Source organism: Balaenoptera ricei, chromosome 5 (genome assembly GCF_028023285.1).
Source record: "Balaenoptera ricei isolate mBalRic1 chromosome 5, mBalRic1.hap2, whole genome shotgun sequence".
NCBI lineage: Eukaryota > Metazoa > Chordata > Mammalia > Artiodactyla > Balaenopteridae > Balaenoptera > Balaenoptera ricei.
This window is the reverse complement of record NC_082643.1, coordinates 23466883-23595340: the sequence shown is the minus strand read 5'-3', so window position 1 is coordinate 23595340 and position 128458 is coordinate 23466883. Positions and strand designations below refer to the sequence as shown.

Here is a 128458-nt window from a genome sequence, read left to right as displayed (position 1 = left end):
GGCCACAAGGCATGTGGGATCTTAGCTCCCCAACCAGGGATCGAAAATGCACCCTCTGCATTGGAAGGCGAAGTCTTAACCACTGGACCGCCAGGGAAGTCTCAGATTTAATTTTTGATTTTCGAAGATTTAAGGCTTTAAATAGTTCAGACTAGATTTTCTTTTCCTCTCTGTTCTCCCCTTTTAGCCGTACAAATGTAGTACGAACCAATTTCAACACAGGGAGAGAGGTTTAAAACATTTGTGCAAATATAAATGAAAATATGAAAGAAATTTCCCAGATAATCCAAAAGAAGAAAGAAAAACAACTCAAATGAAACTATTTGATAACAAGGGCTCTTTGTATTTAGAAAGTGTGTTGGTGGGTGTGGGGATAACTTCTGTTTTAAGCATTAAATCTAGTGGGAAAAATTTACCTCCTAACAAGAACATCTGCCTGAGATGATGATTCATTATAAGGTGACACACAGCTTGGATGCAGAAAAATCAAGAATTCTACCATGAAAATTTTTGTAATTTATTATGTGAGCATACTTCCCGTCTTATTTATTTATTTTTGATGCCATCAAATTTGGTAGTAGTAGCAATGGGAAATGAAATTAATTCCATTTCCTATAATAGGCAGATTCTTGAAGAAATTAGTCTAATAAGCTTTCTTCATGGTTACACAAGGAAGAGAAGGATAAAACAAATCAATGTTTGAAAACATAACACCTGGTTAAAATAAACATTGTACCTCAAGCACATGAAAACATCAAATAAAATTTTGGTACTTAGTATCACGTAATATATATGTATTCATGTATCTATCCATCATATAGATATAACATACATCCATAAGGTCTACTGTTGCTTTTGCAATTTTGTAAGTCTAATATATTACGGGTAAAGATATAATTACAATGATCCCATCTAAATACTGTTACTAGTGAAACAGGAAGACTAACTGCCAACATACTTTTTCGGTATGTTCTGGTAATAATGATTATTAAGATTTTTAAGGCTTATGAGAAATGAGTTCTCATAGCTTATCACAGAGCAAGAGCCTTCTACTTGTTTGATTAGATTTCTTTATCATCCCTTTTGGTCTCTATTCTAAATCACCATCATTCTCCTCAACATTTAATTCACAGTGTTCTCCAAGCCTTGTCTGTTACTTAACTGAGAAAGTTGTGATCACCTGTCAATTGTCAGCCCTACCTCACACTTACTAATATGTAAAGCATTTCCCTCCTTCCTTTCTTCATACACTGAGGACAATGTACTCTTCTTCCTGCCCAAAACCAAACCCTCTCTTGGAGCCCTCAGTCTCTTTTTCCTTCCCCATCTCCATTGGGTGAACATTGCTTCTTTAATCATTCCCACACTGTTCCCCATCTTCCACCTTAATCTTTCTATTGGCTCTGATCCTGGGCCCACAACAAACCCAAAGTCTTCCTCTTCCTTCAGAAAGAAAGACCAAAAAAATACCACCAAAATAAAAAAAAAAAAAAAAAAAAAAAAAATACCACCAAAATAATAATAAAAAATTCTCAGGAACAAAAAACAAAACAGACACTACAAACAACAACAATAAAAAACTACCCTTTTGTGACCTGAAATTCCCCTTTACCTTGCATTCCATCTTTTCCCTCCCTTTCTTTTTTTGTGTCTGTGTGTGTGTTAGTTCCGCATTATGTCAAAGTGAATCAGCTATACCTATACATATATCCCCATATCTCCTCCCTCTTGCGTCTCCCTCTGACCCTCCCTATCCCACCCCTCTAGGTGGTCACAAAGCACCAAGCTGATCTCCCTGTGCTATGTGGCTGCTTCCCACTAGCTATCTATTTTATATTTGGTAGTGTATATATGTCCATGCCACTCCCTCACTTCGTCTCAGCTTACCCTTCCTACTCCCCGTGTCCTCAAGTACATTCTCTACGTCTGTGTCTTTATACCTGTCTTGCCCCTAGGTTTTTCATAACCATTTTCTTTTTTTAGATTCCATATATATGTGTCAGCATATGGTATTTGCTTTTCTCTTTCTGACTTACTTCACTCTGTATGACAGACTCTAGGTCCATCCACCTCACTAAAACTAACTCAATTTTGTTTCTTTTTATGGCTGAATAATATTCCATTGTATATATGTGCCACATCTTTATCAATTCATCTGTCAATGGACACTTAGGTTGCTTCCATGTCCTGCCTATTGTAAATAGAGCTGCAATGAACACTGTGGTACATGACTCTTATTGAATTATGGTTTTCTCAGGGTATATGCCCAGTAGTGGGATTGCTGAGTCATATGGTAGTTCTATTTTTAGTTTTCTAAGGAACCTCCATGCTGTTCACCATAGTGGCTGTAACAATTTACATTCCCACCAACAGTGCAAGAGGGTTCCCTTTTCTCCACACCCTCTCCAGCATTTACTGTTTGTAGATTTTTGATGATGGCCATTCTGACTGGTGTAAGGTGATACCTCATTGTAGTTTTGATTTGCATTTCTCTAATGATTAATGATGTTGAGCATCCTTCCATGTGTTTGTTGGCAATCTGTATGTCTTCTTTGGAGAAATGTCTATTTAGGTCTTCTGCCCATGTTTGGATTGGGTTGTTTGTTTTTTTGATATTGAGCTGCATGAGCTGCTTGTAAATTTTGGAGATGAATCCTTTGTCAGTTGCTTCATTTGCAAATATTTTCTCCCATTCTGAGGGTTGTCTTTTCGTTTCTTTATGGTTTCCTTTGCTGTGCAAAAGCTTTTAAGTTTCATTAGGTCCCATTTGTTTATTTTTGTTTTTATTTCCATTTCTCTAGGAGGTGGGTCAAAAAGAATCTGGCTGTGATTTATGTCATAGAGTGTTCTGCTTACGTTTTCCTCTAAGAGTTTTATAGTGTCTGGCCTTACATTTAGGTCTTTAATCCATTTTGAGTTTATTTTTGTGTATGCGGTTAGAGAGTGTTCTAATTTCATTCTTTTACATGTAGCTGTCCAGTTTTCCCAGCACCACTTATTGAAGAGGCTGTCTTATCGCCACTGTATATTCTTGCCTCCTTTATCAAAGATAAGGTTTTGATATCTCTGGGCTTTCTATTCTGTTTCATTGATCTATATTTCTGTTTTTGTGCCAGTACCATACTGTCTTGATTACTGTAGCTTTGTAGTATAGTCTGAAGTCAGGGAGCCTGATTCTTCCAGCTTCGTTTTTCTTTCTCAAGATTGCTTTGGCTATTCGGGGTCTTTTGTGTTTCTGCACAAATTGTGAAATTTTTTGTTCTAGTTCTGTGAAAAATGCCAGTGGTAGTTTGATAGGGATTGCATTGAATCTGTAGATTGCTTTGGGTAGTAAAGTCATTTTCACAGTGTTGATTCTTCCAATCCAAGAACATGGTATATCTCTCCATCTATTTGTAGCATCTTTAATTTCTTTCATCAGTGTCTTATGATTTTCTGCATACAGGTATTTTGTCTCCTTAGGTAGGTTTATTCCTAGATATTTTATTCTTTTTGTTGCAATGGTAAATGGGAGTGCTTCCTTAATTTCACTTTCAGATTTTTCATCATTAGTATATAGGAATGCAAGAGATTTCTGTGCATTAATTTTGTATCCTGCTACTTTACCAAATTCATTCATTAGCTCTAGTAGTTTTCTAGTAGCATCTTTAGGATTCTCTATGCATAGTATCATGTCATCTGCAAACAGTGACAGCTTTACTTCTTCTTTGCCAACTTGGATTACTTTTATTTCTTTTTCTTCTCTGATTGCCATGGCTAGGACTTCCAAAACTATGTTGAATAAGAGTGGTGAGAGTGGGCAACCTTGTCTTGTTCCTGATCTTAGTGGAAATGGTTTCAGGTTTCTACCATTGAGAACGATGTTGCTTGTGGGTTTTTCATATATGGCCTTTAATATGTTGAGGTAAGTTCCCTCTATGCCTACTTTCTGGAGGGTTTTTATCATAAATGGGTGCTGAATTTTGTTGAAAGCTTTCTCTGCATCTATTGAGATGATCATACATATGGTTTTTCTCCTTCAATTTGTTAATATGGTGTATCACATTATTTGATTTGCATATACTGAAGAATCCTTGCATTCCTGGGATAAACCCCACTTGATCATAGTGTATGATCCTTTTAACGTGCTGTTGGATTCTGTTTGGTAGCATTTTGTTGAGGATTTTTGCAACTACGTTCATCAGTGATATTGGCCTGTAGTTGTCTTTCTTTGTGACATCTTTGTCCAGTTTTGGTATCAGGGTAATGGTGGCCTCATAGAATGAGTTTGGGAGTGTTCCTTCCTCTGCTATATTTTGGAAGAGTTTGAGAAGGATAGGTGTTAGCTCTTCTCTAAATGTTTGATAGAATTTGCCTGTGAAGCCATCTGGTCTGGGTTTTTGTTTGTTGGAAGATTTTTAATCACAGTTTCAATTTCAGTGCTTGTGATTTGTCGGCTCATATTTTCTCTTTCTTCCTGGTTCAGTCTCGGAAGGTTGTGCATTTCTAAGAATTTGTTCATTTCTTCCAGGTTGTCCATTTTATTGGCATAGAGTTGCTTGTAGTAATCTCTCATGATCCTTTGTATTTCTGCAATGTCAGTTGTTACCTCTCCTTTTTCATTTCTAATTCTATTGGTTTGAGTCTTCTCCCTTTTTTTCTTGATAAGTCTGGCTAATGGTTTATCAATTTCGTTTACCGTCTCAAAGAACGAGCTTTTAGTTTTATTGATCTTTGCTATCGTTTCCTTCATTTCTTTTTCATTTATTTCTGATCTGATCTTTCTGATTTCTTTCCTTCTGCTAACTTTGGGGTTTTTTTTGGTTCTTCTTTCTCTAATTGCTTTAGGTGTAAGGTTAGGTTGTTTATTTGAGATGTTTCTTGTTTCTTAACGTAGGATTGTATTGCTATAAACTTCCCTCTTAAAACTGCTTTTGCTGCATCCCATAAGTTTTGGGTCGTCAAGTTTTCATTGTCATTTGTTTCTAGGTATTTTTTGATTTCCTCTTTGATTTCTTCAGTGATCTCTTGGTTATTAAGTAATGTGTTGTTTAGCCTCCATGTGTTTGTATATCTTACAAATTTTTTCCTGTAATTGATATCTAGTCTCATAGCGTTGTGGTCGGAAAAGATACTTGATATGATTTCAATTTTCTTAAATTTACCAAGGCTTGATTTGTGACCCAAGATATGATCTATCCTGGAGAATGTTCCATGAGCACTTGAGAAGAAAGTGTATTCTGTTGTTTTTTGATGGAATGTCCTATACATATCAATTAAGTCCATCTTGTTTAATGTATCATTTAAAGCTTGTGTTTCCTTCTTTATTTTCATTTTGGGTGATCTGTCCATTGGTGAAAGTGGGGTGTTAAAGTCCCCTACTATGACTGTGTTACTGTCAATTTCCCCTTTTATGGATGTTAGCATTTGCCTTATGTATTGAGGTGCTCCTATGTTGGGTGCATAAATATTTACAATTGTTATATCTTCTTCTTGGATCAATCCCTTGATCATTATGTAGCGTCCTTCTTTGCCTCTTGTAATAGTCTTTATTTTAAGGTCTATTTTGTCTGATATGAGAATTGCTACTCCAGCTTTGTTTTGATTTCCATTTGCATGGAATATCTTTTTCCATCCCCTCACTTTCAGTCTGTATGTGTCCCTAGGTCTGAAGTGGGTCTCTTGTAGACAGCATATATACGGGTCTTGTTTTTGTATCTATTCAGCCAGTCTATGTCTTTTGGTTGGAGCATTTAATCCATTTACATTTAAGGTAATTATCGATATGTATGTTCCTATTACCATTTTCTTAATTGTTTTGGGTTTGTTATTGTAGGTCTTTTCCTTCTCTTGTGTTTCCTGCCTAGAGAAGTTCCTTTAGCATTTGTTGTAAAGCTGGTTTGGTGGTGCTGAATTCTCTTATCTTTTCCTTGTCTGTAAAGCTTTTAATTTCTCCATCAAATCTGAAGGAGATCTTTGCTAGGTAGAGTAATCTTGGTTGTAGGTTTTTCTTCTTCATCACTTTAAATATATCCTGCCACTCCCTTCTGGCTTGCAGAGTTTCTGTTGAAAGATCAGCTGTTAACCTTATGGGGATTCCCTTATGTATAATTTGTTGTTTTTCCCTTGCTGCTTTTAATATTTGTTCTATGTATTTAATTTTTGATAGTTTGATTAATATGTGTCTTGGCGTGTTTCTCCTTGGATTTATCCTGTATGGGACTCTCTGTGCTTCCTGGACTTGATTAACTATTTCCTTTCCCATATTAGGGAAAATTTCATCTATAATCTCTTCAAATATTTTCTCAGTCCCTTTCTTTTTCTCTTCTTCTTCTGGGACCCCTATAATTCGAATGTTGGTGCATTTAATGTTGTCCCAGAGGTCTCTGAGACTGTCCTCAGTTCTTTTCATTCTTTTTTCTTTATTCTGCTCTGCAGTAGTTATTTCCACTATTTTATCTTCCAGGTCACTTATCCGTTCTTCTGCCTCAGTTATTCTGCGATTGATCCCTTCTAGAGAATTTTTAATTTCATTTATTGTGTTTTTTATCACTGTTTGTTTGCTCGCTCTTCAGTTCTTCTAGGTCCTTGTTAAACATTTCTTGTGTTTTCTCCATTCTATTTCCAAGATTTTGGATCATCTTTACTATCATTATTCTGAATTCTTTTTCAGGTAGACTGCCTATTTCCTATTCATTTGTTAGGTCTCGTCGGTTTTTGCCTTGCTCCTTCATCTGCTGTGTGTTTTTCTGTCTTCTCATTTTGCTCAACTTACTGTATTTGGGGTCTCCTTTTCGCAGGCTGCAGGTTCGTAGTTTCCATTGTTTTGGTGCCTGTCCCCAGTGGCTAAGGTTGGTTTAGTGGGTTGTGTAGGCTTCCTGGTGGAGGGGACTAGTGCCTGTGTTCTGGTGGATGAGGCTGGATCTTGTCTTTCTGGTGGGCAGGTCCACGTCTAGTGGTGTGTTTTGGGGTGTCTGTGGCCTTATTATGATTTTAGGCAGCCTCTGTGCTAATGGATGGGGTTGTGTTCCTGTGTTGCTAGTTGTTTGGCATAGGGTGTCCAGTACTGTAGCTTGCTGGTTGTTGAGTGGAGCTGGGTCCTGGTGTTGAAATGGAGATCTCTGTGAGATTTTTGCTGTCTGATATTACATGGAGCTGGGAGGTCTCTTGTGGACCAGCGTCCTGAACTTGGCTCTCCCACCTCAGTGGCACAGCCCTGATGCCTGACTGGAGCACCGAGAGCCTGTCCTCCACATGGCTCAGAATAAAAGGGAGAAAAAAAAGAAAGAAAGAAAGAAGAAGAGAAAGGAAAAGAAAAGAAAACAAAGTTATTAAAATAAAAAATATGAAGAAAAACAATTTTTTAAAGTAAGAAAAAAACCGAAAAAAACAAAGAAACAAAAAAATGGACAGACATATCCCTAGGACAAATGGTAAAAACAAAGCTATACAGAGAAAATCACACACAGAAACATACACATACACACTCACAAAAAGAGAAAAAGGGAAAAATATATATATATATCTTTGCTCCCAAAGTCCACCTCCTCAGTTTGGGATGATTCGTTGTCTATTCAGGTATTCCATAGATGCAGGGTACATGAAGTTGATTGTGGAGATTTAATCCGCTGCTCCTGAGGCTGCTGGGAGAAATTTCCCTTTCTCTTCTTTGTTCACACAGCTCCCGGCGTTCAGCTTTGGATTTGCACCCGCCTCTGCATGTAGGTCCCCTGAGGGCGTCTGTTCTTTGCTCAGACAGGACGGGGTTAAAGGAGCAGCTGCTTCGGGGGCTCTGGCTCACTCAGGCCGGGGGGAGGGAGGGGTACGGATGCGGGGCGAGCCTGCGGCGGCAGAAGCCAGCGTGACGTTGTGCCAGCCTGAGGCGCGCCGTGCGTTCTCCCGGGGAAGTTGCCCCTGGATCACGGGACCCTGGCAGTGGCGGGCTGCACAGGCTCCCGGGAGGGGCGGTGTGGAGAGTGACCTGTGCTCGCACACAAGCTTTTTGGTGGCGGCAGCAGCAGCCTTAGCATCTCATGCCGGTCTCTGTGGGCCACTCTGATAGCCGTGGCTCGCGCCCGTCTCTGGAGCTCCTTTAAGCGGCGCTCTTAATCCCCTCTCCTCGCGCACCAGGAAACAAAGAGGCAAGAAAAAGTCTCTTGCCTCTTCAGCAGCTCCAGACCTTTTCCCAGACTCCCTCCCGGTTCGCTGTGGTGCACTAACCCCTTCAGGCTGTGTTCACGCTGCCAACCCCAGTCCTCTCCCTGGGATCCCACCGAAGCCCGAGCCTCAGCTCCCAGCCCCGCCTGCCCCGGCGGGGGAGCAGACAAGCCTCTAGGGCTGGTGAGTGCTGGTTGGCGCCGAGCCTCTGTGCGGAAATCTCTCCGCTTTGCCCTCCGCACCCCTGTGGCTGCGCTCTCCTCCGCGGTTCCGAAGCTTCCCCCCTCCGCCACCCGCAGTCTCTGCCCGCGAAGGGGCTTCCTAGTGTGGAAACCTTTCCTCCTTCACAGCTCCCTCCCACTGGTGCAGGTCCCGTCCGTATTCTTTTGTCTGTTTTTTCTTTTTTCTTTTGCCCTACCCAGGTACCTGGGGAGTTTCTTGCCTTTTGGGAAGTCTGAGGTCTTCTGCCAGCATTCAGTAGGTGTTCTGTAGGAGTTGTTCCACATGTAGATGTATTTCTGATGTATTTGAGTTGTTCCACATGTAGATGTATTTCTGATGTATTTGGGGAGGAAGGTGATCTCCACGTCTTACTTCTCTGCCATCTTGAAGGTCTCCTGTCCCTCCCTTCTTTGTCCAGAAGTTTTCTCCACTTTTTCGCCTTCATTTCACTCAACTTACTAATTCTTGTTTCTTCTCCCACCAGTAGCCTTGTGATTTTTGAAAGTTGCCAGTGATCATTTTAACTCTTATTGGACCTATTTGCCAAATTTGAGAGAATTTATCACAGCCTTCTTCTTGAAACTATCCCATGTTCTCTTTGTTGCTTTTCTGTAATCCCTTCTTGGTCTTCTCTTACCCTGATCATTCCTTAAATGTTGATTTTCCTTTGTTTGATTCTCAAATTTTCTCTCTTCTAACTCTGCATCAAGAATTTTTAAGCCTACGGTTCTTTAGGGGTCCACAGACCTCCTGAAATGGTGTGCAGAATTTGGGGTGTTTGGTTATGTGTAACTTTTTAGTGAGAAAGCTTTCTCAAAGGCATTCATGTCTCTCCAAAAGGTTAGTAACCACCATTCTACATGGTTTTCCAAGGTAATCCTAGCAATTAATTTAGTTTTTAAACAACTAATATACACGAAGTCCTAACTAAATGCAAGTATAGTAATCCTCTTAAGTTACTTTCAAAACAGTTGTATAAAGTAGGTGTGATAATCCCCACTTTACAGACTAAGGAGACACAGTTAGTAGGTAGTTGTCATGGTTTTAACTCCCATTTATTTGCTGATGATTTTCAAACTCACATTTCCACCCTACACATCTCCCAAGCTTCAGATAAGTCATTAAGTCATTTCTGTGGATGCTCCATGGGCTGTCAAGCTCAACATTTCTGACACTGAATTATTATCTTCTTTCCCTGATCCATTTCTCCTGTATTCTCCATTCAGGGGCCATGTTAGGGAGTCATCTTCATTGTTTCCTTTGCTCTCCTACATTGGACCAATCTTCAATCCTACAGAATTTAAATGAAAATTATTGCTGCTTCAGTTCAGGTCCCGATCACCTGGCTTTATGTATCAGTGTCCTACCTGCCTAAAATGCTTTGATGACACAGCATTGTGTGGTGACAGGATAAATGGGATACAAGGCCTCCTATGATCCAAACCCTACCTACCTCTCTACAACCATCTCCAGCCTCTCCCTTCCCATAAGTTACCCTTCAGTTACACTGAATTACTTGGTGTTCCTCCTAGCTGTCCTGTTATTTCTCACTTGTATGCCTGTGCTCATGTTGTCTCCTCTGTCTGGAATGCACTTCACTTCCTTTTTCATCCAGCTAAGTCCTATTCATCCTCAGGTGTCACTTCATGAAGACTTGAAGGCCTCCTTCCCTGGGCTAACATGATTTGCTGACAGAATGGATGAGAAGGAAAAGAAATGAGGATGACTTCAAGGTTTTGGCCACAGCAACTATAAAAATGGGATTGTCATTCTTTGAGACAGGAAAGACTGAGGCTTTATGGGCTAAAATCATGATCTGGTTTTGGACATTTGGAGTTTGAATGACAGATTTCTGAGTGAAGTTATTGATTAGACATTCAGCTAGATGAGACTGGAATTCAGGGCCAGACTGAGATGTACATCAGCATAGAGATGGTACTTAAAGTCATGAGACTGAGTGAGAGTACCAAGGGAATGAACAAAGACAGAGGAGAATAGATCCAAAGACTGAGTCCCAAGGCATCTGTGTAGTAGTAATCTGTTTATGGTATGTATCCCCACCAAATGAGGTCGTGGTGCTCCTGGGCTGTTTTAGTTACCTTTTCCTCTTAAGTACCTTGTATAATATTGCATGTATAAGCTTTGCTTAGTAAATGCTTTTTGAATAAAATGAATGAATGGATGGATGAGCTAAAATGGGTGATATTAAACAGAGGTCACCAATTCAAATATCTACAGGACTCAAGCAATAATGCAGGAAGCATCTTCAGTGTAAGTAATAGGGAGTGGTACAGATCACGGGAAATTGAAAAGTACATGCTTTGGCGAAAGGGGGAAACGTGGACTTAACTCCATTTGATTGCTCCCATGCACAAACGTGGGTCAAAGGCAGCCAAGTTTTCTGATTTCAAGAGAAGCTGGAAATCTTTGGCTTTTTTAATGTAAGAGTTTCTGTGAGCCAAGATTCTGCAGGTCAGATGAAATTTGTCCTGAATCTGTTTATTATCCTGACAGGTCATAACCTCTGATCAAGTAGTTCAACATTATTTTATAGGTGAAGAAAAGCTGCTTTTTCTATTATCTCTTACTAGATAGGGAGCTAAACTTTACAGGCAGCAAATAACTTTTTCACCTTTTGGCTAAGATTTTAGGCTGCCTTTTAGCTCCAACAGAAAAGCAGAAAAACTGTAACCATGAAGGCTGCTCAATAAATATTGTTATATGTATTCTTCTGCTTTAACTCAATTGCTTAAATCACTCCTTTAATTTGGATTCCAGAGATTTAATTACCACATATATCAGTTTTCACATCTGAAATATGGGGATATTAATCTTTACCTTAATTATCTAACAGGGTTATTATAAGAATCAAATAAGATAATCTGTGTTTAAGTGATTGAAAGGCTTAAATAGAATGCAGCTGTGATGTGCTATCACACCACTCCACAGGTTAACCCAGGATAAGGCATAAATAGCTGCCTAAGCTTAATGATCTTGGCCAGTTTGATATCATATAATGGGCTCCTTCCCAGGCACTTAATTGTTTTTCCCTCTAATTTTAAATTCTTATTAAACTTTGGGATCAGAAGATTATAGAATATTGTAATATGGAGTGTCTTGTTAATGGAAATTTAAAAATATTTCTTTCACTGAATAAGATATGAGCACCAACTGATACTCAAAGCATTAAAAATCCATTACATCTAGTTTAAGGAGATGTGACATGATGCATTTCTTAAAGCTTTACTAGTTTTTCTAAGTGTTATTTATTTTCTGAAGAGGATTTCATCCTTAAAATTGATTTCAGCAACCTAGTCATAAGTACTTCCACTTCTACATGATTATGTTTTTCTGAAGTTTCAGTTCATACATTGTATCATTCTATGGCATTTTGTTATTAACAAAAAGTTAAATGGCTTTAAAAATCAACGTGGTTAAAAAAAAACAACATAATATTTGCCATCTCAGTATTAATTTAGTATTGATAAAAGTTGGTAGTGTTGTATTATTATTATATAATAAGAAGCATTTGTTGTCTCTTATTTTCCTTTCCATTGTTTTCTTCTAAAATTTCAGAAAAGATTGCTTGAGCATCACTTTTAGACAATTGAAATCATGTACAGATATGAAAAGTTTGGTGGATTTTGGTGCAGGTTTTATTTTTATGATAGGGTCTCCAAGGTAGAAAAAAACTTTTTTCCCCCTATTTCCTGGATTTTATTAAAATTTTAAATTGAAGTTTAATTGACTTATGTTATTATATTAGTTTCAGGTGTACAATGTAGTGATTCAATATTTTTATACACTACAAATGATCATCATAAGTCTAGTTACCATCTTGCACCATACAAAGTTATTACGTTATTATTGACTATATTACCCTTGCTGTACGTTTCACCCTTGTGACTCATTTATTTTGTAACTGGAAGTTTGTACCTCTTAATTTCCCTCACTTATTTCACTCATCCCACCAACCCCCTCCCCTCTGGCAGCCACCTGTTTGTACTATGAGTCTCTTTTGTTATGTTTGTTCATTTGTTTTATTTTTTAGATTCCACATATATGTGAAAAATACAGTATTTATCTTCCTTTGTCTGACTTACTAAGCATAATATCCTCCTGGTACATCCATGTTGTTGCAAATGGCAAAATTTCATTCTTTTCATGACTGAGCAACACTCACATCTTTTTAATCCACTGATCTATAGACGGGCACTTTGGTTGCCTCCATACCTTGGTTATTGTAAATAATGCTGCAATGAACATAAGGGTGCATACATCTTTCTGAGCTACTGTTTTTGTTTTCTTTGGGAAAGTACCCAGGAGTGGAATTGCTAGATCATATGGTAGTTCTATTTTCAATTTTTTGATGAACCTCCATAATGTTTTCCATAGTGGCTGTACCAATTTACATTCCCACCAGTAATGCACAAAGGTTTCCTTTTCTCCACATCCTCACCAACACTTGTTATTTCTTGTCTCTTTGATTCTGACAGGCGTGAAGTGACATCTCACAGTAGTTTTGATTTGCATTTCTCTGATGATTAGTGATGAGCATTTTTTTTTGTGCGTCTGTTGGCTATCTGTATGTCTTCTTTGGAAAAATGCCTGTTCAGGTCCTCTGCGCATTTAAAAATCTGGTTTATATTTTGTTATTGTGTGAGTTCTTTGTATATTTTGGATACTAACCCCTTATCAAAATTATGATTTGCAAATATCTTCTCTCATTCAGTTGGTTGCCTTTTCATTTTGTTTATGGTCTCCTTTGCTGTGCAAAAGCTTTTAAGTTTGATGAGGTAGCATTTGTTTATTTTTGCTTTTGTTTCTCTTGCCTGAGGAGACATTAAAAAAAAATATTGGTACAATTTATGTCAAAGAGTGTTCTGCCTGTTTTCTTCTAGGAGTTTCATGATTCCAGGTCTTACATTTAGGTCTTTTTTTGTTTTTTTTTAAGAATCAATTTTATTTATTTATTTATTTTTGGTTGTGTTGGGTCTTCGTTGCTGTGTGCAAGCTTTCTCTAGTTGTGGAGAGCAGGGGCTACTCTTTGTTGCGGTGTGCAGGCTTCTCATTGCGGTGGCTTCTCTTGTTGCGGAGCACGGGCTCTAGGCGTACGGGCTTCAGTAGTTGTGGCACGCTGGTTCAGAAGTTGTGGCTCATGGGCTCTAGAGCCCAGGCTCAGTAGTTGTGGCACATGGGCTTCGTTACTCCATGGCATGTGGAATCTTCCTGGACGAGGGATCGAACCCGTGTCCCCTGCATTGGCAGAAAAATTCTTAACCACTGTGCCACCAGGGAAGTCCCTACATTTAGGTCTTTAAAACATTCTGAATTAATTTTTATATATGGTATGAGAAAGTAGCCCAGTTTGATTTTTTTGCATGTAGTTGTCCAGTTTTCCCAACACGATTTACTGAAGAGGCAGTCTTTTCCCCATTGTATAGTCTTGCCTCCTTTGTTGTAGACTAATTGACCATGTAAGTGTGGGTTCATTTCTGGACCCTCTATTCCATTTCATTGATCTATGTCTGTTTTTGTGCCAGTACCATGCTGTTTTTGATAACTGTAACTCTGCAGTACAGTTTAGAATCAAGGAGCATGATACCTTCAGCTTTGTTCTTCTTTCTCAAGATTGTTTTTAATCTTTGGGGTCTTCTGTGTTATCATACAATTTTTAGCATTATATGTCCTAGTTCTGTAAAAAATGCCATTGGTGTTTTGATAGGGATTGCACTGAATCTGTACATTGCCTTGGGTAGTATGGTCATTTTAACAATATTCATTTTTCCAACTTATGAGCACAGAATATCTTTCCATTTGTTTGTATCATCTTCAGTGGCACTGGGAAACAAGACCATTTTAAATTGAGGCAAAATAACTGAGATACACTATAGTGTGAATGAAATTTGAAATTTGACTATACATCTCCATTTCTACTTTTTACAGCTTAGAAACTCATTTAGGATTAATGTTTCTTTGTCACATTTCTGCTAATGAAACTTAACAATTCTGAGCAAGAAATCCTAGAGTTTTCAGGATTTTTTATGATTATTATTCAGAATAAATGTTTCGATAGAAACATTTTTTAAAACTGTAAGTTGGCTTCCTTTTACGATCTTATATTATTGTTTTTATATAAATCAGATCATGGCTTTTAGTAATTTTTCATTTATTTAAAAATATGTGATACCTTCAGGGATTTCTATTATGAACAACCCAGCAGTTCTTTACCAGCTTTCTCTATTCTGCTTCTTACCAAATCCTACCTACCACACATATACTTAGAAAGATTTCTTATCACAGGATTATGATTATTTATTAAATTATAACCTATCTCCTTTCAAAAAAGATTTGAGATATCTTACTGGATTGCACACATATCATAACATGAAAATTAAAGACACTTATTTACAGGGAAAAGAAATTTAGAATGTTGAGATATAACTGAAGAAAAAAGTTAATACACATAAATATATGCCACAAGGTCCCACACAACTCTTCAAAGACAACTTTGAAGACAACATATTTATACTTAGTTCTAAACTTCTGATAAGCCAAAGCTAAAAGGACAATATTATCACATAAAGAGAAATACTGTCCTAACAATAATAGTAATAATAATAGTAGCACAGTAATAGTAACAAAAATATTAACAAATGTAGATAAAACTAAATAAGCTAATATTTTTCTGGTTATGAAATTTGAGAAAATTTTCTCCTCAAATTTAGTATTTTGGATGCTTAAGAGTAGGACATGGCATCCTTAAGAATAGGACATAGAATCATGGAGTGGAAATATTATCAACAATATTCTTAAGATCAAAACAACTAGTTTTGTATAGCTGTTGCCTATAGTATACTTCAATGTAAATTGAGAGCCTAAGGCCAAAGCACAATGCAGTAAATGCAATTCTCTGTCAGTAGGTAGTACAAAAAACCAAAACTATGAAATAAGATTTCTTAATGTCTACATTGGTCCAGGGATAAATATCAAAACTATTTATTAGGCTGGGTGAATTTTATGCCCTTTAATTAGTCCTTCATGAATATTATTTCTTGCACTTTGACTTTTTAAAAAATTGAAGTATAGTTGATTTACAATGTTGTGTTAATTTCTGGTGTAGAGCAAAGAGACTCAGTTATTCATATATATGTGTGTGTGGTGTGTGTGTGTGTGTGTGTATATATATATATATATTCTTTTTTATATTCTTTTCCATTATGGTTTATCCCATGACGTTGAATACAGTTTCCTGTGCTATACAGTAGGATCCTCTTGTCCATCCATTCTATATGTAATAATTTGCATCTACCAACCCAAACCCCCAGTCCAACCCTCCCCACCGCCCTCCCCTTTGGCAACCAGAAGTCTGTTCTCTTTGTCTGTGAGTCTGTTTCTGCTTTGTAAATAGGTTCATTTGTGTCATATTTTAGATTCCACATATAAGTGATATCATATGGTATTTGTCTTTCTCTTTCTGACTTACTTCACTTATCTTGCACTTTGACTTTTGATAAAAGTTGGCCAGTGATGGACAACTGATTATTTGACAAATGTTTTGGAATAATTATTTGGTTTTACTAATTGAAATACATGTATTTTTAAAACTCATATACTTCAAAAAGTATATATTTTAAAAATCAACTGAGCAAAGACATACAAGTGAATGTCACCTTATGAAAATTAAGATGCCTAACTTAGACTTTGTCTTGAATTGGCCTACCTCTGCATAGAGGAGGTCTTGGAGGACTGTAGACAGTATGAAGATTTTTCTCAGAAAACAATTATGAGTCTGCTCCAGGATAAGGGCAAATCAATAAACAAAGTTCCAAAGTTCTACGCTCTAGACCATGGCTTTGACAATTTTAGCCTGGAAAATTTTCAAAGCAGAATTACCCATAGAAAAATTTCAGAAATCCATTTGTGAAATGTCTCAGTTTGACAGCTTTCTAGTGATCCTTCTGGGGAAAATGACTTGTGAAATGTACCCCATACTAATAAAAATGACTGACATGCTGTTTAGAGTTGTTGGACATAAACCAGTTAAACCTTGGAGGACATCTGCCAGAAATATGAATTTGAGTTTACAGATAACTGACCTTAAATGAACTCATTCTATTACATTGTAGGAATATTGTGTATTGAGCCTAGTACTACCACAGAGTATTTCTCTTTTTAGTCCCCCCCACCCCCAAGGGGAATTATACTCGGGTTATAAAATTGAGCGTGGTTTCTTTCAATTTCTAACAGTCTTAATAAGACTGCTGTTAACTGGGTATTTGTCTACGAGTTAAACTGTAAATGTCACAATTTTCCACACAACTGCCAAGAAAGGTGGATAATTAAAATAACTACTCAGAGGCCTTCTGAATTTCCACTTACTACCATGCACCAAAACTTTACGTTTTAGAGGTGCTCTCAGTGACTGAACTTATGTATATATCATACTCGGTCACACAAAATGGCTGCTTTTCTCTACCAATGACCTCACACCTCCTTTATTAACATTTCTAATTTAACTCATGTGCTATATAGCATGTAGAATTCTAGGAGAAGATCAACAGACATCACCGTGGGAGGCTAGGGGTATGGAGGAAGGAAAAAGAAAGTTGGCATGTTCTAAGGCTTTTAAAAAATAACATTTTCCCTTTAATTTCTCTTCAAAAATTGCAAAAATAATATGAGTTTAGTGAGAGTGAAATAGAATAAAGATAAACAAAGAAAAAAATGAGTGATTAACATTTTTTCTTACCTCCTCTCTCTGCCACCAACCTGGCGTATATCCCTTCACACATTTCTACATGCTGATTCATTCACAAAACGACTGGTACATATTAAATTCCATGGGTCTTGAATTCAGCTGCTCCATTCTCTCCACGGATCTGGTCTTGGACTCTGTGTTTCCTTCTGGACACCAAGCGGTTGCTCTTACAGCCTGGGTTATGAAATGAGGTGTGTTAAGAAACGTCAAAGAGCGCAACACAGATGGCTCTGGGAGCTCAGCTAGTATGACTAAGATGGCTGCGGATGACTTGACTGACTGGGGCTGGAGAGGTAATTCTAGGACAGCTTCTGCACACGTCTCCTAGGTGGAGATGGCTGAAGAACCGGCTCAGTTGCGATTGTTGGTGGAGTGTCTGTGTGTGCCGCTACGGCACGGCGGTCTCAGGGTAGTCAGACTTCTGTGGTGGCTCAGGTGGTTTCAAGGATAAGCATAGCAGAAGCTCCACGGCTCTTTATGACCTCAACTTAAAAATCACATGGCGAGCTGCGCTCGCTCCTTGGCCAGGTGCTCCGGCTCGCGTTGCAGCCCCAAGCAGCTCAACTCCCTGAGGTAGCGGCCCATGTCGGGCCGCTCACGCCACTGGGCCTCTGGGAAGCGGTCCCGGAACAGCTACGCCAGGAGCCCTTCATTCTGCACCTCCCCAAGAGCAGCGGTGGTGGCCGTCACTGTGCCTGAGGCCGTAGCTGAGACGCGGCTGTGACCCTCGCCGCCACATTCTCAGCAACAGCAGCTCTTCCCCTCCTGCTCACCCAGGGAACCAGCTCCGAATCTCAGATCGAAAGCATCCGGGGTGACCTTCCGGTCTCTATGGTTCTCGCTAGGCCGGCTTTCTTTCCCCAATGGTCCTCCAGGCTACAGAGTGTTAGCGTGGGGAAGGACTGGAAAGCGGCTAGAGAGGCAGGGTCTGAAGTTGCCAAGGAGCGGCTGGCGGCTGACCTTCTGTTCCCAGTGACTGAGGCACGAGGATCCCGTGTTGCAACCGAGCGGGAAAACGCGGCCTCTGACAGAAGAGGAGACCCGTGTAATGTTTGAGATGATACCAAAATCTTCAGCTGCTGGTCGACAAGCCCGATGACACCTACTGTTTCAGGCTGCACAACGACCGGCTGTATTAACGTGAGTGAGAAGATCTTGAAGTTGACCGCCAATATCATCGGTGACAAGCTGCTGTCTTTGGGAACGTGCTTTGGAAAATTCACTCAGACCCACAAGTTTTGGTTGTACATCACAGCTCTGGATTACCTAGCACCCTATGCCAAGTATAAAGTGTGGATAAAGCCTGGAGCAGAGCAGCCCTTCTTGTATGCTAACCATGTGCTGAAATCTGGACTTGGTCGGATCATTGAAAATACTTCTCAGTACCAGGGAGTCATGGTGTACTCCATGACAGACATCCCTTTGGGCTTTGGGGTGGCAGCAAAGTCTACACAAGACTTCAGGAAAGTAGACCCCATGGCGATTGGGGTATTTCATCAAGCAAGCACTGGGGAATATGTGCGGCACGAGGAGACATTGATTTAAAACAAAATCATTGCGAGGACTTAGGGCTGTGTGGAAGGGCCTAGCTTTGTTTCCTTTGTCTGTGTAGGCTCCACCGTCATGTTGAATTTTGTCAACACTGTGACCTCTTCAGGGACTTCTTATTTTAATATTCTCTCTATTACGGACAAATGTAGGCTAGATTCTTATAATGCAGAAATGGCTCAAAAATGGAGTTTCAGATCGTTGTGATTGTGGCTAAATAGAATACTGTGTTTTATATTTGAATCAGAGGCTTCTTGTTTTGAGTAACAGTCTAAATTGTTGGAACGGAGAAAAAGAATATCTTTTTATTGTTATCTGTGATCACACTGTTTTCCAAACACATGATAAGAACATAATGGATTTTCTTAATTATTTATTAATACTATGAAAGATAGATATTGCCATATCAGAGTAGTAGGCCATGTCTGGGATTTTACAAATGAAATTTGGATAAAATAGTAAGATAAGTTTATTCTGCTGATTTTCTATATGGTAGGTGCTGTGGGTGTGGAAGAAAAACTTGGATTCAAACACCAGTTCTCACATCTACCAGCTGTATGGCCTTAGATGAGTCATTAAACTTTAATAATTTTCATTTCCTTCTTCTGTTTAAAAAAACAGCTTAACCGTCTTCCTAAGAATAGTGTTTAGAATTAGAAATCATGACTTTAAAGCACCTAGCACTGTGCCTGGCAAATGATAAGTGTTGAATAAGTGGTAAGAATTATTTTTATAATGCTTATACTAAGTATTTCTGCTACTAAGAGTAGGATCATATGAATAGAATTTGACTATATCATCTTGACTTTTACAAGCGGTTTTCTCAATCTTTCTTCTTCTTGAATGGTATAATCCCAGGCTGAATGTTATTTTTATCACCTTGATTTCCTAAAACATAATTTCTCTTATAAATCTTTTGGTTTTTTAATTAAAAAAATTTAAATTGAAGTACAGTTGATTTTCAATACTGTGTTAGTTTCAGGTGTACAGCAAAGTGATTCAGTTTTATATATTATATATATATATATTTTTATATTCTTATAAATCTTTACTTATCTGACTGGGCTGGACTAAAAGCACTAATCAGAGATCCTGAAATAATTCAGCTCCTCCATCTTTTCCCCATGCCTTCCAAAATTATTTTTTAGAATTATTAAAATATTTTTAAATAAAAAACATATCACAGACAAAAAAATTTTAAACTACCTGTATTGTAAAACAATTTGTTTAGTGAATGTACTGCTTATTTTAAATTCCAAAGATGACATCTCTAAAAATAAAGCATTTTTCAATTACCAAAAAGAAAAAAGAAAGAAATCATATGGTATTGCCTCCTCTGTACCCTATTGGTGGACAGAGTCACAAGCCCAATGAGATCCAGGGGATGGGCACATGTGCTTACCTCTTGATGGGATGATGGGTACAAAATTTGTGGCCACTCCCAATGAGTTATCCTGTGAAATATTTATCTGAGAAGCTCATATTTACATTGTATCAAAGTAGAATATGGAAAAGCTAATAGGCTGATAATTTGTTTTGCTCCTTTAAAAGTTGCTGTTTTAAAAATAGGCCTGACTGTATTCTGAGTCTAACCAGGCAAGACCAATGGACTGCCAATAGAGATTATAAGTGTCAAGTCAGCCTGTCGGAGAAGACCTTGACTAAATCATGGCAAGAATTCTTTATTAGATACTTTATTTAGCTTAAGCTGTTAATCAGCTCTTCTAAAGGTGCAAACTTTCCTGAGAGTGAGTTAGAAATAGGCCTGGGTCACAAAGTTTAGAGCTGAGAAAAGCAAGCTTCTCAGGTGTCATGTGTGACTTCCATGATCTCACCCAACACAATAATACTATTGGATTTTCCATCTCCAAGTCTGCCTTCATTAGTGGTTCCAACAGTGAAACTCAGGCCCTGCACAGTCATTTATTATACCTAAGGTTTTATAGTGCAGCAAAAATTTATAGTAAAACCATGACTAAGTGGTGGCCATGGTACTAGGTGCCCAGATATAACAGTGAATAAGGTAGGGTGGCTGACTTCAAAGAACACACAGTCTGGTGGGTGTTTCAGGCACGTAAACAGATAAATTGCACCATAAGACATTACTTGTAAATGAACCATGTGATCTCAGAGGGAGAAGATCTACCTGCCTGGGTGTTCACACTGGATTAGCACCTATAACCACTCCATCTCTGTCCACACCTGAGCCTTTGAACCTTCTCTCTTACCTGGCCTACGAGGATGTCACTTTGGTAGACTTCAAACCTGGTTTTTCCCTCTGCCTAGATTTTTTGCTTACATGACTGACTTGGATATTTGTCTCTTGTCCTAATATTCCTCCTCCCTGCAATACTTTGTCTCAACCCTGTTTTTTTGGTCTCTGTGCTCTAAAGGCTGAAGGTAAGAGATTCATTCATTAAAATATATAAGTTGAACAGTGATTCTATGCTGGGCAAAATGTTAGAAGCTGGGGATACAGTGGCCAGCCACTTAGAGTTCCTGTCTGTTGCAAGGAGCTTACTTCTAGTAGGATGCCTCCTAGACTCTTGGAATTAGGAGTCCGGGCTAGTCAAATGTGGGGTGGGTTAGACCCGGAGAAGCTCAGGGAAACCTTTCTAGCCAGGTGACATTTGATCTATTATTATTATTATTTTCTAATGAAAAAAATAGAAGTTTTCCAGGTTGAGGTAGAGGTAGAGTAGGGGAAGGCCAGACATTTCACGCAGAGGGCATAACACATAAAAAACAGGAAGGGCATGGTCAATTTGGGAGATAAAGAGAAATTCATTTGAGGGTGTAGTGAAGCATATCAGAGATTGAAGCTAGAGAAGTAGGTTGGGGTCATATTGGGAAAGGCCTTGAATGGCCCTTCTGGTTCAATTTGGATTTAATCCTGTAGGAAAGGGAGAGTCAGCAAACATTTAGAAGCAGGATCATGACAAAATTATATTTGTTGTTCTTTAAGACGATAAACCCAGCAGGATGGTTGCAAGAGTGGAAAAAAGACAAGTAGCAGGAAGACCAGTTAGGAGATTATTGTATTAGCCTAGATGAGAACGTGTGAGCGCCTGAGTGAAGAGATCAAAAGAGGGGGCAGAGGTTAATTCTGCAATCGGGTTTTAAGGTGGAATCAAGACCACTTGGCAACTCATTAGAACACTTGATGGATGGTAAGATCATGAGTCTAAGACGGAAAAAGAGGGAAGAGGAGCAGATTTGGTATGTAAGGTAACACCAAGTTTTGTTTTGGATACTTGGCTATTCAAGTGAAGATGTTCGGGAGGCAGCTGGAGACTTTGATCTGAATCTGAGGAGGGAGAGAAGATGGGCTGGAGACCCAGTTTTTTGGAGGCTGTAAGAGAGGCAAATGAACAGAAAGTTAAACAAATATTTGAGAAAGGAGAAAAAAAGTCAACAAAGATTGTGGAATCAGTGAATAAGGAGGAGAAGCAGCAAAGATTAGCCTCCTGGAAGGGAGGAAAAGTCAGATAGATGATTGGTGTTGCTTGACCAAAGTTCTTTGGCTGCCTGGGTCAAGTGTTGGCACATGTGATGATGAAGGAACAGTAATAAGGAACAGTTGTTGGCTCCGCTGCTTAGGACGTTGCCACTGATGGTTGTACCAAAGGTAATATCCTATGTGGTTTTGGGCCCTCCCTCTTGGTTCTTGCCAGTCAGGAGTCAGAATAGAGTTAGAACACTTCCCAGGCTGGTCTCACTCCCGAGAAGAAGAGGATCCTAGAAACTGGGTACACTACTTTCCAAAAGTTGAAAAACATGGGAGATATAATCTGCCTCTTGGGAGATAGATAAGAGCACTTTAGCTTTAACTCTAAACCAGCTTCTCCATTTCTGTGCCTGAATTTCATCTGCCCGATGCATTTGGTTGAATATCACTATTGTTTTTTATTGTACTAGAGATTTTTTTTTTTTTAATTTTTATTTTTTTGGCTGCGTTGGGTCTTCGTTGCTGCACGCAGGCATTCTCTAGTTGCGGCGAGCGGGGGCTACTCTTCGTTGTGGTGTGTGGGCTTCTCATTGCGGTGGCTTCTCTTTGTTGCAGAGCACGGGCTCTAGGTGCACGGGCTCAGTAGTTGTGGCTCGCGGGCTCTAGAGTGTAGGCTCAGGAGTTGTGGCACACGGGCTTAGTTGCTCCGTAGCATGTGGGATTTTCCCGGACCAGGGCTTGAACCCGTGTCCCCTGCATTGGCAGGTGGATTCTTCACCACTGCACCACCAGGGAAGTCCCTGGAGATGTATTTGAGTTGGCATGTTATGCAATTTTATGCTGGAAAATACTTCAAATTGTTCTAAAAATGTCCTCCCCAAGGAAGTGGTAAGAATTTTCTCTTTCCTCATCAAACGTAAATATACAAGCTGACTGCAAGAGAAGACTTTTGCACAAATGTTATTTGTTTCCATAGTTTATTTGTTCATTTACTTTCCATTGGGAAGTTTCTCTGGTTTCTCCTTGGATCATGTATCTGTAATTGATCTGATGCTCCATATCCTAGGCTAGCTTTGGTTACTGTTAGACAGGGTTTTAGTCTTCTAGGGCTGCCACAACAAAATACCATAGACTGGGTGGCTTAAACAACAGAAATTTATTTGCTCACAGTTATAGAGGCTGGGAGTCCAAGATCAAGATGCTGTCAGGGTTGGTTTCTGGTGAGACCTCTCTTCCTGGCTTGTAGATGGCTGCGTTCTTGCTGTGTCTTTATATGGCCTTTTCTCTGTGCCTTGCAACCCTGGTGCCTCTCTCTCTTCTTATAAGGACACCTGTCCTACCAAGTTAAGACGTCCACCCATAGGACCTCATTGTCGAAATAAATTTTTAGGCTCAAGATGGAACTGCTCCTGCCTGGGGTGCCAAGTCAGCACATCGAAACTTAGAAAACGTCCGTGTCCCTGTAAACCCTCTGTTTGACCAGAAACACAGTATATCCAGCCAGCCAATCCCCAAACGCCAAGCCATCTCTGGGCTCTACACTTATTTCCTCATTTCTTATTCATTTTCTATTTTTCTCTCCCTTGTTCCTTCTTCTTTATCCTATAAAACTTTCTTGCCTTCTGCTCCATTTTGCAGTTCTCTGGACACTTGGGAATGGAGACTGCCTGCTTCATGAAATGTTAAATAAAGTTTGTATCACCTAAATTTTCTTCAATCATTTTTAACACTACAAAAAAGAGTTTTTTCTCTCCAATGTCTTCCACGTACACTATTGCCTGAGTGTGTCGTGAGAACGTGAAATGTGACAACTCAGCCTACCTGATCCTCAGTTTCCTAATCTTTAAAATGGGGGTAAGAATAACAGTCCCACCTATCTCACAATGGGATTTTTTTTCTTTTCCTCTTCTCGGTATTCAATGCAATAAAATTCAGAAAGTGCTTTACCAACAGAAGGTGCTATGTCTGAAATGTCCTTTCCCCAACTGCCTGGTAAATGTTGACTCATTTTTAAGACCCAGACTAAATTATCACCTCCAGTGTGAGCCATTATTTTTCTTTATCATAATTGTTGACTGGTGGATGGGTGAAGTTTTTAACACCCCAGGGTCCAAATCTAATACAGGTAGAATATAAAAAGAGCATAGGTAATTTGCTGGAGTCTTGTAAGTAACCAGCACTTGCTTCTCTGACTTGGAACGATATGGTCCCAAGTGTGTCCAGACACAGAGCAGACTTCCTGTTCCTTCCTTCCTTCTCGGCCCACTTCTTATCAATGTGTTATGGAAAGAGCATAAGATTTGAAGGTAGACTGATCAGGGTTTAAATCTTGATTCTGCAACTACCTACATATTTGACCTTGAGCATTTTACATCCATGAGCCTCAGTGCTCTACAGGTCGGTCTGATACTTCAGATTTGGTTGCTTCCTCTGCATGGGCATGAAGTGCAGGGGCTGTGGGTACAAGGGAGGGAAGAGAGGAGTGGTGGCGAGGGAGAGGGAGGAGTACTGAGAACTGTGAGGACAAGTGGCATTTGTGCCAGTCTTTGTGTTTTAATTGCCACAGCTGTTCCCAAATTGGGATCTAGCTCTAAAATGGATAAATCTTTTACGTTAATTTCCCACTAAGTAAAGTCAGGCTTCTATTATCTTTTACAAGTGGTGCTTTTTGTGTTTTGAGGAGACAGAGGTCACAGTTAATGCACAGACTTCTGGGAACTAGAGGAGGAAGCAGAAGGCCCATCTGGTAAAGCAGGTGGGCAGGCCATGGGTGACCGTCAAGCATGTGTGTGTTGGGTGTTGATTATTGTGTTGACCTGGTCTAGATTACAGGAGAGCTTGAATGTTCCAAGAAGGAAAAAAAATTTTGGGAGGGGGCACTTGGGACTGAACAAAATAAATTAACCACCTCTGATTGGTTTCAGATTTGCAGATCTCTGAGGAATTTGAAAAGGGTGTGGCAATTAAGCAATAGTGGAAGAGCCACATACCAAATAGACTAAATATTTTGAGACTTGCACAAGTTCTGAAAATGGTCCAGGCATTTTTACTAAACATCTTTTACATTTCTCAAAACTGAAATGGTTGAAGAAAAAAAGAGGAAACACCTAATGAGAAGAACGAACTAATTTATCAAAGGACAGAGAAGTTATTTTATCCTAACACTTTCAGTAAATGCTCTTTTATTCAAGGATCATCTGTAATGCCCAGTAGTGACTTAGAGCTTTTCTCTCCCTGCCCTACCCAGCTGTGGAATACAGATTCATTCTTTTTATTAGAGTGATATTTTGTTCAATGGACAATGTTTATCCGTATCCATATCCAGTGATAGATTTAAAATATAGGTAATATAGAAGTGGTTTGAGAGACTCCAGGGAAATGAATTGACAGGTAGCTAAGGGCAAAGTACTGTAGTCATGACTGGGTTACAAACTTCTGGAAAGGGTGTAAAGATTCAAAGCAGACTTATAGGATTTGACAGCCTGTTCTTGTTCCACTGTCCTGGGCTCGATAATGCTGCGCTGTCTCCTAGTGCTGGCATGAGGATTCAAGAGTGGCATGCCATTTGTAAAGTTGGCACAGTGTAGGTATTTTTCAAATGTTAGTTCCCTTTCCCTTAACTTCAAGTGCCAAAACCCTGCCCTTATCAAAATTATTTCCATCTTCAAGATGTGTGCGTGTGCGTGTGTGTGTGTGTGTGTATGTATACGCATATATGAGATGGGAGTGTTCTTAATAAAATGCACGTGTTGGTGCAGTACCCCCAATGATTAATCAGCCTTGAAAAAGATGCTCAGCTCTGGATCATTTTGTTTTCATTTATTTAAGGGACAATAAGTTTCTATTTTTTATTGTACTTTGGGCATAGATATAACGGGAAGCCTAAAAATCGGGGGGTTAGGGGAAGAAACATATGTAAAATGGAAACTGTGGCACCATGTCCAATATATAAAGGGGCAGGCCAAGGGCTTCTTTCGTGGGGTTCAAAGAGAGGCAGAAAGTGGCTGATGTGAAAAGCCTCTTCATTGGGGAGTTCAAAATAAGCTGGGTGTTGCAGGACAAGGCCTCAACAGGCTGCTGTGAGATGAAAGTTTCATCATAAGGACCATAGTCCTTGGACTTGGAGGCCATAGTCTTATTGATGTGGCAAGATTTTTGATTTGAAGAAAGGGCATACTTTGTAGGGAAATGGTAATAAGGCAAGATTCCTCAGGGTCAGTGGGGTGACTTAGCAGCCCATTAATGTTGATGGGCATCTAATCTCTGAAAGGTCTTTGACCATACCTACCTAATAGTCTAGCTCTGATAATTCTGATGGGGTGTGCTGACTGATATTCTCTTTGAAGAGAACTTTGAACTATAGTTTCAAAATAGAAAGAAAAAGTAATCAATAGTTAAAGAAAAGCAAGGCAGGTAATGAACCCTGGTTTAGGTGTTGAGTAGTTAAATGTACTGCAAATATATGCCAGGAATTTACACTGTGGAGTGAATTGGAAGCTGAACTTTCCCGGAGAAGATTTCAATAAAGACTCTTGCTTCTTTCTTTGGTTCTTGCAGGAGACTATTTCAATTCCCCTTTTTACAGGATGGAAAAAATAGTGCATGAGCAGACAAAGATAGTCAGAGTGACACTTGAGTTATGTAAAGCACAAAGTATCACACACATTTCCCTGCTGTAGGCCAGCACACTAGCGTGGACCCCAGCTCAGAGTTTTGTCAGAGGTCTGTCAGTCCTGCTTAATCAGGGAAAGAAGTTTGGCTTAACATGTTTCTCTTTTCCCCACATCACACACTACAAAAACGAAAACCAAACCAAATAAAACACAACAAACAAAAGCAAAATCCCATACCAGACAATACATGATTTACCTCCATGGGGATTAAACATTACAGAAGCTGAACTCATGAAATAGTGAGTGTCTGATTAGCTGTCACTGTGAGGTTGTTACCATTTTTTAGTCTGGCCCAGACATGCTGTTCAATTGAAGAAGGTACTAAATCCAGGGATTTGGTGTTGGGATCTAATTATGGATCATAATTACTTGTGGGCTTTCAACGTGTCTGAAGATACAGTGACTGATGCAGGTCCAGGGCTCTGGACCTTTGCTCCTGGACTCACTATGGCCTCTTGTCTGAGAAGCTCTCCCCAAAGGAACCTTCCTCACACATTTCTCTCAACTTCTACTCTTTCTGATCCAGGAAGGAGGCCAAGTGTTGTATATGTAATTCTTGAATATTTCCTTTGAAATTTGCTTCTTGGTGGTCTGTCTCATAACTCAATTTTATACCTGATATATTTGATACCTTGGGTCTTCTAGTTGCAACTTCCAATTTAAGGTTCTGGGGTATGGGAATGGAGGGTAGAGACAGATTTGGTGATTCTTATTTTCTCCTTTATGCTTATCTGTATTTTCTTAATTTTCTGTAATAACCACACATTAATTTTAAAATAAGAAAAATTCATATGAAAGTGTCACTCATTAATTTATCTTTTTACCTCTAAAATGCTCAATGATACTTGGACAAATTTGTAATTGATACTACTCGTGTATAGAAACATTGTGTACATAAACAAGGCAAAACAGTAATTCTTTTTTTTTTAAGATTTATTATTTATTTTATTTATTTTTGTCTGTGTCGGGTCTTAGTTGCAGCACACAGGATCTTCGTTTCAGCGTGCAGGCTTCTCTCTAGCTGTGGTGTGTGGGTTTTCTCTTCTCTAGTTGTGGCACGCAGGTTCCAGAGCGCTTGGGCTCTGTAGTTTGCGGCTCACAGGCTTTCTAGTTGAGGCGCACTAGCTCAGTAGTTGTGGCACGCAGGCTTAGTTGCCCTGCAGCATGTGGGATCTTAGTTCCCTGACCAGGGATCAAACCCATGTCCCCTGCATTGTAAGGCAGATTCTTTACCACTGGACAACTAGGGAAGTCCCCAAAACAATAAATCTATTGCAAGTAATTCTCATTGTATCCTATCAGGTGACACACCATGGCTAATTGTCCCTTTACTGGTGGAGTTAACATTGATCACTTTATCAAGATGTGTCTGCCTGGGTTTTCTATTGTAATGTTGCTTTTTCATTTTAATTAATAAATATTTGTGGGGAGACACCTTGAGATCAGGTAAAACCTTGTTCCTTATCCCACCTTCACCCATCAATTTTAGCATCTATTGATAATACTTGTGCAAATTTATTATTACCATGATGATTGACAAATTGTGATTTTTCTAATTTCATCATTCATTCTACACTTATTAGTTGGCATTCTATGCTAGGAAAGAATTTTCTTTTCTCCCATTTATTTATTCATATATTTATTTATATTCATGGTCCCTTGGATCCTTATTTTATCAAATGGGTTATAATTTTTTACTATTATTACTTATTTTGATACTCAAATTGCTCCAGATTCAGCCAGTAAGAGCTCTTTCAAACCGGTTACTGAGTTTGTTTGACATGTCACTATCATTTTTTTGGAAATATTCTAGGTTCATCTTGTTCTCTCCCTATTCAAGTCCTGGAATTAGGCACTATTTCCAAGTGCCTTGGTTGCATTTAATGTAGAGTGATATTTAGAAGTCAAAGACCTGTGTGATAAGTGTGCTTATTGCTACTGAGATATTGATGTTCCACACCCTTTCAGTGAACAGAATTATAAAAAAATATATCTATACACTCATTAATATCTGTATTTATTTCTATGTCTATCTACATATATTGAAATATGTGAGTTCACATTTATGCCTCCTATTCCAGTTCAGCACCACAAGATACATTCTAGCTTCTCTCCTTGCTATGTTTGTACCTCTTTTCTCTGACACTGAGAACTATTGCTATCATTATCCTCAACATATTTACTTATTTTTTAAAATCTCTGAATGTCATTAATCTCTTGACCTCTCTAGGTTTCTACCCCATTTGTACACCCTCCTTGCATGCAACCTGACTCACTCAGCCACCCTTCTTATTTGGATTCTAACTTATGCTGCGATGCTTTCTTGTCCTCTGGGAACCTCATGCGGGCCATGGCCACAACTGGGCTGCCATCAAGGAAGGAAGAAAAGAAAGAAGAAAGAAAGAAGAAAGAAAGGAATCAATCTGAAGAAATACTTATATAGTAATTGTCTTTTTGAAAACTCAAGCTATAGATCACATTGCTTTATAGCCATTATGATAGAATCATTGCATTGAAGGCTGAAGGAAAAGTTAAAGAGTCTCTAATCACATTCTCTCATTTCACACATACGCAATAGATATCCAGAGGATAAGTTGCTTGGAAAGGTCACGTAATTAATCAGAAGCCACAGTCTGAACAAGAAGTCAAGAGATCTGTGTCCCTGGAAGGTTCTGTCTTCACTGGGTCTTTCTGGTGCATTAGAAAATGGTTTACTTTTTAAAGTATCAAATTGAATTTCCATATTACAGTGGAGATTTGTTACTTTTGCCTCCTCAGTATACCATTTCTTCCTTTTGGGAGACATCCCATTGTCACTCTTAGTTCACCCTCAGCCATCACCAAGTGTGGGACCAGCTCTACTCTCTGGCTCCAGGGGTGGTCATGGCCTCACAACTGGCTAATGAGAGTCCCTGGGGCATCTGTGGAGCCATCAAGAAGGAGTCTTAGTCTCTGCTGGGACTGTTAGACTAGTAGGAGGTAAGCCTGACACTGCTGTGGGCAAATACAGCCCAAAGATGGGCTTGATTACAGTTTAGGAAAAGTCTGACTATTAATGTAGCCAAGACATGAAGAGTTTCCTGAGGACATCCTTAAGCCCTGGATCAATTTGTGCGTGAAACCATGTTGCATCCCTGAACTTCACTGTTGTGTGGTCTAGTAAATTCTTTTGTTTGTCTAAGGCAATTTGAATTGGGCTTCTGTTACTTGAAACCAAAAGAGTAATATGTTCCCCTTAAAATCTTAATTTCTAAATCTGTGAAGCAGTAAAAGCATAGCTAAATTTATTTTCTGTTAAATTGATGTCAGGAAGTTTATTCCTTGATACTTTGATACAGGAGAAAGGAATGAGAAGTATTTGTTGAGTGCCTGGTCTATCAGGAAGAAAACCAGTCTCCTTTGCTTAGTTAAATAACCCCAATTTCACCTATTTGAAGTTCCTAAGTGGTGAAGATTATTACTTAACCACATAGATCACCAGTGTAAACCACATCATTTTTCAACAGAATTTATCTTTGCTTTTAATAGTTAGCCTCTCTAGACATATGATTGCTATTGTGAAATAATGGTGGTTCATTTACCTCAGTTTAAAATAGAAATATTCTTAACAGGAATGGTTGATGGACTGTTCAATTTTCAGGCTGTTCATCCTCCTTAAAGTTATTCCAAACTAGGTAGCTGCTTCAGGGAAACATGGGTAGGATGTTAATGGTGGAGTGACACATATAAAACCAATTATACTCCAAGTTTGCTTATTAATAGAAGCCTGGGTCCTAAAAGAAACCAGGCAGCCAACTTATGAGATAGTTTTATATATTATAACATTTCTTCTAGTAAAATAGTTTAAAGAATGCATGCTCATTTGTTAATGTGATTTGATTATAAAACATACAGTTACAACTATTGTTTATATATTTATTTTTTTTTAATTTAAATTTAAATTTTTTTTTATTGGAGTATAGTTGCTTTACACTGCTGTGTCAGTTTCTGCTGTACAGCAAGCCATATATATACATATATCCCTTCATTTTTCAGTTTCCTTCCCATTTAGACAACTATTGTTTAATATCTCAATTATAAAATATAGATAAAGAAAGCTTAATATATTTTAAGTAAATAAATGATGATAATATTTATTCAGCACCTATGATATGTTAGACTTTATTAATTAACTCATTTAATGCTCACAATAATCCCACTAAGCTGAGCAAATTTTATTCCTATTTTTAGAGGTTAAGAAATCAGTAACCTGGTGTCCAAAATCACACAATTATAAGAGGTGGATTTCTACTGAAGTTTACCTGACTCTCAAAGGTAAGTTCCTTTGATCCTCCAAACAGTACTAAATTTCACTAAATTTCATGTGATAGTGATGATGGTTAATTTTATGTGTCAACTTGGGTAAGGCACTATACCCAGATATTTGGTCAAACATTTTTCTAAAAGTTTCTGTGAAGGTGTTTTTTAGATGAGATTAACATGTAAATCAGTAGACTTTGAGTAAAGGTTTCAATTATTTGATAATAAAAGACACATGTATTAAAGGAGGTTAATACTTTTGTTGCTCAAGTAGAGTCACAGTTCAACATTCCGCCAAGTGGATCAATTAGTCTTAATAACACTCGCTGAAGGAGCTTGAGATAAGCATGTAGGGAGTCCTTATTTGCTCTCCAAGTTTCCATTAAGGGAGTCCCCAAAGTACAGTTATGTGCATAGAGAAGCAAAAGTCCTCATAACATGAAAATGTTTACTAATGAACTTCTATTTACAAAATTAATCTCCACTTACGCATCCCTTCCCTTTAACACACCACTAGAGATTATGAAGCCTACAGAGTGCCTTCTCTATCAGCCCCTGACTGATTTTTGGATGCCAGGATAAAAGCCAAGTCAATTGCAAAGTAAATTCCATATCTTGCAAAAAGGTAGGATTACATGCAGTATTGAACACAATGTTGAAGAACTTCTCAGCCTTTTACTGCATTACAAGAACATTAAGCACAATTAAATCAGTTAGCAATAGAAGACAAAGGAAATCTACCTAGATGACAAAGTTTTTAGTTCTTTTTATTTTAATGAAAATTTTACGTAAAATGAAATGCATAAATTGCTGACTTTGAAAAATACTTCTGCCTGTGCAACTCAAATCCCTATTGAAATATAGACCTTTATCATCACACCAGAAACCTTGTGCTCTTTTCCAATTAATATTCATACCCACTGTCCCAGAGAACACTACTATATGCATTTTTTCCCACCATAGATTAAAGTAGCCTGTTGTAGAAGTTCCCATAAATATATTCATACAGTATGTGCTCTTTTGTGTAAAGTGTCTTTTCATTCAAGATACTCTATGAAATTCACCCATGTGGTTACATGTATCAGTAACTTATTCCTTTTTATTTTGGAGTCATATTCTATTATATAAACATACCACAGTTTATGATGGACATTTGGGCTGTCTGCAGTGTTTAACAATTACGAATAAAGTTGTGAAGAGAATTCATGTACAAATCTTTTTATAATCATATACAGCTGTCCCTTCGTATCCCAGGAGATTGGATCTAGGACTCCTGTGGATTCCAAAATCTGCAGATTCTCAAGACCCTTACAGACAATGGTGTAGAACAGTCAATCCTCTGCACCTGCAGGTCCCACAGCCATGGGTGTGGAGGGCTGACTGTACTTTCATTTCTCCATTTCTGGAAATGGAATTGATGGGTCTCAGACCAGGTATGTTTTGCTTTACAAGACACTAGCAGACCTCTTTCTTAAGTGCTCATACCATTCTCATTTAGTTTTAAAAAATGACCACACTGGTTGCAATGTGGAGAGGATTGTAAGAGTACAGGAATAGAAGCTGGGAAACTAGTATATTGTCATAGCTGATAGCCAGAACCTAGGTGTAGGTTTTACACAGAATTTCTGTAAAATATTTGTATGATTTTTAATTGTTAGTAAAGCTGATATCAGACTCAGAATGTGATAACTAACCACAGGGCCAGTCTCAGCTGTGTACTTTGGAAATATGTGAGGAATTTAAAACTCAAGTTCTACTTACGGCAAAGAGTCCTTCATTTTAGAGATGGTAATCCTCATAAATCACGCAGGGAAGATACTCCTGTGAGCCTCTGTGCCATTTTCCAGGTGAGCGATGAGGTGTCAAATAAAGCTGTATTAGTTGTTTTTTTTCTTCCCATCAGAAGGCTTATATATTTTTTCTTTTTTATTACAAAATAAAAGCAGATCCAGAAAAACCACACAAAGGAATTATATAGCTCTGAATTTTTATAAGCTGAACACTTAACTACCACTCAGGCCAAAATATAAAGTTTTGCCAATCATTCCAGAAGCCCCTCCAGGTGACCTGTCCCACAGACCTGCCCTTCTCTCCAAAGGTAATCACTTTCTTCTTTGTGATTTTATCACTTAAGTATGCATCATTTGAGAGTACAGTTGATTGTGCCTATTAAAAAATCGATATCTTGTATGTCTCTTTTTGATCTATGGGCTTATCCTCCATTCTAGTCTCTGCCTTACAGTTTGCCATTTCACTAAAGTGTTTCGCAGCCTGGACTTTGTCGATCACATCCTCATGGTGAAGTTCAACACGCGGTTTTATCCTCCATATTTCCTGAACATTAGCAGCTGGATCCAGGAGCTTGGTCAGACTCAGATTACTTCCATGGACCCATATGTCTGAGTGTTTTTCTGATGTTAGCAGACATTGACACTCATTGCCTCAAATCATTCATTGGGGATCACAAAAAGGGTGATGCTCTAATTTGGTTTTCAATTATTAGCTGAAATACGTTTATTAGAGATGACTCTTTCACCTACTGTTGGGTTACCTAGTAGTACGATTTATACAGGAAAGGCAGGTTAAATTTTTGATTAGTGCTTTTACTCACCTGTTTTTAAGTAAAAAATTGGAATTGGTTTCATAACATCCTCTGAAGGTGAGTGATCAGTTTTATAGATGTATAGGGTGAGGGAGTTTGAAAAAGATTTTGAAAAATTCTCTTACCTGGAATGCTAGCAATTGTGCTAGCATTCAAAAGGAATGACTGTCTTGTCAAGTTTTATATTGTGTGAATGTAATTGTGTGTGTATGTGTGTGTGTGATGGGAGAAACAACGGGCACAATAAAAATGTTGATGAATAATTGTATTTTGGCTAATACAGCTAGCACTCCTCATTTGCTACACAGAAAGTTTTCTGTAAAGCAATACAAATTACCACTGTTTGTACTATGACATAACACACTGCATTAAATCACCATCTGTATGGAAGTTTCTGTCCTTATATTTATATAAAAAATTTTAAGTAGCCATCTTACTTCACACATTCTTTCTCACAAAAGTATTGTATTGCAGGATAAAGGAAAGTTAGGAATCATAGAGTTACCTGATTAAGAGTTAATATGGGAAGATCTAAAGTTGATCTGACTTATATAATCTCACTTTATTTCTTTCATGCAGGAAGTAGGATAACTTCGCCTCCAAAAAATAAAAGAGAAGGGCCACACTTCCATGAAAAGGCTGTCCTTTGGTGGTCAGACATTTTGGGACATGGGATCGTAGCCCTAGTCTGGGCACAGTGTCTGTGGCTCCCGTTCAGGTTGGGTGACTCCTTTGCACTCAGTATATCACCGCTCCATGTCTTTAAAGAGGGACAACCATAAGGTGTCTTTGTTTACTCTCCCGCAGTGAAAAGGCAATTAAGTAAATGCTGCATATTTTTTTTCAAGCCTCAGATAGAATTGGGAACACACCTAAGTCTGGAAAATCCTGTCCCCAGGGCTTTTTCAGCTGATGTCCTCTCTTTAGGCTAGCTGATGGGTCTATTGAGATTTAAAATCATTATTCTATATGTCCTGTGCAATAATTAAAAGGTATTATGAAATCTCCAGTGGCGCCCTAGCCCAGTTTTAGACTTCATTTCTCAGATATCTCTCATTCTCTTCCTTATAAGGACTTCTAGTGGCAACTTGCATAATTGCTTGCATTTCAGGGAAGGGAACTTTAAAAAATATTTTTCAAATTCCCCTCCCCCTTAAAAATAGGACTATGCTTAAGCAACACTAGGAAGTACGTTCTGTAAATCATCTATGAATTGTGTATCAAAGTTTAACACTGCAGTTCTTGGTCATTTCTGAGCTAAAATGGTTCTGTCTCTAACGCTGGCTTTGTTTTGATTAAGTTATTTATTTTGTAAATGATGTCATTCTATTAATGGGGTTAAGGTGTAAACTGGTGAAATGGAAAACAACATAGTTGCTATTTAATGTAGAGGAATAATTAAGAGTGCCATTATGAGCCAAGGCCCCCCTGTAGACTACTGATTAGGCTGAGCTGATTTTAGCCAGTTTCTATTGCCTGAGTTCTGAATCCACTAGTCTTTTCACTGGTTGTTTGAATCATGTATTGCTGAAGCTGCCATCTGTAAGTAGGTTGATTGACCCAACTTAATCAGCAATCAATCTGTGCTAGCTGTGGCCACTCTGTGCTACCTGAGGAGGTACAAAGGTGAACAAAACATGCCCCCATCCTTGAAGAACATATATCCTAAAGCAGTGTTACCCAAAGTGTGGGCCATAGACCAGTCCCAGCCCGCAAACTGTTTCTTACCTAGTCAATTATGAAATAAGTACAGCAATTGAGAGAAAACATTTAAGAAAGATGACAGAAATTTAACAGATTAATTTTATGTGTGTTGATATCATTCTGCTAGTTATTTATTTTTATTGTATTTTTTAAAAGTATTGGTCTGAGACAGACTGGAAATTTAAAAATATTGGTTCTATGCCACTGATAGTTTCAGAAGCACCAGTTAAAGGTGTAAGTCAGACATGTTAGTTCAAACTTTTTGATAATGAACATCATAAAAAATGCCTTTATATGTTTCATATGTAAGTATACATACATATGTTATACATACCTATGTAAAACAGAAATGAAGCTCCTAAGAAATATTTACCTTTAGTCTAAATGATTCTTGCCTTGATATTTCTATTTACTTCTCTTTTATTGTATAAAAAAATAAATTGGTATTAACCCACAAAGTGTGCTGTTATGACCAATTTGAACACTATGTCCTAAGGGGTATGATTTAAAGGTATCTTTTCCTAAAACCTCTTATGGATGTTGCATTTCTAGAATTGGAAGTTGAGATTTTGGTTCTCTGTTAAAGCAAACATCTTTGGAAAGGGGCTAAATATTGCCAACCTTATATCTTAGAGTGAATGATTTATTAATTTTTCTGGAAAGTCAGTTATATTAGAGGGAAGAGTAGAGGAAACATAGAAGCCTGAAATGTGTGCCTGAAAGGGACCAAAGGTGAGAGAGATTTCTGAGAAAGAAATCTTACCTTTACCATTCTACCTAGAGGATACCACAATAAGTACAAAATAAGATTAATATTTATTGCTAAGATAAGACCTTAGTAGTTCATTCCCAGAATGAAGAAGAAGAATCTGGAAAGGAGGTTAAGCCAGGACTGGCAAAAAGGAGAGTAATGCATCATATCTTAACTCTGTAGAGAAGATATTAACCAGTATATCTGGAAGGTGGAAGACTGGAAAGGGAGTGGTTTGGAATTACCGGAAGAGGAAAGGCAAGAGAGTGTGGGGTTTACCTTTTTTTAAGCAAGGTGTGACAATGGCCCATAATAAAAATGACTCAGGTCCTCAGGTTTAGGCAAGATGCCTGGTCTGGGTCTTCTATCTTTTGTTGCCAAACCTCAGTCCCACTAGAATTATCTGTCCAAACAAATCAATGCAGAGGGAATTAAGAAAACTGGCTCAAAGGTCATCAGTGGTATTGTTAGGAGGACAGAAGAGTTCAGGCAGCTGGTGTTTTCCTGGTGATTCTAAAGATCGAAAAAAGAGATCATATCAGAAAAGTGGCTTAGGGCACATGCCTAAATTAGTGGGTGTGGAGAAGGACTCTTTCTAGTTTGTTGTGAGAGTGCCAGGTTGACAGCTGGAATTTCAATGTGTTGGTATGTTCTGCACCTCCATGATTTTGTCTGGGCTGAGGGGTTATTTATTAACACTGCAGGGTTGTTTTGTACCAGGTCACTTTGTCAGTATGTAGAATATGGCAATTTCACGCTCAAACCTGAGATGTTAATTAAGCACAAACAGTAGTCAGTGAGTGAAGTCAAATAATCTAAATAGGGCACAATGGCTGCATTAAATTGTATCGTAGCCCATCTGATCTCTTTTACCAGTTGCATGAGACTACTTTTCTCTGAACGGACCAATACCTTTAAAAGAAAGATAAATTTTCTCTTATTTAATAGAGGCATGAAGTATTATTTGCAACTCAATCCTCAAAATTTGTTACTGAAACGTTCTCCTTAATTTGGAGTCAAGTCTGTGGAACTGGAATAACCAGATGAGTTCATCCATTTTCTCTTTGTCAGCTTATAGAGAAGGAGTCAGATGAACAGGTATGGCCACACTCCTTTCTTCCCACAATAACAATCACTCAAGTGCTGAGGAGAAGCCCAGCTCAATCTCTGTTGCGTGAGAGGAAGCAAGTGGATCTGTCCTCACCTCCTTGAAACTGAAGAGGAGGGGAAGGTTGTGTGTGACTTTGATATTAAAGCCTTGCATTATTCCAGGAGTCCCCACTTGCCCTACACTAGAAGCAAGAGAATTTGGCTGGATGGTGGGATCAGGAATGTCCCTGGATGTCGTGCCCTGAGGAAAACTTTGCCATTTCTGGTAATAGTGTAAAATAACTCAGAACTAACAGATGGATGTGACCGCTGCCCCTCAATGCAGACGCTCCTCACTCTCTACTCCCTCTCAGATAGAGGGAAATTCTAGCTAAGCCACACCTTGTGCTGCTACTGGCCTGGGGCAGAGATGAGAGCCTAAAGAGGAAGTAGTGGACCATGGGATGGATCTAGAAGTTCTGAGCCTCTTCTTGTCGAGGAGCAGTGAGTACATACTTGAGATCATTGGGGAGTCACGACATCTGCCTCCTCCGGCACTACGCTATCATCACTTCATTGATTCTGCAGTGAACCGTAATCTAAAGGTTTTATCGGGAGATTTGCTCTGTGAACATACACTTTTAGTTCTGTTTCACAGGAACAGATGTGAGAACTTTAAGGGCATGAATAAGTCAAATGACCACCTTGGAAGACTAATTCACTGTCTTCAAGACATTAGCATTTGAACATTTCACATGATTTCACAATCATGATAAATGACGAAGAGCAGTGTGGAATATGCCACCAGCCAACGGCTCGAGAATGGCTGACTTCAGGAGATGGACGCTCCATCCTCAGGAAGTCCAGGCAGAAGAGTCTTGATTTTTAGAGCACGTCCCTCTCCATTCCTGGATTGCAGTTGGGTAAAACATTGGGCCATAGACCGGGGATTCCCAACCCATGTGGGTCAGGTGTTCACAAGGGCATGGTGAAATGAGAAAAGTTGCAAAATGGAGTGGGTTTTTCATAAGACCAAGTTTATTGCATTTAATGGAATTTTTCTTACTTTAAGATTATGCTTTTACATTCTGGGTGATAAAATGTCCTTCCTTTTTAAGGGCTATTATGGAAAGAGTGAATGTGTGTGTATGTGCACACACACATATAGATTTAATATGCTTACTTGGCAAAGGAAAGTGGAAAACTCTTTATTTCTTCCTGACTCTCGGGGAAATTGTACTGGTCTCTGAAGTTCCAAGGTCTGGGAGCCACAATTTTGTACAGTGTTTTGTACACTGGAAGGTCAAAGATGGAGTTCATTATAGCCTATTGCTTAAAAAAATTAATAGATTTATTTTAAAGCAGTTTTAGTTTTACAGAAGAATGAATGGAAAATACAGAGAGTTTCTATAAGTCCCCTCCCATTCCCCCAGTTTCCTCTATCATTAACATCTTACATTAGTGGGGTGCATTTCTTATAATAGATGAGTCAATATTGATACATTATTATTCGCTAAAGTCCATAGTTTACATTAGGGTTCACTACTTGTGTTGCAAATTCTGTGGGTTTTGACAATATATAATGACATGTATCCACCATTATAGTATCATACAGTACAGTTTCACTGCCTTAAAATTCCTCTGCGCTCTGTCTATTCATCCTTCCCTCTACCTGAGCCACTGGCAACCACTGATCTTTTTACTGTTTCCAGACTATTTTACACTTTCCAGAATATTGTGTAGTTGGAATCGTATAATATGTAGCCTTTTCAGATTGGGACCTCTTTCACTTATCAGTATGCTTTAATATTTTTCCATGACTTTTATGGCTTGATAGCTCATTTCTTTTTATTATTGGATAATATTCCATTGTCTGGATGGACCACAGTTTGTTTATCCATTCACATACTGAAGGACATCTTGGCTGCCTTCAACTTTTGACAATTATGAATAAAGTTTCATCGTAGCCTATTTTTTGCATTTAAAAATACATAATGTTATATTCATTTGCTACTATTAAAAGAGTATTCTTTAGGAGATTTTAGAAAGTACAAGCAATATAAAAAAGAAAAGTATTATTGGTAATCTCATGCCAAAGATAACACTAGTAACTGTTAGTGTGTATCCATACTCTTTTTTTTAACCCAAATCTATATCTAGCTATATCTAGAACCTATATCTATATCTATGTCTACATATGCCTCTATTAATTCTTTAACAACTTTGGTATCATACATATACATTATATATATGTATGTTACTATATATAGCATATATATAGTTTTGTATCTTAGTTTTTTCCCACTTAACATTATGTGTACATATTTTCAGATCTTTAAATTTTATTTTGGGGGAAGATGATATTTAATAACTACACAGTGACTCATTATATGATAAGTGTTTTTAAAAATGAACTATATGTGTTATTTCATTCTTCTCCTAGTAAAATATGAACTCTAAGGAGGTAAGGATTTTAGTCTGTTTTGTTTATAGGCAATCCTTCAGTACATAGAAGAGTGTCTGGCAGGCACATAAAAGGCACTCTAAAAAAAACTTTTATTGAATAAATGAAAGAATTGTGTTTTTGAAATTTGTATGATTTCATTAACTACTCCTTCGAATCAACCCAGCACTTGGTTTTGGTGAAAGTTATTGCCTCCTAAATTGAGGATCAAAATAATTGTGCAGTCTCAAATATAGTGTTTTTAAGGAATGGTTTACTATAGTGGCTTTTTCATATAGTTAGTGATGACACTATATCTACAACTGAGGGTTTTTCAGTGATGCCCTATCCCTTCTCTTGAGAACAGTTAAACATTATTGTTAAGAGACTGGTAAGAAATAAAGCTTTGTCTTGAGCAGAGCAACTCTACCTGGATTATGCTGGAAGCAACTCTTACTTGGTTGCAGTGATGCCCTGATGATAGGGTCTCAGCTAGGAAGTGCTTCTTGATACTTCCTGGATGGGAACCACTTACCCAGAGTGATTGGTGAGGTTACACATATTCCTGTAGATTGCCCAGGAAACCAACCTCTCCATTTTAGCTGATCGGAAATTCTTACTCACGTTCTCAAGTGTTGGCATTTGCTTGTCCAACAAGGCCAAGAGGCGGGGAGTGGCAGTGATTACACGTTGTTTAGATAATTGATAGCTAGAAAGGGCAGTTCACCGGGATATCCTGGCAATATTCTTAGATTTACCAAGGGGTAGGGCAGTGAACAGACATAGAAGGCTTCTGATTTCAGAGCAAGGACTTGAGGTGGAAGCAGCAAGAGGAGAAATCATGGAGTCAAAGGCCTGGAACAGATTTTACTTCTCAGACTTACTGAGAGGCTAATTCTGTTCAGCACCTCATTGTTTCATTGGGTGAGGTCATACATTAAAGCTGTGTCATTAAGAGTCATTTAAAAATTCACTAATTTATGGATTGACTTAATCTTCCATTTGAAAATTCCTGCTTTGTATTACAAACTTTTAAAATTGCTTTCTAAGTAATAGATTAAAAGAGTCTGAGTAGGCATGTATCCATGGTTACAGCAGAAATGGTATCAAAGATTTCTGAAGATGGCATTTTTGTCCTAGATTTTTATAGAGTCTATTTATTAATCTTCCTTCTGGTTTGCTTCAACACTTTCTATATGATTTGAAAACTTGTTTGCCAGTTTTTTTGTTATTAAAAATCTTTAGTAACATTATTTAACAATTTTACTTGTATTCATTAATTCATTTATTTTACCAATATTTATTGAATACCTAAAATACGTGAAGTTCTTTAGACACAGTGGGAAATAAAAACCCTCAGAAAGTATATTGATTGTATGACCTGAACAAATAAACAGGCAATTAAAATATAGCATAATATGTTTTAAGAACACATAGGAGAGGCACCTAATCAAAAAATTAACATCAGAGCTTTCCAAGGGTAAGTGCCACCTAAACTAGGAAGGGTAAAGATGAGTGGTAGTGGTGATGAGGAGTGGAGAAGGACATTTCAAGAGGCAGGAGCCGCATGTGCAAAGGCCCTGAGGTGAGAGATTGCATGGCTGGTCAGAGACCTAACAATAGCTTAATCGAACTAGTCTAAATGAAAAGTGATAGATGAGACTGGGGAGGAAAACTAGGTCTAAAAGACCTGGCAAATCATGTTAAGGACATGATGCTAGAGACAATGAGAACTATTTGAAGGTTTTTATGAGTAAGTAGGATCAAATAGTCCATTTAGAAAGCACACACTGACTTCCCTGTGGAGAACAATTTGGTGAGGGGCAATTCACAAGGCAAAGAGATTAGTTAGAGATTGTAGTATTGTCCAGGTCATAGTTGATGGTGGCTTGAACCCAGGATAAAGGCAGTGGGCTTGGAGAGAGTAGATTAATTTGAAAGCCATGGTAGAATCACCAGAACTTAATAACTGATGGCCAGATAAAATGGATAAAGGAGAAAGCTAAGGGAATGACATTGACAGTCTTAGTGTGGGATCCCCTTACATGCAAGTCTGAGACAAGGACTGGGGTTCAGGAAGTTTGTTTTAGAGGCAATCCCAGGAAGTAAGACTGAGGAAATGGAGAGAGTGAGTCAGGAAAGGAGAAAAGCCAGTTCTGCGAAGGAGGAAAGCCAATCAAGTGTGCACTACTGAGCTCTTTATTGCTGCAGAAACTGGAGCACAGTCTTTTCGGGGATCTTCTGAGGAACCATACTGAAATCTCTCAGAAGGGTCTCTCTGGAAGACTGCATACCGGGTCTTTATTCCCCAACTCTCCTGTCTCTTTGGTTTGTTGCCTCCAGGGACATTAACTCCTAGCTGCTGAGCAAGTTCTTAGAACTCTGGAGAAAACCCCGAGGCAGAAAATCTGAGAGAACTACTTGAGGTGAAACTGGAGTTAGAGATGGGCTGAGGGGATCTGACATGGGGCTCAAGTAGGGTTTACTACAGTGACCATATTTTTGGTTCAGGCAACTAGATGCACTGGTGTATGTAGAATTCTTGAAATGTTTTTGAGACATCCGTGTGGTGAGACCCAGTAGGCAGTGGGATGTGATTTGGTGATTAGACTTGACACCACAGTGATGAGTTGAGGAGCCATAGCCTAATCACAGGTCGTGTATTAGTTTGCTAGGGCTGCCAAAGCAAAGTTCCCCAGACTGAGGGGTTGAAACAACAGGAATTATTTTCTCAGAGTTCTGGAAGCTAGAAGTCCAAGACCACAGTGTTGAGAGGGATGATTTCTTGTGAGGCTTCTCTCTTTGGCCGTCTTCTCCCTGTGTCATCACCTGGTCTTTTCTCTGTGTCCATCTGGGCCCGAATCTCCTCTTCTTATAACAACAGCAGTTATATTGGATTAGGCCCACCTCTATGATTTCATTTTAATTTAATTACCTCTTTAAAGACCCTAGCTCCAGATGAAGTCTCGTTCTGAGGTACTGGGGGTTAGGACTTCAACATATGGATTTTGATGGGACACAGTTCAGCCCATGACAGGTAGTAATCGACACGAGGTGGAACAGATAAGCTTCTTCAAGAAATATGAATGAGAAAAAAAGGGCCTTGAACAGGGTTTGGAGGGAAACCATCATTGAACAGGATTAACACAAACACTAACAGGACTAACCTTTAGCACTAACAAAACAGACTGAAAAGGAGTTTAGGAAAGTAGGAGAAAACCAGGAGAGTGTGGCTTCATGAAGGACAGGGCCGGATTGTTTCAAGAAGAAGAGAGTAGGCAGCTGATGCCAAAGGCTGCTGAGAGACATAGCAGAGGAGGGAAGCCAGGAGGTTGCTGAGCCCGTGGGGTGATCATTGAAAAGAAGTTGCAAAACTTTGGCTGAGAGAAGAAGAGTGAGATAGTGCGGTGGCTTCAGTGGAGTGTGGAGTAGGTGGCAGGGTTTGAGTGCTACTACTGGGAAGAACCACCAGGGAGGAAAGGGCTGCGGGTGGAGGAGAGAGAGGTGAGTCATGCCTGAGGTGGAGGAAGAGAAAAGGATTCATAGCTCAGTTACAGGACTGGCCTTAGGTAAGTGTAGGGACACCTCTTCTCTTTGTCCAGGGGGGAAGGAGTAAGTGATGGGAAAAATGATTGGAAAGTAAGGAGTGGTTATGAAGGCAGAGTTTTGGGGGAGAGAAGATAGTTTGAGTTAAACAATGAGTTGAAGTAAGGTTTCATAAAATAGCATGCAAGTGTATTTTTATAAATATTTTTATGTTGTTCAATCTAGTATCGCTTTTGGTCTTGAAATTTCTGGAGTCCGTTTTCTTCATGAAATCAGAACGTAGATGTATTTTGTCAAAGATGACATTAACACAAATGCGAAACGCAGTATTCATAGAATTTTTGTTATTGTGTGTATACATGGATGATTAAATGGTATTGTTATATTACTCTATTCCAAAAAATAGCTTGAATAAAATACATAGGGCTCTTCTTCTAGGGAGGCCTTGATAGGAAGTGAAACAATGTAGCCCTGATGTCGGCAGTTAGCAAAGTTTCAGTATGTTTAATGTGCCGCCTTATCTTGCTGTTGAGCTACTCTTTACTACTGATAACGAGGGCAGTGGAAAAATGGAAAGACACGTTTATGTGGATATAGATGGTTGATTACTGTGAGCTATCACATCATGGACTAATGTGATGATAGACCTGTTCACATTTTAGATAATGCATTTTATGAATACATTTAACAGTGCTCCTTAATTTTCTGTTTTAACTCAGTTCATTGGGCAAAACTTCTGCTTCTCTTCAGAGCATTGAACTGAGCAAGGAATCTTCACTGATTTCATTTATTTGCATAATATCTCTGATTTCATATTCCTCATCTATAAATTGCCTTAATATCCAGGAGGAAGTTATTTTTTCTCATTTAATATAATTGAGATAATAATCTTAAATGACAATGAAATTATAAGGTGGGGTTAGTAATGAGGGATTTTAGTGGAAATTAAACTGATAGTGAAAAGCTTTTATCCAAGTTTGCATTTTATCATTTATCCACTTAGATGTCACAGGATGGCCTTTTGGTTCTTAAATCATTTAGTTTCCAAATCTGTAAGATAAAAGTTAAAAAAAGTCCTTTCCTTAATACATAGGATGAATATGAAGATTAATATCTGCTAATAGCTTTGGAAGTTATAATATAAAATAAAGACATAACAGTTTACCTTAGGGTAAAATATTAGTGGTAACATATGCTTGCAAAACATAAAAACTCTTTTTATTAGTAACCTTCAAGTTCTTGAAAAGTTATTACAAAATACTTGCAAAATTTATTGCATCCATAAATAAAGAGTGCTTTAAATCCAAAAGGAAATTTTATGTATCACATGTAATTAATAATCTAAAAGCAAATGCATTGCACTGTTCCACAAAATTTCACTAAGAACCTACTGAGTGCCAGGGCCTGGAGCATGGTAGTGGAAAAATACATCAATTCCCTGTCTTTTTGGAACTTAGAGTCCAATGAGGCAGATAGACAATAGCAAAATTAAGAAATAAACATACAATATTATTTGTTTTGAAGAAAAACAAAGTACAATAAGTTACTTTGACAAAAGTGGTTTTGAGGAGTGGTGGAAGAGGTGGGGATCCTGACCAGAATAAATGTGTTAGAAAATGCGGGGGCGGTAAGTGAGGACAGCAATTAAAATTAACTCTTAAAAATATTTGCTATTAAAAGGAAGCAAAGGGATAGGATGCTAGCTTAAGGGAGTTTTAGGGTCAAGGGAATTTTTAAGTGATAAGATAATGTTTTCTGCTCATTGGGAATAATTTAGTATGAAGTGGAAATGATGTTTTAGTTTCTAGGGCTGCCATAACAAAGTACCACAAATGCGGTGGCTTAGAACAACAGAAATTTATTGTCTCGTGTGCAGTTCTGGAAGCTAGAAGTCTGAAAACAAGTTGTTGGCAGGGCTACACTCCCTCTGAAACCCTTAGGGAACTTTTCTTGCACCTTCCTAGCTTCGGGTGGTTTGTGGGTAATCTCTGACATTCCTTGGCTTCCTGTTGCATATCTCCAATATCAGCCTTCATCATCCCAAGGTGTTCTTCTCTGTGTCTTCACGTGTCCATCTTCTTATAAGGACGCCAATCATATTGGATCGGGGCCCACCCAACTCCAGCTAATTCCATCTGCAGTGATCTTATTTCCAAACAATGTCATGTTCTGAGTTACTGAGGATTAGGACTTCAACATATCTTCTTTTGAGAAACACAATTCAACCTACATCAAAGAGAGTGATAGCTTGAGAGGTACATCGTGGGAAAGGAACTTTTCAGACATAAGAGATAATGTTTTTGTTCTTGGGAATGATGTAGTACCGAGGGAAAAACTGATGATATTGTAGGAGAGAGAAGGTATAATTGTGGGAACAAAGACCTTGAGTAGGCAAGAGAGGATGGGACCATTGTACCAGTGGAGGGCTGGTCTTGGAGAAAAGGATGGGAAGTTCATTGTCTCTAACAGAAGAGAAAGCAGAGCTTAGGGATTCAGGTAAGGGTGGACTGTAGATTTGTTGGTGGGAAAAGAAATTTCTTTTCTGGGTGTTTGTATTTTCCCAGTGAAAAAGAAACAAATGTTTCTGACTTGAACTTTGGATCAATATAATAATCGCAATTAGTATTGTTTTCGGGAACTGTGGTCCATGTGAAAGTACAGTGCAGTGCTTGAGACAAACACACACACACACACACACACACATTCTTATGTCTTTATGCTAGATACTTTACATATGTTATTTACTTTAATCCTCACAACATTTGACAAAGGAATTTTCTGGCAAAAGAACTTCTTTATCTACATACCATAAAGGTTTAAAGCATTAAATATGCTTCCATAGTAGTTCAGAGGTTAGCTAAGAGCACATTGTCGATAGGTCCTTTGAAGTTTGAAATGTAATCAGTACAAAGTTCAGAAGAATAGTTAAAAAAATTCAATAGATTAAAATATAGATTTTTAATAGATTAAAATATGGGGTATAGATTAAAGATCAATTAGTGAATATTTACCCAAAACTAAATCATTTTATTAATATCACTGTTTATCAATAATCAGTTTTGTGTTAGCAGTAACAGGACCAAGAGACCTAAAACCAAACCAAACCAAGTCTCTTGTCATTTAAAACTTTTAGGGAACTCTATATTGCTTGCTTGTCATGTATTTGGGATAATAATTAGCCGTTAGAAGAATCCAGGCTGAGAAAACCATTAGAAGAATCCAGCCATTAGAAGAATCCCCCAAGACAAAAAACAAACAAAACGAAATAAACCAAACCCATGTTAACAGCTGTAAAAGGGTTGCAAGTAGAAACGCACTGTGAACAAGCACACGTAGGCTCCTCATAACCGATTTCATGGGCCGATCAAACACCGAAGCCTCTTTGTACTTTAACCTGGCTTCTTGGCCAGAAGCCCAGTCCGGGAGGCATTCTCTTTCTGTTTTAGTTTCTCAAACATAGATCCATTTGTTAGTAGGTAGCGGTCTTTACCATCCTTATCAGTATTTATATCAAAAGAAGATTACAAATTTAAAATGTATACTGTTTATGAGTTTTAGTGTTAGCTTTTGTTTCGAATGAGTCAATACTTAAAAACCAGTTTACTTTTCTGTATTTAACCTACCTTTGATTTATATTCACTCCTAATATTTAAGAATATAAACTATATGTGAAGCGTTCTTGTCTGATTAAGGCAATAAATTAATATTCCAAATGTTCACACACTAGAATTAAAATTCAAGCCAAGGTTATATAAGGAAAATAACATCTGTAAGAAAATGATGGCATTTAAACAACTACACATTAATCTGGATGATATAGTAAGAATGCTGTTTTCTTCATTCTAGGCTTTCCCCAGACCTACTGCATAGACCAAATCGTCCCGGAGAGATCATGTCTTCGTACTCACTGTGGATTGGAGAGAGTAATTACAGATATTAGTTTTGTTGATGGCACTGGAGCTACAGTTATAAATATTGAATTCTATAGTGTCAGCAGAGTCATAGATGAGTAAAAAAAATGACAGTGATATAAATGTTCTCTAATTATCTTAAAACCCAGGCATCTTTGAACCTACTCTAGAAAGTGTTTTGATATGATCTGATCTGTGATGACTCCCAACCCCATTCTTTAGTTCTTAAATCTATGGCACAGCCAGGCGCAGAGTATGCTGATGGTAATGCTATGCACACCTCCTTCTTTTCTAATACCAGTCACTTTGCTAATCTCACTCTCCAGGGATGGCCAAAACAGAGCATTACAAATCTCTCTCAAGATAAAAGAGCAGAAAGGACACTAGGGTACAACTTTGAGCTTCAACTTTCTGTCTGAACTTTCTGAATGACAAATTTATTTTGGCTCAAAGTTTGTTCCAAGATTATTCTACGCCTTCTTTAAAAATTCATATCCTAGAATCACAAAATGGTGAAGAATAAAATAGGCAAGGGCCTAATAGAAATAATTTTGCATTACAAAGATTGAAAATTTAAATGTAACATTGGCAAAAACTTGCTTTGTATTAACTTTCAGTGGATTAAGTAGGAAGAAACAACTTGAGAAGTTACTTGTTCCTATTTTAGGTACTTTAGATTATTTTATTTTAGATTAAATTTTTAGTTTTATTTAGATGTTTTAGTATTTATTTAGTAATATTTTAGATTAAAAATCTCTAAAATAATTATTAGTCCTATGCAATGTTTTAGATGAAAACTTGCCAAGTGGTAGCTACCCAGAATGCATTGGACCATTTATTGTATCTTAATCATTTGGATTTTAAAGTTTTAGTCTACCTTTTATGTACGAGGGTATAATTGCAGTTGGAAAGTGTCATGGAGCATAAAAATTCTGGTGTTGGGGGACTTTTTTCCCTATTAAATATCGAGTTTGCCGACTCAATTCTTGTTCTTGCCGTGAGTCTGTAATTAACCACATAGACAAGGAGAAAGCAGGGTTCTTTCCTCAAATTAAAGGAAATCTCACAGGCATGAAATTCAGAGGAAATTTTGACCACACTTAACCATTGGCTTTTTTAATGAAGAGCTGTTTATATCCTCATTCTACTTAACTCTCTAACTTTTAATTTTGTTGTTGTTGCTAGTTTAAAATTAATAGTAAAAACTTAATTGTGAAATCATTTTTCAGAAGATTTAGAAAATATAAAAAATTATAAAAATTTCATATTACAACCATCCGGAGATGATCAAGTTGATGATTTTGTTCATTAAATTCTTTTCTTTATGCATCTTTATTTTATTTCTTACAAAAATGAATTCAACCTCACTTTAAAAAATTATGACTTTATCAGCAACGTTTCTTCATGACATTTAAAACAATGAAAACTGTATTTAAAGAACAACGACAGTGGGAGAGTGAGAGCTCAAATATATAAGAAACCCTCAAGTTAGTTTGGAAATTACAGTTTGGAGACATAATTTCATTTTTAATAATAAAACTAACTGGGAAATGTCAAAGGAAATATGAACTTAATTCAGTATATGAAACATATTATCAAATTCATACCATTATAGAACATTTCCTTCTACCCTCCTTCTTTCTTTTTCCTTCCCTCAAGTTCACAAATGATAGATAATAAAGAAATGAAAAAAAAAATCCATCTGAACTCTGTATTTTCCCGGAATTAACTCCAATTAATATAACTCCATTGTACCAATTCTTTTCTATTTTTTAGATGAGAGAAACCTAAGCGATAGTCCTGGGAGTTTGGAATAAAGCAACTACTTATTCCTCCTTATTACTTATTCCTGTATCAACCTTAAAAAGACTCATAGTGTTTTTGTTTGAGCAAATATTTAGGCTTCTTTTAACACGAATTTTTTTCATATCTAATTTAGTTTCCAAACTGCAGTGCAAAATAGATTTTTCACTTGTGAGAACAAACATGTTTTGGGTAACTTGAATTAAGAATTAGGCTGGGTTCCTAGAAGACACCCAAGATCTATTAGTTGTCCATAGACTTTAAGAAATACACATGTACCAGATGAGGCATTTCTAGAGATTGTGCCTGGAACATAAAAAACCTGGACATTAGTAAATCCATCATTTTCTCAGTGGCATCACACTTTATGTCTGAGGAATATTTCTTCTTTCACAAATACAAGTTGAACATTTCCCTACAGTTCCTAGGATATTAGGATTTTTTTTTTTTTGAACATTTAGTTTCCTGTGTTTTCGAATTAATATCTTTCCCTGTAACATCTATCCTGCTTTTACTTTATATTTGTGTATATTTTTATTCCAGGTACATTTATCTATGTTAAGACTTTCCCATAAGAATGGATCATATTTAAGTGTAAAGCTGCAGGTACCAAAGCTTGATTTTTCATTTGTGTATGCCAAGAATAATTTTTGTCCTTCTGAAACATACCAAACAAAGGCATCAGAATAAGAAATCAAACTAAAAAACATTAAAGTTTCTATGATTAAATGACAAATTCCATCCAAGTTAAAAAAAAAAAAGCAGTGTTTTCGAAAATGGGCTCTCTGGACCATGCTGTGGCCCTACAGACCAGTAATTTTCCAGTCTAGAAAGGATGAGCTGCCTGGCCTGTTTGATGTTGTTACATGTGTCAGACAGACAAGTAGTTGTCACAGTGCTGTCAGCTGTGCTCAGAAGGATATCTCAATCTGGTTTGGCTAGTTTGAAACTTTAGTCCTCCTTGGCTTTGTAGATTACAAAATACTTTAATTTGTTTATCTCAATGAACTATCAAAACAACCCTGTGAGGTATGCAAAGAGCTAAGGGGCTCAAACTACATGACTACAAAACTGTTCACACGGTTTCCGTTGGAATGAGAACTCAAGTCTTCCGATTCTTTTTTTTTTTAATTTAAATTAATTAATTAATTAATTTATGGCTGTGCTGTGTCTTCGTTTCTGTGCGAGGGCTTTCTCTAGTTGCCGCAAGCGGGGGCCACTCTTCATCGCGGTACACGGGCCTCTCACTGTTGTGGCCTCTCCTGTTGCGGAGCACAAGCTCCAGATGCGCAGGCTCAGTAGTTGTGGCTCAAGGGCCCAGTTGCTCCGCGGCATGTGGGATCTTCCCAGACCAGGGTTCGAACCCGTGTCCCCTGCATTGACAGGCGGATTCTTAACCACTGCGCCACCAGGGAAGCCCAAGTCTTCTGATTCTTATTCCATTGTTCTTTCCTCAGTATTGCGCCACCAGACCTTGGGTTGGTTAGTCCATGGTGCCACGCTTAGAGATCACACACATCTTTCAAACAAGTCATAGATGAATGCTTCATATAATGAGAGTTCTTCTGCAGCAAGAATGTGGTAGGAATGAGCCTCAGAGAAAAGACTAGATGTGAAGCTGGTCAAGAGGATTCTTAGGTAGATTTAAGCTCCTCATAGAGCACACATACACTGTAGAGAGAACACTTGCTCTGTTTGCTTTTTTACTTCCAGTAGTCTCATTTAAACTCTTAAGTTAAAAGTGCTTTGTGAACTATCACTGCTTTATGCCAGTGATAACATTGGCATCAAAATATTGCAAATAGCGCCTGGGTCAGTTATCACTTTTTAATTCTTCATCTTTTATATTTTAATGTGAATGGAGATATTTAATGTGAGTGGAAAATAAAAGATTTGCAGGAAGGGAAGGCAAGGGAAGAGGATGTGGGTCCAGGTGTTACGAGGTCTTTTCCAGAGGAGAAAAGAGTTCCTGATCACAGTTTCATTTCATAAATTTGCCGGAGGCTAGGCTTTGTACTAAGATCTTATCTTGAAAATAAAATTCTTAACTGTTCTCACATGATGCAATTTCCTAGCAGCTCCATTTCACTCCAGCTTTGGGCCTCTGACCCTCAGGTGTTGGGAGAGTTGAGATACGGGAAGCCCTTATTCCAAGGAGAATTATTCATGCCTACGGTTCAGCTGACCCCATCCCCCATCAAAGACTTGGGGCTGTTCCGGATTCACAGAGTGAAAGGAGTTGGATGCCTTTAAGGGCTATTTTTATAAACCCATGCTATTTTTGTTAGCTTTCTGTGATGAAGAAGCACGTCAACCCCACAGCAGGGCATCTCTGTGCCGCTCAGGACTCTCCTCCCTGGGCCCATGGAAGCACCTTGATTCTAATGCCTCGAGGGTCCACTTTAGAGGTTGCCTAGAGTTCTACCACCATCTACATTTTGACAATTTTTCATTCTTTTAAAGTAACACACCTTTTGAGAAATTCAAACTCCATAGAAGTGTATAAAGAAAAAGAAACATTTTTCTCATTCTTCCCTCCACAGAAAGGTATTATTCTTCCCTCGGGATCCCTGCTCCCCAAACCTACTCTTTAGGAGGAAGACGTTGTAAACAGCTTGGTGCATAAACCCCCAGACATTTGATATTGTAAGTACAAACACACACACACACACACACGCACACACACACGTTGTTTATATTGTTTTGTAACATATTCTGCTTCTACTTTTTTCATTAATTTATTCAACATCTTTCCGTGAGCGTGCATATACATTTTCCAAAAATTCTAAGAATATCTTTAAAAAATTGTATGGTATTATAGGTATTATAAAGCACAGAAAACATGGTGAGGTCATGGTGAGTGAGCTGAGCTGAATTGGGAGCAAAAGACCAATATCAGGGGTATTGGTCCATTACGAGGAAGAAGAGCTAGGAAGAACATAGGCTGATATAATTTTCAGTTTCATTTACTCAATCAAATTAAAGTCACATGTGTAATTCTCTCCAAACATTGACAGGTGTTTACTTTTGGTGGTAAAATGGAAAGAGGCAGATTTAGGCCTAGCATTACTTAACCATGTCACTCAACTCTCCTGAGTTTTCCTTTCCTCACTCAAAAATGACCAGATTAGCGTCAATGATATCTATGGTTCTTTCCATTTCTGATTAGCACTTTAATTTCCTGGAAAAAAACCTCAAGAATTTAGTTAGATATAAAGTAGTCTTTGTTCCAAGGTTCTGGGTTGTTTTTGTCCATTTTCCAAAAGCAGTTCACTAGGCTGATTACACAGGTCACATTACCTTACCATTTTAAAAAGCTTATAATAATACTGACACTCTGTTTTATAGTTTATAAAGAGTTTTCACACACCTTACCATATCTGATTTTCACAGTTATTCAGTGACATAGATTGAGCAGATAGGACTCTAATCCACAGTTTATAGACTAAGAGTTAAATTCAGAGAGGACTTGCAGAAATCCGATTCCTACCTACGTTGTTTGTAACATTGGTGGCTGAAGAGTCATACAATCTGGATAGAGTCATTATCTTGCTCCCATTTGAGAATTTTATGTGTGGCATGTTTGTAATAATAATGAATGAATATTATTTGATACTCGTAATACGGGGAAAAAGGAGGTTTAAATTCGCTCAGGAGAGTTTTGCCACAGATGATCAGAAGGAATGTTTTGGAGCATCCCTAGAGGAAGACCTCTTTGACCCATTGGAACTTGTGTTCCTGCCCCAGACTCTCCAGTTCCAAAGACCCTCTGTAGTTCTCCTTGCTCTTTCAGGGCTCTCAGGGCTTTTTACTTTGCATTTCTTTGTCCTGGAATGTGCTTCCTCCCGTCTTTCTGTCAAACTTCTACTTGTCTTTCAAGCTCAAGGGTTATTGCTCTGTGAATTATTTGCTCAGCATCTTCTGCAGACGTAAGTTCTCCAATCTCTCTCCACTGCAACCTTTAAAATCTCCATAATAGCAACCATCTCCCTTTTGTCTAACTTTAACTACAGGCTTCTTAAAGGTAAAACAAAATGCATGTTTTCATTTTTGTTTTCCCGGACATTATGAACTATGATGCGGGTACCAAAAATATGTCTCGAATGAGTCAATTAATTTTATGGAATATTATCCAGTTGGGATTTTAGCAAAATTTTAGTATTAATTTCCGTGTAATTTGTTGCAGGAACGTTCTCCTTTCCTTATTCATACTCAATATTTTATTTTTAAAGATTTGATGCATTTACAAGCTTACAGAGAAGTTGCAAGCACAGTACAAAGACCTTTCCCCTGCAAACCATTTGAGTGTAAGTTGCTGCTCTGATGCTCCATTATCTTGGAATACTTTACATGTATTTCCTACATTTTTTGACCACTTCCTTGTTTTTAGGCACAGCAAGAGATTCCAGGTTCATCTTGGTCTTGGCCTGCTCAGTCCTGGAATCAACCCTTTTTCTAAGGAGCTCTGATTCCCTACTAGTGGAGAATAGTTTTTAGAAGCCAAGTTCAGGGCCCTGGATATGCTTATTGCTATTAGGGCATCGCCATTTCCAGCCCCTCCTGGTGGACAGAGCTAGGGGTTATTTACAGCAATATCTATTTTCATTTGTTTATATGCTGAAAACCATGAGCTAACACTGGTATCTCCAACACCTAATCATGGGCTCATTCTAGTTTTCTCCCTCTTGATGTTTGCAACTCCCTTCTCTGACAGTGAGAAAACTGGCTACTATTATCTTTAATATATTTACTTATTTAATGGATCCCTTTATACATGACTAATCTTCTATTTCTGATGCCATCTCCTTCCCTCCTGACTCCCTCCTTCTCCTCCTTGGGTCCTCCTTCTATAATTCTGAAATTCCAAATTTCAGTATGGGAGATGGGTTTCCACACACACCGAAGCCATTCTCAGACACCAGCTGGGTGTCCTACAATTCAACTCAGTGCTAACACTATCTACCTGGATATAGTGTCAGAGCTCACAGTTTAAGGGCTCATTCCTAAAAGACGGTCCCCCCACCCATGTCAGTCACAAAGTCCAGGTTGCCACCCGTGCTTCTGATAAACTGGCTATAGATCTGAGATTCCAATGACTCACAGAACTCAAGAGAAATGTTTTACTTACTCCATCCCCAGTTTATTATAAAAAATAACTCAGGAGTAGCCAGATGGAAGAGATGCAAGGGGTAAGGTTTGGGGAAAGGGGGCGGAGCTTCTTTCCTCTCTGAACACACCACTCTCCAAGAATCTCCACATGTTCACCAACCTGTGCTCTCTCCCAACCCAGTCCATTTGGGTTTTTATGAAGGCTTCATTACAGAGGCATGATTGATTAAACCATTGACTATTAGTGGTTGATTCAACCTCCAGCTGCTCTCCTCTCCCCAGAGGTCAAGAGGGTGGGATTGAAAGTTCTAAACTTCTTATCACATGGTTGGTTTCCTTGGCAACCAGCCCCATCCTTAGGTGGGGGTCCAAAAGTTACCTTTAACACTTGCATCACTTAGGAAATTCCAAGGGTTTTAGGAGCTCTGTGCCAGAAACAGAGATGAAGACCAAATATCTTTTTCTTATTATAAATCACACTAGCACACACCCCATGTCAGGCTGCCCTCCTCACTGCACAGACCCTGGTACCTCGTGTTGCTGCTTGGCAGGGTCCGCCACCTCACTCTGTCCATCTCGGACATTCTGTGCAGGGCCACCGTCAAGCACCGAGGCCCTCCTCACCCATCCAGCCTCTGACTTCACCATCGGCTGCTTCTCTTTCTCTCCTCTGACCCAAGGATGCCCTCCAATCCTTGCTCTGACTCTTGACACCCCACATCAGGGCACTGCTTTGTGTAGATGCCCTCCTTTCCAGCTTGGGCTCTGACAAACCGTACCGGGAAGGAAGCTTCACTCATCATACTTGGGTGCTGACATTCTGTGCTAGGGTGCATGAATACACTCTTACCTCATTAGGGATGCACCCTCTGATTTCCAAAGTTTCCTCCCCCAATCTTGACACCTTCGTCACCCTGCTTGGGCTCTAACTGCCCACGCTAAATTTCCCTCCCACTTGGATACCCTTCTTCCCTTGTTCAGGTTCCAACACCCTTCTTTGGGCCACTGTGACTGCCCACCACACAGATACTATTTATTATGCTATGCTCCCCCCTGATGGCTTTAGGACTGGGAGAGAGAGAAAGAGAAAGGAAGGGGAAGAAAGGAAAAGACATACCATTTCCTAGGTTTACTTTTTAGTCCTTCCAGAGGAAAATGAATGCATGGAAAAGTTTAAAAGTGGCCAATTTGCTCCTTATTTGCAATAGTACAAAAAGATTTGGACTTAGAAAAATTTGAAGAGATTAGAAAAATAAGGTTTGATGTTAAATGCCCTTTCCACTGGAGAATTGAACTTCTATTTATCTTCTAGGTGTTTCATGTTTTGTTCTGATAGATGACTTCTAAATTAGACATTTAGAAATGAAAAGGCTGGAATGAATATTTGTGCTTCTATCCCAATTTTTTTGTTTCATAGATGAGGGAATTGAGTCTTGGTTAGGTCAAATGACTTTCCCAGGTTTCCCAGGTGACATAGTCAGAAAGGAAAAGGACATGTTTCTACATCCTGGCCAGTGTTCTTGGCACTCTCCCTTCATTATGATCATTTAAAATTAGTTGACCTTTAAGGCAAACTTCTGAGAAAAATTAGTTTTTACATTACACCTTATGTTTTTAATTGGAAGTCCTTTTCTTCAGTAATGATACTGCTGGTAGAATGCTATATTTTTTTGGCCCTGAAACCTTATCTAAGTACTACTTTGGTGATTATATCTCACTAGAGTGGAAGAAATTAGCCTCACCAATTTGGTAGTTAGTAACTTGTAATTTTCTGAATACTCTCTTTTAATTGCATGCTTTCATTATGTTAACTGTTTTTGGTAAAGATGCCAAGCAAGAAGATTATTATTTATTTTACTATTTATCATCTTGTGGGGTTGATGGACTGGCAAAATGTATATATATAGGTACAAATAGCTGATAAATAAAATTTTATTTTGAAAATCCACAATATAAAATTTGTATTATTTGTATTATTTGAAACCCATTTACATTTGTGGAAGGTCCAACATCTTATCAATGTTGCAGTTCAACCTGGGAAAGAATAGCTTGTTGGGTGTAGGTGAACCATCTAGAGTGTTCATTGATTTCCAAGATCACCTTGAGTTGCTGGGGTCAAAGGAAAAATAGGCAACAAACTATATTTAAGGATCCAAGAAAAACCTTGAAGTGTCCCCATCAGTTGTGTAATTTAAGAGCTTAAGTGTGACATGAACTTATTTCTGGCCCTTGGGTGAAATATTTACCCTTTTTGTACCAATGTAATTCTGTAAATTAGTATCAACAAACACACAGATTTTATAGTTGGAAAGGACACACTATCAAGATCATTTTGTTGATCTCCCTCCAAGGTAGGAATCCTACATACCCCTGAGTTTGAATCACTTTCAATCATGGGGAAATCACTACCTCCCAAAGAAGTTGTGCCTTATTTTCTGCAGAAACTTTCCTCTTGGTAACTTTGCCCTGTTACTGCTGCCTTCGGCCCTCTGTAGTTAGAACACAGTTAAACCCTCTCCATATGACAGCCCTGCAGTTATGTCCCCCTGGATGTTCATCCTTCCGGAATTTTCTCTCCCTGTCTCTTTCTTCCATCATCTAAGTTCCTCATGGGAAATGAGATTCTTTCCCCCGCCCTTTGTCTGGACTAAGTGCCTCTTTTTTTTTTTTTTTTTTAGCTGCAAAACGTTGGCATTTTTATTCAGACGTATAAAAACAAAACAAAAAAAACCTTCAGGGTTAACAACAGATACCCCCAGTTTCCCATCCATGGGGACGGAGGTCTGAAGCTGGGTCCTCTTTCTATGCCAACTGGAAGCTTCCCACTACTGGATGAGAAGAGCTCCTAAAAGTGGCTCTTGCGACCACTGTGAATCCGTCCCTTGGGTGGAGATCATATACAGCACATGCAGGTTATGGTTTACACAGAGATGCCCACTTACTTTTCCTTCTGACCACCCCCTACTCCCACCTCCTGAGATAAGAAGTCTGGGTGTAGGAGAAGGCTGGAGTTGCTGGAGTTAGACTTGATTCAGTGCAAAAACAAGAAGACAATGCCCCTTCAAGGGCTCTGACTTACATCAGTTTTCCTTGATACTTTACAGTAAGAGCACATGCATTAAGCGCCCCTGTTAAAATGTGCTATTTTAGGAGGCTCTGCACTCTCCCCCATGACAGACAAGAACAACGCTTTGAGTTCCTCTTATTGTCCTCAGCCATGTAACAGTGATTCGTGGTTTCACTTTATTTCTGGACAGTTGTAGCCACTAGACACAACCTTTGCCCTCAAACACCGCATTCACTTTGCACAAGCTTGTTGACCTCACACCTAAGTCAGCTTTTCTTGAACCCTCATCTGAACAAACAAACATTCATTCTGATCTGCGGATATCCCTTGCGGCGTCAGGAAGGGCCGGCTTGAGCAGTGCCGGCTCAGAGAGCTCGCCACCACCGCTACAGATTTGGTTTCCTTTTTCTCCTGATGTTAATTAAGTAAGACGAAAACCCAATTCCTGCTACTCTCTTAGACAATGCAAAGGGTTCCAGACTCTATTCCAGGAAGTTGGTTTCAACAAGCTAACAAAGAGACCACGGAGACCAGAAAGGAGGCTAGGAATACGGACCAGGAGGTAGCGTTCAGGTAACCCCCAGGGGGGCCGGCGGGGAGCCGGCTCTGCCGGGGGTGGGAGTGCGCCGCGCCAGCCAGGAGGGAGGGCCAGCGGCTGTGCGCCCCGGCGTGGACGCGCGCGGGAGTTCAGGCTGGGGAATGTGTCACCACGTGCTGCAGGGAGGCGGGGACAGGGCCCTCTCCTCCAGTTATAAGTAAAGAGCGCAGGGCAGGATCTCGGAGTTTCACAGCGGACTTGCCTGGGATAGTGTTGAGAGAGAGAGAGAGAGAAAGAGAGAGAGGGACTGACTCACGTGGACATAAACAGACAGACGGAGAAACAGACGAGGTGAGAGCTTAGCAGGCTAGCTAACCTACTAGCTTGCCATTGCAGAGAAGAGATCTGGGGGAGGGAGGGTCCCGTTTAGACGCTCAAACCCCAGGACGCCGGAGGGGCCATTTCCTGCAGCTTCCTGGGGGCTGCACGTCTCACCCCTTCTAAGCTTGCTGCGAGGGAATTAAGCAGAAAGAAAGAAGAGGAGGTGGGGTTCTACAGCCCATGTGCTTTTAGTTCTTCCTAAGAAGTGGCGCGGTGTAGGGCTTTCAGTCCGGAAGGAGCATGTGTCATCACACTGCACGCTAATCCTGGGACGTTTGCAAACCCGGCTCCGGGGCAGTTGGCCCCATGCCCGGCCGGGCGTTCGAGGGCGCCGGGCGTTCGAGGGCTCCGGCCTCGCAGTGCTCCCGGGGCCGGCCGGCGGTAGCCGGGTGGCCTTTATCTCTGTCCCCCTTTGTCCTCTTTATCTCAGGCTCTCCAGGAGGCCCGGGGGCCCGCTCTGTCTATCGCTCCCCACCCCCGGCGGCAGCGCCACTTCAATGCCCGGCAGGTCGCGGGCTGCTGCTCTTTGGAAGGCGGCGGAGGACCAGGGGCGCCCCGCGCCACCGCTGACTCGGACCGGCGCCGACGCCTGACCCGCGCCCTTGGGCACCGACGCGGGTGCGCCCGGCGCTTCCCTGTGCGCTCCAGTCCGTTTCGGGCCCGCGAGGGGCAGCCCCGGCCAGGATGGCCCCGGGCCGGGCGGTGGCTGGGCTCTTGCTCCTGGCGGCCGCCGGCCTCGGAGGGGAGGCGGCGGGGCCCGCGCTCGCCTTCAGCGAGGATGTGCTGAGCGTGTTCGGCGCGAACCTGAGCCTGTCGGCGGCGCAGCTCGGGCGCTTGTTGGAGCAGCTGGGAGCCGCCCCTCTGGAGGGCGACCCCGAGCCCGGGCAGCTGCACTTCAACCAGGTAGGGCGCGGGCCCGGCCGCCCTTCCCCGCCGGCGTGTCCGGAGACGTCCATTTGCCCAGGAACGCTGTTTAATGGGGAAAAGTGCCGGAGAAAGGATTTCGTTACGTTTCTCCAGGGTGAGGCGGGTCCTGCTCTTTACTAGACCTGGCTTTCTGGCCGGGGTTAAAGGGCTGGCGGTGACCAGGGAGCCAGAAATTGCAGTTTTATGCCCGATGAACTGAGTCCTCAGACGCTGGTGGTTATAAGATTTTATGCAAAAGTTTATGAAGTAGTTGAGAGCGGGAAGCATCTTAGGAGATGCGTTTTAGTCAGGAATGGCGTGCTGAAGTCTTCCCGGCAGAGAGAGTGACTCACAGGCCATCCTCGTTAACAGTAGCTCGGTGGGTGACGACTGCTATCGAGACGTAATGTAGTTCTGTCTTTCCGGTGTACGTTACCCGAGGCATTTAGGGCCGAAGGGCCTACTGTATAGAGATAGGGAGGCCGAGGGGGGCCCTGAGACCAAGATCAAGCATCCAGTCGGTGGGTCGAACTGGGTTTAAAGCCACAGTTTTTAGTCATCTGTCAGGTCAAGGGTTTGATTCGAATGTTCATTCATTCATTCAAAAACAAACAAACAAACAAACCTATCTTAGGACATATTCACAGTATTATACAGGCATATGGTAATTCCTAAAATTTAAGGGTCACCATGAGTTACCTAGGAGCAATTAAGACCATACCTGCTAGTAAACTTCAAAAAGGAGGATATTATAGATTCTTCGTTATTTCCGTCATCAATATTCTATGATTATTTCTTAAAATTGTGAAGTAAGCGAAGTGTGCTTTTGGCGTCCTCCCCCAAACTTCTCTCTACTTTTAAAAACTCTGTTTACTCAGTGCTTTGATTTTTTTCCCCTTCTGCTCTGGTTCCAGTGACAACTGGTGATGAATGGCAGTGTTCAGTATTTTCCGTATTGTTTGTCACTTCTGCGTGATGTTAGTTTGTGTTACAAAAAGTTTTTGTGGTCCAAGATGCTTGGGAAATGTTGCATACTATACTCCACTCTTGGAAATCTAGCATTTCCCGATGTATTTGACCTTAGATTACAGTTAGGGAAACTTTAATCAGATAAATTCCTTGCTAATAACATTATAGTTTGGCCTTCTTTTTGTTAGAAATATCTTACCTCATTTAAAACATGCAATATTCAAGAAGTATAAGGTTCTGATGCCATGAGGGATCAAAGTGACCTTCCTTTGATCTAGAAGGGTTTTGTGGTCCTCTTATGCATGTTCTTTAGTAAACTATCTATAGATCCAGTTCTGGCATGGCACTACAGTTGGTTCAATGTCTAAGAAATGATACATTGGAAAAACTGAAATGACCCCATGTTATACTGATATTTTAGAAAATAAGTAAACAATTTCCTAAGTATTTTCTGTCTAGTTGCAGTCTCTTCAAGTGGGGGAAACAGCTGACCTGACTAAAGCATTTCTAGGTAGGAGTAGGGGGGTCATATGCTTGGAAGGAAGCTTGGGGACTTGACTTGCAGCTGCGTATCTGTAGCCCACACATTGTTTTGACTTAAATTATCTCCTTATCTTGCAATGTCTGGAGGTGTTGATGAATTATAAAGGGACAAAAGACTGCTGAGCCACGCCTTGGCAAAGACACTGGAAAATATACTTAAATAATTTAGGAAAATTGCTTAAGTTTATTAGCAGTATGAGTCCCAGTTTACGAGTAAGTAGGACACCCCAATAGGTAAATTATAAGTATGTTGACACCTTGTTTCTCATTCTTCTGTTTGCATATTTAACTACCCTCATTATGGCCTCTGTGGGCATCAAAAAGTGATGCGAAGCAGCCCATAGTTACTTTGGAAATAAAGGGAAGCCATGGAAAATTTATCACTTAATCAGACCTAGCGAACATCTGTTGGATGTTCTAAAAAGTCCTAATGAAAACAACAATCATCAGTTAAATGATGTCGAATGAAATGCCATTCCAGAAGAATCTGTTAATTTGCTGACATTTATATCTGCTCCAGCAGGAAATCGTCCAGTTTGGAGCAAAATTTAGGGCTGTTAATAGCTCCATACCTTAAAGAATGCAATTTTAGTTTCCTTACCTGCAGCAAAGTAGAATAATAATATATGTGAAAAGCTTGATTTTCTGACTTTGAAGAAGGTTGAAAAGATAGAATTTATTTCTTTGGGCCAGGGATTTATTGAATCTTCTATGAGATCTGTTTACAGATGACATTGTTCCTTTGGATGAGGGCTTAGGTCAGCTTTTCCCATGTAATAGGACTACTGTACTAAAAATTTAGACAATTTTGGAAGGTCTTCTAATATTTTTTCAGTGTCCTTAAGTACTATTAAAAGAACTTGTTGCTTTGGGAGATCAAAGTGACCAGAGTTCAAGCTGGAAACAATAGAATAATTGAGTTTACTGTTTTGCTTCTTATGGTTTCTGAGGGTACAAAGAACAGGTAGAAGAAGCAACCCAGACAAGTGAGAGGAGGGAGCTCTTTTATCTAAATGGGTCGCTGGGGCCCATGACTGAGTGTGAGTCTGCTCTATCTCAGGGAGTTTCTAAAATACAAAGGGAAGCCCCAGCTGAGTGAATACCCTGGGTGATTAATTTAGGGGATTTAAGAATGGGCTCAGTGCCACTTTTTGTTTGTTCAGATGTTCCTTTCTCATTCTCCAAGTGGTCTTTTCTCTTCCTATCTCCTTCAGAACACCTCACCTCTGAATTATCACACTAAGCTGCAGGAAATGTCTCCATTTAAATAACTCAGTCTCCTGAGGAGGCTTAGTGGGGGTGATGGAGATGTGGGTGTGGGTGTGGCAGTTTGGCATGTGAGGCAACCTTTGTTTCCCACCATCACTCAACCTTAGGCTTTTACTTCTCTCTCCTAACTTTATTTTTTCATTTGATACGTTATCCTGCAGCACATCTTTTTTTCTTTCACAGGTTGCCTGAACCTTGTTTTTAAATCCCTTTCAATTCACCTTCAATCTTCCTAAAGCAATACTTGGAGTATGTCTCTCTTCTTTCAGATCTCCTCCGTGAACTGTCTCTTGGCTGGTGAAGTCTAAATCTGAAGACTGGCATTTAAGGCTCTGCACCACAAGGTTGACCCTGAGATGTTAACATGCCTGCCCAGACCTAGCACTCACTAAATTAAATTATTCATTCTTCTCTGAAATCAACGTATGCTTCTACTCAACCACTTTTTTACCTCATTATCTTCCTTGCACCCTTCCTGTTTCCAACTGCAATGTCCTTCTTTTCCTTGAATTGCCCTATCAAAATCTTAAATTTTAAAAAACCCAGCTAAACGCCATAAAACCTTTCTGGGGCATCACAGCCACCACTGATTTGCTGTCTTTTTGAATTCTTGAAATTTTTTATTATGCTAACGACACTTAGCTATTCATGTGTTCAACAAATATTTCAAATAACTACTATACTCTAATTAGGGTGGTCCCTTAAAAGTACAAATCTAATCATATTGCTCATTTTATTAAAACAATTAAATGCCTTCAAGTTAAACTTTAAACACTTTAATGTGGCTTAAGCCTTTTTATGATCTGCTTCCTGTATATTTCTCAAGCTTTATCCTTTGCTACTATTCCAGTCTTCATGGACTGCCGGTAGTTCCTGGTTCGCCATATACGTGTGCTTATGTTTTAGGTATCAGTTTAGACATTACTTCTTCTGAGAAGCCTTTCTTAGCCTGCTCAGGGGTTTAGTAGGAGCCCCCTTTTATGTGACCCTATATTAATTGGTGCCTATGAAATCATAGCATATTATATATTGCAATTATAATATGGACATAATTTTATACATATTATAAATTTCTGTTTATATGGCTTCTCCTCGACCCCAACACACACACCCATAAGATTTTGAACAGATTGAAGGGACTGATCTGACTCATCTCTCTAGGGGCTAGTGTAGTGCCTGGTACATAACATGTATTCATTATATATATTTTTGAATGAATGAGTGAAGATGGTTTAATATGAGTAAGGCAATTTGAGCCCTCACATGACTTTACAGTTAATAGGTAGACGTATGACATGTGCACACGTAACTATAATGCATGATAGAACGATACGTCTGATTAAAGTATTTCAGAAAAAGTGGAATGGGATCAGACTTGTGTTTTTGGAAAATTCATCTGCTTGAGAGCGTGGAGTGTGTCGGAGTGGGTCGAGACAGGAGCTAAGGAGGAAACTGCAGTGGTTTGTAGGAGATGTAATGATTGCTTGATCCTGGAGGCCGTCAGGAGGTACATAAAGGCTCTGCCTTCTTCTGGAAGAGCAGCCGTGACTGAAGAGTAGGCAAAAGCCCCAAAGGTAGATATTTTCTACTTCAAGTCTTTTGCCTGTAGCAGTCATTTAACTATTGTTAGATCTTTCCTTTCATTAGTTTATGGCACAAGGATGCCAGAGGGAGAGGCAGTGAGGTAACTCTTGGCTTATTTCAATGGATGGCCAGGCTAGCGGTCTGTAGCAAACAGAAGGGGTGTATGTGTGTGGTCATTACATACATGTTGTATGCATAGCTTGTTGTTGCTTAGTGTACTTTTTCTTGGGATGGAGGGTAATGGTGCATTACATGAGGGAGGTTCTGGGAAGCACTGATCATGGATGGAGGGGAGAAAGAGCATCTCTCTCCCTCTTTTTTTTTTTTTTTCCTTTATATTCTGAGAAATGAGGGCGTAAATCTAGGAATGCCTTCCAACCTGCTTGTTCAGGTGAGAAACTGGCAGGAAGGGCCAGGTTGTGCTTAGGTCTCCGGTGGCTTTTCCTTCAAGACAATGGACCTATTTTGATATATCACTCTCATTTAAGTTGACTGTGTACAGGTGTGATCATTGTTTCCAAAAGGTTTTAGGAAAATGAGAGACACTCGTAATTCATTTGACTGTGATGTCAAGAGCTTAGTTTGCTTTCGTGCCAGGGATGATTGGGATCCATATGAGAAAATACCCTTCATTCTTTCTATCTCTGACTCCCAAACTTGCATCTTTACCCACTACCCTAGGAGTCACATAGACCCTTTTGTACATAACATAAATAATTATATCTAGGATTTATTGGTTTTTTCCTGTGTGACATAACTCTTAACCACTTTATCTGTATTAACGCCTTTCAAAATCACAACAATCCTGTGATACAGATACCATTATTAACTTAATTTTACACATGAGAAATATGTGGTGCTGAGAGATTAAGTACTTGACCAAAATCACACAGTAAGTGGTAGAACCTCAGGCAATCCTAAATCCTATAGTGGATTTTTTGAATTATAGTTTAGAAAATCATACTCTCCCTAGCCAGGGCAACTGTTAATCTCAGATTTTGATCTATGGGTAGAAGTTACAAATCATCAGTCGCTTATGTAGCTCCATTGTTTAGTCACGTTAAGGGAACAGTATTAAGACTACAGAAACTACAATGAGGATGACAGGTCCTTATCCTCAGAGAGCTTATAATCTAATTAAGAAATAAGGTGGAAACTTTTGAAAAGTATGCAAGGCAAAACTGCAGTAGTTAAGTAATCACTGAAAGAAATATTACAAGACGTATCACTAGGCTGTGTGAGATTAACTGCCAAACAAATACTTTTGGGAACCATGTTCTGTGGGAGCCTTCTGGGAAACACCTTGTGGAGGAGTTACAAGTCAGTCAATTCTCCTTTTGGAGGATTTTGCTTGTTTGTTTTGGTTTTTAAAATCCTTACTGGATGAACATCTGCTTGTGCCAAATGTGTCTGTGCTATTAATCACAAGATGGATCTTCTTGTGGGTTACATGAATTCTCTTTTATAGAATGAAAGTTTCTTTCATTCTTTCTTATATAATGAATTTTTCTTGGAGAAAATATTTTGGCAACAATAGTTTTCCTAATTCTGAGTTTCAAAAGTTTTCCTGGAGAAAGACATATTAATCAGCTTCTTCTTTCTTCTATGGATAGACTGCAGATAAGGGGAGAAACATCCGTGTCTAGTGTTAAATTTTTCAGTCCTGTTCTCACTTTTACTCTAGAAGAATTCTGCCAATGAATTCACTCTCTCTTCAGGCAGTTTAGAATGTAAGTCCTCCTATTTTAAAAAAAAAAAATTGTGCCATCTTCTCTCTGGCAGATAATCCTTTTTTTTTTTTTTTTTACATGTTAATTATCTTTTTTCTTTTTTAACTGACGTATAGTTGATGTGCAATATTATATAAGTTACAGGTGTACAATACAGTGATTCACAACTTTTAAATATTATACTCCATTTATAGTTATAAAATATTGGCTGTATTTCCTGTGTTGTACAATACATCCTTGTAGCTTATTTTATACATAATAGTTTGTTCCTCTTAATCCTGTTAAGTCCTCCTTTTTCATGCCTGTGAAGCAGCTGCATTGCTGACTGCACAACACTGGAGAAAGAGGACTGTGCATCGGTGCTAGGGAATGAGTTGAAGCAATGAGGGAAGAGTAGGTGAGCAGAGTACTTTAACAGAATTACTAACCCTAACAGAGGTACTAACTCTAACAGAATTACTAACCCTAACAGAGGTACTAACTCTAACAGAATTACTAACCCTAACAGAGGTACTAACTCTAACAGAATTACTAACTCTTAGAATCTCATTGCTGCTAGATGGGAGTTTGAGCTCTCACACAGTTACCAGGAGAGGGAGTGGTAAACTTTTTCCCTTAATTGAGATAGATCTTTATTTCTCTCTAGAGATATTCAAAGTAGAGTAGCTGGGTGGGAGATTTTCAGCCTCTGTGCTTTCCATGGTTCACACCATCTTTCTGTTTCCAGGTGATGCCCACATTGGGAGATGTTGATGGTCAGGGACTTCATTTCCCAGTCATAAAAACCCATTGCTTCTCAACTATGACTGCAGTTTAAGAGTTTTTTCTTTAAAATCAATATACATTTGAATCCTCTATGTTAAAATCAATATACATTTGAATCCTCTATGTTAAATTTCTTTTGGTGGTAGTAGGGGTCGGGGGAGAAAAATAGGAATATAAATAGGCATGGAAAACAGGCCTGAAGTTGAGAAGGATTGGCATTCCTCAGGGAAAAGAAAAGCAACCCCATAAGGAGGGTAGCCTCATGTGATTGGTAACAAGAGTTTGCCAGTTACTTGGATTCAGAGTGGCATGTCCTCAAGGGACTGTCCATATTACTAAGTGCGCACAGTTAATATTAGGATCATTTAAAATGCAATTTATTAAAAAAAAAGAATGTTACTAAACTCTAGACAACCTAAGAAACTTGTAGTTTTCAGAGAGTGTTCCCATTTCCAACTTCAGATGATGGTAGGATTCCTGTTTGTAATTGAAACTAATTAATTTATCTCAAACTATTCCCAGTTGTCTGTTTCAGGAGCCAGATGGGTTTGCCGAGTCTTGAGGTTTATTTTGTAAAGAAATGAAACTATCCCTGAGTTACCTTTGTGATGATGGGATGTGGGAACATAGAAAATCTTCAGAATGGAGCCTTGTTTAATTTGGTTTCTGTCTCCTTCCAAAGGTCCTCTGTTGTTTTTCTTGGCCTGAAGCTTAAGGAGAACAAAAACAAAAATCTGTGAATCTAGATCAAAGGTGTTAACCTGAAAAGTAGTATTATGCCTTTGAAGTCCAAATATTTAATACCTTGACTTTTTTTATACTTAACTAAATAGTTAGAGAAATAAAAAAACCAAGTGAGCATTGATAAGGCCTCTAAGGCTTTAGTTCTGTTTTAGTTCTATTTTTGAACGTATTCAAAAATAATACACTTGTCATCGGTATATTCAATGGGCTTCTTGGGTCTCTAATTGTGGTAGGAATACAACATAATGGTTAACAATTTGTCCTTGGGGTTTAAACAGACATGGGCTGAAATTCTAATCACTTATTAGCTGGGAATCACAGGCAAATGACTTAACCTCTTTAATACTCAGTTTTCACATCTGTGAATTGAAAAAATGAACCTTACTCATAGGATGGTTGTGAACAAAAATATAAGAGCAATAATAATAATTACTGAGTATCACTGTATTTTAGGCACTTCTATATTTACTACTATGTGTATTACGTGTAGTAACTCAAACAATCTATTTTTTCCCATTACCTGTATTACTTAAAAAAATAAATAACAAAAAAGACAATGCATGTAAACTACTTAGCATCATGCCTGGCTCAAATTATATGCTCAATGCATAGTTATTATATTATAATACTGTATTAGTTGATATAGCTTAACAATAGCTTAACTACCCTTAACAAAATTGTCTTTCACTGGAGGCCTGAGCACCTTAGGGTCACTCAACTTAGAGGAAAGCAGTGCTATAAAAAGACAGCAAGGATTAATGAAATAAAAAGTTCAGTGAGAAATACATCAGTCCAATGACTTCGGTTTCAGTGTTAGTTTCAGTGGTGACTCTCATCTTGAGAAAGGCTTTTACCATTTGCCTCTTCTTCCCTTTCATCAAACAAACACTAGTAATAAACTCCTGAAAAATGTAAACTCCTGAAAATGTAAACCTTAGGTCCTCTCAGAGGACTTCTGAGGCTATATTTAGGAGTTGGCTTTGTTTGATTATTTTTGTCCAAATTTTACATCAATACTGAAATGTGAATGATTGGAAATCCATATTATACTTGTAGAAATTGATGTAATTGTGCTTTTAAATTTAGATTTACCTCAGGACCTCTGTATGGGTTTTGCAAGCTAAAAGAATCCAGGGTCCTCCACCTTCAGCTGACCTTATTAGTTGGGAAGCAGGTAAGAGAACAGGCGTCACTTTGGTCTGACTATGATAAGTCAGGGATGTGTCTCTTCAGGGACAGGGAAAGAGAAGTTAGTCCAAACTTCAAACGAGAGGTAAAATCAGTAAGACGATTCTGAGTTGGGTAACAGATCCTGCTTTAAATGAATATTGAACACATATGCTAGAAAACACATGGACCCTTCTGTTAAGGGATGCACCCTACTGATGATACCAGGTACTTGAGTTTGAATATCAAATCATGATGCTCTGCAGTTTTCTTTAGGAGCAGGGATCTCAGAATTCATGTATATTCTTTGGTTACTTTACCTACACATCTTTTGAGAAAGTCTAGGCACTGGCTCTGTCCCTAATCTTGGGATAAATGCCATTTAAGTAAATGTTCAGGTAGGACCTTCACTCCAGCAGAGGGAGCAGGTCCTACCCTAATAGAAGTAATAGTTAACATTTATGGAGTACTTGTCATGTGCCAGGCATTGTGCTCAGTACCTTCTTATATACCATCCCATTAAGCCTCTTCATCTCACAGGCTAAGTACTCTAGGTTTTCCCATGAGGAGACCCAGTCTCAGCGAGGTTGGATACCTCCCTCAGAGTCATAGCTCAGAAGTGGCAGAGTGAGGGTTCCAATCCAGAGTGACTAGACTTCAAAGTCCATGCTCTCTCTCCACTGTTTCTCCACATATACTGAAGAATATCATCCCACGGAGGGGCTGGTTTATTTTCCAAAAATCTTAGTGCCTGATATGTCATCCAAGTGCCTCAGTGTCAAAGTAGAACTGATGCTAGTTTCTTGAAGCCACTGGGAACAGTACAGTCATTTAAAGCAGGAAGGTATTTTCTGCTGAGATTTCTTTTGTTTCAGTAAAACAAGAAAAAAAATTATTATTACTATTCTTCCTGCTGGAGCTGTCTCCGCAATAGTCAGGTCTAGCTCTAAAACAAGATTATCAATTCCTTCACAAGCTATTTTTCAACCTTGCAATGTTATTTCCTGATCATTGACATTTGATACTCCAAACAGTGTTGTGAGAGAATTGGGACATAGCAGTTTCCCCAGAAACTGAGGCCCAAAGAAGTCTTTGGCAGAAGTCACCAAGGGCCCAAATTTGACTGGGAGAACAGAGGTGCCAACACTGAATCCTCAATTCTTCTCCATTGTGCTGGTTTTAGGCAGGTGCTGCCTTAGCATGGCCCCTGTGCTATGAATCCCCTGAATATCCCATGGTCTTCGTGCCTTACTTTCTTTATATAACTGGGTGGTGGACACGTATGAAGTCTATTCCATTTTCTCACCTTCCAGACACTCCTCAGCACATTGCGGTATGGCTCTGTCCCCAATACTTCCTTCAAATTGCTCTATAGGACGTCACCCCGACCTTCTTATTGCTAAATACAATGAGAGATTCTCAGGCTTTACCTCTGTCTTAATTTTGACAGTGTTGAACACATCCTACTTGAAACACATCCTCTCCTTGCCCACAGCTGTGTCTACCTTGGTTTGGTTTTCTTTCCTCTCTGGCTGCTTCTTTTCAATTTCAGTGTCTTTTGCTCATCCTTTAAACATCGGTGTTCCTTGGGGTTCTATCCTAAGCACTCTTCCTTTTGATTTTGCACACTCTGTCTGTGCAACCTCAGTCACTCCTCTGGCTGCAGTTATCACCTGTCTGTGGGTGCTTTCTGCTTAGGTTGGCTTGGTTCACATTTCTCTCCTGAGGTTCAGCCATGCACATCCTGGTTGCCGATTGATGTCTAACTCTCTCCCCTCCCCAACTCAGCAGGTCTAAACCTGTCCCAAATGGAACTCGTCAACTCCATCCTTTCTCCATCAACACCTTCTGGTACAGTAAGTCCCCTACATACGAATGAGTACTGTTCCAGGAGCACGTTTGTAAGTCCCATTTGTTCGTAAGTCCAACAGAGTTAGCCTAGGTACCCAAGTAACACGATCGGCTGTATAGTACAGTACTGTAATAGGTTTATAATACTTTTCATACAAATAATACATAAAAAACCCAACAAACATAAAAAATAAAACATTTTTAATCTTACAGTACCTTGAAAAGTACAGTAGTACAGTACAACTGCTGGCATCAGGGGCTGGCATCGAGTGAACAGGCAAGAAGAGTTACTGACTGGAGGAGGGAGAGGAGATGGGAGATGGTAGAGCTGAAGGACCGTCAGCAATAGGAGATGGAGGGCAAGCTGCAGTTTCACTCACGCCTGACACTGAGGCCACAGGTTCTGGTTCCTTGCTGGATTCAATTCTATCTACCCTCTTGAAAAAGCGATCCAGTGATGTCTGGATAGTAGCTCTTTTTTTCTCGTCATTGATGACACGGTAGCACTGGATTGCATTTTGAACGGCTGCTGCAACCTTCGTGCACCGTTCTAAGTTTGGGTCCTGTGCCTTAAAAACTAACAGTGCCTCCTCAAATAAAGAAAATCCCCTTGCCATTTCCCGCGTTGTGAATCTCTTCGGTTCTTCAGTTACTTCTTCTTCCTCTCATCTCTCTTTGTCCTTTCTCTGGGCCTCCAATTCCGTCAGGTCTTCATTAGTAAGCTCCTCGTGTTGCACAGTAGGGAGTTCAGTGTTATTAGAATGAACAATGCCTACCATCTTTTAGCCTTGCTCCGCTCTCGCAATTATTTTCACTTTTGTTTCCATCATCATCGCTTGGCGCTTCTTAGCAGTACCAGCTACATCACTGCTGCTTTTACGCTTGCTTCTGGACATCCTGGGCTTGAAATAAGGATACTGTACTACTGTACTCTATACAGTACTGTACAGTAAGGTACACAAAAGCACAACCACTTGTAGAGGATGCACACACATGACAATGTACACCAGACACGTGAACTAACTTATGTGATTGGACATGCGAATGCACTTTCGCATCTTTGAAAGTTCGCAACTTGAAGGTTCGTATGTAGAGGACTTACTGTAATCCTGTCTTGTCAGTCTCGGTGATCAGTGTCAACATCCACTCCGCTGACTAAGCTGAAAAATTGGATGTTATTCTTGAGTCCTCTGTCTCTCTACTTCCCATGTCAAACGCGCATAAGTCGTGTCACAATAGCTTAAATACTGCTTACTTAATATCTCTAAATTCCAGTGTTCTCTTTAGTGTAAGGGGGATAATTTTATCTACTTTATGGGATTGTTGTGAGATTTAATTAGACACAGATCTTGCATTCTGTTTGTGCCTGGCATTATGCTGCCCACGGCCTTCCTTGCTGCCCCATGTCCTATCTTTCATGTTGCTGCCGGATTTATATCCCAAGTACGCGAATCTGATCATTTCACCATCTTCAAATGGCTTCTAATTACTGTTAGAATAAAATCTAAACTTCTTGCCTGGTATTTAAGGCCCTGCAGTACCTACCCTTACCCCCCATGTTTCTCCAACTTTATTTCTCCTTTTTTCATCACATCTCATCTTAGATGTTGTTTTCTCCAGGAATCCTTGGACAATCCCATTACGTTAGGGTAGGTTAGTTATTCTGTCTTCTTCAACATTCATGGATCCTACCCTAGCACTTACCGGGACATACTGTAATTACTTTTTTTTAAAATCTGAACCCTGTACTAGTCTGTGATATCTATTGTGAGGTTAGGGATTGGGTTTATCTCAGTCACCTTCTTTATTCCTGTAACTAGCATAGTGTCTAGCATATAGTAGGTGTTCAGGAAATATTTGTTAAATGAATGAATAACTTCAAACTTTTACAATAAATTTTACACCAATATAACTTTTAAAATTATTTCAGTCAACCTAGATGTCTCATTTAGTTCAAAGTAAGCCAGCAATCCATTTATTTGACGCAGACACACTAATAAAAAAATAGTAGAAAAGGAATAATATGTTAAAATTGAACCTGTGTGTCATATCAGTAGAAGGAAATAATTAAGTTTTTATTCCTTCTAATTTCTGAAATTTTTAGAGTTCTTTGGTCATAATTTAGACTCAGATTTTCTCCATAGCCCATAGCTGTAATTTTTATGGCAACTTGGAAACATTGGTGTCAGTATTAGTTTATTTGTAGTATCAGGGCTCTACTGAGTTGATGCCGGGTAAGTTTTATAGAATGAGCAAGGCAACTTGTGACTAGAAAATTTGATTCTTCAGAGTTCCTAGTAAATAAGTCTCAGGTTATCAATTTGTATTTCTCAGAATTATATTCAGACACTATGTGCTAGTTTCTAATCTTCTTTCATTCCCTGCCCTTTCCTTAATCTATCATGTTAGTGATTGTTATAAGTTGAGTGACTTACATGTCTGAAGCTTTGCTAGGAGTTGAGGAAGATATGAAATAATACATCCTTCCTCTCTAGATGTTCATGATCTTATTAAAGAGATACCCATTTTCAAGAGCAGATGGTAATACGAGGAAGCACACAGTAAGTGCTAAACATATAAATCCTATGGGTAGGGGCGTCTGGAGAGCATAGTAATATTAAGTAGAGGCAGTGGGGACCAAATATAAGACAGATAGAAGTTGGATACTTTGAGAGGAGGTATCTCAGAATTCTAAGTAGGGCTCATGGGGCATGCAAAGTCACAGTGAAGGTAAAATACAAGGCATTAGAACTGCTTGGTTAAAACAGAGAGTTTAAGGATGCTTTTGGTGGAGGGCAAAAGGAGGAAGGAAGGTTGGGGACAGATAATTCTTCAGTGTTAGGTCTTCAGACTCTTGGCAGAAGGAAAGTTTTTTTTTGGTGTGTGTGTTGGGGGCCAGTTTGAACAGAAGAGTGACAACGGCAATATTTCAATAGAAATAGTCTTGTGTGTGGGGTGAGTAAGGATAAACAAGATGAGACATGTATTGGGTAAGGTTAGTTAGAAGTTCCCAACTTGTCAGTTAAATGTAAGGGCCCATCTGTCATTCTTATGCTCTAGGCCAAACCTGTTGGTCTCAGGACCCTTTTGTACTCTTAAAAATTATTGAGGACCCCAATATACTAAAGTACATGTGGTTTATATCTATTGATATCTACCATTATGGAAATTAATGTTAAGGAAAATTTAAAATATTTATTTAACATACAAAAAAATAACAGTAATAAGGCCATGCCATGTTAACATTGTTTTTTAAATGAAAAATAACTGTATTTACCATGACAAAAAATTAGAAGAATGGCATTGTCTTACATTTTTGCAAATCTCTAATGTCTGGCTTAGTAGAAGATAGTTGAATTCTCATATGTGCTTCTGTAGTCAATCTGTTGTGACATGTTATTTAGCCTCTGGAATATCCATTGTTCACTCATGAAAGAATGAGAGTGAAAAAGGAAAATGCAGTTTTAGCATTATTATGAAAATCATTTTGACCTTGCATTTTCTCTGGCAGGGTCTTGGTAACCCCTGGGCGGGGTGGGGGGGGGGGGTCCCTGGACCGCACTTTGAGAACCACTGTGCTAAATGGTTGTGATATGATTGGGTCTGTGATGGACAAGGTCATTTCACGTATGCAGAGGTTAGATGACTTTGAGGATGAGCTCACTTCTTGTGGCATCTGCCCCAGCCTTGAGTTGGAGAAGGGGCAAGCAAGCCTTCCACACTTTATCTCCCAGGGGACTTAGTGGGGAGCCCTTGGCGAGAAGCAAGTCCAAAAGACCTTTTGGTCTTGGCAGCAAATGGGAGGAGGCCTAGGGGACTATCTTGCTGGTGATGGAAAGCAGGGTGGCCCCAGCCCCTGGAGCCAGGTCAGGATCATGAAGTCAAAAATCCAGATTATTTGTGCTCTGACACCACACCAGGCTTCTGGGGGTGAGAGAGCCTTGGAAACTGCATGTAGAGGGGGGAAAGGGCTGAGAACCTTGTCAGTAGCTGTGGTCATCAGAAAATTTTGTAAACCTCTTTTAAAGAGTGTATCACAGCTTTTAAAATTTCTTTTTCTTTAGTAAAAATTAAAAAAAATTCCAGCCTGTCTTAATTGTGTTTGGAGGAACCTGTGAAAAGATTGGAAAACCCTCATGATTTAACTTTATTTTCCTAATTAAAATAGGAATACATGCATGTTGACTAAAACTTTGGCAGATATAGAGAAGCAGAAAGGAAAAAACAAAAAATCGTCCATAATTTCACCACCAGAGGTAAATTGAAGCATGTTATCTCCAGATTTTTTTTTTTTTAACATCTTTATTGGAGTATAATTGCTTTACAATGGTGTGTTAGTTTCTGCTGTATAACAAAGTGAATCAGTTATACATATACATATACCCCATATCTCCTCCCTCTTGCGTCTCCCTCCTACCCTCCCTGTCCCACCCTTCTAGGTGGACACAAAGCACCGAGCTGATCTCCCTATGCTATGTGGCTGCTTCCCACTAGCTATCTAGTTTACATTTGGTAGTGTATATATGTCCATGCCACTCTCTCACTTTGTCCCAGCTTACCCTTCCCCCTCCCCGTGTCCTCAAGCCCATTCTCTACGTCTACATCTTTATTCCTGTCCTGCCCCTAAGTTCTTCAGAACCATTGTTTTTTTTTTTTTTTTTTAGATTCCATATATATGTGTTAGCATACTGTATATGTTTTTCTCTTTCTGACTTACTTCCCTCCGTATGACAGACTCCAGGTCCATCCACCTCACTACAAATAACTCAATTTTGTTTCTTTTTATGGCTGAGTAATATTCCATTGTGTATATGTGCCACATCTTCTTTATCCATTCATCTGTCGATGGACACTTAAGTTGCTTCCATGTCCTGGCTATTGTAAATAGAGCTGCAATGAAAAAAATATTTGCAAATGAAGCAACTGACAAAGGATTAATCTCTAAAATTTACAAGAAGCTCATGCAGCTCAATGTGAAAAAAACAAACAACCCAATCCAAAAATGGGCAGAAGACCTAAATAGACATTTCTCCAAAGAAGACATACAGATTGCCAACAAACACATGAAAGGATGCTCAACATCACTAATCATTAGAGAAATACAAATCAAAACTACAATGATGTATCACCTCACACCGATCAGAATGGCCATCATCAAAAAATCTACAAACAGTAAGTGCTGGAGAGGGTGTGGAGAAAAGGGAGCCCTCTTGCACCGTATCTCCAGATTTTATTTAACCTTATTTAGAGCAGTGGTATCATTCTATACATATTGTTTTGTAATAATCTGTTTTTTCCCTTATCAATGTATCATAAAATAAAGCATCTTTCTCCTTTAAATAATATATCCAGGAAAGGCTCTTTTTGTCTGCTGTTAAGGAAGAGCTTTGAGAATGTGTATAAGCACGTGTGTGTGTGCACGCCTGTGTACACTGTGGGAGGACTGCGTCAGCACCATAGTGGCTTCAGTAAGAACTGTAAGGAAATCTGCGGGAAAAATGGAAGAACAAATCTTGGGGAAACAGAGCTGGGATCGCTTGATTAGCCACCTTTTACACCTTAGAAGATCATCTTTCTGGAATGTTCTTTGCTCAAACCTTAGAAAACTCTTTTATCATGGTGAAGTAATCATGAGTAAACTTTAAAGAGGAAATTAATTGGGAAAAAGTTCAAGAGGAAGTTGGTAGAGGGTGATTGAGCACACATATATGTTGTGCAAGAGCCAGGCTGTTTGGAAGTGGTATGTGAGTTCCTTGCAACTGTGGTTGGGTAGTTCCATTGTTGTGTCAGTAACAATCCTGGAAGTGATGCCCATGGTCACTCCCACTTTGCCGCTCCTGCTGCCAGTGTGGAGCATTTAAATCACCAATTCCTTGACGTTGTGCAGTCACCCCTGAAGGGGAAAATTAATGGGACTGTTCACTGGTTTCAGAGTCAGAAATGGCCTCCCAATTGTTAAACTCAAACCACCCTTTTAAGCTTTAAATATTTAAATTGTTCTCTTGCCATATTTGAAACATTCTTGTGTATACTTCATCTTCTTTTGCTTTTATACTTTTTTTGCTTTTATATCATTTTGTTTAGGTTACTACTATGAACTTAAACAGGTTTTGCAACTGGTTTTAAAAATTACTGTGAAGACAAGTGAGGGGTTCATTCATTCATTTACTAATTTGTTCATTCAACAAGTATTTACTAAGCCCTGCTGTGTGCCAGCATACACTATTATATTGTTAGTATTAGCATTAGTAAATACTAAGGTGGATATGAGCGCAAGGATTCCAGAAGTTTCTTTCCCACTACATAATGATTTTGGATCTTCATCTTTTCCTCTTCCTAATACACTCTTAACAATCTGAGACCAGTTCCTGGCCTCGTAGTTGTATGGTTATATGATGGTAGCTTAGAAGGATGAAGCAACATGTTGGCTTCTCTGCTTGAAATGCAAGAATACTGGGTTTAAAAAAGTTTGTGTGGCTCAATTACTTAACAACCCAGAAAAACTGACAGGACTTGATATTTCATTCTAGTTTTGATCGTCCCTGAGTCTAAATGCATCAGGAGGACTCTCTCTCCCTGCCTTGAGAGCTCAGCCATACCTGTAGCAGCGGCCTGATTAGGAATGTGGGCTGCTCATCTTCCACAGAACCACAGTCCGTGCAAAACAGAATCTGAAACCATCTCTGGGGTGACCTTTGAGTGGGGTGATATTTCATTTGTGGCATAGTGTGAAGGCCTAGGCTTAATGGGTACAGGATCAGATGGTCTTATTGCTTTGTATTATTTAGTGGATGCCATTTGACTAGACAGCCAAGTAGAGAAGACAGCCCATGTGTTGGGAAAAGGAAGAAGGGTAGAGAAGCTTATCTTTTTGTTTTCACACAGGTTCTGGACGTAACATTCCTTTGCTAGCTTTAAAAATGTCTTTAAAATAATTACCTTATATATCAATTAGGACTCTTTCATTTGTAAGTAAAAGAAACTTAAGTGAAATTAGCTTAAGTCAAAAAGGAAATTCATTGGCTCAGGTAACTGAAGATTCAAGGGGCAGAAGCAGCTTTAGGCACAGATGTATCCAGGGGATGAGTGATGGTATTGGATTCCTGCCTTTCTCTGCTTATTAGTTCACCTTCTTTCACATGGTGGAAAAGTGGCCTAAGGAGCCCATAGACTTCTGGCAATCCTAGTGGAAGAAGATTTCTTCAGTAGCTCCACCAGAGAGTGGACAAGTATGGGTCCAATGTTCCCTGGTCAGCCCCAACTAAATCACATAGAGGGGGGCTCCCATCGCAGGGAGGTGGTCTGTTACTGGATGATGGGGAAGGAGTCTCAGGCAGGCAAAAATGATAAGCATTCACTGGCCTTAATTATTTCTTAATGTTTTGGGCTTATCTCGCTCTGTCTTATTTTCTGGCTCCCTTTCCTGCTTTTGCACAAATTATATGTGTATTCCCAAAGTTTTTCTCCTCTTTCTATACTCTCTCTCCTGATGATCTCCTCCACTCCCACTTAACTGTTATCTCCTTACAGAAGACAGCTACATCCTTATCTCTGGCCTCTAGCTTTCTCAGAGAAAGCTCACTCATCATTTCCATCCGGTGCCCCACAGGCAGCACTGCAACTTTAAATGTCTAAAATGAAACTTGCCACCATCCTCCGAAATGCCTTTCTTTTCCTAGGTTCTCTAATCACACCAGTAGCAATATCCTCTTTCTACTTTCCCGGAATTCTAACCTCAAAGTCGTTTTTGACTATTTCCTCTGCATATTATTTCCGCTTTATATGAACTCTCATAGTTCTTTATAATTACTTTATCACTTTCTCTCTGGTTTTATAGATACTGATGTATCTGATTTCTTTCTGCTGAAATTATTTTGGTTTCTTGATGGAAGGTATGACGACTTATTTATCTTTGTACTATTTCTTTCTTTGTTGGCACCTTCCACCTTCCACTTCTTCCATGAATGTCATACACAGAATTTTATGATGCAGTAAATACTTGTTGAATGAAGGAAAGAATTTATGTGATGTGTAGTATAATTACATGGTTATTATACTTGGTATTGTTAAAGAAAACCAGAATCTGACAGTAAGGTAATAAAAACAGATTTTATTCAAGAACTATTGCAATAGGGGAAAAGGGACCTCAGTATAGAACTGGGCTCAGTTCTGAATACATCACGGACAAGTGGGGATTTATAGCCAAGGAACAGAGTCAGGGTCAGCAGATGGGAAATTACTAAGAGGAAACATCAGGGGTAGGGAGGGATTTTGGTTAAATAGACCTAACAGGATTCCTGCTGAAGCCAGGGTAATCAGATATCAGGGTGAGGAATGAAGAATTTGACCAGATATTGAGGATATTAAGATAATATCACATATTAAGGCTAGGGGATTCTCTCTAAACAGACTTGGCAGGATTCTTGCTAAAACTGGGCAGTGCCAGCCCTACAAGGATGGACGCAAGGCTGAAGGCTAGAGGACTTAGAAGAACCTGACTAAAGTTTAGTCAAGTAAGAGAGCCTGTGTAATTATCTACACGGTGTAATCTCAAATCTTGCCTAACTCCTTGGCATTTATTATAAGCAGATTTCCACTGTATAAAATGTTGAGGGAGGAATTTGCCCTAATCATTCAACCTTCCCCCGTCCTCTCTTTGCACTGGCCTCCAGCACCTCCACAAAGAAATGTCTGGAAGAGAAGCAAAAAAACTTCTGAGTAGTCAGCACTGGTGGAAGGTAGAGTAGGGGAAGTAGAAGAACAAATGTATGGAAGTATCTGACAAAATGATTTTGAATATAATTTGAGGCCTCATTAATCAGATGCATCTACATCCCCTTACCTCTACCACTACTTTACTTTGGTACTTTGTGTGTATGAGGCCCATTCAAGATCATCTTAATGTGTAAGAGACTAGCAAATAGGAGATTAACTCAACATTTAGAAAATGTCTTTAGGAAGAAGTCAACCCACTGTGCATTAGCGCGTTTGCTGGCTGGAGTTTGCCTCTCCCAGCACAAAGCTCACAGGGCCACAGCAAACATCAGGGGGTTGCTCTTGAGAACAGCAGTGTTGTAAGAACAAACAGATGGAAAGAAGAAAAGCCAGTACGGAAACGTGAAGGAGCCAGTGAAAACACACGGAGGCACATACTCTTCAGGTTAATCACCCTGAGCTGTTTTCTGAGGAGCCCCTGTGGGTCACACCAGTTTCACAGTTCATTCATTGTTTGTTTTGGAGCAGAAGGGGTATGTTTGAGAGGATGTTTGAACTTCCTCAGTGGTTCTGCTGGTTTTGTTGCCACCCTCACTGTTCAGGTCCTGGGCGCTCATCCTGTTTGTCTCTGCTCTGGGAAGCACTGCCCTTTCTTAGACAACTGCTTTCTTTGCGTCAGGTTCAACTCTGTTGAATCAAAGCATAATAAAAATCAATATTGTTTAAAGCCAAATAGGGTGCAGTATAAAACTATTTGCATTCTACTTGCTGGTAGATAGCTATTTAATTAAACTAATTCATTAATTTTCACTCATAACTTCACTCCTTTATTTTTATTTATTTTTTAAATTAAAATGTAGTTGACGTACAATATTATGTTAGTTTTAGGTGTCCTATGTAGTGATTTGACATTTGTAGACATTATAAAATGATCACCGTGATAAGTAGTAACCATCTGTCCCCACACAAAGTTATTACAATATTATTAACAGTGTTCCTTATGTTGTATATTACAAACCCATGGCTAATTTATTTCATAACTGGAGGTTTGTACCTCTTAATCCCCTACACCTAATTCACGCCCCCCCCAACCCCCTTTCTGGCAACCACTGTTTGTTTTCTGAAGGTAGGTAGCTAATTTAAATAAGGCAGGCCTGTCATTAATTCGGTTTTGTCACACTGTTAGTAGTCCATCCTCATTCTAAAATCATAAAGCAAGGCCTAGAGTTTTGTCATCTCTCTACCTTTTTGTTCTTTCTGAACAGATCATCAAGACTCTCAGCTATCTTTCAATATTGAGTATATATTCCTTGATTGCATTGGGTTTTTTCCCCTAACTGTATGTAGGACAGTGTCTTTAATGATGTACAATGGGCAGTCTGAGCATCCTTAAGGATAGTGACTTTAAAACTCTTGACTGCCATTTATAGTAAAAAATGAACTTTATATTGTGGTCCAGTATATGTGTGCATGGTATGTATAAAGTGTAACTGAAGCAAAAGTTTGACTAAGCAGTACTTACTCCTGTTATGTGTGATACACTCTGTGGTTCCTATTATACTGGTTTTTACTTACTTACAAAATGCTCTCTGTGATGTTGTAAGTGGATTTTCCGATCCACTAATGGGTCACAATTAGAGTCTAAAAGGAACTGCTTAACAGTCATCAAGTTTTAGGAAGTCTTAGACTGTTCATTCTGAGAAGACTTTTGCAAATTATCTGTGGGCAGCATCCCTTTTCCTCCTATTTTGGAGTTGGAGGAACTTCCTTGCAGGGAAACAGTGCTGCTTTGTATTTTCACTTCTACACCTATTTATTCCTGGAATCATGCAGTGGGGCAGTTGAGCCACATGCACTCTGTAATTTTTTTTTTTTTTTTTGGCCACACTGCACAGCTTGTGGGAATCTTAGTTCCCCAACCAGAGATTGAACCTGGGCCCTCGGCAGTGAAAGCGCGGAGTCCTAACCACTGGACCGCCAGGGAATTCCCCGGACTCCGTAATTTTTGAGCCTAGTATTTATGCTCCTGGGTGTCTTCATAGTAATGAATAAACTATACCCACTTTCTCTCCCCCCGTTGGCTGTCGAGCTGTTTTCTCCCTCCATTGGTTCATTATCCCTTATTCTTGGTCTTAGGGAAGACTGTTAACAGAGCGTTGAGTGTTGTCTCCTCTTCTAGGGATGGCACACAGCTATCATTGTCCCGAACCCGAAGGAGAGTTTAGGTTCAGTAAAGAACAGTTTTAGGCACATTCTTAGACATTACAAAAAAGATGTGTACATGTGCATTTTCTTTAAGGCAATTGAAGTCTTACCTTTTGACAACTCCATACAATTTGATGTATTTGATGTTTTTTCATCTTTCCTTCATAATCAGTAGTGATCTCCTTTTACCAAATCTTACATTTTTAATTTGATTGTTTCTGTTGTGAGGGGAATTACAGCACTTTATGATGAAACAGTTAACAACAACAACTTTTGAGTTCTTGGTACGGTTCATAGTGTATCAGTGACCTTGGGCTGCCGTAACAAAATAGCCTGGGTGGCTCACACAAGAGAAATTTATTTTCTCACAGACTGGAGACTGCAAGTCCAAGATCAAGGTGCCAGAAGGGTTGGTGTCTGATAAGAGCTCTCCCCTTGGATTGCAGATGGCTGCTTAAGACAAGGTGTCTCTTCTTATGAAGTCACTAATCCAGTTGGAGCAGGGCTTCATCCTCATGACTTTATCTGACCCTAATTACCTTCCAAAGGCCCCATAACCAAATATCATCACATTGGGGGTTAGGACTTCAATATATACATTTGCGGAGGACACAATCCAGTCCAGAGTACAAACCTAAGGTCTTAGTGGGGTTTAAATATTGGCTGAAGTACGCAAAGAAACGTTCTTTGCAGTTATTAAAGATAGACTTTTTTCTTTGAGTGAATGGGTATTTTTCATACTCTATAATTCTTATAACATTTATTAGCAATAGTAAGACATTTAATTTCTTTTATAGTCTTCTTAATAATGCAAGTATATAGAAGAAAGTTTACAGTTAAAATATGCCCAAGAGTAAAACGATACTTTTAAAAAGTTATTTCTGCAGAGAACTTTTTTCTAATGCAGATTCTATTCCTTATTAACAGTTAAATGAACTTCTAAATAGCCTAGCAAGCACCATTATAATATAGAAATATTGTAATATAGGAAAGCTACCCGCCAACATTGAGAATAATAGATATTTTAGCAAGCAACAATTTGTTCTAAAGAGATATTTTAAAACAACTTTTACGTATTGAGATTATTATTGCAGTCCAGGATGGATGAATTTCTTAACCATGAAATTGTAAGGGAACCAGGTGTGTTTGTTTACAAGAAACGCTATACAGAGCTACTCCAATAGCCTCCACAAAATACCTATTCAAACTGAGGAAAAACAGAGATGGGAGATTGAGGATATACAATTGTTTTAAAGCTCTTTGTGTGGATTGCTGTTGGTCCACTGATAATATATATTTTTTAACATTTTTATTGGAGTATAATTGCTTTACAATGGTGTGTTAGTTTCTGCTTTATAGCAAAGTGAATCAACTATACATATACATACATCCCCATATCTCCTCCCTCTTGCGTCTCCCTCCGACCCTCCCTATCCCACCCTTCTAGGTGGTCACAGAGCACGGAGCTGATCTCCCTGTGCTATGCAGCTGCTTCCCACTAACTATCTATTTTACATTTGGTAGTGTATATATGTCCATGCCACTCTGTCACTTCGTCCCAGCTGACCCTTCCCCCTCCCTGTGTCCTCAAGTCCGTTCTCTGCATCTGCATCTTTATTCCTGTCCTGCCGCTAGGTTCTTCAGAACCTTTTTTTTTTTTTTTAGATTCTATATATATGTGTTAGCATACTGTATTTATTTTTCTCTTCCTGACTTACTTTACTCTGTATGACATACTCTAGGTCCATCCACCTCACTACAAATAACTCAATTTCGTTTCTTTTTATGTCTGAGTAATATTCCATTGTGTATATGTGCCACATCTTCTTTATCCATTCATCTGTTGATACATTTTTATAGTGACTTTTTGTAGAAGAGGTAGTGTTGGGCTTCCCTGTTGGCTCAGTGGTTAAGAATCTGCCTGCCAATGCAGGGGACACGGGTTCCAGCCCTGGTCTGGGAAGATCCCACATGCTGCAGAGCAACTAAGCCTGTGCGCCACAACTATTGAGCCTGTGCTCTAGAGCCTGTGAGCCACAACTACTGAAGCCCGCATGCCACAACTACTGAGCCCACACGCCTAGAGCCCGTGCTCTGCAACAGGAGAAGCCACTGCAATGAGAAGCCTGCACACTGCAACGAACAGTAGCCCCCGCTCGCTGCAACTAGAGAAAGCCTATGCGCAGCAACAAAGACCCAACGCAGCCAAAAATAAATAAATTAAAAAAAAAAAAAAGAGGTAGTGTTGTGTGTCTAGAGGAAATAGTCCGTGCCTCTTTACAGTATCTTTGCTTGCAGCCTTTTACTATGTTGACACATATATGGTTACTTTGTTTCTTCTATTTCAGTGTTTATCAGCGGAAGAGATCTTTTCCCTTCATGGCTTTTCAAATGCTACGCAGATCACCAGCTCAGACTTCTCTGTCATCTGTCCAGCAGTCTTACAGCAATTGAACTTTCACCCTTGCGAGGATCGGCCCAAACAGAAAACAAAACCAAGTCATTCAGAGGGTATGTTGCAAGCTTTTTCTCCCATTTGTTTGAAAACTCTGTGAGCTAGTCTAAAATGAAATTAACATGCTTCTTTTTCTGCTTTATTGCTCTTAATTAATCTACATAGAATCCCTTGGTAAAAAATACTTATATTCTGGAAGTCTTTAGAATAAGCATAATTAGAACTCATTTAAGCTTCAGAAGTTATGCTCTTTTATTTATGGAGTCAAAATTTTACTTGGTACCAATGGAAAATTTTATAAAATTCAGTTCTTGATTTTAAGCAATACATGTTTTATGTTGTATATATTGGATGGCACATTCACTATTTGGGTCATAATTGATCAATTTCCATTACGTTGTACTTATCATATAATTTTAAAACCTGTCAATTTATCTGTCATTGTCAGTAAAGAGATAAGGGAACTAGTGTGGTTCTAGATTAAATTTTAAGGTACTGAGTTATTACTGCTTTAATTTTCATAAATAAAAGAAGTGCCAGTGACTCTTTTAAGTGCCTATAGCGGTGTTGCCATAGATATTGTAAAGAAATTTTTAAACATAAGAAAGTAAGTGTATTCTTACTGTATAGTCCACATACTTAATTAAACAGGTAGAAGAGTTCTTTCACCAATGAGATAAACCAGTTGCTGAGGGGCAATTTCTTGGTATTCCCAAATTGTTACCGGCCCCACATGAGTATTTTAATTCTCATTTTTTTGGTTCCTTTATTTTCTGTGTATTAAGCATTCAGTAGTGAACAAGAAGAAAAATTCCCTGCCCTCTTAGGGCTTACAATGTAGTGAAGAAAAGAAATAGGAAACATTTATACAAACAAGCAAATAAATTATATCATTTCAGAGTGATAAATGCTATGAAGAAAATAAAGTAGGTAAAGAATAGGATATGGTGGGTGAGTGTGATTTTAGATGGGTCAAGGGAGGCCTCTCTGATGAGATTACCTTTGAACAGAGTCCTGACTGAGGAGAGGGAGAGGGCCATGGCTAGATCTTCTCTGGGGGACAGCATTCTTGGTCCAGGGAACAGCAACATAAGCTTGGGGGTGAGCTTGACGTGTGTAAGGGACAGCGAGAAAGCGTGTGTGTCTGGAGCACAGCGAGCGGGAAGGAGAGTAGGAGATGGTAGCCAGGGGCCAGATAGCGAGGGCTTGTAGGGTGTGGTAAACTGATTGAATTTTATTCTGAATGTGGTATGAAGACACTGTAGGGTTCTAAACAGGGGAGTGATGTGATTTTATTTGGATTTGTAAAAGATTATTCTACCTGCAGTTTGAAGAATAAATTGTTAAGGGGGAAGAGTAGAAGCAAGGAGATGGGTCAGGGGGCTATTGCCAGGGTTGGTGCTCAGCTTGATGGGGGCTTGGTCTAAGGTGGGAGTGGAGAAGTAAGGAGATCTGGTCAGATTCAGGATGGATTTTGGAGACTGTGCTAATGTGGTTCGCCTCTGCGCTGGATGTGTGGGAGGGAAAGATGAATCCCAGTTTAAGCCAGAGAAACTGCATAGATGGTTGCCCCGTATCCTGGGATGGGCAAGACTGGGGAGGAGCACTTTGTTGTGGAGGAAGCGAGTGGTGAGGACCAAGAGTACAATTTTTGACATGGTTAGTCCGAGACATCGATGTAGACCGACAAGGGGAGAGGTCCAGTAGGCAGTGGCACACACATATTTGGATTTCAGAGAATAGTCGAGGAAGGAGATTTGTCATCTCAGAGATGGTGTTTGGAGCCACTGGTCTGAGTGAGCACATCTAACGTGAATATAGATGGAGAATATAAAGAGAGGAAAGATGAAGAAAAGGAAAGCCTCAACAAAGGGAGTACCTAATTTATTGGGCCGGCCAAAAAGTTTGTTTGGGTTTTTCCGTAACATGAAAAACCTGAACGAACTTTTTGGCCAAGCCGATATTAACTTTTGGATTCCTTTGTGCATATATGAGCATTTTAATCTCACTATATATGAATAAAAGGGATAACAACAAAGACAAAAATAATGAAAACAGCCAACTTTTATGTAGTCCTTACTATAACCGATACTTTTCCAAGTTCTTTCATATGTTAACTCAATTAATCTTTGCACAACTATATGATGAAGGAACAACTATTCCCATTTTACAGCCAAGGAAACTGAGGTGCAGAGAGTTCAAAGTCATTTGCTCAAGATTTATACAGCTTGTACATGGTAGAGCCAGGTTCAAACCCAGGCTGTCTCAGCTTCAGAACCCATGTTCTCCTTTGTATTCTATATTTACATATACAAAGAATAGAAATTACCAACCATAATTTATCAATATAATTAGCGATTTTGTGAGTAACAATAGTTTCAGAGCTCATTGTTCAAACAAATATTTTTTCTAGAGGATGTACTAAATGGGAATATGTTTATATTTCTACAAGTTTATTTAATATAGTTTGCACTTTATATTCAAAACTAAATTCAGCAAATGCTTTCTGTACTAACATTTACTAATAATATAGTGTAGTAAAAGCATAGATTCTGAAGTCAGCCAACCTAGGCTCAAATCCCAGCTCTATAACTTTCCAGCTATGTTGGGCACTTGACTTTGTCTTTCTGCCTTAATTTTCTCATGTAAAATAGTTCATTTCTCATAGGGTTGCTATAAGGATTAAATAACTTAATGTTTGTAGAGCATTTAGAATATTATCTGGCACACAGGTACTATATATATATATATATATATATCTGTTACATGAAATATATCTGACACGTACATAATTCTGGGGACAGGAGGTGAGGCTTCAGAGAAAGCAAATCCTCTACTCTGTGCAGGTTAATTACTGATATTCAAAACTGTTTTAACCCCAATTAATTCCCGGGTTACCCTCTCAGGAACCAGGAAGTAGGAACAGGGAAGTGGGAAGCAATAAGGGGAAGAATTCTAAGATCAATACTGCAAAGCCATAACATGGAAAAATCAACACTCCTAAGTTACAAGGTCAGGAAAGCACCAAGTATTTGGATGCAGGACCCAGAGAGAAATGCCTCTTAGGGTGCACATTATCTTAGGAATTGAAATAAGGCTAGAATGGGTGGGATGGAGTGAGAGAAGATATAGAAAAGTTTCCGGAGAATTAGAGATACTAGTAGAGTATTCATTACTAGTCTAAGATGATTGACTGCATATGGCCATTACTTGGTGTAATATCTTGTTTTATTTTTGTGCAGCTGTGTAATCTTGGGTGACTTGTCTAATGTGTCTGTGCCTCATCTGAAAAATGGAGATAATGGTTGTACTTTCCTTATAGAATTGTTGGGGATATCAAATGAGTTAATATACGCAAGTACCTAGAACAGTGCCTGCGACAGAGTAGGAAAAATATGTCTTCGCTCTTCTTATACATATGCTTATAGGTTGACTCTATTCCCTGGCCCCTGTGTAAGCCTGTTCTTTTCTAACAAAGAAATGATATTTTAAACAATGAAATGCCCTGGATTCTTTATATAATAGTTCACTTAATATAGAGTCAATTTTGAGCTCATTCAAGGGAATGAAAAACCAAAATAAAAGCAAGCCAAACTCTGATATTTCAATGGGCAGATAAAAGAATCTCACTTACCTGAGACCTTACAGTTTGTGATTTTGAAATTGCCTCTCAGGTACTTTATAAACTCATATTGATGACTGCAATAAACTGATGGTAAATTAAATTCTCTAGGAGATTAATTACATTTTAGCAATAAGTTAATGGTCCAAAGTTGCCTCATTTTTTTTTTTAAGATCACACAATACCATTCAGTTCAAATAACAGATAAGAATAATAGTATCTTATCCTTAATAGTATCCCTGAAAATCACACTGTCCAACTCTGTAATACAGTTGATGACATAAGTCTATGTTCCAGAGAGGTTAAATGGCTTCCTCTAGGTACATACCTGAGGGGGCATGAGAGCCCAGGCCTCCTGACTCCTGGTTTGCTGATCTTTCATTGTATAACAGTGAGCCAAATGAACTAAAATTTACATGATGTCTACTTACTAACTTAAAAAAACAAATAGCATTTATTGAAGACTTACTATATTACAGGGTCTGAATTAACTGGTTTTATTTCAATTCTTGTAAAAACTCTGTGAAATAGGAGAATTAAATGAGTTTAAAAAGGTGAAGTTCTTAGAAGAATCTTAACACATTGTGGGCATTCAATAAATGTTCGCTATTGTTACTAATATTCCTTGAAAATGTATTAAAATTCTTCAGAGTTCACTAAGAAGCAGAGAGAAAGGATTTTCTCTGAAACAGATCATTAGAGGGAGTCCTGTGTGTATATGGAGAGGTCCAAGGAGTATTTTTTTTTTTTTTTCAAGGAGTATTTTTATACTACTTCATTCTTTGGTGCTCAGATTGAGTGGATGAATGAATCGTTTTTTCCTGAATAATGTGCTAACAATGCAAGAAGGGGAGACTATGCTGTGTGCCTGGAGCATGATGGTTCCCCCTCCCACAGTTCCCCAAGTGGTTCTGATGTGCACAGTAATAGGAAGGAAGGTTAGAAATGTGGGACAAGCAAATGAGTTGGTATTTTTTTGACAGAGTTCGGGGCTGCACCTTGAAAATATGGCATTCATTCATTCATACATTCATTCATCAAGATATGTGTTCTATTTGCTGGGCAACATTCTAGGCTCTGAGGAAGAATAAAACATAGCCCCTGTCCTTGAAAATCTTATAATTTGTATCATGTAGACGAATATATAAGTGATAAAATGATGGTAGCACACAAGAAATGGTAAGTGGCCCAGATACCTTCAAAGAACTATGGGAAACTTGATGAGCAAGGGATTGCTGCCTGGAAAATCCAGGGAAGTTTCATGGCGGAGGTCTTTGCATTGGCTTGGAGAGCCGTGTGTGAGTTTGTCAGGCAATGAAGATAGAAAAGGTGTTTTCAGATAAAGAACCACAGTGCAAAGGTAATTCTATATTTGGAAAACATTGTGTCTGCATAAAGGCCATGTTGATAAGGGGGTAGATAACATTGGAGAGGTTGTGTGGCAGTCCGTTGATGAAGGGCAGTTGCAAATAGGGGCACGAGATGATCAGAATTGTGTTTTAGGATAATAAGATTAGTGGCCATGTCAAGTAGGGGGAGGAAGACCAGACAGAAAGCTGTCATAATGCACCAGATGAGGAGTGAGAGGTGATGGAATGGAGAACACGGAGTGAGATATCTCAAGGAAAATTCGTAGAGTTTGGTCACTAATTGTCTTTGGCATTGACTGTGGAGAGTGAGAAATTGAAATGGATCCTGATGTTTCTGCTATTTATGGAGACAGTGGACAAGGGTAGTGAAATAGGATTTCTCAGGGGAAGCTGATGAGTTTAATATGCGTAGTGGCTTTGCCTCTGTTTGGTACTCAAAAAGTTCTTTGCATTTTGATTTTAGTTTCCAACTTGTATATATCTTGTCTACTAATTAGATTATAAATATTTGTTGAATGAATGAACACATGTAGGCTAGTGATGGGACAGAAGGCTGTTTGTGTTAAGGGCAACTACACATAGATTATACCATGGAGGAAGAGGTGGGATTGAGAACTTCTTCGAAGTGGAAATGCTGAGGGGAGTGGGTAGTATTGCTTTAGGTGATAAGGTAAGAAATGGGAATGAGGTGGACCTTTGTGAGTCCGATGAGATGACTCTGGGGCATGGTTAGGAGTCTGGAACTGATAGGAAAGTATCTGCAGAAGATAAAGGCATGGTCAGTGCTGCGATGGTTCTTGTGGTAACATTGTAATGTTTATTATCTGTCCTTTTCATGTGGTACTCAGCACAAGCTACCTTGTTTTGCTTTGTGTATGTGTGTGCCCTCTAACGTCCCCAAGCCAAAGGTCCAAGCTCCTTGTTGGCAGGAAGCACGGTTTGGTCTACAACATAGGCTCCATAAACGTTTGCTAAGATGGCTTATTTATAGTTAGAATCACTAGAATAATGGTGAGCAATCCTGTATTCATGAAGCACAATATAAGATGTTCACAGTTTTGTTGAGTCCCTTGAGCTTTTTAAAAATTAGATTACCTCTAAGGGGTAATGAAGCATATTGCTAATGAATGTGGGCCCTGGAGCCAGACTGGGTTCAAAATCTTGCATTCTATTCACATGACTCGGGCAGCTGATTTGAACTCCACGTACCTTGGTTTCCTCAACTGCATGAAGGAGGCAGTAGTCGTACTTGCTTCGCAGGGTTTTGTGAAGATCAAATGAATTAATACAGGTTAGTCACTTAGTATGGTGCCCGGCACATGGCAAACACTCTCCAAGCATTTGGTGTTACTGCGTACGCCACTGAGTATGTCAATGAGGAAAGTGCCCCGACATTTATAAATGTTTCCTGGGCATTTTAAAGAAGTGACAACGCAGAGGCAGCTTTCTAATCTTTCACAGTGTCCTTAGCGCACAGTCAGTGGGGCTGCAGGCAAAGCCAACGTCGCACAGTTCCGGGGGCAGTTTGTATCTCAGCCTGCACTACCCCCTGCCCCTGCACGGTTCGCACAGTCTGTTTCACTCGCATTCCCATGTTGTTTTTAAACCATCCCCTCTAGGATAACCGGGGAGATATTGACCTTAGGATGCCATCCGTTCATTTCATTTTAAGGAACATTTATTAAGCACCACTAGGGGGCCAGGCCCTAGGATGGAGACATGAAGAATGCTCCACGTCCCTTTTCACCACGGTCTCCACTCTGTGGGATATTGTTGCCTTCGTCCGAGCCCGGTAGGGTGAGTTGTGCAACGTATCCGCTCTCTGCTGCTGCCATGTGCTCCCTTCTTGAGTGTTCACTGCACTGGGGCTCCCGGGAGGCCCAGGCAGGGGGCTGAGGTGCTGTCTTCCCCGAGGAGGTGCTGTCCACAGGGCCTGCAGACAAGTGATTATGACCAGCTCAGTGTCAGCAGCAACTATGGTCATCTTGAAGCTAACCACCCCGCCCATCTCCTTGCCCTCGTCACCCCATACCTTCTCCCCGCAACCCACACTGCCTCTGTCAGTCCTCTGAAAGGCCGAGTTTTAAACTGGGCTTTGAGCCACAGATGCAGCTCGGTAGCTTGGAGCCTGTGGGCCTCGGATGGTCACTCTGCTAGATGTTCTTCAAATTCCCTGCAAGCTGTAAAAGTCTGTAATCCCATAATGATGACTTAGGACTGAGGAAAGCATAGGCAGTGTTACTATTAATATTTATATTCTCAGTAATTTTCTATATAATTTTCAGTGAGGAGTTTTCGTTGTTTTAAAGAAGATACCTGTTTCAAGCTTTTAAAGATGAAATGTGTTTCAGACTGAATGTACAGTAAGATGTCATTTGGCTCCTTTGCTCTAATTAATTTCTACTCTTTTCCCTCTGATCCACAGTTTGGGGATATGGCTTCCTGTCAGTGACAGTTATTAATCTGGCATCTCTCCTCGGACTGGTTTTGACTCCGTTGATAAAGAAATCTTATTTCCCTAAGATTTTGACCTATTTTGTGGGGCTGGCTATTGGGACTCTATTTTCAAATGCAATTTTCCAACTTATACCAGAGGTAAGGAGGTTGGCTGTTTGTGTCTGTGAATAATTGGTTCTTTTAAATGTTTCAGCACTTTGTACATTTTAAGCCTCCATAATTCTTGCAGCATTTTATGGTCTGGTTTATAGTGTTTTGGGTAAGAGAAAGCTGAATCACAGCAAATGAAAAAGCTTGTCCCAAGCTGCAGGGGAAGTCAGCGTCAGAGAGAAAATTAATATTCTGGGAGGCCAGGCACCAGGACGTGCTCAGACAGCTCTGGGACACCTCGGAAGGCCTTACAACTCTATTCTGTCTCACATTTGGCAAATTTAATTTTTCTACACTCTTTTTATTATTTACTTATTTATTTCTGAAGTGCACGCAGTGTCAAATTTACTAAGATATATAACAGAATTCCTCCATGGATCAGTTCGGTGTTTTGTGACCACCTAGAGGGGTGGGATAAGGAGGGTGGGAAGGAAACGCAAGAGGGAGGAGATATGGGGATATATGTATATGTATAGCTGATTCACTTTGCTATAAAGCAGAAACTAACCATTGTAAAGCAATTATTCTCCAATAAAGATGTTAAAAAAAAAATCCTCCATGTGTTTACTACAGCTAAAGAAGACTAGAGGGTAAATTAGAACATGGTTGACAAACCTTTTCATTCTTTTTGACTGTGGATAAAAATCAATCGAGGGCCGATAAATAAACAGCAGCTTATTTTTTCCTTCGGTAAAACGTATTATTGATCTGCCATTGACTAGAGTGTGCTATTCAGTTCATCAGCACATGATATATATGTTTTATTTCAAATCTATAATGTGGCCGTATAAGGAAGAGAGATGGAGTGAGGAGAATAAGTGAGAGGAAAAGAGACAGGCAGGAGAAAGAGACATTAACAGGAGGGCGTCACAAAGGGCAACTGGAGAAATACATATACACGTGGACAGTATCTCCCCACTCATGCACACACAAAGATGGAGAGGCAAGCTCTGAACAAAAAGAAAATATACAGTATCACCTTCAGCTCATAAGTTTTAGAAAATTATAACTAAAGCTCCTTTTAGTTTTCGCAGCTATATATGAAAGTGGGGATGTAACTTCTTAAAGTCATAGTTTTTTTAATTATTATTATATCTAGAAAGAACCTAGGAGAACATCTACTTCAAAGCCTCAATTGTAGAGATGAAAAAATTAAAATCCAAGGGGATTAAATGACTTGATTACAGCCATATAATCAGCTAGTAACAAAGCTAGGATGACAAAACAGATTTTCTGATTTTAAAAATTATATGTAATATATTTGATATAGTATTATATATATTAACTCACCTGATTTGTGGTGAGTCAAATTAAATTAAACAAACTGACTTGTTATGTGGACTGAGGATTGTACATTTATGATTTTGAGGTTTCCTGTTTTATTGAAAATGTAATAGTACATTAAAATGTCTATTAGGGAAATAAGAAACTTCTTCAACAGCATTTATAGAGGTTCTTTTGCCTTTCTGTGATAATTAGGGAATTATGGATATGAGCAGAGAATTATGTAAACACTAGAGAATCTATCTTTTTAATAATACCCCCAATTTACATAGTTATTTCTTTAAAAAAATTTTTTTAAAAAAATTTATTTATTTTTTATTTTTGGCTGTGTTGGGTCTTCGCTGCTGTGCACGGGCTTTCTCTAGTTGCAGCAAGCGGGGGCCACTCTTCGTTGGGGTGCGCGGGCTTCTCACTGCAGTGACTTCTCTTGTTGCGGAGCACAGGCTCTAGGTGCGTGGGCTTCAGTAGTTGTGGTGCATGGGCTTAGTTGCTCCGCAGCATGTGGGATCTTCCCGGACCAGGGCTCAAACCCGCGTCCCCTGCATTGGTAGGCGGATTCTTAACCACTGCACCACCAGGGAAGTCCTGATAGTTATTTCTTTTGTGGCAAAATTATTTCCCCTTTGCTATTTTATTTTCATAACCACTGTGTTAGTTGTATAGAGTAGGTATTTTTATGCCATTTTTGCACTGTGTAAATAGGTCCGGAGAAGTCACTGAAAAGAAGATGTGGCATGGTCTCCCCAGAGACAGATGTAGAACAAGAACCCAGGCATTTTCTATACTAGACTGCTGTTCAGAGGGGAAATTTACAATGTGTGGAGTGGTATAAAGCTGTGGCCTTTCACATGTTATGCTCCCCTGCTATTTTACTTATTTTAAGTTTGTGTTTCTTGTCTGCCTAGAACATCTTGACTCTATAATTTCAAACTCCGGCTCTTGTCCTGTGTCCTTTAAACACTGAATTATTTCATTCTCATCATTTGTGAGTGTGTGTGTGTGAGTGCCTGGTATCTTATATCTTTTCTTCTTTATTCTGGGGCTCAGTCCTCGATTTATTTATCTCTTTAGGACTTATTAGGATCCTCTAAGTTCAAGGGGCTCTCTCTTGGGAAAACAGTAATCCAAGTGACCTGCCATATTTACTTTAAAAAGTTGACTCTGGATATTATGGGCAAATATATTACTTTTAGAAAAAGTGGATAATCAATGTCTCATTTGTCTTAATTACCCATGTCTAATATTATCTTATAAATGTAGGAATCAGTGCTGCTTTTTTACTGCTAAAAGTTTACTTTCTCAAGGCAAGTATCGCTGAAGGTGTTATAGCTAGGAAACTATAAGGTACTCTGGGGGCTTTATTTAATAGGACTTTCTCTGGTTATAAGACTTCAGTGCTATCTCTTACAGTTTGATTACTCAGGTTTCAGAGTTTTTGTTTTATGATTTTGGCAGGTAAATTCCCAATAATACCTGGATGTGAAGGATGGACTTAGGACTGTGGTGAAAATTATTTACTGAATCAAATTAAATTACTTGGTCTTACCTGAATTGCCTTTTTTTCTCTCTTAGGCATTTGGATTCAATCCCAAAATTGACAACTATGTTGAGAAGGCAGTTGCTGTGTTTGGTGGATTTTACATACTTTTCTTTTTTGAAAGAACACTTAAGATATTATTGAAGACGTATGGTCAGGTAAATGGACTTTATTTAAAATGTTTGATGTTTTACCCACTAAAGCTACTTTATATAGGCAAATAAAGGCAGGAATTTTATTCTTACAATTATGTGAACAGTTCAGTTATTAGACTTGTGAATGTGAGGGGAGAAAGAAAAGGATCAATATATTGATAAGTATAAGAGGAACACTTGATTCTTATTGTAGAATTTGGAGTAAATACTAACAATTTAATGTCCAATAACAGATGCACATAATTTGTATTCCATTCATATCCATCAACATAAGAAGGTATATGCACCCTAACATGAAAAAACAAAAACAGGAGAATCTAATAAATGAAGATACATTTAAAGGAAGAGAAATTTTATAAATCTAAAAAGATTATACTTCATACGGAATAGATATAAAATTTTTCTCTTATAAATAAAAACCATTAAATTCTCTATTTTCTTGCCCGTATGAGCCATCTTTGTTTCTTCTTATAACGTTTTCCTCCCTTATTTTTCTTGTAGGATGGTCACACCCATTTTGGAAATGATGACTTTGGTTCTTCTCAAGAAAAAACTCATCAACCTAAAACGTTACCTGCCATCAATGGTGTGACATGTTATGCAAATCCAGCTGTCACAGAGCCTAATGGACACATGCATTTTGATAATGTCAGTGTGGTATCTCTACAGGTATTGTAATTCCCTTTACTGCATCCTTCAGGCTATGTGCACACTGCTGCGCATGCACCCAGTCAGTAGTTTGCACACTTAATTGTATCAGGCTTATTCCTGCATGTGTGGGTTAAGTGGAATGTAAGTTTGTTTCTTTTTCCACTTTCCCTCTGTCAATTTACTGCAAATATGCGAGTTAAGCAGTAAATTGTAGCTTGCTGGGTTGGAGCCTTTAGTATTCTCTAAGATTGTTTAACTATGTAAGAGTTACTAAGATTTATACAATGATATGTTACAAAATTAATTGAGAGCATTTCTCTTATTTTGCAATTCTTTCGAGATACAAAAACCAAAGAATCCCTTTGAGTGATTTTGAAACTGAAAGAAGACTTGTAAGCTATTAAAATTGTGTTCATTAATTAATTGATTTAGAATTTTCATTCCCATTTTCTAAATAATGTTAATAGGTATTATTTCTTGAGCAAGTATTATATGTCAGGTAATAAGCCAGCACTTATTTTATCTCATTTACTTTTTTTTTTTTTTTAATTTTATTTATTTATTTATTTTTTTTTGGCTGTGTTGGGTCTTCGTTTCTGTGCGAGGGCTTTCTCTAGTTGCAGCAAGTGGGGGCCACTCTTCATCGCGGTGCGTGGGCCTCTCACTATCGCGGCCTCTCTTGTTGCGGAGCACAGGCTCCAGACGCGCAGGCTCAGTAGTTGTGGCTCACGGGCCTAGTTGCTCCGCGGCATGTGGGGTCTTCCCAGACCAGGGCTTGAACCCGTGTCCCCTGCATTGGCAGGCAGATTCTCAACCACTGCGCCACCAGGGAAACCCTCATTTACTTTTTATAACAACTATTAAAAGTAGGGATTCTTTTCTACATATTAGAACTACATATTAGAACTAAAAGTAAGGATTGTTTTCTATGTATTAGAATTATTTGGAAATCAAACCCAAATTATGTATGCAAAAATGAGAATTTATTGGAAAGATAATGGCTGTGTAATGGGATAGCCAAGCTATAGGAAGATCAACTACCCTGGAACCATTAGAATTATTAGGACTCCCACTCCCTTCTCCTCTCTGCATCTTAGAGTCATTCTCTTTTTTCACTGTGGACGGGCTCCTTCATAAATGGGAAACATAGCCACTAGCAACTCCTGGGATTTATGTTTTATAATTTCGGCTACTAGAAGGAAATTGACCTGCCTCTTTAAGTCCTAAATCCAAAATTTCTGGCGAGTGTCTTCTTGGTCCAGCTTGAATTAGATGTCCACTTCTAGACTAATCTAAGTGCTTAGAGGGTTGGGCCCTTTGGATGGCCCCAAGGGAATATGGATGCGGTAGAAGAGTGGTTATTAAAAGGGAGCCTGGCATGCTAGTGTCATTGTTGTCCACACACGTCTCATTTGACAGATTAAGAAAGTGGAGCTTTCGATGCTAAATAACCTCTCCAGGGTCTCTCAGCTCATAAATGACAGACCCAAAAGCTACAAAGCTACAAATACAATATAAAAGATGATAATTAAAAATAGAATCAGAAGGAAGTCAGCTAAGAAAAAAAAAGCAGAAAAAAGATATTTGGAAGAGGTTATTAACGCAAATGATCTGAGTTTCCTTCTGGAAAGAAAATATGATTGGTCCTATACTTATTCCCACCCGATTAAGGAAAATCTCAGGAGGCATTGAAAAGGCAGTTTTATGTGAGCACTAAGTTAAGAGAGGAAATTATTTCATGCAATATAATGAATGATGCTTTTAGGCAAGACTTTGCAAAGAATATGTAAATGTTCAAATAGATAATTTCCTGTAATGATTACAGCTAACCTTTATTAAATGTTCAAGGACTATGCCTAGAACTTTAGATGGATGATCTCATTTGATCCTCATAATAGCCTAGGAGACAAGCACTCTTATAATTAGGAGATTGTGGCTTAGAGAGGTTAAATAAACCCAAGGACACACATCTCCTAAGGACGAAGCTTCTCTCAGGACTGAGGCCATCTGATGCGGAAGCCTGCACTCTTATACGCCTTGCTGGATTGCCTTCATCATGTCAGTGCTCTGCTAGGATCAAGATGATAACATTAACTCTTAATAAATATTAAGTTTTGTAGAGGGAAGAAGATAATTTTGGCTCATGGTCAGTGCTTTCTGAGAACAAATAAAATTGATCTGCTCAACAGTTTGACTTCAGTTTTAAAGTTTTAGGACTCCTGGTTTCCGATTCACAGTGGCCAGAAGACATGTTTGCAGTAAACACAGACACTGTGGCAAAGATGGGGTCCTAGACATGATCCTGTTTTACATAATTTAGAAATATCAATCAAACGGCCCCTCTTTCTCTGCTTCTGGTAGTAGTGCTAATATACAGGCTTTCATTCACTTATTTAATAAACATTTATTGAGTACCTGCTCACTGTCGTAGGCACTGGGGACTCAGAAGCAAACAAATTCTTGTGAAGCTTATAGTTTATTCAGCAGAAACAGACAATATAGAAAAGAGTAAAACAAGAAAATATCAGGTAGCATTAACTATTTTGACGAAAATAAAACATGGTGATGTGGCAGTGACATGTGGAGGCTTCTTTGATCTATCAAGAATGGTCCCTTAAGAGGTCAGCGGAGAATTGGCTAATGAGAAAGAAGAACCAGCCATGAAAATATCTGGGAAAATAATGTTCCAAAAGCTTTGAGAAGAATCAAATGGGTCCCATACAAGGGAGCTGGAAGCTGAATGGCGTTGGATTTCCTGACATCAATGATGGAGACCAGTGGCACAGTACCTTCAATATTCTGAACAGAGGCAACTGTGGAATTGTAAACCTGGGTAAACTACCAATCTAGTGAGAAAGCAGAATGAAGCTAGGAGTCTTGAAATCTGCTTCTAGGAACGAGAAGTCCGCCTGAAGTAGAGAAGGTGTGTGCCAGGATGACAGCCATGAACCAGGCCTTGACATGAGCCACATAAAAAGTCCTGATGCTAATTTCCTCTGGGGACTATTTTCTGGCCGTTTTGGTTGTAGGTATAATCTCTAGTGAAGAGAGAGATTTAAACAAATTGAGCAACACACTGTTATTTTCAGTTTTCTCTTCACATCGCATTAAAAACAAAGGAAAGAAGAGACATTTAAGAAATACTATCAGGGTCCAGATATTGCTTTAAGAGACAATAGGTAGAGAAATATGAGTGATACTGATTTTAATAATAAAATTAGAATATTTTCTAGTATTTTATATGATGAGAATATATTTAATCTGGTGACCCCATTACAATGATTGAACATGACGTGTAAAATTCATGGTTTGTTTCGAAGCCCAAGCATTGCCCTGAGAATTTTGTTGACGATTCCTGTTTTTACTGTTTTGACACAGTGACGTTTTTCCAAATTGAAGATAATAAGAAACCATCTAAGAGTGAGTTAAGAAAAGTAGTTTAATTTGACATTGCTATCAAAAGAACACAAATTATATGACAATCTGGATTATAGCAGCATGATTCTTGGTTTTTCTGGAATATAGGAAGAACAAAAGAAATGTTATAGAATAATTAAAATGCATAACTTAGGGATGTCTTTATCAATATTCATCCAGACCATTTTGGTTCATCACCGAATACTCAGAAATGCAATAATGTTTAAGTTTAGTTACCTTTGGTATTTTGTCTATATTCACTCATATAAAAACTGTAGTTTTACATGTATTTTTAAAAATTTTATTGCCATGGCAGCGAATTTATCACAGTATGAGGATAGAAGATATTTTATTTAACAGTTTGTTAGCTTGATTATAACTTTTAAATATTTAGACAAATGGTGTGAAACTTCCTTAGTACCCTTGTTCCAGTCTCAGTAAATGTTTGCACCGCAGCCTGTGTGGCACGTGTGTGCGCGTTGCTGTGGGCATGTAGGAGCATTCATGTTCTGGGGGAAAGGTAGCAGTGACAGAGGCATAATAAGGAAGCAGTTATGAGGGACAAACAGGAGCTCAGGATTCCATTTCTCCAGTTATCCCATTATTGCCTCTAAGTAATGTTTCACATCTCACCCTGTGACACTTGCTCTGTTCCTTTCTCTCTCTGACTACTACGCAAACACAGGGAGAAGTCATTGCAGTAACTCTGCAGACAGGTGGGTCTTTTCCCCCTGAGTCTACAGCTTCAGAAAGACTGTGTTTAATAGACGTTGATTCCTCAGGAATGTCAGGTACTTCGGGGAGTGTTAGCTCTTCAAGGCCACTAGAGGGCCCATCTAGCTCATTCCTCCAGTAGTACAAAATCAGTATCTTTTTCTAAATGAAACCTCCTGTGCTTTCATTTAAGAATGAATGCTATTAAATATGAAGTGATATGAGCCACTTATTCTTCCTAATAGAAGAACAATTAATATCAGCCATATTTAGAAACTGACTATTGTGAATTTTATGTTTAAAATCGAGGTGCAATGAAGTGGAATTTAACTGCAAAGTGTGGTGATGTTATTACTTTGTCAATAACTGAAAGGAAGTGATACTCTACAAATATAAAGATAACATTTTTGAGGTGCTTGGGGGTATCCATGAGAGTCCAAGAGATTTTAAAAACATTTCATTCATTCAAGTATTTATTGAGTACCTAATATGTACTTGGCATTATTCTAAGTACTGAGAATTCATCAGTGGGAGGGAACAAACTTTCTGCCCTTCAATAGCATAACTGAAGTATTGTATAATATACCGAAATATTATACATAAAAGTGGAAAGCATCTTTTTTTTAAGTCCAAAAAAACCAAATCAGAAGCTCTGTGTATATGTGTGGGGCTTGTCTACTGCTCTTTTCTCTTGCGTGATGGGTTTTTCTCCATTCTTGCCCAGAGGTGGGAAGGATGGTGTCCATTCCTGGCTGCTCATGTTGGGAAGGAGGGTGGGAGAGGAAGGGGTCGAAGCACTGTGAATATCTGACTTGATACCCTTGTCTTCAGTACTGTATTTCACTCTAGCCTTCAGTTCGCTTTGTGTCCTTGAATCGAGGGCCTCTTCTGGTTCAGTTTCCCCAGTGGGTAAATCTCTAGTCATCATTTGGAGTGGCTGCCTTGCTGAATTGGTTTGGGAGCAATAATCTGGGGTTTTTATTGCTCCCTAAATAAATTTACAGCTGATTTCCTTTCTTTAGTTCCACTCTTTCTCTTCAGAGGCAGTGGGCGCCTCCATCCTCTAAACTTTTCTGATGTTCTGGGCCCTGCATCACTTTGTTTCTTTTGACTTTTTTCCTCTGTGGAGTCAGAACTCATCCTCCTCTTTTCATCCTCCAAAATAAATATCTCAGCGCTCTCATCTGCCATTCTTTCTGTCCTTGTGACTTATGTCATTTTTAGTCTTTAATTTTAGGAAGTCTCAGGAGGGACTAGAGAAAAATATGTATGTCTAGTGTGCCATATTTCACCAAAGACCTATTCACTACTTTAAATCATATAGTTTTTTTTTTAATACATCTTTATTGGAGTATAATTGCTTCACAATACTGTGTTAGTTTCTGTTGTACAACGAAGTGAGTCAGCCATTTGCATACATATATCCCCATATCCCCTCCCTCTTGCGTCTCCCTCCCACCCTCCCTATCCCACCCCTCTAGGTCATCGCAAAGCACCGAGCTGATCTCCCTGTGCTATGCTGCTGCTTCCCACTAGCTATCTGTTTTACATTTGGTAGTTTTTGAATATCACAAGATTTAAAAACAGAAATCAGTTACTTCCTTTTATGGGGTTATACTAACAATTAGTTAAAATTGAAAATGATACATGTAATAAATTATATAAGAAGTGGTTTTCATTGGTCTTGATTGACAGATGCTTACAAAAAAGCTGGTTGAATTAGAAGCAAACACTGCCCCTACACAATCATGAGGAGGAATTCTGAGTACACCTTGGTTGTTGGTGGCCTTTGTTTTCTCACTGGATCCATCTCCATGATTCCTTGCACCCCACAGACTATTTTATCAGGCTGCAGTCTGGGGGGTTTGAAAGTCATAAAAGTTTGTACTTGAATCTGCTTTGAGTTTAGCCCACGCTTTACTAAGTCCACTTTTATTCATTTTTAGTGAACACCTTTTCACATTTTCAAGAATAACTGTTCCAAAAAATTTTTCATTACTCCACAAAATTCTCACTACAACCTTTCCTTCCTTTAATGAGGAGACTGCGAAGATTATTTGGAATCTCTGTGAACTTTGCTGTCTCACCCCATCTGTTACTTCCTGAAAAGTGCTCTGTGCATCTGCTCTCTACCTTCCCTTTTGTGTCAGAACTTGTATCCTTTCTCTTTTTTTAAGGCCAGTTCCTCCACATGTGCTCGTCTTTCCCATGGCCTCTTCCTGTTTCATTTATCTTTCCTGAATCTTTCCTTCTCCCCATGTCTACAAACACTGAAAGTCTGTTCTTCCTTAAACTATTCTTTTTTCCTGACTCTGCTTCTCCCTAAGATTTCTCAGATCTTCTCTACACTGTCCAATTTCTTGAAACATCAGCTAATACTGAAATAAGAATATGTGTCAGACATTGTCTTAAGTGCTTTACGTATATTAACTCATTTACTGCTCGGAGTAACAACTGTATGAAGTGAGTACAGTAATTATTTCCATCTTAAGGATGTGAAACTGATATACAGAGAAGTTGAGTAACTTAGCCAAGGTCACATGGGTACCAAGTTAGGATTTAAGCCCAGGCTTCCTGGTTCCTGGGATGGTTAACCATTACCCTGACTGCACTGCCTATTATTTCCATTTGCTGACTAGTCTTCACGTGCTCCCTCCTCTTATTCATCATCTCCTCAAATGTTTAATTGTTGTAATTTAAAAATTCACTACCTATTCTCTGAAATTTTTCTCTGGAACGATACAAGTGATTTTTCTAGGCAGCAGGCTGTATTCTTAACACTCATTCTCATCCTTTCTGAAGCATTCTTGTAGTTTAGCATACATTTGAGTACCTATTATTGGCTAAATGCTAGGAATATTTAGCATACATTTGAGTACCTATTATTGGCTAAATGCTAGGAATATAAAGGCAGATTTTTTTACTGGAACTTACTTCCTCCCACTTGGAATTACTCATTAGATAGTTTCTGTGACATGATACTATTTTTCTCCTGCCATTTTAGCTACCATTTTCTTGGTGCTTTCTCAGAATCTCCTTTTCTTTGCAGGACAACTGGGAGGAGGAAGCAAGGGTTTTGGAGTCACATGGGGCCAGTGTTAACGTCTCGGCAATAAAATATGTTGCGTGACTTAGGGAACATTAGTTAACATGTCTGAGTCTTTGTTCACTCATCTGTAAAATGAGGAGCAAAAATCCTTAAATTAATAAGTTTTTGTGAAAATTATTTACTAAGGGCCAACTATGTAACAATGTGTCTGACATTAAATGCATGCAATCAATATATATTTCCCTCCCTCTTCCGTTCACCAAATTTTTTTCTTCGCTTTCCTTCATTTTTAATCATAGTGATCTCATCAAATCCTATCGCTTCACTTTTCATTCCTGTGGGATTCACTTTTAAATCTATGTGCATAATTATTTACAGATCATCATTTAGAAGAGGGCTTCTTATACTAAGCCATAAAGGCTTTTGAATTGATTTGTGTTTTATTCAGTGGGATACAGTACCACAATGAAAGGATAAAAACATATAGAATTCCATGCTTTCTCATCTTTATTATTTACCCTTTAAAACATTTGAGTGCCTTTCCTAGAAATTAGAGTTTGATTTTTAAAACTTGAAGGCTATTTGGTAGTAAAGACAACTTTCTGAATGCAAATGCCTGCAAGCCTGCCCTTGACTTCTGTCAGATAGACTAAGAGAACTTGAAACATTTACTCACCCTGGAATAAAACTTTAAAGTCCAGCGTAACTTGCCACTTGAACGATATTATCAGTTTTTGTGTTGCAGATTCTCTATCCGAGTTGTTCAGCTACACACTCATCCATCCAGTTGTATCTGTCACACTCGGACACATTCAGTTCATTTGAAAGGACATGAAAATAATGGCACCTTAATTATGCAGGGAAGATATTTGATTGTCGTGTTATTGAAATAATTGGGCTGCATAAAACCTTTTAAAATTGAATTAAGAGTTGTAGTTAGTGCTGTTAACTTTTAAACTCTGGATACGGACATTTTATACAGATAAATTCTAAAGGTGAAAAATTTAGTGATACAAAATGTAAAAATGGTAATTTGAAAGATGAGATAGAGCACCAGTGAATCAAGTCACACGACTAGAGATAGTACCTGCAATCTAAATGAAATCAGAACTAAAGTGGAGAGGTTTGGAATGTCAACCAGAGCAACTTGCCAGAAAGGGGAACTATCCATTAAGTACCACGTTTGCTCTTCCAGATAAGACCATGTCCCAAATACGTAAATTTGGCAGAAACATTTTAGTTGATACCAAGTGTGAGGAGGGATTTAGGGTTATCTGTTGTTCCTTAAATTAGCCAGTCATTTTTCCAGCTAAGACATCCCTGTTTTCACACAGGGAGGCTGGTAGCGTCACCACTGACACAGAAAATTCATAAGAAAGAGTTTGTAGTACTGACTCTTAGGTCAGCTGGGAGAATCGAATAAGGTAATGTACAGTATGTGAAAGTGCTTTGAAATGTACCCAAATCCGTACTATTTAATCTATTTGAAGGACAAACAGTTGCTTAAGGGTCTCAGTCAGGGACTGCTATGATATCCAAAAGAAAAGGGAATATTTTAGTTACTCATAAACATTTATACGGTTAATACTTTTTTGTAGAGTTTATAATTTTAATCCATTTGTATGCAGACATAATTAAAATGTTATGAAATTTTGAGTTCTGGGTATAACTTATAGAGTTTTAGGGTTTTCTTTTGCCTTTGTAAATAGACCACACACACAATTTAATTTCTATTAAATAATGAATATCTTAAAGTAAAAAAAAGAAAAGAAAGAAAAGGCGTTCAAAAACGAGACTTTCTCAGAGAAGTCTTCTCAACCTCCCTAGAAATTGCCAGAGAAATCCTGACTGATTTCTGTCCCACATATTGTTTGCCAAAGAATCATTAAAAATTCACTCAAAAAGAGTACTACTCATAGTGGACGGAAACCTTTTGTGTTATCAGGATAAGATGCCAAAAACTGCTTAGTTTCCAACTTGATTTACAAAATGCAGCATAAGAGAGAAAACAGAAGATCTGTTTGATGTTGGTGGGGAAAAAAGAAAGACATATTTGATAAGAGTTCCAGATAGTATTGGCCTGTCTTGGCAAGAGTTGGTCTTCTGGGATGGAAAGACCAAAAATGAGTGCATGAGCCTGTGTTTCAGAAAAAATTATAGTGTGATTAACAGAAATGAAGCAGTTGGAAAGAGAACTCTGGAAGAAGGAGGGGAGGAGGAAAGATGATTACTTTTTCTCTAAATGAAAACATTTTTATGGAGGCAAAACATATGTATGGAAAAGTGCACAGAAAAGAAAATAATTTATTGTATACTATGGATGCCTTAAGGCACTAGGGCTTAATTGTCTTGCAGAAACTCTGTGAGAAAGGTTGGGGTACATAGCTAGACTTGTAAGAAATGGGTCATACAGTACGCACACATGTAATTTTATTGAAGAACAACAAATTGCTCTCTAAACTGTTATGCTTTTTTACACTCTCAGCAGCAGCACAATTCACATTTTCTCCACATCTTTAGCAATTGTTGGAAATTTTAGACTTCAAAAAATCTATTGCTTATTTAATGAATTTGGAACGGTATCTTTCTGTGATTAACCTTTGTATGTTTCTGATTACTAGTGAAGTTGAGCATCTCTTCATATGCTTATTGGCCATTTTACTTCTGTGTTTCCTGTTCATCTATGTCACACATTTTTAGTTGAGTTGCTTATCTTTTTTCTTATTGATCTGAAAGAAAATTTATTTATTTATTAAAGAAAATTTATTCTGAGTCTTGTTAAAATGGCAAGGAAGACTTTATTCAAGATTATAGAGATAGGGGTCAACTCTATTACAACAAAGTAGAGAGATGGGGCTCAACTCGGAATATAGCAAAGACAGCTGAGGATTTATGGCTAACAAGCAGAGTGAGGGTGTCAGTGGATAGAGAATTACTAAGAGGAGACATCAAGAGTAAGAGGGATCCTTGTTAAACCAACTTGACAGCATTCTTGCTAAAGGCAGGCCAAGATGATCAGATATCAAGAATATGGGGATTCTTACTAAATTGACTTAGCAGGATTCTTGCTACAACTGAACTCTGGAAGGAGGGGCAAAGAAGCCCATGAATGAGGTCTAGTTGAGAACAGGGCTCAGAGGATCCTGACTAAAGTTTAGTCAAGGATACTCTTTGTCATTTGTAGGAGTTTTGTATATATTCTGGATGCTAATCTTCATTGATTAAATGGATTACAAATATATTCTCAAAGTCTCTGACTTCTCTTTTCACTTTGTTTATATTTTATTTTTTAAAAGTTTTAATTGTAATGTAGTCAAATATATCAATAGTTTTATTCAAGCTTTCTACTTTCTGTGTTTTGTTCAAGATAGCTTCCCTTTGCCAAAGTAAAGAAGATATTCTTCTGTATTTTTTCCAAAAGGTTTAATATTCCATGTGGAATTTATTTTTGTATATAAAAAAAGAGACACTTTTTGCTTTCTGTATAGATAAGCAGTTAACCTAGCTTCTTTTATTGAATAGATCATCTTATCTCTGCCATATGTCAAGTTTCTATATATCAATGTGTTTATATCTAGACTTTTTATTGTCTTTCATTTGTCTATTAAAAAATTTCTGCCTTATTACCACAGTACCTTAATTATTATAATTTGTAGTGAACATAGAATGCCCCAAGACAAGGCTCTTCACCTTGTTGTTTTCACTGAAAGTTATCTTTGTTCTTCCCTATCAATATTTTGGGGATTTTTATTGACATTGCATTGAACCTAGAGATCAGTTGAGGGGCAGCTAGCATCTTTATGAGATTTCAGATTTTCTTTGTTTTGTAATTTTCTATAAAAATGTCTTTAGAGTGTTCTGTTAGATTTATTCCTAATTACTTTGTAGCTCTGCAAGTATTATACATGGTATTGTTTCCAATTGCATTTTCTAATTAGTTATTATATAGGAGTACATTGAATTCGGTATATTGATTTTAAACCTGCAGTATTGCTGAACTCTCCTGCAATTCTTTGTATTTTATTTATTTACTCTTTGGGATTTTTCTGCGTAGATGTCAATGAGCAAAGAAGCAAATTTTTTCTTCTTTTACAATTGTTATAACTCTTTTTTTCTTATTACGATGGCAAGGATTCACAGGGTAATGCTGAGTAGAAGTAGTGATAGCTGGTGTTTCGTCTTGTTCCTGACTTTGATGGGTACACTTCTAAGTTCAGTAGGTTGCTGGCTTTAGTTTGTTTTTTTTTCAATAGATACCATTAATTAGATCAAGAAAGTTCTCTCATATTCAGAATTTACTAAGAGTTTTTCTCAGTGTTGAATTTTATTGGAATTTTTTTCTTTTTCTGTACTATAAAGTATGGATAATCTATACTTAGTTAATTTTTTTTTTTATTTTAAATTATTTATTTATTTATTTATTTTTGGCTGTGTTGGGTCTTCGTTTCTGTGCGAGGGCTTTTCTTTCTAGGTGCGGCAAGCGGGGGCCACTCTTCATCGCGGTGCGCGGGCCTCTCACTATCGCGGCCTCTCTTGCTGCGCAGCACAGGCTCCAGATGCTCAGGCTCAGTAGTTGTGGCTCACGGGCTCAATTGCTCCGCGGCATGTGGGATCTTCCCAGACCAGGGCTCGAACCCATGTCCCCTGCATTGGCAGGTAGATTCTCAACCACTGCGCCACCAAGGAAGCCCCCTTAGTTAATTGTTTTACTTTAATTTTTTCATTTTATAAATTTTAATTAAAAACTTTAAAAAATGTTTGTTATTTAAACATTTTAGAAATCCACAAGGAAAAATGTATCTCTATTAAGAATCTGCAATGCTTCTCTCTTTCTGAGAAGAATTTTTTTTTTACTTTTAGAATTGAGGACTCTTAAAGCAGAGTGAAAGACTAAATGAATAAATAAGAATATTTTCTGGCAAAATTGTGTCATTTCTGAACTACAGTATTATTCAGTAGGTGTTAATTGATTAGTAACATGAAAGTTAGAGCAACTTTGTTTTGTCAAAAGAACTTGAGCCAAAATAATGCCATTTGCAACAACATGGATGGACCTAGAGATTATCATACTAAGTGAAGTAAGTCAGACCGAGAACGACAAATATCATATATCGCTTATATGTGGAATCTAAAAAATGATACAAATGAACTTATTTACAAAACAGAAATAGACTCAGAAACATAGAAAACAAACTTATGGTTGCTAAGGGGGAGGGATAAATTGGGAGTTTGGGATTAACAGGCACAAACTACTATATATAAAATAGATAAGCAACAAGGGCCTACTGTATAGCATAGGGAACTATATTCAATATCTTGTAATAACCTATAATGGAAACGACTTTGAAAAAGAATATACATATATGTTTACACACACATATATCACTTTGCTGTACACCTGAAACTAACACATCATTGTAAATCAACTATACTTTACCACTAATCAGGTTACTTTACTTTTCTAAAACGATTTCTTTTCATCTTTAAATTGGCAAAAGTCTCTACCAATCAGGATTATTACAAACGAAATGAAATATTTTAAAAGTAATGAAAGAGTACAGCTATGAAGTAAATATTAAATCTTATTACTACCACGTCCGTATTACCAAACATGACCATCTTCCTGAGAAGTTATGGGGATTAAGTGAGAGCAACAACAGCCAACCTTGTGTGTGGCCTCAAAGCCACAACGTTCTCTATTTCAATGGCAGAATATTGATTGGGCAGCTCTTGATTTCGAGTAGGGAGCTTGGTACAAAGTTGTGGGCTCATATGTCAGGTTTATAAGCACAAGTCAACTGGAAGGAGGAAAGCATTTTATGAATGGGTTTTCTGTGAAAATATGGTGGGGTACATTTTGAAGGTTCAAAAATAGATGGATTACTTCAGTGCAGGAGCAATTTATAGTCAAGAGTTATATTAATGAAGGTTTCCACAAGAGTTGAGAACAGGGTTTTCATGGAAGTTTGCAGAGAATAAAACCAAATAGCAAGTTTGAATAAAGGATAGGAAGGCAGTTGAATTTTGAGGTTGATTTGCTTTCCCTTTAGACCAAAACTTCTCAGCGTCAAAGTTCATTAGAAGACACTTTGGTGCACAAAGTCCCATGCGGTAGGCAATGCTGTCCTCAGGACCATTGGAGAGGAATGTAGAAGAAAATGGCCAGGGGCTGGGGTGGGATGGAGTGGTGCTACGTTTCCAGCAGTAAAGAGAAGAAACCTCATAGACCTTCAGTATACTGCAGACTCTCCTTGATAATATGTCTTTGTTCGCATTGCCCCAGCGCAGAGTAATGATTGAGAATAATCAATCAGCTTCCATAATAATAAGTTTATCTGAAGATGGAGAACTGCTGTGTGTGTGGGGCGGGGGGAGAGAAAAATTTGGAAGAATTTTCAAGAAAGTAGAGATTGGAGGTTCTGCCCTGACAGCTGAAACTATGGCCAGGAGGAGAGGTCTGAAGGGTATTTAGAATGGTGCTGTGTGTACTGAATAAGTCTTTCCTCAGTGTTTTCAAAAAGTTCTTAGTAAAGAATTTATAAATTTTCAATGCTTCTGAAGTCAGATATAGCTGCTTTTTAGGGATTACTTTGCTGCAGTAGTCTATAAGGAGAGGAAATGCCGGATTTAATAAATAGATGCAGAAAAAGACTAGAGAAGTGAATTATTTCAAGGAGTCTGTCATTGAAGGGAAGAAGAATGAGGGAGAACAGCAGTTCAGGGGAGGATCCGGATTCAGGAGTTCGTTAATCTAAAGGAGATTGCAGACAGAGAGGAGAGGTTGGGAAGCAGAGAACAATCGAAGTCGTGGCCAGAAGGTCTGATGCAGCAGATTCTTAGAGAAGAAACTAAAAGGGAATTAGAACACGAGTGGAACTGCTGATCTTCAAAAGGAGAAGGGTTTTTATTCGGAGATCTAGTGGAAGGTGGAGAATGTGTTTGTGGGCGGAGGGGAGGGTGTGTGTCAGATGCCTCCATCTCAGGCAGGTGGGAAGTAGCAGTAAGGAGCGTGGGGTTGGCGAAGAGAGGAAAAGCTTGGAATAGGTTCTCTGTTAGTGTAGTTAAGAGGTGATTAGAGAGGATAACAGATTGCTGGGCAGAAAGGCAGATTTCTCAACCCTGAGCCTGTGTCCTTACTTTCAGGAGTGGAAATGTTGACCTTTACATCCTGGGCTCACAAACTCAAGCAATACTCTGCATGGGTGCAAGGCAGAGACGGTGATACTCCACCTGGGTAGACTCCCACACTGTTGCAGACCCCGAGAACAGCATGCCTGCAACCTTTGGAGGGTTCTGGGAACCCGGGGGTCACATATGAAAGTAGCCTGCTCCTGTGTACGAAGCTCCAGAAATATCGTTTTGTGCTCTGCCTCCTGAAAGCTGTCCCTGCACAGATTTTCTTTTCTCTGGTCTGTGAGCCATAGTCAGTGTCAGGTAGAGCAATCCATCAATAGGCATGTTAGATTTCTGTTACCTGTCACTCCTGAATAATTAACAGCAATAATTGTGATGGCGGTAGTTAGTGGTGTGATGTTGGTGGTATAGATCTTGTGCAGGGAATATACTCAGTACTAGACAAATGTTATTCATGTACAACCTCAATTGGTAGGTGTGATTATCTCCATTTCACAGATGAGGAAACTGAATTTCAGAGAGGTTAAGATTTGTTTGAAATTAGATCTGTCAAACTCAAAGTTCTTTTACCAAAGCCAAGTTGCTTTCTGATGTGCATGTTTCTCATCAGTTAAAATGACTACTTTTTAAGAACAATTTTTTTGTTGAATGAAAGGTTCTTTAAATTCTATAGTGCTTTATAATTTTCAAAAGTTTCACACAGATGTCTTCATATAATCCCATAATAACCCTTTTTTTGGTCTCTTACCCCTATTATATTGCCCCTCTACCCATTCCCTCTCCCCACTGGTAACCGCTAGTTTGTTCTCTGTATCTGTGAGTCTGCTTCTTTTTTGTTATTTTCACTAGTTTGTTGTATTTTTTAGATTTCACATATAAGTGATCTCATACAGCATTTGTCTTTTCTCTGTCTGACTTATTTCACTTAGCATAATGCCTTCCAAATCCTTCCATTTTGCTGCAAATGGCAAAATTTCATTATTTTTTATGGCTGAGTAATATTCCATCGTGTGTATGTATGTATGTATGTATGTATGTATCTATCTGTCATCTATCTCACATATTCTTTATCCATTCATCTGTCGATAGACATTTAGGTTGCTTCCATGTCTTGGCTATTGTAAATAGTGCTGCTATGAACATTGTGGTACATTTATCTTTTTGAATTAGTGTTTTTGACTACTTTTAATGAAAACCAAATATAAATACATTTTTTGTGGGAAAAAATTCTATCCACTTTTTAAGAATCTACCATGTACTTGGAATTCCTTAAAGGTACGTATATCCATGTAAAAATAGTTATAGCGTGGTGTGATGAGTACTTTAGTAGATTTATACACAAGTTGCTGTGCTGAGAAAGATGTGGCACATGTTGGGGTGAGAAGTGATGCAGATGAAGTGGTCCCAGATGCTTTCCTGAGAAGATGATGCTTGTACCAATCGTGAAGGATAGGTGTGAGGTTGCTAAGTAAATAAGATAGGATGAAATGGTAACCTAGGTGCAGAGGATACTTCCAATTATTATTTGTAAGCATTTGGCCATTTCTAATTTTTAAAAATTTAAGCAAGTACCCCTGTAGAGCAGGTCTTAAGAATCCCCCTTAGGAAGCTGTTTGATGAAATGCATGAACTTTTGCAACAGAAGAATATACAGACACACCAATTGTTACATACAATTTAAAGTATGTACGCCCCTACAACTGAAACACCCTTACAACCTCCCAGCTAATCGTCTCTGATGTAGAGAGATACTTGATAAAAGAAAATAAATGCCCAGGGGTGGGAGTAGAGAGCACTGTAGTAGGTGCCTTACAGATACTATGTTTAATTCCTACAAAAGTCCTGGAAAATAGGTATTAAGTCCATTTACAGATTTAATTAAGACTCAGTTAAGTTAAATAACTCACACAGGTTCACACAGATAATAAATGGCAAAGTTACGATGAGATCCCCTCCTGGGGTCTTGAGTTCCAACCCCATGTTCCTTCCGTATATAGGCATGACACGACCTTCCTAACGGGAACATTGCTCTAATCAGTTCTGATTTCTAACCATGAACTTACAAATGAACTTTTGCAATGCAACTTGAGGATTGCCTGCAGAGTGAAACCTCATTAAATTTGACTCTGCTAACCTGTCATAGCTAATAACGTATGATTTGTTACATTTTGCTTATAGACTGGGCTGTAGAGTACTTTGGCATCCTCTATAAAAATTGCTTTTGAAATAATTTGTTAGGAAGATGCACCTAAAGTTTTCAAGTTATCTCAAGAAACACCAAGTTGCTATTTGTAATTGAGATGCTACATTAATCTTATCCATACAACGTGGCAGATTTTCTGAAGGCCCTCTACTACACCCCGTGCTTGCTGTGGAAGCTATTTGTGGGTGTGAATTCTGGAAAGCTATAAAAGTGTATTTATCTAAACATGTTCTATACTAAATTGCTTTCACTAATCAAGCAGGACTTATCCCTATTTAGAATTAGTGAAGTTTTACTCAATTAGGCTTGATGTCAAGTTAATTTTTCCACCATTAGTATAATGAAGAATTGCTGTGTTGCTTTGTTGTGCATGCTGATTGATAAAAAAAAATTGAGGATGAATGCCAATACATTTTTCTTTTGAAAAATGAGGAAAAAAATTACGAGGTTCAAGTAAGTTATTCTGGGCATCAGAAATAGTTGCTTAATTTTATTATGCAAACTAGCATAAGCAATGGAAAAATGTAAATATATATTGTATTGCTGGTGTGTCTTTAACATCAGCTTTTTCAGGCTTTTTTAAAGGTTGACTTATAAAAGATGTCCATGTCATAAACACTGGGCTTGCCAAAATTGGTCTCTTTTTAGAAAAATTTTTGCTGTTTGCTCATTTGAAAATATTTATATGGTGCTATATTTTTTACATGCTGCATCTTGCAGTTTGGGAATACTGGATCAAGACCCGGTGAGTAATTTTTACTCAGTGGATTGCATGATGGAAAATTTGCCAAAGCATGAGATGTTTTATTGTAATAAGTAAAATTCATGTCCCAAGGAGAGGCTATTGGGGAGGTAGAATTTATTCTATATTCTAGTATTCCGTATTATATTTATTCTATATATTTCAAAAATAGGAATCCTAAATTAGAAAGATCACAAAGCTAAAGTATCTTGCACATGAAGTGTGGTCTTGCCAAGATGTTTTTTGAGTTTAACACTACTACACCCTGTAGTAGAGCATTAGCAGATTGTCTCTCTCTCTCTCTCTCTCACACACACACACACACACACAGCTGTTTATCTGCCTATATATTCCTATCTATTCAGTTTTATGTCTGAGGCAAATGTCCAGATCACACAAAGCACTTCTATAACTAGAAATACTTCACTGATTATCTTAGTGAATAAAAAATAATTGAAGGTGTTTAAAGACCAAATTAGGTGTTCACTCTTAATAAATGTACCGTCAGGTTACAGTCAGATCATTGATTGGGTGGTGGAATTTGATTTTACCGTGTGCTTGCTTTTTAGATAGGGGATTTCAGTCCCTTTTTGAGGATCTCACTGCAATTAAGTTAATGACTCTTCCTTTTTGTTAATTAAGTGGTGACTTTCTCCTGTCTTTAACTTTGCTCACCGTGTTGATCAATGGCCCAATTTATTCAGATCTATTGTAAGCTTGAGTTCTTATCAGTCAAAAGGAGAAACCTCAATGTGTGAGCCCCCATTTCTTTTAAAAGTGGTTCTTTTTGCTTCTTATTTCTGATATCAGGTATCAGAGCATTAAAAGTCAAAAAAAGAACAAACTTTATTGGATCTTCTTCTACTGAGAATTATCAGATTGCTTAATGAGCATGACTTTATTAAACCTTTATAGCAACTCAGTGAAGGCAGATTAAAGAAAAAAATGCAATGGCTGAGAAAGCACCAATAAAGATCACCTTTGAAGTTTCAGTAAACCGTGCATGTCTCTGGTTTGATGCTTTCTAGTTTATCTACTTTTATTACTAGGTTATAAAATACATACCAGAAAAACTGAAGTGAGGGATCATCAATAGTTTTCTAGGCTGCAAAACAAACAAATCTAGAGATTGTTTTACATTTGGAAAGTAAAATTGCAACGATCCTTTACTGGGAGGGCATCATTTTGCAGAAAATTTCTCTGGATTCTTTGTAGTTCTTCTGACTTGGACCAAAATTTCAGTCATGCAACTTATGTATTAAAACAATAAAGGCAATCTTAAACTGAGCCTTCTTTTGTGGTAACATTTCACATTCTGAATGACATCCTGGTCTGTAGGTCAAATCAGTAAAGCTGTATTAATGGGCAGAAGTATGGTATTTAGTTTTTCATTCTGTCATTCATTCAATTGTCATGTATCCTGTGATCACATGCCTAATGCCAGTCTCTCTTCCACCCCCTGGAGATATTGTGGCAAATTAGACAGAAAATGTCTCCGATCTCTGGCACTGTTTTTGTTCCAGTGGGTACATAGCCCAACATTTTAGGGTTACAGTTGCTGTGCAGGGAATTGAAATGTGGTGATGTGATGATGTCTGGGCAGCTAGTTTGGGTGGTCAGGAACATATTTAAGCTAAAATCTGAACTGTAGGAAGCAGCTCTCTATGCAAAGATCAGGGAGAAGTCGGTCATGGCTGTGGAAACAGCCAGCACAAAGTCTCCAGGGTGGGAAAGAGTTTGGTGGGTTTTAGGAATCGAAAGAAGATCAGAGTAGCGAAGGCACAAGGGATGCTGGCATGAAATGGCATTGGAGAAAATTTTAGATGGAACTCCTTCAAAGTAAGTGTTACTGTGTTTTAACGTTTAAATAAGTATCGATAATCTCAAATAAGCCTCTGGTTCTAAAATTACATTTTATTAAATTAAATGTAACAGACTCAGGAAGGGACAGTCAAAAAACAACTGTATATTTCCTATCCATACTGCAGTCTGTAAACAACAGATTATATGGAGTAGATTTGAAAGCCCGAGATGGTGTTTTATTCCCTCAGTGATTGGAGGTATTATTTTAAGTGTGTCTGAAGTGTTAGCAAACCCCAAAACATCAGCTTAGTGTATTCTACTCAAAACCAGAGGTACTTGAATTACTAGCACCTTCCATGATGGAGACTGGCAACAGCAATAAAATAACCCATTATCATAGGAATAAATTACTGAATGCAGAATTTCTTATCTGGAAGAACTCAGTCCTTTTGAGCAGTCTTCTGTGCCTTTTATTGCATGGGCTTAGGAGTCAAATCATCGGGGTTCAATGGCTTTTCCATCTCTGGCTGTGTGGTTTGGGTCCAGCCCTTACCTCTACTACCTGCATTACTGCATCTGCGATTGGATGTTAGAGGTGCTCAGCTCACGGCGTTTAGCAGAGTACCTTGCACATGGTAAGCACTCAACAGTGTTAGTCGCCTTTGTTGCTACTATGATTTTTTGCCCCCTTCCTCCAACCATCTTCTGAAAAACGCGTAAGCATCCTCGAGTTAGATGCAAGGCGGCTGCTGGTAAAGGTCTTCTGCCCTTTGGAGGTCACCGGGACGGATGTGGAGGCACTGATATCTGCTGAGTGGGATGTGATTTGGCATTCCATTACTCCACCCAGTTCAGCAAAACAAGACCCCCCTCCCCTTGATTTATTTAAAAGAAAAATTTACTGAACACCTACTAATATTAAACTTTGGGCTGAAATGAAAAACAAAAAAATCCTTGTCCACAAGGAGCTTTTGATGTGGCTCCACGACGTTAAAGAATTGGTGACAAAACAAGCAAAGAACAACAAAAACACTTCTGCACTTTCAGAGTGTTTTTTTTAATGTAGATGAACCAATTTGGAATTGATTAATGAACATTTTTCTATGTACTCTTTACCCATGTTGTGTCACTGCCCTTATGTTTGTTCTTTGGAAAGACTGGAATAGATGCTTCATGTGACAATGATTTTTGAACCTGTCATGAGATAAAATGTACTTTTACTATTACTTGACCATTTATTCAGACAACAGATGTTCAGGGTGCCTGCAGTGCTAGATACTGGATGAACAGGAGTGAATAAGAGAAAATAAAACCCTGTATTTTCTGGAGATCACAGGCGTAGCTTGTTTGGCATAGAAGTTTAAATCCTGTCTCTGCGCCTTTCTAGAGGTGTGACTTTGGGCAAGTTACTTAATTAACCTCTTTATAACTCAATTTCCTCATCTATAAAATGGAACTCATAACCTCATGGGGTTATTGTGAGGATTAAATGACTTTACTACTAATGACTTGTGCTACTACTATTATCATTTTACTGTTCTGAGCTCCCTGAGTACATCCTGTGTCTTTCATGCTCAATTCCTCACTATCAAATTTCTTTTCCTGAATATAAAAAAAGAATGTATATATATGTATAACTGAATCACTTTGCCGTATAGCAGAAATTAACACAACATTGTAAATCAACTATATACCTCAATACAAATTTCTTTTCTTAAACTGGTGAGCAAATATTCAGAGTATCCATTTGCATCTTTAAGAGGGAATGAGGTCCTGGTACTCTTATTCCCTGTGTAGTTCTCACCCCTCACTCTCCACATACTAAGTAGAGATGCTCTGTTTTTCTAAACTGTTGGAATATAGACCGGTTCCGGTTGCCTCCTCAGAGAACAGGGTTATTTCTAACCCCCTGTTGCTCACTTTCTTCTCTACTGGCAGACTGCCTGTTTCTTAGTGCCTCCCCTGTGGTCTCCATCGCCTCTTCTGTCGCGGTGACTGCGGTTGGCACTTGCTCTTGTCCCTCTTGTCACCTGTCACCCCTTGCCTCTCATTGCTTTCCCAAACTTCTTGCTCTGAGAGGCTTGCATTTCTAGATCTCTGCCAATCAGCCTGCCCTCATCTTTTGCGGGGCTCGATAGTCAATCACTTGTAGTACACTGGGTGGGATCTTCTTTATTTCAGTTCTTTTCACATAATTCATGTCAAATGGTAATTACAACACAGGCAGCTGCTGCATGGGGCCGGTTCCTCTACCACATCCCACCCTACTCCTGTTTCCTCCTCTGAATTATTCTGGAAGACTTGATGCTGAGCAATGTAGATATCCCTGCCTTTGGGGAACCCCATTTTTCAGGAGCCCCGCAACAAATTTCTCCAACTTAAATGAAAATATAACCAATTTCCTGGTGCCCTGACTTCCTTTAAGGCTTCTCGGTAACAATGAGAGTTGCGTGGGCTGGGGAGTACATCATGCAAGCTTTTTCTAAGAAACGGTATCCTGCTTCTCGAATGTATCAGAGCATTAATGCCCTCCTCCATCTGTAGTAACAGTAGGCATTCTTTTAGAGAGGCGTAAGTAGTCCATTAGGGTAACTGTAAATACTTAATTAGTATATACTCTAAGTTCCATTGGCAAAATAGTAGCATAATTTCTTGAAAACCCCTCAGATTTCTCCTAAGTTATTTTTATCAGGACAGTAAAATGATATGGTCCCAACTGCAAATGAAAGACAATTATTTCAACTCCTAAAGAGCTAAATAACTTCAATCACATCTCACAGAACGGATGGAGGGAAAGGAAACAATTTTCAAGCTTTCGGGAAATTATTATTTTCTCGTTAATGGTTATTTTCATTGGCAAAGAGAGTTTTGAAAATAGTTATGAGGTTTGTCTTGAAACCAAATGACTAGACTAAGTGCATTTGAATTATATTTGGTTATATGCACTAAAGATAAAATTAATTTCTCTTTTCTCATATGAAGTTTGATTTTGGTTATAGTGAGCTGAGACTGACTCTTCAGGGCTAGAGGAAGGACAAAGGAACCATCAGCTATAAAGTCCATTGAAATCTCTTGAAAATATAGCCATAAAAGCAAAGCCCATCGAAATTTTATATTTGTATAGTGCCTTTAACTCTTTATATCTTTGTGCCTATTTAATCCTTTTCGTAAGTTTTTCTGTTCAAATATATATAATAGTATATAAAGAGTCTGTGAATGTTGTATGTGGAATGAGCATTTGACTTTGAATCAGTCGTGTCCTTTCCAGAAAGAGATGGCACTTTCAAGTAAGGATAAATAAAAAATAGAAAAAGAGCAGTTTACAAAGCTCTGGGCAAGTTGTGGGTGAACCACAGGGGAGAGTGCAGTAAACCTGGGGCTTGAAATGGTGGAGCTGTTAGCAATCTTATGTCCAAAGGGAAAGGGGAAGGAAGAAGCTACTAGAACTGGGAGGGAACTAATCTTGTACAGAAAGCCACTGTTCGGTGGAGCAGTGATCTTTAATTAGGGACATAGCCAGCCTAGGTTGCCCCTCAAGGAGGGAGCCTGGGGGATAAATTAAGCAAACATTGGGATGGACAATGAAAGATACCAAGTGACATTTATAGTCAGGTCTTCTTGCTCATTTTATTACTGAGACCATCCTCAGTGATAGCCTCTTATGAGATTTAATGGAATAGAATTGTCTTCATATTCTGTGCCTTTTACAAGAGGTCCATCTATGTATTTTTTCCAGATCTCTGCCACCAGTTTCCAATTTTGTTTTTTGAAAGTCTCTGATCACTTGGCCAACTCTTTTAGCACCCACCCATGAGTTAGTGTAGATGTATATCTCAGGCCATTACTTCTACACGAAGTTCAACACAACACTCAAAAGTTCTGCCCACTTGGAGGATTTATCTTTATTGTTTTATTTTAAGTTCATTGTGAGTAAGATTGTATAGCTGGTTGGTGCTGAAACACTCACTATTCACAGTTAACTGGCTATAGGAAATGCCCCATGTAGCTTTATTGTTGTTAAGGGAAAAGAGATGAAGTATTAGGTTTAGATTATGAGAGTCTGAATCAACTGCCATTGCCATCTGTGTCTTCAAGACTGGTGTGGGCTTGTACTTGTATATACAATTTAATGATGGAATGCTGGTGTGAACAGCTGATTTTATGGCTTGCTGGGAATGATCTCAGGGCCACTAGATGTTCCATGGGCACAAGGTAAGTCTCTAGAAGAACCTAGGAACAAGCAAGGAACTGCTTTTGAGATAAAGAATAGTTAATGGCAAAAGAGGTCATGGCTTTAACCTAACATCTTAAGGGTCTGCACTGTAATTCTCTGATCAGGGATTGCCAGAAGGCTCCTTTCAGCATCTCTGTCTGCCACAGATTATTCCAATTCCACTGGCTCTGCTGGGTCCTAAGAACCAACTGGCAGGAAAGCTTGCAATATAGCTTAGAGCTTGCAGAGTCCCTTCATGTTCTGGCCTTCATTGAAAATTGAAGCCCACCCATGGGTAATCAATGTCCCATTTCTCCATACTTTGAATATATGAAAAACCCAATTAAATTCCATTTTTGGGGGTCTGTTTTTTATGGCCACTTCCAGTACCAGTGATTCTATCAGGATCCCAATGGGAAACAGATGGACTACTCAGATTAGAATAATTTGAGGAAGATTTATTCATAAGGTGTGAGTGGGTTATAAGAGTAGTGCATGAACCAGGCACCAGTAACGGTAAAGTTGTTACCATCCCTGGGCCCAAAGGATGGCGAAGAAGGAGCAGTTACTAGAACCTGGGAAGAGAGTCATGGCCATACTCAGGGTCATCTAGGTTTTCTCCTGTGTTATCTTCTAGGAGTTTTAGAGTTTTGCATTTGCATTTAGGTCTATGATCCATTTTGAGTTCATTTTTGTGAAAGGTGTCAAGCCTGTGTCTAGGTTCTTTTTTTTTTTTTTTCATGTGGATGTCCACTTCTTCCAGTACTATTTGTTGAAAAGACTGTCTTTCTCCATTGTATTGCTTTTGCTTCTTTGTCAAAGATAAGTTGACCTTATTTATATGAGTCTACTTCTGGGCTCTCTATTCTGTTCCATTGATCTGTTTGTCTACTCTTTCATCAGTACCACACCACCTTGATTACTGTAGGTTTATAGTAAGTCTGGAAGTCAGATTGTGTCAGTTCTCCAAATTCGTTTCTTTCCTTCAATGTTGTGTTAGCTATTCTAGGTATTTTGTGTTTTCATGTAAACTTTAGAATCACAAAATATCCACAAAATAACTTGCTGGGATTTTGACTCGGATTGTACTGAATCTAGATCAAATTGGGAAGGACTGACATCTTGACAATTCTATGTTGAGTCCTCTAATGCATGAACAGAATAGTTTTTCTTTGGTTTCTTTCATTATAGTTTTGTGCTTTTCCTCATATAGGTCTTCCACATATTTTGTTAGATTTATACCTAAGTATTTCATTTTTAGGGGGTGCTGATGTAAATGGTATTATGATTTTAATTTCAGATTCCACTTGTTCATTGCTGGTATATTGGAAAGCAACTATTATATATTAACCTGTGTCCTGCAACCTTGCTATACTTGCTTATTATATTCTAGGAGCTTTTTTTTTTGATTCTTTTGCATTTTCTACATAGACATATGCCAACAAAAACAGTTTTATTTATTTCTTCCCTATGTGTGTATACCTTTTATTTCCTTTTCTTGTCTTATGTTAGCTAGGACCCAAGTAACTTTCCAAATGGCACAGAGCTGTTAAGTAGCAGAGCCATTAGTTAATCTCACACCCATTTTGTGCCAAAGCCCATACCCTTTAATCATTAAGCTAGCTTGCATTCAGTGCCCATTTATTTAACTCTCACCTCTCTTTATTTGCAGCCTCTTAAAATGATATTTTATTGTTTTTATTTATATTACATTAAATTCTCTTTTATGGGCATAGATTTTATGTTCCTTTGCATACAATTGTCAGCTTTTGTTTGTTTATTTATGCTTCCTTTTGCCATTTTTGTTATGTTTTTTGAAGTGTTTCTACTTTCCTTTTTGACTTTTTTTTTTTTTAACCAGAGTTCTTGCTCTGCAAAATTCTTTCAGCATGGGATGTAGAATTTGAAATTTAACTTTCACCTGCAGTGGTTGCTCGCTTTTACCTTCTTATCAATAAAACATATAGACAGTAAACCACAAAAAAATTTTTATTAATCATGACTCACCTTGCCTCCTCCAATGCATAGTGAGGTCTGACAGTGCTCATGCCATTAACTTAACAAAAAAAGTCTCACCTAGTGGGACAATACACCCTCTTTTTAATGCAGACCAAACCTGGCAGGCAGCTTGCTTCTCCAGCTTTACCTGGTTCGCTGATGATAACTCCTGAGTCAACACAGGTTCACTTTTCCCTCTCGTGAGGTTCTCACCCCATGGCTTTAATGTTTTGTTTTCTGAGTATTGAAATAATATATAATAAGTGCAAAGAAAAAAAAATCCAGAACACCCATAAAAGATAAAAGAAAAAACCCAAGGATTATCCACAGTATTATCTCCTAGGGAGAACCATGACTAGCATTTTTTTTTTTTTTTTAAACTTCAGATTATTTACTGTGCACGTAATTCTTCCATTTAGTTGTTTTTTGTTTTTTGTTTTTATTTTATTTTATTTTTGGCTGTGTTGGGTCTTCGTTTCTGTGCGAGGGCTTTCTCTAGTTGTGGCGAGCGGGGGCCATTCTTCATCGCAGTGCACGGGCCTCTCACTGCCGCGGCCTCTCCTGTTGCGGAGCACAGGCTCCAGATGCACAGGCTCAGTAGTTGTGGCGCATGGGCACAGTTGCTCCGCGGCATGTGGGATCTTCCCAGACCAGGGCTCGAACCCGTGTCCCCTGCATTGGCAGGCAGACTCTCAACCACTGCGCCACCAGGGAAGCCCCTGATTAGCATTTTTGTATATATCTTTCCAAGTATGTTTGCGCTTAGACCATCATGAAGTTATAATAATAATTTTTACAAAAAGGTGCCCACTAGACATGTTGTTTTATATATATATAAACTTCAATGCTATGTTTTGGACATCTTTACATGTGGAAAAATAAAATATTCATCATCTCCACTACTCTGCATAGTATTTCACTGCAGGTGTAAGCCATATTTATATGATCTGTGTCCTATGCAGGATAGCTAAGTTCTTTCTTTTTCTTTCCTCATCTTCCTCCTCCTTCTTGTTCTTCTTCACCTTCTCCTTTTCCTCATCCTTTTTATCTTCCTCTTTTGATTCCTCTTCCTTTTCCTCCCAACTCATGCCACTCCTCCTCTCCTTGTGTTCCTTTTCGGTCTTCTTCCTCCTTGCTTAAACTTAGACTGTTCTGCAATAAGCATACTTGCTTTCTTCATTTTGATTTCTTAGTACTTTTTTTTCTTTTACTTTCTGCTTCTTCCTCTCCCTACTTACGTTGGGATTCTACTCAGTGTCCCCTCTCCTCTCATAACTTTGGTCCATGCTATTCTTTCTCCCCCTATTCTGATTAGTCTGCACTTTGCTTTGATTTTCATTTTCATTAATTATTAAGGTGAGCAATGTTAAGAGCCTTGCTGATGATTACACAGTAATTCTTGTCAGAGCCGAGCGAGAACTTGGTTCTCCTGGACCATCTAGTGATGGTCTTTTCACTAGATTGAGTTGCTTTATCATGGCTGAGGTTAGAAAGAGCCTCACATTTAGTATATAAGTCAAACAAGGAAGAAAGCAAGCAAGAAACAAGAGCAAAGAAAAATAAAAAATAAAGGGAAAGAGAAGAATACTCCCTGATTTAACTAAAGGGACTTGACTTAATTGTCTCTCTGCTCAGTGACTTTGTTCCAGGTGAGTTAAAAAAGTACTGTTTGTGAATGTTTGCCTCTTTGATTTGTTCTAAGACTATTAAAAATGTATAACTGTTAACCTACCCAACAGTGTCACTTGAGACCTAAGATTATAAGGCTAAAAGGAAGCATAATAAATAGAGTGAATAATATCTGTAATCAGAGGTAAGAGAACCATGCCTGATATATTAATTTAATTTCTTTTTCAGAATTAAAGGAGTTTGTATACAGACTCTGTACAAAATATCAGGTAGTCAAGACTTGGTCTTATAATCTTTCCCCTAAATCATCACAAGTAAATAAGGAAATTATAAATATGTGATTAGGTAAACCAAGTTGGAAGAGGAAAACAACTGGTCTTATTAAATGTATCTTGGCAGTAGGTTTTTGCAAAGCCAAGGTCACTTCCTCTGTGGGTTTTTCTCATGACTGCTTTTGTTTCTCTTTTGGCAGTAATTGCTTCCTGATCCGGAGCATTTCTTATCCAAGCTACCCATTTGACATGAACTAAGTCACTGTTGTTTATTATATTGTGCATTGAAGATATATCAATTATTAAATTAATTAAACAGGGAGGCAATTAGGCTGAGGTGGCTCTAATGTCATATATAAACAATCCAAAATCTAAGCCTGTAAATGCCTCAGTGTTACAAAATCAAAACCTAAGGACAATCCATCGCAAACAACCATCTAGGCTTTAAGGTGTAGCCAGTCAATAATTTCCTTGCTCTGCTTCCGTCTTTTCTCAGTAAAAGTGTCTCCCTGCGCCTGTCCATGGAATGCTCCTAACCACTTCTGGTTTGACACTGCCAGATTGGAATCCATTCTTGCTCAAATAAGATCTTAAATTTTTTAATTTGCCTCAGTTTATGTTTTAACACTATACAGTAAAAAGACCACATTTTAAAACCAGATGGAATTCTTTTTATGCTGATGAGAATTGCCTTTTAAAGTAAAAGGAGATTAAATACTTATTCCAACGTTGCTTCAGGTGTTTTTGAGAGAAAGGGGTATTCTCCTTGCAAATTGCCTTCAGACTTTACCACAAACAAGAGGTGTTCCCTACCTCCCCACCATAAGTTTGGAGTAGTAGAACAGTTACTAGAAAAAGCACACTTCTTTCTTTTGTATCGCTAGTAAGTTCACCAGCCTTTCTTTGTTTTAGTGTCCTCAACCATAAAATGATGGATAATAGCAGTACTTAACTCATAGAATGGTTCTAAAGGAATTAAATATCTAAATCGCTTAGTACAGTGCCTGGCACATAATAAACACCATATGCCTTTGCTATTACTGTTTCTACCACTACTAACAGCTAGCAACTACTACTAACAGCTAGCAACTACTACTAACAATCCTCCCTCCTTTCATATTAATTTAAGAATTTATTGGCTCCAAATGACTTTTGGCTGTGTCTACAAACAAAAAACATCCCTCAAAGCTGAAGATTTGCCACTAATGAAACAGTGAAAAGATGTGTGGCAGGATCTACCTTCAATTCTGAAAGGAGGTCCCCAGAGTGTTTTGAGCAATGAAGTCACGTCAGAGTACACGCACAACCGCGCAGATGATTGCTCTGAAGGAAGCCCTTTTCAGCTGATATATGTTGCACATTTTTAAAAGAGTCAGTCGTATACTTTCCATCTTGTTTCTCCAAGATAAATACGCTTCTCGAAGAAAGAAGCTTTATTTCCCACTTCTGCGCACTTCCCATAGCATCCGGCACACTGTTGTACAGTTGCAGGTGTTCAATAAATATGTTGATTAGCTGCTGAGGTAGAGTTGCAGGAAGGAGAATTAGGAATAAAATGTTCTCCAGTTAATTGCAAATTGCTTCCCTGCTTAAAAATGAATTTGCCTTTTATTATCTTTTTCCACAGTTTCTGGAAAATGCTTCAGTTGGCATTTGTCATTTGATTTTATACAATTTTGTAAATTTGATGGAAATTTAAATTCTTGCAAAGGGTCTGTTGTAGGGTTTTCGATTTTTATTATTGTTTCAAAGTGGAAAGAAGTGCTGTGTAAAGGCAAGCCTGTTCCAATCACACTTCATGGAATTTGTTAAGAGAATCATTGAAATTTAGAGCTTGTAGGGACCACGTTGTTACAGCCTAAACACGCAGCACACTACCTGAATACCGTGGAAACTTAATAAGTCATTGAAAAATAAATGAGCCATTGAGCACACTCTCTTCACTTCACAATTGAAGAAACTGAGGCCCAGATTCCTTGCCCACAGTCACACAGTGGCAGAAGATAGATTAAAATAAATGTTCCTTGATATCATCATGCTTTAAATGTGGATCTCACGTTTAAATTGTGACATGGAAGAGACTTTAAATTTAGTCTTTGACAAACTTCTTTTACTTTAAAGACTGTGAATAAATCAAATTCTTGGTTAATATCAGTTACACTTTAGGAAGGCAGTAGTAAGAATCTGTTCATACAAGTCGAAAGGATTGTTTGAAGGTGAAACCAAAGCGAAATGTTTTTTAAGTGGTTTGTTCAAGGCCTGTCAATCTCTTCCTTTCTTTTCTCCCTCCCATAAGTTTTTTTTCCTCTGTTTTATATGATTAGGGGTTCCTATCTACTATGAAAGACTTTTCTGGTGGAAACATTTGTCTCTCTCAACACGTTAACACATCCACTTCTGTGTATCGTTTAGACTTTCAAGAAATATTGGTGGTATCCTGTTGACTGATTTTCTGTTCTTTTACAGGATGGAAACAAAGAGTCAAGCTCATGTACCTGTTTGAAGGGGCCGAAGCTCTCAGAAATAGGGACCATTGCTTGGATGATAACACTTAGTGATGCCCTGCACAATTTCATCGACGGCCTGGCCATCGGGGCCTCCTGCACCTTGTCTCTTCTGCAGGGACTCAGCACTTCCATCGCCATCCTGTGCGAGGAGTTCCCTCATGAGTTAGGCAAGGGACTCTGCTCTTGTTCTCCAAGTCCGGTGCTTCTTGGTTTCAGGGGAGGGAGACGTTTCAGGTGACACACTCTTAAAAATCCTGCTGATGCCTCAAAAAGACGGAGCCCTTTTTTAGACGATGATGATTTTCTTTTATTTCATCCCCAAATAAGAAAGTAACCCTACTCACTTGATATGTTCTTCTTCTTTTAGGGGACTTTGTGATCCTACTCAATGCAGGAATGAGTACTCGACAAGCCTTGTTATTCAATTTCCTTTCTGCGTGTTCCTGCTATGTTGGGCTAGCTTTTGGCATCTTGGTGGGCAATAATTTTGCTCCAAATATTATATTTGCCCTTGCTGGAGGCATGTTCCTCTATATATCTCTGGCGGATATGGTAAGAAATTTTAAGATTTTTATCTTGTTTTAACTTAAATTTGGAATGACACATCTGGGTTATGAATTGACTAAGGGTGACCTTTTGCTTTCCACAGTGTGGAAGGCCTTTCTGTTGTAGTTTAAAATATTCCCGGTCCAACAGATAACTCTTTTTCTGTAGTTTGTACTAATAGTGATTTGCAAGTGATTCTCATTGATTGTTTGATCTAGGATCTCATTGACAGAGGATGAAATGACTTATTTTTGCTGAAGGAGAGATATCTTCCCAGGTGTTTTGCCTTGTGGGTAAAGCTTGTATTCTATAGTATGTCTCCATAGGACTTTTCTCTCTTCTTTTGTGAGGATGTCACATTCAGAAGGGAATAACTTGTTAAAGTAAAGAGCATTTTGTTATTTCAGAGTTCTGAACAGTGAGAGTCTTTTGAGTTAAACTAAAACTGGTATTAAAATTAAAATTGAAATTAAAATTGAAATTAAATTTAAAATTAAATTTGAACGGTATTTACTTGGGACGGTATATATTTGTATCTATGTTTATGTCTATGCTGTGTCTGTCTTTATGTCTGTGTGTGTGTAAGAGAGAGAATGCCAATGGTCTTGTGCATTTTCAAATAAATCATGGACAGCTTTCTAGAAAATGAAAATGTGCTAAGTGGATGCAACTCAAGGAATGTTTCTTTTGCATTTGGAACTGAGGATGTATTACATACATAATTTAATAATTTAATTTCCTTCATCTGCATTCTTAGTTCCAAATGATAACTGTCTAGCTCTGTTCATTGTTCTGTGCAGGCCCTTATAAGTGCAAGGATTTCATCTCTTAGAACGATCACTGCATTTATGTTTTTCTTCACAGAATTAATGCCTCATAGCATATTTTACGCTAGGTCATCGCTTCTTCTTTCTGTAATGTAAGAACAGAATCTATTAGAGTTATTCAATTTAAAGAAATAATACTAATAAATGATGCTGTATATACTTACTTGCTTTTTTCAGAAAGCATACTTGCTTCTTTCAGAACGGTTTCATGAATTTCATCCATTTTATCTCAGTAAGTTTTCTCAAATCAGGCAGGTGGATTGACAGTGTTTTCTGGAGACCTCTTGGGTGCTTTGGTGCAATGCACCACTGTATGTATAGCAAATCACTTTGAAATATGTTTTGAAACGATGGCATTTACAGATCTCCTCATGAAGCCTCTTCAGTAGAAGTTATATGCTGAGAAAGGATAGCTTTTAAGTACAGAACTTGGGGTTTTAATTGCTTTCACTGCAATAAGATTGTTATAGTCTTCATTTCAGGAACAGAGCACAGTTTATTTAAAAACCTTATGATTTTGCGAGGGACAGAACAAGCAAAAGGAAACAAATTGAAGAGAACAGGAATTAAATATATAGTGATTTCTAAAAATGTATTGAATCAGCTACTATTGATTGATATTTTTGTATCAGGCTTGGAAATTGTGGACCCTGGAGGGAGCAAAAAGGCACAGTCCCCGTGTTCCTGGGGCTTCTGTCTACAGAGAGGGGAACCTGAAATTCAACAAACAAACAAAATCACACACATGATTACATAATTACAAATAAAAAACTGTGAAATGAAAGGAAAAACAATATATATGATGAAAGATGATAATAAGGGAACCTAAATTAGGAGGACCTAAGAGAAGCCTTCCGAGGAAAGTATGATTTAAGCTGAAACCTCAAAGATTTAGCTCATTGAAAATTTTGAGGGAAAAGAGTTCAGACAGAGGTTTTAGTGGGTGTGAAGGTTTTGAGGATGGAAAGAGGCTGGATGCATTTGAGGTCCTAAAAGAATGGTGTGAATGGAGCAGAGAGAGCAAAGAAGAGAGCTGGGGGCGGGGGAGAGAGAGAGAGAGAGACATAAAATGAGGTAAATCCCATCCCACTGTATTGACTCACTTGGGGAACACTATTTTCGTACTTTTCTTCTTGTTGATGTCTAGTAGGGCTGGATATCACTGTTACGTTCTTTATACTAAAACATTTAAACAACTCAGAGAAATGCTCGTCCCCTCCCACCTCCACAGGAATCTGTAAGTGACAGTTTTATGTTCTCCCACAAGATGGCAACAGTTATCTAACAATATATCTTTCCTCTAGTTTCCAGAGATGAATGATATGCTGAGAGAAAAGGTAACTGGAAGAAAAACCGATTTCACCTTCTTCATGATTCAGAATGCTGGAATGTTAACTGGATTCACAGCCATTCTGCTCATTACTATGTACGCAGGAGAAATTGAATTGGAGTAACTGGAAGTGAAAGATGGTGTTGTTAACGAAGGCATTTAATAAATAAAACAGCTCCTATTTAGTTAAAAGATAATTTTGTTTTCAGCTGTAGGTCAAGAAAACTGACTGTTGGTTTTCTGATCTGTGAAATAGGCCATTATTTGTTGTTAAAAATCCTTCAAAAAGCTTTTCAGTTCCAGCCTGAGAAGCCTGATAACATGAGATATTTGTTAAATACTCACTTCTTTTATGTTTCATGCACACTAAAAATCATCACAGAGCAAGAACCAACTCATTCTATAATCATTTTGACACCAAGACTTGGAGAAAAATACAGACTAGGCCGTATAAGCCTTTGAACCTCTATGGTTGTATCAAATGTTCAAGTAGTTTCAGAGTGGTTTTCTTTGAATTAATTTGTTTTAGTGCTTTCACAAGCAAGTACACAGATACAAATGATTCCAAGGCCTTAGTGAACCCAGGAGAGAAAGATTGCTCATAGCTTTTGTTTTGTTTTCTATTTCAGTTAGGGACTTCTAGGATTGTTTTGAAAACCATCCTGAAATAGTATGAATTATGAAATCAGTAAAGTTTTGTTAGCCCTACTAAGTCCAGACTCAGTGTAAACTCCACCAGATTCCGTAAAAAGCCAGAATTGCTTTCTTATGACTTATGTTGTGGTTGTACCATGGCAAATGGCAGAATAGTACGTAAAGCTGGTGACAACAATGTTTCGGTATCCAATGTGTTTGCTTGTGAAGGTGAAGAAAATGTTGGTTTATAGAAAGAAATTGAATGTAATTTTAAGCAATTTACTTTTAAAGATGAACACAACTATTTAGCAGAGGATATTTTAAGTAAATGCAAAATAACAGCTGGACGGCTGTATGCCAAAGACTGATTGGCTAGGAAATATATGTTCCTTATGGGTGATTGAGAGACATTCAGAAAATACTTCTTTTGTGTTCAGCCTACATTTTTCCTATATTGTATACCTTGCAAAATAATTCCACACACCATGGTTATTTTTCTACCCTTTATAAAAGATAGAGCCTGTTTATTCATTTAGCAGATACAAAAAGTTGGTATATAATTGAACATCCTAACCCCAATTCACACTCCCAAGTCATTTAAGGAAAGATGATTTGTCAGTGAGGAAAATGATTGAAAGAAGCCAACAATGATCTCAGGAATTATATTTTTCTACAGACCATAAAATGATGTCACATGGCAATAATGCAGATGGGATGAATATTTAACATGTATGTTAATGTACATTTCACTCTATGACTGACAATTAAAGAATATTGTTTGACCAAACAGTAAACACCTTTGAATCCATGTATTGTGTCATTCATTATTCATTTTAATATGTATTTTTTGTGTGACTTCTATGTCCTCGGTATTATGAGGGAGAGAAATAGCTATGTTTATTTCAAAGATATTCAGCAAATAAATACTGTAAAGATGAATCATTGTTCATTAAAATCAGTAAACGGAGAATCTATTTTTATCATTTCACCTGTTTACATTCAATCTTAAGAAATAATCTTTACCTCTTTAAAGCACAGATTGTATGTCTGGGTTAAGAAGCTATTTACAACATGGTATTAAAACAAGATAGTTTAACAAACTCTCATTTGGTGGAGATCAGCGTATATGTGGACTTTCTGGGTGCTTCATGTTACTCTGTCCATGTATTGATCTTTTGGCCATTTTCCTCAACTCTGAGGAGAACAGAGGCAATAGGGTATGAAGACCCAAAAAGCAAAACAGAAAATTGCTACTTATTAGAGGCTATGGTTCCAGGT

General features: G+C 38.6%; 1 protein-coding gene and 1 pseudogene across 2 annotated transcripts; both read left to right on the top strand.

The window, feature by feature from the left end:
- Window positions 1–17702: 17702 nt before the first annotated feature.
- Window positions 17703–18664, top strand: LOC132366766 (60S ribosome subunit biogenesis protein NIP7 homolog; annotated as a pseudogene).
- Window positions 18665–57646: 38982 nt separating this feature from the next.
- Window positions 57647–127988, top strand: SLC39A8 (solute carrier family 39 member 8). Of its 2 annotated transcripts, none has more exons than XM_059923923.1 (9): window positions 57647–57685; window positions 58462–58934; window positions 82828–82990; window positions 90352–90521; window positions 93390–93512; window positions 94011–94178; window positions 123801–124008; window positions 124209–124393; window positions 126519–127988. In XM_059923923.1, the coding sequence occupies exons 2-9, from the start codon at window positions 58716–58718 to the stop codon at window positions 126666–126668; spliced, it is 1386 nt and encodes a 461-aa protein (XP_059779906.1). In that variant the 5' UTR covers window positions 57647–57685; window positions 58462–58715; the 3' UTR covers window positions 126669–127988. The 2 variants fall into 2 exon arrangements, with proteins under 2 accessions (XP_059779906.1, XP_059779907.1); XM_059923924.1 differs by lacking the exon at window positions 57647–57685 and adding an exon at window positions 57915–58001.
- Window positions 127989–128458: the final 470 nt, after the last annotated feature.

Bases quoted from the DNA above. Each gene is read 5' to 3' on its own strand.
- SLC39A8 (XM_059923923.1), top strand. From the start codon at position 58,716: ATGGCCCCGGGCCGGGCGGTGGCTGGGCTCTTGCTCCTGGCGGCCGCC. The intron at 58,935-82,827 runs GTAGGGCGCGGG...CTTCTATTTCAG, and splicing joins GGCAGCTGCACTTCAACCAG to TGTTTATCAGCGGAAGAGAT. The intron at 124,009-124,208 runs GCAAGGGACTCT...TTCTTCTTTTAG, and splicing joins GGAGTTCCCTCATGAGTTAG to GGGACTTTGTGATCCTACTC.